Genomic DNA, 144,179 nt, shown 5'->3' with positions numbered 1-144,179 from the left:
CAGCAACCACACGGTGGCTCACAGCCATCTATGATGAGATCTGGTGCCCTCTTCTGGCGTGCAGGTGTACATGCAGGCAGAGCACTGTATACATAGTAATAAATAAATTTTAAAAAAAAATAGCAAAACAACTTTCTGGAAAAAAGTTAAACATTTCACTATACAAAAAAGATAGTGATCCCTAGCCAGATCTAGTGACACATACCTTTAATCCCAGCACTCGGGAGACAGAGGCAGTCTGATCTCTGTGAGTTCGAGGTCAGCCTGGTCTACAAAGCGAGTCCAGGACAGCCAAGGCTATACAGAGAAACCCTGTCTCGAAAAACAAACAAAAAAGATAGTGATCCCCTACCCAGTTTGGGTTTTTTGTTTGTTTTGTTTTGTTTTCGTTTGTTTGGGTTTCTCTATATAGCACTGGCAGTCCTGAAACCCACTCTGTAGACCAGGCTGGTCTCAAACTCACAGAGATCCTCCTGCTTCTGCCTCCGAAGTGCTGGGATTAAAGGTGTGTGCCACCAAGCCCAGCCTCTCCTACCCAGTTCTTGACTGGGAAGTGCACCATCACAGCCCACCCTCGGAGACACCTATATCAATGTAAAGTAGGTGTACAAAGATGTCCACTTTAACGTCCTTTTTAATCAGGGAGAGGTGGGCAGTAGACTAAATATATGGCAGAGAGGAAGAAACAGATGGCTGCTGTTTTTGAAGTCACTTTGGAAAGGCTAAACGTGAACTCAGCTCAAACACTGCTCCACTCTCCAGCGAAGCGCACTGGTCTTGATTTATCTGGCATGATTACATCCTGAGACGTGCCCCATTAGGAAATGCTGTCATTGTGCAAACATCAAAGGGTGCTTATGCAAACATAGATGGTGCACACGTGGCAGGCACTCGACATGGCCTCCTGATGGAACTGACACAAGACGGAAGGGGCTTCTGTCAGAGTGACACAGAACACTTTTTGGTTTTTCCGGTATGTTTGTTTGTTTGAGACAGGGTCTCATGTAGCTCAGATTGGCCTTGAAGTCACGATATAGCAGAGGATGACTTTAAATTCCTGCTCTTCCTGTCTTCAACCACCCAAGTACTGGAGTTATTGGTCAGTGTCACAATGTCAGCCTAGCTCATTCTGTTTTACAGTGACCTTTTTTTTTTTAATAAGCTTGTTTTTAAGATCCAGAGTTTATTGTCATTGTCATGTATTGTGTACTGCACACACTGTACTGTGATGTTGAATGATGGCAATGCAGTGGGCTTACACCAGGCACAAGAAGAACAGAACGGTGGGTACAACAATAACACAAACTACAGCCTCCCTGGGGAATAGGAATTGTTCAGCTTCGTTATAATTTTAAAATATTTAGATTTTGTATGTATGAATGTTTGCACACATGTATGTCTATGGCACCACGTGAGTGCCTGGTGCCCCCTGGGGTCTCACATTCCAGGTCCTCCGCAAAACCAAATGCTCTCTGAACTACTGAGCCATCTCTCCAGCGACAACTATGTATGTATTGAGGTAGGGCCTTGCTATGTAGCTCATTGTCCTAATTTGCTTTCTATTGCTGTGGTAAACATCATGACCAAAACCAACTTAAGGAGAAAAGAATTTATTTCACCTTACAGCTTACACTCCATCACTGAAAGAAGTCAGGGCAGGAAATCAAGGCAGGAACCCGTAGGCAGAAAACGTGGAAGAATGCTGCTGACTGGCTTGCTCGCCATGGCTTGTTCAGCCTGTCTTTCCTTTCTTTCTTTCTTTCTTTCTTTCTTTCTTTCTTTCTTTCTTTCTTCCAAGACAGGGTTTCTCTGTGTAGCCCTGGCTGTCCTAGACTCCCTTTGTGACCAGGCTGGCCTCACAGAGATCCACCTGCCTCTGCCTCCTGAGTGGTAGGATTAAAGACATGCTCCACCACGCCCAGTTTCAGCCTGCTTCCTTATACCATTCAGCAGGACCACCTGCCTGGGGATGGCACTGCCCACAATGCACTGGGCCCTCCCATGTCAATCATTAATCAAGAAAATGCCCCACAGGCTTGCCTACAAGCCAACCTCCTGGAGGCATTTTCTCAATTGAGGTCCCTCTTCCCAAATGACCTTAGCTTGTGTCATAAAACTAACCAACACATCCATGCTGGTCTGACCCTGGCTCAGTAGGTAGAGTGCTTGCTGTATAAACACGGGGACCTGAGTCAGCATACTCAGCACTCACATTAAAAAACAAACAGCACAGGGCATGGTGGTGCACACCTTTGACTCCAGCCCTCAGGAGGCAGAGGCAGGCAGATCTCTGAGTTCGAGGCCAGCCTGGTCTACAGAGTGAGTTCCAGGACAGCCAGGGCTACACAGAGAAACCCTATCTCAGGAAAACCCAAAACCAACCAAACAAACAAAGGGTGGGAGTGTTCATCATTAACCCCAGCACAGGCGCATAGAGATAGGGGGATCCCTGGGGTCTCACTTCGGGTTCAGGCAACTTCCTCCCAAAAAAAATCAGCTGGAGAATGGTAGAGGAAGATGCTGGACTTTGACCTCTGCCCTCCATATACATTCATGAGTGAGTGCACCCATGTGCAACACACACACACACACACACACACACACACTGAAAAATAACAAACAAACCTTGAAAACAACGATATGGGTCCCCAAATACTGAAATTGGAAACAGCACCCACACCCCAATGTTTGTAAAATGTCACTGGACTGCAGAGTAAGCGCCTGCATGCAGTCGTCATGGTAATTACTTTGAAGTTCCTTTGGGGCGGTAGTAAATGTCAAATTCTTTCCCTTAACCATCTCTATTCTATCTCCTTTGTTGCTTTGCAGGGACTGAGTCAGGCTGATGGGTGACCCAGGCCTGCCCCAGGGGAGGGAGGAAGCCACACAACTAAGTCCTTTGAGCCTCTCCCCTGGCCAGAGGGCATCAGCAATTGGAAAGGAGCCCGGCTTTATGGGCGAACAATGGTGCCAGCCAGCTTCGGGTGAAGCGGGGCTGAACAGCTTGGCCTGATCTTGGGGGGTGAGGGGCGGTATTCAGAAGGGTGCCCCTCATACCTGAAGGGTCCACTTCACTCGAGGACAACCTAAATGTCCACCCATCAGGGATGGTTCTTAAAGCACTTTGGCGAGGACCGGGGAGGGTCAAGGGATGTGGAGAGGGAATCCCTCAGCATTCCCTGTGAACAGCTCTATCTATGCACGAAATCTCCCAATCTCCCTGCTAGGGGCCCTCAGAGTCCATGGAATTGAGCTACTCTGGCACATGGATGAGAAGACAAAACGTTGTTGGAGCTCTCACAGTAGCTCAGCCACAAAGCTGGAGCTAAAACCCAGGCTGCCCCTCCACACAGCAAGTCCACACCATGAAGTGATGTTTGCACAGCATTTTATGAGCACACTCAATTCTGTGGTCTTTGGTAAATGTCCATATGACACATAAGATCCTGTCTTGTCACCTCTGGAATCTGAGGCAGGACCTCAAGTGTGGATACCTCCAGGACGGGAGTGATCTGCAGGCACTTGCCTGTCTGACTGTCAAGCCTGTGTGATACAGTAATTGCTAGAGTTCAAAGCCTGCCTCTGGGGGCTACTGGGAAGACAGCCCAGTGGGTAAAGTCCTTGCTTTACAAGCCTGAGTCTCAGAAATCGAATCTCTACAACGCATGAAAAATCCAAGTCTGGAGGTGAGCCTCTGTAATCCCAATCTGGGTGGAGTGGGTAGATTCACGTGAATCCTGTGGGTGGGGGCTTTCTAGCCGGCCAATCTAGTCAAGCTGTCCAGGTCCAGGCTCAATGACAGACCTTGTTTCAAAAAAAAAAAATCATGTGTAGAAGCAATTAAGGAAGAAACCCATGTTGGCTTGTGGCTTCAACATACATGTTGTATGAGCAGGCACACCCCCAGACACGAGAGTACGTCCCCATACCACACATACGTGAACACACAAGGCTCATGACTAACACTTCCTATGTGTGCGACCTTGGACAAACTAGTTTGTTGCTGTGGTAGCGGCTCCAAGAGGGCCCTCAGTGACCTCAGGGTCTCTATCCCTAGAGGTAGGCAGTTTCCTCAGTGGTTTTACCTCGGGGTATCTATTCTCTCTTGTAGGCAGTTTCCTTCCTCACCAGTGCGGCTGACCTCTGTAACCACTGAAGGATTGTAGAAGTGAGAGCCCCACTTCAGAGATCAGAGAAGCCACAGAAAGTTCTACCTTGCTCTCTTGCCCCACTGGCTGTGAGGGTAGTCAGCTGACGGGTGCTCGGTAGGGAGAGCCACACGCCCGAGTGGCTGAGTCCTATTTCTGCTGCTATAATGCTTATAACGAAGGTTAATTGCCTCAAAGTCCTCTAGGGCAGGGAGTCTGGGACTGAGAGCCCACCTCTGCCGAGGGCCTTCTTGCTGCCTGGTAACTCAGCAAGAGGAACTGTGGCCAAGAGGCCAGGGGTGGGGGTGAGGGCGTGGCGGAGGGGCTGGTCTTACAAATCCAGGCTTCTGATTATCAACCCACGCCTGCCCCACAGTCTTGGCTTTAGCTTTCCTAATTAACCTCCTGGCAATCCCACCTCTCAACACTCTCAGAATAGCAAGTAAGCATCAGTGTGAGGTTTAGAAGAGGCATTCAGACCATTAGCAAGTTTGGATACCCCTCCAACAGCTGTCAACTGACCTGCCCGCCATGTGCATGAGCCCTGTCAGAACTGGACCCTGCCACCCAGACCCTTCATGAGAATTCTAGAACCACAGAAGAAAACTGTCATATTGTTTTAAGCTGTCAAGTTTTGGGGTAATTTCTTATGCACAAATAACTAATGCAAATGTTTTTCCTTCTCTTTATCTTTTTAAATTTAATTTCCAGAACCAGGTGTGGTGGCGCATACCCACTCCCAGCACTGGGGAGGCAGAGGCAGGCGGAGTGCTGTGAGTTTGAGGCCAGTCTACAAAGTGAGTTCAGGATAGCCAAAGCTACACAAAGAAAGCCTGTCTTTAAAAAAAAAAAACCCAAAACCAATAAATAAATAAATAAATTCCATTCACTTATTAGCATGTATGTGTGTAAAGCATGCATGTAAGTGTGGGCGCCTGCGTGCCATGTGGAAGTCAGAGGACAACTTTCAAGAGTCAGTTCAGTCTTCCCTCCAGGTGGTTCTGCGTTGAACTCAGGTTAGCAGGCTTTATAGACAAGTGCTTTTACCTACTGAGCACGCCATCAGCCTTTTAGCCTATAAATGAAGATGAGGAGCTGGAGAGATGGCTCAGAGGCTAAGAGCACTGTCTGCTGTTCCAGAGGTCCTGAGTTCAATTCCCAGCAACCACATGGTGGCTCACAACCATCTATAGTGAGACCTGTTGCCCTCTTCTGGTGTGCATGCACAAACATAGGCAGGACACTGTATAAATAATAAAAGTAAATAAATCTAGCTGGGTGTGACGGTGCACACCTTTAATCCCAGCACTCTGGAGGCAGAGGCAGGCAGATCTGTGTGAGTTTGAGGCAATCCTGGTATACAAAGTCAGTCCACCACACCCAGGACTACAAGAGAAACCCTGTCTCAAAAAACAAAACAATAAAATAAAATAAATTTTTTTTTTTAAATGAAGATGGCAGGGCATGGTGGCGCACGCCTTTAATCCCAGCACTCGGGAGGCAGAGGCAGGCAGATCGCTGTGAGCTTGAGGCCAGCCTGGTCTACAAAGAGAGTCTAGGACAGCCAGAGCTGTTATACAGAGAAACCCTGTCTTGGGGGGTGGGGAAATGAAGCTGTGTATAGCTTTTGTTTCATACAGTTAGAATGCAGATTCAGTAAGATGATGGCTGGAAAGAGTTTGGCTCATAGAAAATACCCCACAGATGGGAGCAATATTGCTATATTATTTTTAGTTATTTAAACCTTTATTTGTTTTTATTTAATATTTATTTATGTTTTGGTTTTTGTTTGTTTATTTTGTTCTTTTTGTTTTGGTTTTTCGAGACAGGGTTTCTCTGTGTAGCCTTGGCTGTCCTGGACTCGCATTGTAGACCAGGCTGGCCTCAAACTCACAGTGATCCACCTGCCTCTGCCTCCTCAGTGCTGGGATTAAAGGCGTGCGCCACCACTGCCAGACTTGTTTATTATTACTATTGTGTGCTCTGAGTGTGGGCACACCATGCTATGGCATGCCCATGGAGGTCAGGGGACACGTCTCTTAACCTCCAGGGACCCAACTTAGGTTGTCAAACTTGCAGAGCAACCGCTTTCACCCAATGAGCCATCCCACCAGCCCCATGTGGTTTTTATTGAGGGCAGAGCATTGAGGAAGGTCCGAAAGAGCAGCAGCACCTGGCCTCTTCATTTTTCTAGCAATTTCGTTCTGAGGTCAGGTCTGAGATGCTCTAGCCCTAGAGCATATCCTGCAGGGAACATCCGTATCCTGTGCCTAAGGCGCCATGAATTGGCCTGTCACTCCTTCCGTTTCTACCACTCCGCCACACCCTGAAAGTTATCAGCTAATTCTTGGCTCACCTGCTAGGAGGCCTACGTTCACACATTTTGCCCCATCTCAGCACTTTCCAGGAGTGTTCCCTGACCCCTGGAAACTGCCCCACAAAGGATTGTTTTGCTCCTTACATCTCTGGGAACCAGGTTTACATTTTAACTGTGCTGTGGATTTGACCTTTGAAAAGTTTCTCAACCTCTTGAACCTCGGTTTTTTGGTTTGTTTGTTTGTTTGTTTGTTTGTTTTCCCCAATCTGGCAAGCAGAGAGAGTGAATTCTGCCTCTCGGCGCTCGGGGAAGAAAATGAGGCAGGTATGAAAAACTCTGTAGAGCAGGGTACACTGGAAGGCCCCTCCAACTGTCAGGTACAGCTCTTCCCAGTAACATCCCAACTCGCACTCCCAGGCTCCTACCTGCTCTGCAACTGAGACTGGCTTTGACTTTTTGATCAGGGGGCACAGTCGATTTCTTTATTCAGGCTATCAGCAGAACTTGCAAGCACATTCCAGTACTTTCCTTCTGCACTTAAGCCAGGTTAAAAAGAGAAGAGAAGAGAAAAGAAAAGAAGAGAGGTTTTTTGTGGGTTTTTTTGTTTTTTGTTTTTTGTTTTTTTTTTTGTTTGTTTGTTTTTTTTGGTAGTGGTTTTTGTTTTTGTTTCATTAAACAGCCCAGGCTGACCTTAAACTCATGAATTACAGGTAAAAATAAGTTCTCCTTCTCCTCCTCCTTTGTGTATGTGTGTGTGTGTGTGTGTGTGTGTGTGTGTGTGTGTGTTGCTGGGAATCAAACTGAAGACTCCAGCTATGCTAGGCATTCTACTACTAAAACTATGCTTTTGTTTTGTTCTTTGAGGCTGGGTTTCTCTGTGTGGCCTTGGCTGTCCTGGGCTCAATATGTAGACCAGGCTGGCCTCTAGCTCACAGAGATCTGCCTGCCTCTGCTTCCCAAGTGCTGGGATTACAGGCGTGCACCACCATACCAGGCTTAGTAATAAAAAAAAAATCTTACTGAATGTTGTTGGTTCTTACACTGGGAAGCATGCTGGTATAGCCTAAGGGGTTAATGTTGATCCAACAATCTGGATTTGTCTATCTAGGTTGTGGCGTGGACATTGAAAACATTTTAAAGCTTGCTACCCTGATGTTAAAGGGACCGAGATCAACCTGGCCATCTGAAAACAAAAATGGAGTAAGTGAAACAATTCAAATGGGAACCAAGCCCTGAAACACAGTGCCCCCTGGGACTGATAACACACGAGTTAAGAGCATGATTACCACAATCTACTAGGCAGTTTTCAGGCCATGGAACAGGGAAAGGAAACCCAGGCAGAGTCCCGCGGAATCTGGGGAGAAGGAACTGAAAAGGGGGGGACTTGGGAGGTCGGAATTTGTGGATTAGAATGATCAGGAGGCTTGCCGCACGGACAGCCCCAGTCAAGCGTCCAGCTGAGCACTCACTGCATGCAGAGAAACTACCAGAGATAAGGAGGAAGACAGCCCGTAGGTCTAGAGATAGCGGGGTTCAGGCCTCACACAGGCCCAGGAATGCCATCTGTTCCCGCCACCCAAAAAAGATCAAGTTATTGGACTACGGAATTATTTAGCACTTAAGTGGTGGATACTGGCGAGTATCCATTTAAAAACAAATAAACATAAAACAGGACAGGATGGCTTCGTGAGTAAAGACTGTCACTATCAAGCCTGATGACCTGAGTTTCATCTCTGCAGCCCATGTGGTGAAGGGAGAGCAGTAATTCCTGCAAGTTGTCCTCTGAGCGCCACCTGTGCGCTGTGGTGTGGTAGCACGCGCACACACACAAACCGGTACCTACCACTTACAGGTTGACTGAATTGTTAAAAAGTGTCGTTTTCTTTTTTTCCTTATTTTCTGTCTTAGAGACAGGGTTTCTGGGTAGCCTTGGCTGTCTTGTCCTGGAACTTGCTCTGTAGACCAGGCTGGCCTTGTACTCACAGAGATCCACCTGCCTCTGTCCTCCCCCACCCACCCCCCTCCCTGCCAGATCCACCTGCCTCTGCCCCCCCCCCCACTCCGAGTGCTGGGATTACAAGTGTGAAGTACTACCGCTCAGTTTATAAAATATGCTTTTTCTTAAATGATGTTTTATTTTGTTCTGTTTTGAGACAGGGTTTCAGGTAGCCAGGCTGGCCACAAAGTCACTATATTTCCAAGAATGACCTTGAATTCCCTGCCCCTAGCTCCGGAGTGCTGAGATAACAGGCAAGGGCCACCATGCCTGATTATGTGGTACTGGAAGGTCAACATCCTCTGTTCTTAAAATGTAACCTTATCTAAAGGTTTTCCTAAGGCCAAAACTTAGTGCAACAATGTAAAACTTGGACAAATTCTTTGTGTCTAAAGAAACAAGGGGTTTCTCAAAGTATTGTCCTTGTTATTTACAAAGGGATATTAACTTAGGGGACAGGATTTTATGGGGGTTTTTTTTGGGTTTGTTTGTTTGTTTGTTTTTTGTTTTTGTTTTTGTTTTTGTAGACAGAGTTTCTCTGTGTAGCCTTGGCTGTCCTGGACTCACAGCTGTCCACCCACTTGCCTCTGCCTCTCAAGTGCTGGAATTAAAGGTGTGCACCACCATGACTGGTGGATTTTATGGTATTTTTTTTTTAATGTTTAAAAAAAGATTTATTTATTATTTACACAGTATTCTACCCACACGTGTGCCTGCCCACCACAAGAGGCACCAGATCTCGCTACAGGTGGCTGTAAACCACCATGTGGTTGCTGGGAACCGAACTCAGGACCTTCAGAGGAGCGGCCGGTGGCTCTCAATCTCTGAGCCATCTCTCCAGCCCGGATTTTATGTTTTGTTAACTTAGTTGCTCATGTTTTCTGCTGATTTCGCCAGATTTTTGACTACCTAGGAAAGTGAGTCTTAACAAACCAAGGTTCATTCAAGTATCTGTTTATGTTAAGGTCTCTTAAGCAACCATTTTAACAAACAACTGACTTTAAGCAGTTTTGCTTCGTTTATTTATTTACTTATTTTATGTAAATGGGTGTTTTGGGTGATGTATGTCTGTGTATCACATGTGTGCCTAGTGGCTGAGGCCAGAAGAGGGCCATGTGGGTGCTAGGAGTAAGACCCGGGTCCTCCGGGAGAGCAGCCAGTGCTCTTAGCCACTAAGCCACGTCTCCAGCCTTTGCTTTATTCTTTATTCCATGTAGTGTGTATGTCTGTGGTGTGCGCGCGTATTACATTCGTGCATACACACACAGCATAATTGGGGTCAGAGGTCAACTTGTGGGCGTTGGTTTCCTCCTTGCACCATGTGGGTCCCAGGGATCAAAGTCAGGTCATTAGGAAATGGAGTTAATCCACTGCGCCATCTTGCTGGCCGGCCTCTCAGGTGACTTTAGTATATTTTAAACCCTGTGTATCTGTAATGAGTAAAGCAGCTTGTCTAAAACTTAACCTAAATAGAACGCAAAGCTTTGAGGAAGTAAGGGCATGTGGCTAATACTTAGAAAGTGATCACTCAGTGCTCACCGTTGTTCAGTGTGGATGCACTCTATCCAGACTTTCAACACATAAAATGGCCAGTGAAACATTTACATATATATATATATGTATATATAAACTTATAATCAGGACTGTTCAGATTAAAAACTTGCCTTTTATGCTGGGAGTGGCGGCACAGGCCTGCACCCCCAACACTTGGGAGGTGGAGGCAGGAAGGTGATGGGGTCAAGGTCATCCTTGGCTACATAGAGCGCTTGAAGCCAGCTAGGCTACCGTGAAACCCTGTCTCACAAAACAAAAACAACTTGCTACCGGGCTGCCTTCCTAGCCAAAGCCAGGCCCCCCTTCCTCTGGCTTGCCTGACAGGTGTGCTGTTTTTGAACAAGGGCAGTGTGTTGGCTACGTGCTGGAGGACGAGCCTGACATCACAGGTACTGCTTCCTAAGTTTGTCAATAGTCTAAAGTTCTTCTTTTTGTCAGTGTCAGAGGCCTGCTAATCCTACTGAGCCCAAGGTTGCAAATTTTGCTTCAGAAGCAGAAGCTGAGTCAATGCATAAAGAACTCGTGGTGTTGCTTGTGGCTGGCTTCTTCCTGTGGAAAATGCCTTTATGGCCCCTCTTGTACTATAGGAGCCTTCTGGCGTGCAAAGCTTCAGAGAACATTTTACCAAGCTGATGGCCCCTAAACTAGAACTGTTCAGGGTGATAATCTTCCCTAGGTTGTCTTAGTTAGGTTTATTCTTGCTGTGACAAAACACCGTGGCCAAAAGCAAACGGGGGGGGGGGGGGGGGAAGGAGGAAAGGGTTTGTTTGCCTTACGTTTCCACCTTTACTGTTCATCATTTGAGGAAGTCAGAACAGGAAAATTCCAGAAGGGAAGGAACCCAGAGGCAGGAGCTGATGCAGAGGCCGTGGCCGTGGAGTACTACCTACAGACCTGCTGGCTTAGCCTGAACCACTGGCCCAGGAGCGGCCCCACCCACAATAGGCTGGACCTGCCCGCATCAGTCAGTAATTAAGAAAATGTGCAACAGACTTTCCTGCAGCCCAGTCTTGTGGAGGTGGGTTTTTTTTTTTTTTTCAGTCGAGGTTCCTTTCTTTTAGATGACTCGAGCTTGTGTCAAGTTGACATCAAACTAGCCAGCACACTAGTCTTGTGTTTGTGTCCTTGATTATAGCTATAATATTTATTTATTTATTTATTTATTTGCTCATTCATTTTTAGTATTCTGAGACAAGGTCTCCTTCTTCAGCCAGTTTGGCCTGGAACTCCCAAGTGTAGCCTAGGCCGCCTTCAGACTTCTGGAGGTCTTCCTCACACATCAGCTGGGATTACAGGCCTCAGCTGTCGTGCTCAGCGTGACTGTGCCCTTTAGGCAAAAATAACTAGTCATGTCCTAACATTGTGTACTCCAAGAAGTGCCCCAGTGACCTTTTGTTTTCTTGCTTGCTTGCTCATTGGCACTGCTGGGAATTGAACCCAGGGCTTCCCACAAGTCAAGTGAGTGCTGGACCACTGAGTATGTCCCAGGCCCCTCCTCAGGAGTGCTGGACCACTGAGTATGTCCCAGCCCCCTCCTCATCCTCAGGATGGGAATGCATTACTGGAGTGTCATGCATCTTTTTTTTTCAAAGATTTATTTATTATGTATACAGTATGCATCAGATCACATTATAGATGGTTGTGAGCCACCATGTGGCTGCTGGGTATTGAACTCAGGCCCTTTGGAAGTGCAGTCAGTGCTCTTAACCCCTGAGCCATCTCTCCAGCCCCGTGTGTCATGCATCTTAAATCGTGCCTACGTCTGTGAGCAAGTACATTCTGCTTTATTTGGGACACCTGTTCATCCTTCAAAGACAACAATAACTCGGGGTTTGTGGATGAATGTCACCTACTACTGACAAATCTTGTCATTCTTTAGGCTGAAAACAATTGAGTGTCATCCAATGGCGCGTGCTTGTAATCTCAGCACTCAGGAGGCAGAGGCAGGCAGATCTCTGTGAGTTTGAGGCCAGCCTGGCCTACAGAGTGAGTTCCGGGAAAGGCAGGGCAACAACAACAACAATAATAACAATAATAATTACTGTTATTATTCGTTAGGTTTCAAAGTCAGTACTGAGGTGTCCATTAACATATCAAAGCAGATGCCAGATTCTCCCAGCATCCCTCAGTCCTTGCCTGTTATAGGGTAGAGCTGGCATACCCTTCCCACCACCTTAAACTTCTTCAGCCCAGGGGCGGGGCTTCCCTTCCCCCAGCTGCCCCTATCTATATAATCCAGCCCTTTGGGTTGCCTAGGCTTTTTTGGTCTACCCTTTACTCTCTTGGTCAGCTCCTTGGTCCAGGCTGCCCATCTTGATCAGCAGCTCCTCTTCCCTTCCTCCTCCCCCATCTCCTCACATGGTCTGGCTCAGTCTGGCCATGTTCACTCTGGACTCTCCCAGATGTCTCTGCTTCTGGCTACACTCTCTTCTTATCTCAGTACACCTCCTCCACCGTACTTAGGAGCAGCCATGTCCTTTCCTCTTTTATTTTTTTTTTCACTCATCTATGATTAAACTCATAAAAATGACTCTAACAAGTACTAATTTTCAGTCTAGTAATTATTTTTTTGAGACAGGCTTTCTCTGTGCAGCCATGGCTGTCCTGGACTCACTCTGTAGACCAGGCAGCCTCAAACTCACAGCGATCCACCTGCCTCTGCCTCCTAACTGCTGGGATTAAAAGCATGCACCACCGTGACCAGCCTTTAGTATAGTATTTTTGTTGTTTTGTCTTGAGGCATTTCTTGCTATGTAACCCTGACTGGTCTGGAACATGTTATGTGGCCCATGCTAATCTCAAATTCCTGATGACTCTGCCAATTCCTTTTGATTAATGGAGTTACGGGAATGTGCTGCCATGCGTGGTACAATATATAATTTTAGATGTTCAGATAATGTTGGGTATTGAATCCAGGCCCGTGAGCATGCTTGGCCCATGCTCTACCACTCAACTGTGTCCCATCTCAGATTTTAACCAGCCTTGACAAATCACCATAGCATGTTTCCTGGCTTTTGTTTCACTTTTCCTATAAACTTACCATCTTTTTTTTAAAAAGATTTATTTATTTATTTATTTATTTATTTATTTATTATTATGTATACAGTAGTCTGTCTGCATGTACACCTGCAGGCCAGAAGAGGGCATCAGATTACATTATAGATGGTTGTGAGCCACCATGTGGTTGCTGGGAATTGAACTCAGGACCTCTGGAAGAGCAGGCGGTGCTCTTAACCTCTGAGCCGTCTCTCCAGCCCCCTAAACTCATCACCTTTTCTATAACATTGTACTGGTGCTACATGATGAAGCAAAACTAGCAATCACTCTTCATTTTGACAAAATTACAAATAAATCTATTTTTCTTTAAGAGTTTGCTTTTGTGTTTCCTTTCAGGTGCACTGGTTTGTTTGTTTGTTTGTTTGGTTGGTTTTTTGAAAAAGGGTTTCTGTGTAGCCTGGGCTGTCCTGGACTCACTTTGTAGACCAGGCTGGCCTTGAACTCACAGAGATCTGCCTGTCTGCCTCTGCCTCCTGAGTGCTGGGATTACAAGCATGCGCCACCGGATGACACAGAGATCCTCCCTGAGTGCTAGGATTACAGGCATGCATCACCACGCCCTGCTGCACACTGGGTTTTTATATATAAGTGCATTTCTGTAATAATATGTAGCAGGAAATAATGATGAAAATTAATTAAAACCAACTCAGATCTGGAAGTTAGTGTCTGCATTCAAGGACATTAAAGCAATGACTGTAACCATCTTATCTATGGCCCAAAACACCTGGGCAATGTAAAAGATGCCGAATTTAGCAAGACATGGGGACCCAAGCCTGTTGTCCCAGCACTCTGGAGGCAGAGGCAGGTGGATCTCTGTGAGTTCAAGGCTGGACTGCTCTACAACAGCTAGGGCTATTACACAGAGAAACACTGTCTCAAAAACAAAAGCAAAACCCCTGCCCCCACCCCCCACCCCCACCCCTGCCCCGCCAAAATGCCAAACTCCCAGGGATTTGTAGGAGTGAAAACGTAGTGGAATCTAGAGAGATGACTTGGAGCTTAAGAACATTGGTTGCTCTTGCAGAGGACCTGGGTTCAATTCCCAGCACCCACATGGTGGCCACAACTGCTAACTCTAGTCCCAGGGGATCCGATGCAGTCTAATGGGCTCTGTGAGCACCAGGCACTTGATTCAAACAAGCTCCCAAACACAAAAAATAAAAATAAATAAGCCTGGCTTGGTGACACACACCTTTAACCCCAGCACTCGGGGAGGCAGAGGCAGGCGGATCGCTGTGAGTTCGAGCCCAGCCTGGTCTACAAAGTAAGTCCAGGACAGCCATAGCTACACAAGAGAAACCCTGCCTCAAAAAACCATAAATAAACAAACTCTCAAAATAAAATTGACTCAGTCTAGAAATTCTCTCACAGACACACTCAGAGGTTGCTCTTCTAAGTGATCCTTGGTCCTGTCCATTTGAAAAATCACTATAAGGGCTGGAGAGATGGCTCAGCGGTTAAGAGCACTGACTGCTCTTCCAGAGGTCCTGAGTTCAATTCCCAGCAACCACATGGTGGCTCACAACCATCTATAATGTGATCTGATGCATACTGTATACATAATAAATAAATCTTAAAAAAAAAAAAGAAAGAAAAATCACTATAAGCCATCCTGCCATTGGAGGGTTCACAGTTGCACTAAAGGCTGCTGAGATCCCAAGCAGGCACAACACAGTTTATAGAGTTTCAATATCTCCATTGGAATTCCAGTTAAAGTTTAACATATGTTTTAAGATTTTATTTTTGTTTTATGCGTGTGAATGTTTTACCCACATAACACCTCTATTGGGTATGATCCCATTTGTTTGATTGTGAGCTTATTTTGAGCTACATAATCAGGGCTTTTTGTTGTTTATTTGGTTGGTTGGTTGGGTTTTGGTGTTTTGAGGCAGGGTCTCATTGTGTAGCCTTGGCTGGCTTCAAACTTCCGGCAATGCTCCACCCTGCGTCCAAGGTTGTGGGCCATCATACCCTATGTACTGTTTTAAAAGTAATGCTACGCGACTGTAAAAGCCTCCTCCAAAATAAAATGCAAATATTGACAAAAGTCTTCAAGTAACCATATGCCTTCCTCTGCACTTCTTTCTCATTGCTTTAACTTTCTGTACGTTTTAGCTTATCCACTGGATACTAAACAGATTTTAAACATACAATTCAAATGATTTGTGCATATAGATTTTTGTGTAATCAGGACAACACACGGACCACTCCCACCCCCTGATGATGCTCCCTTATGAGCCTCCAGGTCACTTCCTCACTTTATACCAAGTCACGTTTCTATCAGCAACACCTGCTCTCCCCACACTCCTGTTATTGTCTGGTCTGGCTGTTGTTTGTTTTGTTTTGTGCTAACCATTCAATGGGTGTAAAATGGCATTCCCATAGGTGATTTTCATTTGTGTTTTATTTATGACTAAGGATGTTGGCCCTCTTCATGTACTTCCTGGCCAGCCGTGCATCCCTTTGGTGAATTGTCTTTTAGAACCGTGTGTGTGTGTGTGTGTGTGTGTGTGTGTGTGTGTGTGTGTGTGTGTGTTTTCCAGACAGGGTCTCTCTGTGTAGCTTTGGCTGTCCTGGACTCGCTTTGTAGACCAGGCTGGCCTCAAACTCACATCAGTCCACCTGCCTCTGCCTCCCGAGTGCTGGGATTAAAGGCGTGTGCCACCACGCCCAGCTGTTGTATATTTTTTAGTTGGGCTGTCTGTCAGGTTGTCGTTCTTCGCCGTTCATATATTTGTTTAAAACTGTAGCCCATCATGTTCTTTTCATTTTAAGTGTACGCATATTTTGTTTGAATGTATGTCTGTGCGCCGCCTGCATGCATAGGCCATCAGTGAACTTCAGAGCCCCTGAGACTGGAGACACAGACTTGTGAGCCATCATGGGGGTACTGGGAATTGAACCCCAGTAGATGGGAAGAGCAGATGTTGCTATTAACTGTGGAGTCATCTTTCCAGCACCACCTGTCATTTTCTTAATCTGTCTATCAGTCTAGTGTGTGTGTGTGTGTGTGTGTGTGTGTGTGTGTGTGTGTGTGTGTAGGAAAGGCTCTCAGCCTTGAAAAAAAAAAGATAGGGTCTCTCTGTGTTAGCCTTGGCTGTCCTGGACTTGCTTTGTAGACCAGGCTGGCCTCGAACTCGTAGCAATCCACCTGCCTCTGCCTCCCAAGTGTTGAAATTAAAGGCGTGTGCCACTATGCCCAGCTCTGTCTGTCTATTTGTATGCATGTGCGTGCTGAGGGTGCACATATGTGGTTAGTCTCAGGAATGTTATCCATTCGTGTGTGTGTGTGTGTGTGTGTGTGTGTGTGTGTGTGTGTGTGTGTGTAGGAGAGTGGTGCGTGTGTATGTATGTGTGGGCATGTGGATCTGCATGCATTCTTGAAGAGGCCAGAGGAGGACATTGGGTATTCTACTCTCAGCCTCTGCTTTAGTCCTTATGATAGGATGTCCCCCTGTGCCCAGTGAGAGACTGGTGGCCTGCAAGACCCAGAGATCCTCCTGTCTCCAACTCTCACAGCACTGGGGTTACAGAGGACCAAGTCTGACTTTTTCTTTTTCTTTCTTTCTTTTTTTTTTTTTTAATGATGGTAATGATGATGATGATACTTTTTAATTTTTATGTGTATTACTGTTTTGCTTGCATGTATGTCTGTGTGAAGGTGTCAGATCCCCTGGAACTGGAGTTACAGTTGTGAGCTGCCATGTGGGTGCTGGGAATTGAACCAGGATCCCCTGGAAGAGCTGCCAGTGCTCTTAACCTCTGAGCCTTTGCTCCAGCCCTCAAAGGTCTGGCTCTTTATGTGGTGCTGGGCTATGAACTCAGGTCCTCACACTTGCATGGCAAGTCCTTAACCAACAGAGCTATCTCCCCAGCCTTATTTACTTATTTATTGTGCTGCCGGCTCTGATTGAACTCAGGGCTTTGCCCATCCTAGACCAGTGCTCTAACACAAATAACAGTCCCAGCCCTTAATGGTGCCTTTTATTTAATCAAAGTAGAATTCATATCATCTAAAAGCAAGCATTTTAAGTGAATAATTCATGGTTTCTTTTTATTTTTTGAGATAGGCTCTCATACAGCTCAGGCTGGCTTCTGGACTCACTAAATGTAGCCTAGAATGGTCCTTCACCTTCCACCTCCTGATTGCTGGGATTACAGACATGCACCATCACATGTAGTTTATACGGAAGTGGGCATCGAAACCAAGGCTTCATGCATGTTAGGCAAACCCTCTGTCAACTGAACTGGATGCCTAACCCGGAAGGTTTGTTTCTTTGATGTATGGTTTCACGCAGTTGAGTCTGGCTTATCTGGACAGAGAGAAAGGACCTTGGAGTCAGGCTGGCCAGATTCCAGTCCCTACTACGACTGTCAGCAGCTGATCTCCTTAGCCATGTGACTGCTCTGGGACACAGCTGCCGCACCCTTGACCCTGCCCAGCGTAGTCAGTGCCTTCTCATTCCATCCTTTCCAGGAGCCTGACAGATAGTAAGCAAGGCACTACCAGTAGCCTTGCTCCACAGATGAAGAAACAGGCAGAATGCAGCTGACTAGACCCGTCGACCTTGCGGGACCAGTCTCCTCTCCATCCAAGCCTAGAGAGGCCACCAGGATGCGCAGAAACTCTCATTGTTTGCATATTTCTCATGGCTCGCTGTGCCACCCGCGGTGAAGCCGGCCTGAATCAGGATGAGTTCTGAGATTCCTGGGAGTGTTTCTGCCTGATGCCTTCCCGGTTTACATAAAGTGACCCGGATACTTGTTGCTTGACTCTATCTTTGCCTGAAGAATTTCTAGGTGTGACTTGAGTGTACTTCTTTGTTGTTGTTACTGTTGCCACCTCCCCCTCCTCCTCCTCCTCCTCCTCCTCCTCCTCCTCCTCCTCTTTTCCTCTAAAGTGGAGGTTCTGGTTTAGATGGACGTCTCCAGGGAGCACTCTAGGAAAAGAACTTAGTCTGGCCTGCAGTGTATAGAGGAGAGCCTTGGAGGATTCAAGGGCTAAGAACATTAGATTTGAAAGCAGGAAAAGAAAGAACTGGTGGGGGCTGCATGCCAGATTCCCACCCCCAACATTTCATTATGAAAACATATACAGTGGAAGGACTGAACAGCAAATATCCACCTATCTGCCACTTAGATTCGATAATTATTAACTGATTGCCACTTGCTCTGTCGCACATTACTTTATTGACCCCTTCCTTGTCTCTACCCATTCATCCCCGTTTTTTGACAATTTCAAATGAAGCTGCAGAGTTCACTCTGCCTCTGAGCACTTTAGCATGCCCATCATTAACTAGCATTCAGCGCTTATGTTAAAGAAAGCACACAGGCAGCCATTACTTTAGACTGAGCTCCTGCGCTAGGCCCAAAGGGACAAACCAAAGTGGACTCATCTAAGTTGCAAGTCTCTGTCTCAATGTTCACAAGGAAAGTAATCTGAAAGCGGCCAGCCGACTGTCTGTTCTCCATTCCTACTTTATCCAGCCACTTGCCTTGGGTAAGAGCACCTTGGCAGGCAGATCTCTGTGAGTTCGAGGCCAGTCTGGTCTTTAAAGTGAGTCCAGAACAGCCAAGGCCGTTACACAGAGAAACATTGTCTCAAAAGCAAAACAAAACAAAACAACAAAAGAAAGAAACAAAGAAAAAAGAAAGAAACAAAGAAACAAAGAAAGAAAGAAAGAAAGAAGCTCCTCCCCAGAGGTTGGGGGCTGAAATAACCAATCTTCTAACCTTGTTTGTTTTTTCCAGTGATATTCCCATCCCAGAGCTACCTAGAGGTAGCCAGCCATCAGTCACTCAACACACAAAAAGACATTTCTCACTTGGGAGAGTGTTTGAGGACTTTTAGGAACTGCATGCCAGAAATCAGGACATCTATCTATCTATCTATCTATTTATCTATCTGTCATCTATCTATCTATCTACCTATAATTTATGTACTATCTACTTATCTTTCATCTCTGTGTATGTATGTATGTATGTATGTATGTATGTACCTACCTATAATTTATGTACCATGTATGTATGTATGTATGTACCTATTTACCTATCTATTGTCTTTGACACAGTCACATTTTGTGCTGTTACAATTTGTTCTTTCTCTTTGCTTATTTGTATTCCATTGTCTGGGTGAATATGTCAGTTTACTAGTTTTGTTTGTTTGTTTGTTTACTAGTTCTTTATAGCACAATACCTTAGGTTAGTTTCCAACATTTTTTTCTTTTCTTTTTAAGTTTTGAAACAGGGTTTCTCTGTGTAGCCTGGCTGTTGTGCTAGAATTAAGGCATGCACCACCACTGTCCTGCTTCTTTTTAATTTTTAAGATTTGGTGTGTGTGTGTGTGTCTGTGTGTCTGTGTGTCTGTGTGTTTGTGTATTAGTATTGCCACATGCATTTAGGTGCTAAAGGAGGCTAAAAGAGGGCATTGGATCCCTTGAAGCCAGAGTCGTAGGCACTTGTGAACCATTTGATGTTGGTGCTGGAACTGAACACGGTCCTCCGGAAGAGCAGGAAGTTCTTCTAACTGCTGAGACATCTCTCCAGCCCCTATTTTTACATTTTTGATTGGAGAGAGGTTCTTACTATGTAATCCAGGCTGGCCTCGAACTCACCATGCAAGTGAGCTTGACCTCAAACTTCATTTAAATTTTTATTTTATTTCATTCTTTTTTAAATCACTGTGTGTGTGTGTGTGTGTGTGTGTGTGTGTGTGTATGAGATGACAATCAATGTAAGTACTTGCCTTTTTGAGACAGGGTCTCTCCTTTGCCGCTGTGTAGGCCAGGCCGGCCTTTGAGCTTCTGGGCAGTCTCCTACGCCTGCCACCCATCTCAGCATTGGAATGCTACTCTGTCTAGCTTTATATGAATTCTTGACACCTAAACTTATGCTTCTGAGCAAGTGTTTTAGCGATTGGGTATTTGCTGAGTCTGCCCATGAGCTTCTGAGCCTCCTGAGCATTGGGATTAAACGTGTGTAACTACTCCCTGTTTTTATTTTAAGACAGATATTTCTATATATTTTTGTCTGGCCTGGTACTCATTATGTAGCTTAGGCTGGCCTCCAGCTTGCAAAAATTCTCCAACCTCAGCTTTCCAAGTGCTGGAGTTAAGACATGGACCACTAGGCCCGTCAAATTTTGTCTTTTACATGTATTAGCTCGATTTGGTTTTTTTGAGACAGGGTTTCTCTGTGTAGCTGGCCTTGCATTCACAGAGATCCACCTGCCTCTGCCTCCCAAGTGCTGGGATTAAAGGTGTGCACCATTATACCTGGCTAAGTATTAGCTAATTAAATCCGCACAATATACTAAAGACCAGATGTATTCCTGTTCCCTTTTTATAGATGAGGAAACTGACCATTCTCCCAAGCTTGCCATATGTGTTTAATGACATAGTGCACGTGAAACACTTAGAGCAAGATTTAGTGATTATAATGTAAGATGTAAACATTAGGAATTTTTTTTGTTTTGTTTTATCTACTTGGTCTCTAGGAGCATTTACCCTTACTGCTTTTAATTATTAGTTGGAGGCAAAGTTGCCATATACCATATAGGAAGCCGAGTTAAATTTGAGTCATTGGAGTAAAGGGGCATGAGGGAGGGCGGTGGAGAAGTAAATAAGAACAAGGCATTATGATACATACATCCCACAGTGAAATACAGGACTCTGTGTGCTAACAAGAAGTTAATTATGGCCAGAGAGCTGACTCACCCAGTAAAGGCACTTGTCACCAAGTCTGATCCCTGGGACTCACGTGGTAGGAAGAGAGCTTCTGGGAGCTGTCCTCTGACCTCTATAGATGTCATGTCTTGGCACACGCCACAAATAAGTATGGATGTCAAGTGTGTGTGCAAGGGCCCATGAAGGCCAGAAGAGTGCACCGGGTCTCCTAGATTTGGAGTTAAGGGTGGCTGGGAGCGGCCTGATACGTGTGTTTGGAAATGAACTTGGGTCCTCTGGGAGAACAGAAAGAGTTGCTTGTGGCTGAGCCATTATCCCCAGCCACCCAAGGTTTTAAAATAGAGTTTTAAAGTATTTTGTATCTGTTATTAGTGTGTGTGAGGTGTGGGAGTATGGTGTTCAGTAGACATCGGTATTCAGGGGTCTTCCTGACCTTCCGCTGCGTGGGTTTCCGGTATCAGACTCAGATCGCCAGGCTTTTGAGATGCTACTTGCTGATCCATTTATACCTGCTTTAATATAGGTTTTAAACAAGAGGGATCTGAGGAAGAAGGTGCTTGTGAGAAAACAAACAAAGCCAAACTCGACCCTTGGGGAGGGAGAGCAAGGGCATGGGCTTTTCAAAGATGGCGCGGCCTTTACAATAGCTGCGCGCAGACCGCTTCGGCTGCCTTTGAAACTATTATCTTCAAAGTGTTTCTAAAGAACCTGACGAGATGCCGTGGTCCCTGGAGCCATTTGACAGGGTTACAGCTAAGCAGGAAAAGGCCCAGATCACAGGGATGCTGGTTAGGGGATATTAATCGTAAACAAAGCGAATAGTCCTGTTTGTGGGATTCTGAGTGAGTGTCTGTGAGAGGGGGTTGAAGACCTTTCCGAGGCATGCATTCATGCCTGAAGCCTATTTTAACAAATATCTATAAATGAAAGAAATGTCTTTATGTTGACAACCTGTTGTGGGGCCCGCTTAAATCCAACATAACCGAAACACAAGTTAATGCCGATAGCAAAAATATGATATGATCAAGCCACTCCCGACCCATCAGGGCCACGGAACAGACTCAGGAGCTGAACTGCACCCCTGAAGGGACAGCCTCTTTAAAGGATAAAACTATAAAGCGAGGGAGAGAGGGGTGGGCTGTAGCATTGTCCAGTCATATTTTGACATACGGGGTGGAGCAAGTGCATTTTCCATCAATCAAGGTAGGAGTAGATCCCTGGGCCTGGCAACAGGAACGTAGTTGACCCTGCCAGTAAGATAGAGAAAGTTGTCCTTGAGATGTCTGGACTCAGACAACGGTCTCCTCACAAGTTGTCGCTGAGATGTCCTCTGACACCTGTTTCCTTGTAACAAAAGCTGTTCAGCTATTGGAAAATCCTCAGCTCCCCTAGGGCCTGGGACCTTAAACTTAGTTTCTTCTGTGATTAAATGGAGTCTGCAAACGAGGTGATGGCATTTAGAGCACATTTCTTTTGCTTGCTCCCAACAACCTCCTCAGTAAACTTGGTTAATTCTGGTGGATCTCTCATCTGGTGAGAGACTTCAGCTCCACTCTGTGGAGGGTCTTAGTTTTCTTTCCATGTCCTTAAAGTTTTCCTTGTCTTTTACATGCCTAGGATTACAGGCCTGTATGTATGTGTATATATATATACACACACTACACCTGGCCTATGTGGTAGGCAAGCACTCCACCAGCTGAGCTACACCCTCAGCTCCCCAGCCTTAGGTCTTAACTGGTCTCTGGATGCAGCTCTCTCAGGCTCTCTGAAGGCCTGTCAAGTGTCTCTCCTCCCCATTAACGCAGCTTTTCAAGCCTTTCCCCTGCCTGTGGCAATTAAAAGTGGAGCAGATCCAGGCAAGATGGGGACAGCAGCATGACTAAGTGTTTTGTAGGGGAAGCCAGTAAGGGACAGGTGGCACGTGGGCCAGAGGGGTGTCTTTCTCAACTCCTTCCAGTTCTGAAGTGGGCTCCTTTCTCTCCCTTCCTCTTCTTCCCCCTCTTTTTTTTCCTTTTCCCATCCCTCCTCACCCTCCTCCCTCTTCTTCCCCTCTGTTCTTTCAGACAGCGTTTTAGTCTTCTTCTCAAGCTGTCCTCAGAGTCACTATGTAGCCAAGGGTGACCTTAAATTCTTGATCCTCCTGCTTCCGTCTTCGACGTTCAGATAGGATAGGCGTCTAGCCCCCATGCACATCTGGCTACCCCCTTCCCTTGCCTTATAGCCAGCTCCTTCAGATTTCGGAGCCTTTGCTGTAGCTCAGGCTTGGTTCTCGCCTGGCAGCCTAGGCAGAAGAGAAACGAAAGTGGTTTGAGGTTTTATTAACCGCTGTTTCTGTATTTTGATTTTTTTTTTCACTCAAGCCAAGACTGGGGTGAGTTCTGAGTCAAGGAACCTGAAAACCAGAAGCATACAGCATGAAAAAATGAGGAAGTGACCTGGCTGTGATTTGCGGTCTTGACCAACACAGCTTTTTGGAGAACCACCCCCACCCCGGAATGTGTTTTGGATCTGCCCGAGTCTTCACAACATCCCGGAAGGCGGACTTGTAACCATCTTGGCAGGAACTAAGACATCAAAAGAGACACTTGTACCCCCTCCCTCAAGCTAGTGAACTACTGGGACAAGGGGACCCAAGAAATTAGAAACTTCCCAGGAGTCCCTAGAAAGAGAACTTGCCTGGCAAAAAGACTTCATACAATTCTGACAACTTACCAGACTACCTTTCAAGAGACTGGAGCCCCGACAATGGCCACGGGGCAAGAGCTCACCTCGCTATCATTAGTTAGTAACGCATACTCCTTGCCCTCTAAACGTAAGGCTCGTGGCAGGACCCTCAAGTTGGACTGGAGGGGCTCACTGGACCTCTTTGCTGTTCCTCTCAGTTCGTTCATCCTGCAGCAGATCTCCCTTTCGTCCTTGTTGATATTGCTCTGCTGTCAGTTGGCTTTTGGGCATGGATATGGCTAGCCTAGCTTGTTGAGGCTCAGATGACGGTGTCTGAGGCTTACCGAGCAGGGTAGCATCGGCTGCTCACGTGAGTGTTTCCCTTGGCCGAGTTACTTTTTGTTCCCCTCCCTTTGCTGGGTATTCTAAATTCTCGTTCTAAATTCTCAAAAACAATTTTTTTTTTTTTACTTAGACGATTAGGATGACGACTGTTAAGCAATCTCAGGTTCGATTTACAGAACCCTGCCTTTCATAGAAACATCAGAATGTGTGCAGCCATTCCATGGTCTTTGATTCCAGGCATCGGATAACACAAACCGTGTAAGTTGCTATGATGTTCAACTTGTAGAAAAGTATTACTTATTCTAGAAGGCTTGCCCATTGCCACCCCACCCCCCTTTCCCCTTCCTTTAAAAGGCCTTCCTTGGGCTGGAGAGATAGCTTACTGCACAAGGATGAGCTCCTGATTCCCAGGGCCCACATAAAAAGCTGGGCTTGGTGGCACATAGCTGTAATCCCAGCACTGGGGAGGATCCCTGGGGTTTGCCGGCCAGCCAGACTAGCTGAATTGGTGAGTGTCTGGCTTAGTAAATGACTCTGACTTAAAAAAACAATGATTGAGGAAGATACTTGGCCTTCATCTCTGACCTCTCGTCCCTCAGACACACAGACAAAAGCCCACAGACAGACAGAGACACACAAACATATACACATACACACAGATCAAACACATATACACAGACACACAAACAGACACAGACACACATACACATAAACACACACACACACAAATATATATAGATCCACAGACAGATAGACAGACAGACAGATAGACACACAAACTTTGCGCCCCCATGTTTTCTGAGATGGGGCTTTAATGCAATAGGTCCCAAGTCAGATGCAGAGGGGGTTCAGAAGGCAGAGGTGAATGCCAAGTGCAATAGGCTCCATCTCCTCTGGATGTGAGTCTCTGAGTAAAACTGGTTTTATTTTCACCCAGTTTCCTCTCTCTAGAGGAGAGCTGGCATTCAGTGGCAAGCACTTGAGCATGGGGTCAGTAACAGCAAGTTGTTGGGAGAAGGACTGGATTTTTAAATCCATATTTTGGACTTGCTAGTTCCAGCCTCACAGATCAGCTAATTCCCTGATGGTAAGGACATGGCAGTACAGCTCAATGGGTCACAAAACATGACTTCTAGGCATCGGCATCACCAGGAAATGTGTTAGAAAAGCCCATTCTTGGCCTCATCCTAAAACTCGCTCTAAGAACTTCTAGGCGTTGAGTATACGTCACACACACACACAGCATGACCAAATCCTACATCAAATCCCCAGAACAATACTTTTCTAAAAAGACATTCTGGGGTGGGTGGGGGGCTTGGAGTGCAGTTTTGGACTTCCAACACTTTAGTTTTACCTACGATCACAGGATTTTAAAACTGTGGGGCTGGCCAAGGAACCTATAAATCTGACTCCTTGAGTTCAATCCTTGCTTGATACCTGGATCCCACTGTGGGGGGAGAGAACCAGTTCCTGGTGTCCTCTGACCTCCACACTAACAGAATGAAAATAACCCATGCAGACAGGCTAGGTGTGGTTATGCATGCTTGTGGTCTCAGAACTGGGAAGGTTGAGGGTGAAGAGTCCTGAGTTCGAGGCCGACTTGAGCTACCTAGTGAGACGCTGTCTCCCAAACAACGGAAAACTGTAGCTACCAGACGGTCTGGAACTAGATGACTTGGCCTTAGTGATCTTGGGCCAACTAGTAATATCCTTTATACTCAGCTTTCATTAAATTATCTCATAGTATGCCTGGTGACAAGAATCATCTGAGATGCCTGTTTTAAAAAAAAAACCCAGATTCCCCTAGAGCAGCACACCATCCTCTCAATACTGGGCATAAAGTCTCGGACCTCACTGATGCCAGACAACTGTTCTGCCAGTCAGCTACATCCCGAGCCCTTATAGCATAATTCCTAACAGAAGAAGCATTAGTTGGAAGTGCAGAAGAACTTTTTTTTTTTAATTTTTCTTTCTTCTTCTTTTTTTTAACGCTTCATGAATTTGCGTGTCATCCTTGTGCAGGGGCCATGCTAATCTTCTCTGTATTGGTCCAATTTTAGTATATGTGCTGCCGAAGCAAGCACTTTTTAAATTTTTTAAAAGATTTATTATTTATTTATTACCATGTATACAGTGCTCTGCCTGCATGTACACCTGCAGGCCAGAAGAGGGTGTCAGATCACACTATATAGATGGTTGTGAGCCACCATGTGGTTGCTGGGAATTGAACTCAGGACCTCTGGAGGAGCAGTCGGTGCCCTTAACCTCTGAGCCATCTCTCCAGCCCCAGCAGAAGAACTTTTAAATACTAAAAACAAAACGCACTCCTTTAATCCCAGTACTTGGGAGGCAGAGGCAGGCAGATTTCTGTGAGTTCGAGACCAGCCTGGTCTACAAAGCGAATCCAGGACAGCCAAGGTTACACAAGAAACACTGCCTACAACAACAACAACAACAACAACAACCAACCAAACAAACAACCCAAAAAACTTAAAACAAACAAACAAAACCCCAGTGTCCCCCACCCACCCGCCCCATGTAACCTCAACTGGCCTAGAGCTCCATCTCGATCTGGCTAACCTCGAACTCACAGAGATGCACTTGTCTGTCTTCTAACTGAACCTGAAGCTGTGTGGTCCAGGCTGGTTGACTAGGGATCTTCTATCTCCGCCCTCCTCCCCCAACACACTGGGGTCAATGCCAGCTTTTTTTTTTTTTAATATGGATGCTGGAGATTCAAGATCAGGTCCTTGTGTCTGCATGGTAAGTGCTCTTACCCACTGAGCCATCTTCCCAGCCCAGGATCTTTATTTTTTAATAAACTCTCCTAGCACATAATACACAACATGGTAGTTTCAGGGTATTTGAAGAACTGTAAGTGGCGTTTCTAGATGGCTTCCTCCCATGGAGACAGGATGAATGACAACAGAAATGGTCGCTATCGAGTGCTTAAGTGGCGCCTCTGATTCTTAGTACTGCACTCTATCAACTCTCACAAACACTTCTATGAGGGAGGTTGAGGACAGGACTAGGCGCAATTGCCTGGGTTAAGAAATCCTACACGCACCAAGAAGAGACTCGATACCCTATGAGCGTATCCAGGGGGAGGAGGTCCCGCTCAGGCACAGGCATAGGGGAGGGGAGTAAGGGGAAAACGGGAGGGAGGGAGGAGTGGGAGGATACAAGGGATGGGATAACAATTGAGATGTAATATGAATAAATTAATAAAATGTATTTTTTTTAAAAAAAGAAACCCTACATGCTGCCTTATTTAAGCAACTGAAGAAGGTGACGGCATTTTCCTCATAGTTTTGTTGTAAGGATTGAGAAGTATGCTTTTCAGTTTTTAGAACTCCTGCCGCGTTGGCACCGGCAAGCTGTCATAACTCCTCAGAACTCCCTGTCAGGAGGTGGAGAAGGGAGAATTTGAATCCAAACAGTTTTAACTCCAGAAGGGTTGAACAGGCACAGTGATTCTCAAATTGTGATTCCTGCTGTCAGGAGTATCACAGGAGAACTTTTTAAAAATGCAGATTACAACTCCCTACCCGACCCCCACCCCATCCCAGATCTACTGAGTCAGAAACTGGCGGTGGAGCTCAGCAGCCTGTTTTTAAAAGCTGTTCAAGTGATTCTGAGGAACACTAGAGTTTGGTAACAGTCTTTAGAGGTTCTGGCGGGGGAGGGGGTTTTAAAATAAAAGGAAAGAAGGAAGAACGAAAGAAAAAGAAGGAAAAACAAAAACAAAACCAAAAAAACCCTTGGAGCTGTAGAGCGCGAGACTAGGTAGGTCCAGTTCACCTGGAGGTGAGGAAAAATGATTTACCAGGCTGGAGCGCAAGGCCTGCTGGGGCCTGTAGTCCCGAGTGGGCCTAAGGGGACGCGCCTGCGCACTGGGTGCGAACTCTCTCCAGTCGCTGTAGTCGGGGCTCGGGACCGGCTGCCATCTTAGTGGAGGGACTGAGAAGTCGCCGCCGCCCCGAGTCCCGGTAAGCACCCGCGGGCGGACTGGGGTCAATTCCGTGCTTACGAGGGAGCTTGGATGAAAAGGCATGAGGAATGCGAGGGGTAGAGGAGTGCGGGGCGGGAGTCGGGACCTAGAGCCGGTGCTGCTCTTCCCGCAGCCGACGTCCATGGGGGGCGCCGGGAGAGACGGCTGGTGGCCCGAGCCGGGCGGCGGGTGGGTCAGCGGGACGAGCCGAACTGCTAGTGCCTGGCCTAGGGCCCCCCCCGCCCCGAGCCTGTGGCTCCGCGAGCCCCAAGTTGGGAGGGAGCCGAGCCGCGGCGGACGTGGGCAGGGTCCAGCCCCGCGCCCTGCTGCCGCGCCCGGGGGCTCCTCTCCGGCGGTCCGGCCTACGCGCGGGGCCCGGTGGCAGCGGCCCTCCCGCGCTACGTGGCCCTTGGAGGGGCGGCGGCCTGGCCCACCTGCCACCTGGCAGGCTCTCCCGAGACTTTTGCAAGCTCCCACTCGCGGAGGACCTTCCCTGTGGCTGCCTCCCCTTCCGTCTTGCGCTCCCCTCCTCCCTCCATTGTCCCCCACTCATGGTGGTCCCGGCCCAGGCCGGCGCCGCCGACTTTTGAAGACGTGGAGCTGTCACAGTCCTTCCTAACGAGAGTGGACTTTTCTTTAGCCAAGAAAAAAAAAAGTAGAGGTGAGCGTATCTGAAAGGTAGAAGCCTGATGAGGGCATGACTTTTCAGAATAAGACTCGAGTTTTAATACATGGTTCCAGGCTGCAACTTCAAAAGAGGAGAGGGGAAATATATAGATATAGATATATAGATATATATACACACACCCTAAGTAGGCATTGGGCCTAAAGTTAGAGATGTGACCAGGTGAACTTTGCAAAGTACCCGAAATTCAAGGTTCCCTAGTCACTTGTTTTCTTGGGTGTGTTGGAATCCTGATCTTGTTGAATTTTCTGCTCCTCATTAGCAGCCCCATTGAACATGTTCTGAAGGGAAGGGTGAGGAGAAAAAAGTGAGTTTTTCTTCTTCTTCTTCTTCTTCTTCTTCTTCTTCTTCTTCTTCTTCTTCTTCTTCTTCTTCTTCTTCTTCTTCTTTCTCTTCTTCAAAGTTAGAGAACACACTCTAGCCACCCATCATTGTGGTCTTAAGTGTGGTGCGTCTCTTGTATACTTATCTTATGAAAGTAGGTAAAGAAATGCTGTGTGTGGTCACTCTCAGGGTCGCAGAGGGCTTGGTTCTCATCTGAAATAAAGGGTTTTTTTGGGGGCGGGTGTAAAATTGATGAGATTCAGCCATGAGCATCACAGGTTTACTTAAGGCTTAATTTTGTAGGTTTAGAAAAGATGAAATTATCTTTTGAGCAGTGAATGTACTTTGTGTGAGTTCAGGAACTCAGACTTTAGAATTGCCATCGACAGGATATAGTATGAAACCAAAAGCAACTGCCTAATACTTTTTAAAATTCTATTCTAGAGTAAATAAACTACATTCTTTTAAAAATAGCTTTATATTCATTCATTAACAGACAGACTGAAAAAAAAAAAGAGCCAGGATGACCCATGGTCTCAAAATTTGGTCATTAACATAATTACAAGAGCCTTTACCTTTTGTTTTTGTTTTGAGATAGGATATTGCTTATAGCTGGACTGGCCTAGAATGTACCATGTACACTTAGGCTGGCATTGAACTTCGTTCCATCTCCCTGCCTCTGCCTCCTGAGTGCTGGGAATACATATATGTGCATGCTACCAGGATGGGCTCAGGAGAAATTTCTAGATTTGTTTATTTGTGTGTATGAGCCATGACTTGAGTTGGAGGTTAAAGATAACCCTCTAAAGTGTTTCTTCTTTCATGTGGGTCCCAGGGTTCAAACTCAGGCCACCAGGCTTGCATGGCAGCTACCTTTACTCGCTGAGTTATTTTACTAGACCAGGAGAGATTTTTAAAGGTAGAGTGTGTCACTTAGTTGGTAGAGTGCTTGCTTACTATATGCAGGGCTCAGAGTTTAACTCTCAGCAGCGTTGGGAGGTAAAGCCAGCCTGGACTACTTGAGACCATTTATTTTAAAAAGTGGATGTTTTCAGGTCTCATTTTTGAGATTGATTAGCTCTAGATTGGGTCTATCAATTTATTTAAAAACATGCCTCAGGTAGTTGGGATGGTCTTGGGAACCACGGAGACAAACAATAGTATGGCCATACCAAAGACAGCTCAGAAAGCCTTGAGAGAGGAGTGGAAGTGGCCAGTGTGGGAGTGGCTGAAAGAAGTCGCAAGGTGTGGTTATGAGGGCCACGCTTAGTTGTGTAGGATCTCAAGGTCTATTAGCATAGCTTCCAAATCAGCCAGAGCTACAGTGAGACCCTGTCTCAAAACTGAAGTTCTAGAGCAGTGGTTTTTCCAACTTGGTTGAAATCCCTTTGGCAAATCTCTATCCCCCAAAATATTTACGGTTCATAACAGCAGGAAATTTACAGTTATGAAGTAGCAACAAAAATAATTTCATGGTTGGGGTCCCCACAAGATGAGGAACTGTATTAGCGGGTTGCAGCGTTAGGAAGCTGAGAGCCACTGGTCTGGAGGATGGGTAGGGATGCGGCAGAGGATAGGAAAGGGAAGGAAGGCAGCGAGGAAAGGAAATAGCTTAGTGTCTCCAGGAGGAGTGTGGGAGAAAAGGAGTTCAGTGAGCAGGAAGCAGAGTGGAGGAGAGCACTATGGGACTCAAGGCCAGAGAGGTAAAAGGAGCCAATTCTAGAAAAGTTCTAAGTCTTTTTTTTTTCCCCGAGACAGGGTTTCTCTCTGTAGCCTTGGCTGTCCTGGACTTGCTTTGTAGACCAGACTGGCCTCGAACTCACAGTGATCCGCCTGCCTCTGCCTCCCAAGTGCTGGGATTAAAGGCGTGTGCCACCACGCTCGGCTGAAAAGTTCTAAGTCTTACAGTGCTAACGGTTTTGAATTTTATGTTGTTATAGATAAAGGTTTTTGGGAAAGGAAGTTGGAGTTTGTTCTGAAAGATGGCTCTGGTGATAAAAGTGAAAGGGTGAAAGTGGCTGTGGCACAGCCTCCCTTGTAAGTGACAAAGGCTGGCCTTGGAGGCGGGGCTAATTAAGGGGTTGGGTGTCTCTTTTTGCTAATGCAATAGTGTTGCCATGTTTTTGGATGAGGATTAATTATTTAGGGCTAGTCTGGTTTAAGGGTTCCTTTTCTCTTGTAATATGTTCATTAACATCTTTGAGAAATTAGAATCAGATCAGATGCAGTTTGGACAAGTGCTGTGTTCTATAATTTATTACTATCAACACATTTATCCGCGTTTGGTCAGTGTATTTTTTTTTTTTTTTTTGAGCCTCAGAAAGTTGGTACTTGAGCTTTACAGTTGGAAGAGATTGTTTGCTTTATAGTGGCAAGCGTGTTTAGGTTGTAGGCTAACTTTGATTAGAAATAACTTCTGTGCGTACTGTACTGCCAGGGAGGATTGTAGCTCATGCCTCTAATCCCAGCAATCAGGAGTCTAAGTCGGAAGCATTGACAGCATGGACCACATAGTGAAATCCAGGCCAGTCTGCTTCAGTGTGAGATTTACTCCCGCACCCCCCAAGACAACAACAACAACAGAAGGGAAAAAAAAAAAACAACTGAATTCTGGTTGTGTTAGTTCTCTGAGGAAGTATGATTGATGAGTGATGTCTTTAGTGAACAGCTATCTAGTGGGTAGTGCATGCTTGTGTGTGTGTGTGTGTGTGTGTGTGTGTGTGTGTGTGTGTGTGTGTGCACATGCCACATACATACCTTACTTACACTGGCCCAGTCTCTTAGCTTTCTGTTTTTGTTTTTGAAGACATGGTATCAATGTGTAGACCAGGCTGGTCTTGAACTCACAGAGATTCATCTGCCTGGCCTGCATGGCTAGTTTCAGGCCAGCCAGATAGACACAGTGAGACCTGTCTCAAAAAAAGAAGAAAACGTATATACTTTTTTTTTTCTTTTTTTTTTTTTTAGGTTTTCTGAGACAGGGTTTCTCTTGTGTAGCCTTGGCTGTCCTGGACTCACTTTGTAGACCAGGCTGGCCTTGAACTCACAGAGATCCGCCTGCCTCTGCCTCCCAAGTGCTGGGATTAAAGTTGTGCGCTACCCCCACCCAGCAAAAGATAAATGTTTTACCTAAAGCTCGTTTAGAGCTAGAACTAGAAACAAGTGTTAGAACGCTGGTGTTCTCCACGTTCCTGCTGTGAATGTATGAGTCTAAGAGCATCTGGTGTCAGATAAAAGTCCTTCTAGCCTGTGCCTGTTTATTGTTTGGATAGGAGGCTAATGAAGAAGTAAGCCTAGAATTGAGTTTAGTTTACTTCGTGTGACTCAGGAAATTGAGCTAGTGCTAATAGGAAGCAGCAAGTCTCCAGGCTCCCTTTCCTTTCTTGTGACATACCTCTCTTCTTTGGGGATTGCTTTCATTATAAGAACTAAGGAAAAGTATTTAAGTTTGTTGTTTCTTTCTGTATTTATAGTGCTTAGCCAAATTATGGGTTTATAATAAGCATTCAGTAAAGACATGCTAATTTTTGTGCTGTAAATGATACTGATTTTGGGTGAATATAGATCAGCAAGGGGACTCAGAGAGTAGAATTGTAGCCTTCCCTGTTTGAGAGGTTTGCCTCATCTCGAAATACTAGGTTGTAACTGTTCTCATGAGTAGCAGCACTAGCTAGAAGCTGTCTGAGCCCTGTTCCCCTCCAGTCTGGTAGTGCAACATTGTTGGAAAGTGGCTGCCAGCTCAGCTCTTTTGCTGCTGTTTAAAACTAATGATACTCAGATCTTTGGCGTGCTCCCCCCAATCTTCCTCCTGTCCCTAGGCGTGTCTGTGATCTTTATAGGAGAATATGTGTGCATATGGCCGCCCTGATTGGCAAATGTCCGTCATATCCAAGTGGCTATTATCCCTTACTGTGTAAGTTGCCCTTTTATCTTAACCTATTCTGTATACAGTCTTTCTCATGGACGTATTCTTTTTGAAGGTTTTATGCTGGGGTAATAAAGACCCAGTCTGTGGGAGTCCGAAGGTCATCATGTATCTCTGTTTAGTTAGAGTACTTTGTTAACAGACCCTTCTTCTCTTTCAGGTAACATGCATTTCACAGTGGCCTTCTGGAAACAACGCCTTAACCCAAAGAAGTGACTCAACCAGTGAGAACTTCAGGTGTGGCCACATTCCTGTGAGAGACATTTGGGGGCAGTATGGAGCACCTGCTGTGGAGAGCTGGGTGGCAGAGTGTTAGTAGTTATAGCAGTTGGCTTTTTCTACTTGTGCTGTGTTATAGGTATTACCTTCTTACACATGTCCAGACAGATGTGTGTCATGGTTAAGAAGTAGAGGAATTGCCCAGCAGCTGTGCACGCCTTTAATCCGAGCACTTGGGAGACAGAGGCAGGTAAATCTCTGAATTAGAGGCCAGCTGTTCTACAGAGTGAGTTTTAGGATGGCCAGGGCACCAAAGAACCCTGTCTTGGGTCAGGGGGGAAAATGGAGGAGCATACTAACATGCAAAAAAATAGAAAAGATCTGAGACCTGATTTTATTTTAATTGGCAGTCTATGTAACTTTGTCGACTTTCTTAGTCCTATTGGCTTCAGGTTATCTGTCTTCCATATAGATATATTCTATCTACCTTTGTTTGTTTGTTTGTTTGTTTTTTGAGACTGGGTTTCTCTGTGCAGCCTTGGCTGCCCTGGACTCACTTTGTAGACCAGGCTGGCCTCGAACTCACAGCGATCTGCCTCCCGAGTGCTGGGATTAAAGGTGTGCGCCACCATGCCTGGCTTCTATCTATCTTCTATATATATCTGTATTCTTTTCTACCTTCCTGGGATTATTGTGAGGACCAAATAAAACACTACCCATTAAATCTTCAGAAATGAAAATACGAGGCTGAAGATGTAGTTCAGTTGCCTGTCTGGCATGGGTGTAGCTGCAGGTGCAGTCCACTGGATTAATTGGGTGTAGTGGCACAAGCCTGTGATCCCATGACCATCAGCAGGGCAAGGTTGTGTTTGGCTACATCGTGATTTTGGAGCCCATCCTAGCATATATGAGATCCTGTCGGGGAAAGAAAAAAAAAAAGAAAGAAAAGAAATTTTAATTCATAGCATAAGACATCTAAGCTGGGCCGTGGTAGTACATGCCTTTAATCCCAGCACTCAGGAGGCAGAGCCAGAGCAGGCAGATATCTGAGTTTGAGGCTAGCATGGTCTACATAGTGAGTTCCAGGACAGGCAGGGCTATACAGAGAAACTCTATTTTGAAAAACAAAACAAAACAAAACAAATAAGAAAAGACATCTAGATCTTTAAGATAGGAGAAATGGTACTAGTATTATAAGGAAAACATTATAAGATGGGTTACTATAATAGGTCAAGAAGGAGTAGAGCTGGGGGATGTGACACACACCTTAAACCTAGCACTCAGGAGACAGAGGCAGAGAAGTGAGTTCTGTGAGTTCAAGGCCAGCCTGGTCTACATAGCAAGCTCCAGGTCAGCCAGTGCAACATATTGAGACCCTGTTTGCTTAAAAAAAATAAAAATAAAAAGTTGGACATGATGGCGCACACTTATAATCCCAACACTCAGGGAGGCAGAGACGGATTGCCGTGAGTTCCAGGCCAGCCGGATCTACAAAGCAAGTCCAAGACAGCCAAGGCTACACAGAAAAACCCTGTCTTGAAAAATGAAGAAGCAAACAAACAAAGACAATAACCCTCCCCACAAAAACAAACAAACAAAACAGAGTAGAGAAAGATTACAGTGTGTGTGAAATAAAAAATAAAATGAAAAGCTGGGCGTAGTGGTGCAAGCCTTTAATCCCAGCACTCAGGATGCAGAGGCAGGTGGATCACTGTGAGTTCGAGGCCAGCCTGGTCTACAAATCGAGTCTAGGACAGCCAGGGCTACACAGATAAACTCTGTCTCAAAAACAAAACAAAACAAAACAAAAAAGTAGCTCAGGGGAAGGTGAACTATTAGATAAGGAAACTGAAGAGAGAATTTGGTGTATATGTCCAAAGGAATTATAGTCAGTACCTCTGAGAAATACCTGCACTGCTCTAGGTTTGCTATAGCGTTTACAATAGCCAAGATAATAGAAACACAGGCATGTCTGTTAATAACTGTAAATGGGTAAATGTAAAGTATATATTTTATACATATATACATGTATATGTTTTATATGTAATATATATAATTATGTATATATGTAATAGGAAGTACTACTTGACCTTAAAAAGAAGGAAATCTGCCCATTTAGGAAAGCATAGCTGAACCTGAAAGACATATGTCAGGTAAATTAATACACGAATAGGTATATGGTCTCACTGATATAGAGAATAAAGAAAAGTCACTCTTAGAAATGGAGAGAAGGGTGCAACCAAGAGCTGAGTATAGAAAATGTGGAGATGTTGATCAAAGGGTACAAACTCAAGAGTTAAAGGATGAATAAAATTTGAAAACTCATTGGACATAGTAGCTAATAATGGTAATCCCAGCTCTTGTAAGACTGAAGTAGGAAACTTGTGATTTGAGGTTAGCCTGGGCTAGTTGGTGAGACTTTTTTCTCCTGTTAGCCTCTGCAGAACTCAGGAATAATAAGGGGCTTGAGATCCACAAAAAGAGTAAAATTTGGGCTGTAGAAATGACTTGGTTGGTATAGTGTTGTACAAACACGTGGACCTGAGTTTACATCCCCAGAACCTCCCTAAGGAGCTAGGCAGAGTGGCACAGTGGCACAGTGGGGAGTGCGGAGCAGAGATAGGCAAAGCCACCCAGAAGAGCCAGTGATCAGTGAGAGGCCCTGTCTCAAGAAATAGGGTGTAAAGCTGAGACAAGACCTGGGCCGTTGCTTATGGAGCCACAGCCACGTGCGTGTGTTAAATGTGCCTCTTGTCTCAGCCCTTCCTTTCCTTTCTCCTGCCTCTTCCCAAAGCATGCTTTCCCTGGTTCTCGACTTTGTTGTTCTTTTTCCTGTAGTTAGGCCCCTCCTGCTTTTAGCCATGCTGCTGCTCATCCACTCCATGGCTAGCCTCCATTGCTGAACGTGTGGTTTAAATGGCATGGCGTTTTCTCTTCTTCCTTGTCATTTTCCTTCTCCTGACAGCTGCTGAGATTTGCAGCTTGCCTGTTCTGGGGTTTTAAAATCTAAAAAAATTACCCCCAGGTGTACAGAGAAAGAACAAGCAAGTAAGCTTCATCTGTATACCTCTAGCTTTTTACTCATATACACAAAGTACATATATCATAAATACCACCGCACACACATGCGCGCGCACACACACACAGCAACACATGCATGCAGGAGTGAGCACGGACAAATACATGCGCGCGCGCGCACACACACACACACACACACACACACACACACACACCCACCTGGCTGAGGTCTTCTCTTAAACACCACACATACACACACACACACACACACACACACACACACACACACACACACACCTGGCTGAGGTCTTCTCTTAAACACACACACACACACACACACACACACACACACACACACGAAAAAGGAAAAGGGGGAAAAAAAAAGAAGGGAAAAAACAAGCCATCCCTGAGGGATTAGTGCCTGACTGTAACCTTGAGATTTTAGTTTTCAATCACTATCTCTTTGGACATACTCAGTCACACTTATCTCCACTGTGAACATTAATGTTTATTATGCTGTCATCTGTGTGACCTTTAGATTTAGTTTGTGTTAACCAATCTCCCTTGTAAATGCTTAAGATAGGAGAAGGCTTGGGTGGCTTAAGTGAAGGAGTCTCATTTGCTGTAATGAAATGCTTACTTAAATGTACTGGTTTGTTCTTGTTTTTATTTTTATTGTATGTGCTCTGGTGTTTTTCCTGCATGTATATCTGTGTAAGAGTGTCCGATTCCTCCAGAGCTAGAGCTATAGACAGTTGTGAGTTTAGCCCTATCTTAACCACTGAGCCCTCTCTAGCCCTAAATGTGCTCTTTTTGATAGTTATGGAGAGAAAGGAAGGAGATGATGATGTGATTGGTGAAGGATAATAGAACAGAAATGGTAAGAGGGAGAATAGTTATGTGAGGTTGCACAGAAGTTGTTTCAGATGGTCCAAGGCATGAAAATGAAGTATATAGATTTTTAAAAGGGGGAAAAAGAAGGTGTTCTCTGCAATAAAGAAGAAACTGGCTAGCATTCCTTCAATGATCGTCATCTTACCAGAAAAAGTAGTCTTCCAGAAAGAAATGTACTGAAAGAGACTTTCTGTTTCCAAACACCTTTAAATGTTCCTCAGAGTATCCGTTTTACCCCAGCTCACAAAGCAGTTCTTCTGGGAAAGATAGCTGGAATATTTGTGTTGTAGTTTTTGAATTCTATAATCTTCCACGGTTGACTTAAATCTCTCAGGATCTTACAATGTTCTCCATAGCCCCAAAAATGAAAAGACAGGGCAGCTACTCCTGGTCTTGAGCTCACTGTGTGACTAAAGAGGACCTTTATGTTTGAGCGTCCTAAGTGCTGGGATTCCTGCCCACCCCCACCCCGGGACGTCTCAGATGCCTTTTTTTTTTTTTTTTTTTTTTTTACCTTTATTTTAAGTGCATGGGTGTTTTGCCTGTATGTATGTCTATGTGAGAGTGTCAGATCTGGGAGTTAAATACTGTCAGCTGCTATGTGGGTACTGGGATTTGAACCCCGGTCCTCTGAAAGAGTAGTTAGTATCCCCAACTCCTAAGCCATCTCTCCAGCCCCTCAGATGTCTTCTTGTTTACTGATTATGCTCTATGTTTTATATGTCAGGTCACTGCTTTCTTAGGGCTTTGGTCTTTCTTTTCTTTTTTCTTTCTTTCTTTCTTTTGGTTTTTTGAGACAGGGTTTCTCTGTGTAGCCTTGGCTGTCCTAGAACTCACTATGTAAACCAGGCTTGCCTTGAACTCAAGAGATCCCCCTGCCTCTGCCTCCTGAGTGCTGGGATTAAAGGTATGTGCCACTAGTGCCCAGCCTCTTAAGGCTTTGCTAACATCACCATACAATAGTCACAGTTTTACAGGTGAGAAGCCAGAGCCAGCCTTAATTCCAACACTCGGAGGTAGAGGCTGGTGGATATCTCTGAGTTTGAGGTCAGCCTGGTCTGTTCTACATATTCGAGACACCCTGTCTTTTAAAGAGGGGAGCATGTTCTCTTACCTTCTGCTTTAAACTTTGGCACAAAGACTTGAAGGAAACAAAGCATAGAAATGCGGGTTTGTTTATTTTTTTGAAACTGGGTCTCATGTACCCCAGGCCTCTTAAGTTGCTATGTAGCTGACGCTGGCCCTGCACTCATGAGCCTCCTGCCTTTACCTGCCAGCGCATACAGTACTGGCTTAAATTGTTAACACTTAGTAAGTGTTTATTGAGCTGCTGCTATGTTAGGTCCCAAGGGCTACTCAAATAGAAAATTCCTCCTGCTTTAAGGATTTGTGAGGTTTTGGGTTTTTTTTGGCTTTTTGTCAGGAAAACAAAGCTTTCGAGCAGTCAAATTTCAGTAAAAAAGCTTACATGGCATTGAAATATAAAATGTTTATCTCATATTTCCTGGTTTCTTTAGCATAACTGAATATATTCCAGGTACCATGCTGCTGAGTATCAACCTGGGCTTTATTAAGAGAACAGTGACATGGGTCTGGGGGTCTAAATGGAGGACCACCCAGTCTTCACAAAGCCTTCAGTTCAGCCCACAAGCATGGCAGAGTGATCCCTCTCAGGAGATCAGAAATTCATGGTTGTTTTTAGTTAAGTAGTTAACTTTAGCTACTTTAGTTAATTAAGTAGCAAGTTTGAGCCTCGTGGGTCTACATGAGACTCCCCAAGAGAAGAAAGACTAGAAAGAAGAAAAAGCAGTATCTGCTAGGAAGAAACCTGCAATTTCTCTCCACATCTAGAAACTTTACCCTAATATTTAGATACATTTTTCTATTCCAGAAAAGAGAAGCATATTCATACCCTACCATTTATAGTAAGAACTCTTGCGTATTGAGCTTAGTCCCTACAGAAAGGCGAACAGTGGCTTGCTTGCTTTCTGGTTTTTGTGTTTGTTTTGGGTGTATATGTGTATGGCAAATGCACGCACATATGGATTAGAATAGAAGAGGGACGTGAGGTGTCGTGTCACTCTGCACCGTATGCCCTGCTTGAGTCCCTGACAGAGCTGGGCTGGCTGCCCTGGCAGTCCTCTTGCCTGTGCTCCTCACCACACTGGAGTTCGGCGTGTGTCATGCTTGGCTTTTTCCATAGGGGCGTGTGTTTGAACTCAGTTTCTCATGATTGAGCACAGCATGTGGGTTTTCCACTAAACTGTCCTTGAGGCCCATGAGAAGCTTGCTTTCTAAGGAAATAGATATTGTTTTATTGGGCTTCATATTTTTTAAAAAACAATTTATTTTTATGTTATATACATTGATGTTTGGACTACATGTATGTCTGTGTGAGGGTATCAATACAGACAGTTGTGAGCTGGGTGCTGGGGATTGAACCTGGGTCCTCTGGAAGAGCAGTCAGTACTCTTAATTGCTGAACCATCTCTCCAGCCCACTTCAGTTTTACATTTTATGAAAGAAAACTTTTTTTTTTTTTTGTCTTTTGAGACAAGGTTTCACTGTGTATCCCTAGCTGCCTTGGAACTCACTCTGTAGACCAGGCTGGCCTTGAACTCACAGCGATCTTCCTGCCTCTGCGTCTTTGGGATTAAGATATGTGTCACCACCACTACCCAACAAAATGTGTGTGTGTGTGTGTGTGTGTGTGTGTGTGTGTGTGTGTGTATGTGTGTGTGTATGTGTGTGTATTGGTCGGTCATGTGTGCTACAGTGCATGTGTGGAGAGGTCAGAGGACAGCTTGTAGGAGTAGGGTCTCTCTTAAAACCCTGTGAGTTTTGGGGATCAAACTCAGGTTGTTGGGGTTGACAGCAAGTACCTTTATCTGCTATTCTACATTTAGGTGACTAGTTTGCTTCTTAGTCATTAGTGTAAATAAGGAGAAAGATCTATGACACAGTCTTGATAACAGGAAAAGTCCACTTTTAGACGTTAACTGCTTTAGAGTTAGAGACATTGGGCGTTTCATATATTGGCAGTGTGATCTTGGCCAAATTGTTTAACCTGTTTATGCCTTAGTTTTCTCATCTGTAAACTGGGAATATATTCTTAGGGGTCTTGTCTCTGCTTGAACCGGACTTGGCTTATAGAAATCATGAAATGCCATTCGTTATGGGTTCCCAACATTACCTCGGCTTTGTCTTTTAGAAAAACCTCAACTTGCTCAGGCATGGTGGCGCACGCCTTTAATCCCAGCACTTGGGAGGCAGAGGCAGGCAGATTGATGTGAGTTGGAGGCCAGCCTGGTCTACAAAGTGAGTCTAGGACAGCCAAGGCTACACAGGGAAACCCTGTCTTGAAACCCCCGCCCCCCCCCCCCCGAAGAAAAACCCCAACTTATAGTCATCATATTGGTTGACTCAGAAAACCTTTCTAGGGAGAACATTGTAGACTAAGATGTTTGTAAGAGCTAGGTAAATTTTTTTTGGTTTTTCAAGACAGGGTTTCTCTGTGTAAAGGCCCTGGCTGTCTTGGACTCACTTTGTAGACCAGGCTGGCCTTGAACTCTGAGATCTGCCTGCCTCTGCCTCCTGAATGCTGGAATTAAAGGTGTGCACTACCACGCCTGGCTGGTAGATAAACATTTAAGTCTATGACAGACCAGAGTGAGACTTTGAGAACTTGGGAATTCATATCCTAAGAGGGCAACTGTGAAAGTAGCTTTGGCTCCTTATTTTTACAGAGTATCATGTGCTATAGGTGGACTTTGTACTCCCTACATAGTAAAGAATGACCTTCAACTTTTAAATTTTTTCCTTTTTTAAAAAAAAGATTTATTTATTTATCATGTATACAGTGTTTTGACTGCGTGTATGCTTGTAAGTCAGAAGAGGCTAGATCTCATTATAGATGCTTGTGAGCCACCATGTGCTTGCTGGGAATTGAATTCAGGACCTTTGAGAGAACAGACAGTGCTCTTAACCTCTGAGCCATCTCTCCAGCTCCTTAAATTTATTCTTATTGTGTAAGGATGGGGTCATGTTCTCATGGAGGTCAGAAGACTATGTTTTAGAGTTGCTTCTCTCTTTCCACTATTGCATGGGTTCCAAATATTGAACACAAGCCCTGAGGTTTGTGCAACCAAGTGTTTTACTGCCTAAGCTACTCACCAGCCCCATGACTTTGAAGTTGTTGATCCTCTGCCTCCTGGGCACTGAGATACACTGTGTGCATGCACCACTTGGTGGTATTGGGGTTTGAACCCAGGATTTCCTACATACCAGCTGAGCTACACGCCCATCCTTTTATGTGTAGGTGACATGCCACTCACGGCAGTCCTCCTTCTCCAACCTCTCATGGGCTGTGATTACAAGCTTGAGCCACCAATACTCTACTTTTTATATTTTGTGAGTCTTACTTTGTAGTCCAGGCTAACTTTGAATTTTAGGCTACCAGCCTTAGTCTTGTGAGTGGAATTTGAGATTGATTACAAGTCTATGGGTCAGAAAATGGGAGTAGATTGACTGACTGCTGTGCCTTTGGGCTTCTTAGGCTCAAAGAAGTCTCTGTTCAGCTTTGTTCTTGACAGGCACTGGAGGTTTGCTCCCTGTCGCCTTACTCTTCTTTGGTAAGTTGGTGGTGGCTCTAGTTCCCTTTCTCCTGGGACCGCCTGACTTCTTCACTGGTGGTACTAGTTCCTGCCAGAGCCGACAGTGCTGGGAAGCGAGGCAGAGCTTGTACTGTCTTATGATGTAGCTTTAGTCAGAGAGGCCAGCATTCCACTGTGGGAAAGGAACTACAGAAGCGCCTGAAGGCAACAAGTCTGGATACCCAGAGGGAGGGGAGAAGCTCAACTGGTACCCAACAGCCAGACTGCAGCTATTTCCATATTTTTATTTGATTTTTGTTTTTTTCTTTGTTTGGTTTTTTGAGACAGGGTTTCTCTGTGTAACAGCTCTGGCTGTCCTGGAACTTGCTCTGTAGTCCAGGCTGGCTTTGAACTCACGGAGATCCACCTGCCTCTGCCTCCTGAGTGCTGGGATTAAAGGCGTGCGTCACCATTGCCCAGCTATATCCGTATTTTTAAATGGAAAATTTTGATGTTAATAGTATCTTGTTTGTCTTGTTTTCAGGTTTGCTGTCTTGTTGATGGTATGTCTGCTAGTGAATCACAGCTTGATTCAATGGGTAGCCTGACCATGAAGTCACAACTTCAGATCACTGGTAAGTCTTTAAAAGGTGCAATACCTTATATCTCTGCCTCCTTATTAAAAATAATCTTGGTGCTGGAGAGGTGGCTCACTGGTTAAGAGTACTTGTGGCTCTTCTTTCCAGTACTCATATTATAGATGGGAGCTTACAACTCCCAACTCCAGGGGACCCAGTGACCTCTTTTGGCCTCTTTTGTACTCAATGTGGTATTCACACACACATACATATATCTGAATTTATTGTGTGTGTGTGTGTGTGTGTATACACACACACACACATACAGACATATATGTATGTATGTATTAAAAAAATCTTGTGAGGGTGACTATTCAGGTAGCAAGCTGTCTCTGTCATCTTCTCATTTGGAAAGCTACGAGCCCGCACTCCCCGAATATTCAGCTAATCAAGTTTATTCCTTCTTAAATCTCTGATGGAGTTGAAGACCAGGTAGCTTACTTTTACAAATTGTTTAGGGGTGAAGATATTTTTAGGTCTAGATAAATGTTTTAAGTTGATAATGACAAGATGTGATGGAGATTGATTTACATTCAGAATTTTAGATGTACCAAGATAGGAAAGATGTTTTCTTCAAGACTGTCAAATACAAATAGCCAAAACACTAAGAATGTAACATTTATATAATTCCTGATTGTGTTATAGTTCTTCTTGCTATAGGTAGTTTATTGTATATATGTGTAATAATATAAATGTATATGTTAAAAAAAAACAAACCTTGTGAGGGTGCTGGGTGTGGTGGTCCATGCCAGTGATCTCAGCACCTGGGGAGGCAGAGGCAGGCAGATTTCTGTGAGTTTGATGCCAATCTGGTATACAAAGCAAGTCCAGGACAGCCAAGGCTATACTGAAACCCTGACTTGAAAAAAACAAAAACAAACAAACAAAAATCTTGTGAGAAAAAAAACATTTAGTAGGCTATTATATCAAGGCACCAAATCAGTATTTGATGATTGAATACATAAACAGAATGTTAGGGTATATTGTAAAGTGATACTTTTTATTCTATTTTAACTGGGTTCCTAATGTCTCTCCCTTCCTCATCCCAATCCTGTCCAACACTCTAACATTAGGTAGGAGAGAAAAAAAGTCAGTGGGGAGAGGGGGTGTAGTTATCTTTAGCTACTTCCTGCTGGTTAGGGTTGTTGGGTTCCTTGGGGCAAGTCCAGTCTTTGTCTCAGGATATTGCCAACTTCTCATCAAACTATCCAGTAACCAGGAGCAGCAGTGGGGAGTACCAGCATTTTTTCTTCCCCAACCCCTTATCTCTCTGGGCTCTGGCATTTATTCCTCTCCAGAGTCCTCAGAATTAAACTATTTGCAGCTGGCAAAGAACTCTGCTCACAGCCCACACGAGGAAAATAGTCTGCTGCTGTGAACAATCTGAATCAGCCCCATATCCCACACCTGGGATTATAACAAAAACGTGTTTATATATCACAACTGAGTTATTTTGTTTTGTTTTCCAATACAGAGTTTCTCTGTGTAACAGCTCTGGCTGTCTTGCACTCACTTTGTAGACTAGGCTGGCTTCAATCTCACAGAGATCTGCCTGCCTCTGCCTCCCAAATGCTGGGATTAGAGGTGTGTGCCACTACTCTAGTCACAGTTTTTGTTTTGTTTTATTTTGCTTTTTTCTTTTTCTGAGACAGAGTTTCTCTGTGTAACAGCTCTGACTGTCTTGGACTCGCTTTGTAGACCAGGCTGGCTTCGAACTCAGAGATCCGCCTGCTTCTGTTTTTGTAGTCATTAATTGCTTATGCTGCTTCTCTAGGCGTGGGTCTTAGAAGATTTCCCCTGAGCCATGGTGGCATCGCCTGATGATGCCATTGTGCAGGTCTTGTTTAAGGGACTATCTTGTTGAGATTTCATGGGTACAACTTCCCTGTCATATATAGAAGAAGACACTGCCTTGCAGCTGATGTTCAGGGCTTCTGGCTTTTCAAATCTTTCTGCTCCCTCCCCTGCAGTGCTCCCTGAGTCTCAGCTGTAAGGATTGTGTTGTAGATGTAGCAGTTGGGTTTGACCACTTGGGGATTTCTATGATGGGGTCTGTCTGCTGCAAAAAGAAGCTCCTTTTATGAGAGGTAAAAAATACACTGCTCTACGGATATAAGGATAGGTAGGTTCTTGGAATGCAGTAAGGAATTACACTGGGTTAGGACAGTGGCAGGAATAGGTTTTCATCTGGGGTCCATGACCTCATCAACCACAGGTAGTTGGCTAGTTCTGTGGTAGCAGGCATGAATTCTCTCCAGTTGAGTGGGCCTTGAATTGGATTAAACAGCCGGGTGGTGGTGGTGCACGCCTTTAATCCCAGCATTTGGGAGGCAGAGGCAGGTGGATCTCTGTGAGTTCAAGGCCAGCCTGGTCTACAGAGCAAGTTCAGGACAGCCAAGGCTACACAGAGAAACCATGTCTAGAAAAACAACAACAACTTGGATTAAACAGCTGCTAGTTATCCCTAAGATTAAGTGTCACTATGTACCATCGTGAGTATCTTGCTGTGCTGTCATTGCTGGGATTACAGGCCTCACCCCTGGCTAAGACTGTTGGTTGCTTTTCTTCCTTAGCAGCTTGCTTAGCACCTTCGCCTACTCTGGGAGCTAGTCCACAGGGCAGGGCCTTCCAGGCCAGTTCTAGCCTACCCCGAGAGCTAGTCCACAGGGCAGAGCCTTCCAGGTCAGTTCTAGCCTACTCTGGGAGCTAGTCCACAGGGCAGGGCCTTCCAGGCCAGTTCTAGCCTACTCTGGGAGCTAGTCCACAGGGCAGGGCCTTCCAGGTCAGTTGTAGCGATTCTCCCAAGTCCTGTCTCTAGAGTGTGCGGTGTCTTTAGCGATAGGGTGTTATCTTCAACATCTGGGGGGGCAAGTTAGAGCAACGGCAATAGCCTATATTGTTTTGGGAAGTTTTTAGATTCTCCTGACCAACAGCTCAAAGAGAGGTTTTCCACATCTGGCACTGTTTTTTTTTTGTCTTTTTGTTTGTTTTTTGTTTTAGATGTCTGTTGCTCTTAGGGAAAGCATTATCACCCTTGAGTAGTGTACTTTCATTTAAAAAATATGTATAAGTATGTATACATACATTTATATATCTAATGTATATATAAGCTATATTTGTTTTTTTTTTTGATAGATGTCAGGTTTATTAAAAGATTTCATAGAGCTTATATATTACATATGTAATATTTATCTACATAGTTACAATGGAATAACATACAGCAGTTAAAAAGAATGATACCACATATTATGTACTAACAATATGTCTATTAAAACAGCAAAGTACAAAATTTTGTGTAGTAGGTGGTCTCTAGTGAAGAAAGATGGCTATAGAAATATAAATGTGGATAATAAGCTATATTTGTGTAAATGCTTAGTCATATTATATATATATGATATGTATTTTTAAAATATAATTTATTTAATTATACCCTAGATGCATTAGTATGAAGGTGTCAAAATCCCCGGAACTGAAACTACAGACAGTTGTGAGCTGCTGTGTGAATGCTAAGAGTCGAACCTGGGTCCTTTGGAAGAGCAAACAGTGCTCTTTTTTTGTTGTTGTTGTTTTTGTTTTTGTTTTTTGAGACAGGGTTTCTCTATGTATCCTAGGCTGTCCTGGACTCACTTTTGTAGACCAGGCTGGCCTCGAACTCACAGAGATCCACCTGCCTCTGCCTCCCGAGTGCTGGGATTAAAGGCGTGCGCCACCACGCCTGGCTGCAAACAGTGCTCTTAACCACTGAGCCATCTCTCCAGCCTATATATGTATTTTTAAGTAAACATAAAATATTTCCCTGTGACTTTTTAAAATCTCCTTAGTGTTTCTTAGCCCTCCTCCCCCTTTCTCTGTGTTCCCTTCGCCTCCCCTAGTTGCCTCCCTTCTCCTCATTTCCCCATTCGTAGCACCCGTGTCCCGCCCACTCCCATGACCTCTTTTTCCTTTCCTGGTTTCTGCAGTTATACCGAGTTAGACACTCACATCTAAAGATTCAGCTACGACCCACAAGTGAGAGAGAACATGCAGCTGGTGCCTTTCTGGGCCTGGGTTACCTCACTCAGAATAATGGTCTCCAGTTCTATCCATTTACCTGAAAATTGCACGATTTCACTGTTCTTTACAGTGAATGGATTCTGCTGTATAGATGTACAACGTTTTCATTATCGCTTAGTCAGCTGAATACTTACATTGTTTCCATTTTCTTGCTGTTATGAGTGCGGCAGCAGTGGAAATGGCTGAGCAAGTATCTGAAAAGTAGGGTGTCCTTTGCCGTATAGCAAGGAGTAACATAGCTGGGTCAGATGGGATATCTACTTTTCGTGTTTAGGGTTCTCTACACTGGTTTTCATAGTAGTGACACCAGTCTTCAGTTCCACCAGCAGTGAATGAAGATTCTGATTTGCCCATATCTTCACCAGCATTTGTTAATCAGTTTATTTATTTTTGTTTTAGCTTAGTCATTCTGATTGGAGAAAGATGAAGTCTCAGAAAAACTTTGATTTTCATTTCCTGAATTGCTGATGATGTTAATTAAACACTTTTCCCCCCTGAGACAGGGTTTCTCTTTGTGAGTCTTGGACTCACTTTGTGGACCTCTGCTGTAATTAAACACTTTTAAGGGTAGTTATTACCCATTTTTATTTCTTCTTTTGAGAACTGTGTTCTTATTCATAGCTTGGAGTTCTTTGTTTATATTGGATATTAATCCCTTATCAAAGCTGTAGCTGGCAAAAATTTTCTTCCTTTTCTCTCAATTGATTATTTCCTTTGTTGTAAGAAGACTTTCAGTTTTATGAGGTCCCATTTATCAATTGTTGGCCTTAATTCAGGAACAAATAGAGTCAGTCCTTGTAGCCACTGAGCCATCTCTCCAGTCCCCTTTGATCTCTTTTATTTGTTTTGTTTTGTTTTCTGAAACAGGGTTTCTCTGTGTAGCCTTGACTGTCCTGGACTCACTTTGTAGACCACACTGGCCTTGAACTCACAGTGATCCTCCTGCCTCTGCCTCCCCGAATGATGGGATTACAGGTGTGCGCCTCCGCTTCTGGCTCCTCTTTGATCCGTTTTTTAACATACAGCTTTAAACTTCGCTCTTAGGACTGCTTTTAATGTGTCCCAGAGGTTTTGCTGGTTCATTTTCATTTAATTTGAGGGAATTTTTATTTTATTCTAGATTTCTTCCTAAGCTTCTTTGACTCGTCCATCATTCAGTAATAATGTTTAATCTTCATGAGTTATGTAATTACTAGAGATTCAGTTGATTTTAAGCTTTATTGCATTATAGTGGGATTAGTATACACAGTAATTCAGTTTTCTGAATTTCTTGAGATTTGTTTTGTGTTCTGATATGTGGTCAGTTTTAAGAAGCTCCCATGGGCTCCCGTGTAGATTGTGCGGCCTTTGGTGGTGGGTGGAATATTCTGTAGGTATGTTAGGTCTGTGTGATGTATTATGCTGCTTTTATTTATTTACTTTGCATTTTGTTTTGCTGGATAAGATCTCATAATTCAGTCTTGTGCCTAATATGATATGTAACCAAGGAAGACCTTAAACAGGAGCCCCTCCTGCTCCCCACCTCCTACCTGCTGGGGTTGTAGACATATGCTGCCAAGCCAGGTGTAACAATTTTGGAATGATTTTTGTCTCTCCGGAATTAATCCTGTATCCATTAGCATCACAGATCCTTTCCTCTGGGTAACTGCAGATCTAGTCATTCACTTACCCACGTTTTGTGCATGTGGATCTCTCATGTCCAGTTCTGTCCTTTGGTGTCTTCCTTCACTTACCATGTTTTCATGGTTCATTCATGTTGTGTCATGTATCAGTACTTCATTTTGTTCTGTTGTCAATAGTGATTCCATTGTGCTAATGTACAATATTTTATTTATGGGGTTTTTTTTTAGTTGATGGATGGATGGATGTTTGGATTGTTTCAGCTTTTATTTGTTTACATTGACTGTGTGTGTGTGTGTGTGTGTGTTGTGCATTGCAAGTATACATGTGCAGCCAGGCATGGTGGCACACGCTTTTAATCTCAGCACTCAGGAGGCAGAGGTAGGGAGATCGCCAGCTTGGTCTATGGTAGCTGAGTATCTGATGTATAGAAGTCTTGTATGTATGTTTCTATTTACTAGGATAGGCCAAAATATAAGAAATAGAAATCTCACAAACAAATAAATGAAATTATTTTAGGGAACATCTGCTTCTAAATAAAAACTACTTTAATCTTTGATGAAATGTCATTGACCAAGGAGTAAACTAATATTTCAAATATTAAAGTGTTTTCTCTTTTCTTTTACAGTCATCTCAGCCAAACTTAAAGAAAATAAAAAGAATTGGTTTGGACCAAGTCCTTATGTAGAGGTCACAGTAGATGGACAGTCAAAGAAGACAGAAAAATGCAACAATACAAACAGTCCCAAGTGGAAGCAGCCCCTCACGGTGTAAGTTTCTACAGGGCGGTGCTTGTTTAGTGCCTGAGCAGAGACCATGCTGATATGGGAAGAACTTTTTATAATAGCCTCTCCTTTTAATTTTAGTTCTCAGTTAAAACACATTTCATATGTGAATATTATTTTTACATCATTATAATAGCCTTTTAAAAAGACTTACTTTATTTTATGTGTTTGGGTGTTTTGCCTGCATAGATGACTGTGCTCCAAATGTGTGTAATACCCTTGGAGGTAAGAAGCAGGTGTCACATCCCTGGGGCTGGAGTTTGAAATGTTTGCTGGACACCGCGTTTATGCCAGGAACAGAATCCATTTCCTCTGAAAAAAGCAGCAAGCGCTCTTAACCCCTGAGCCGTCTTTCTGGTCCCAATGACCCTTTTCTTAAACTAGGACTGAGTCAGGTAGAGAATAACTCACTTCTTAAAACGTTTTTGTTTTGATTCTGTTGTTTTGAAGCAGGGTCTCACTGGGCTTCTCTGTGTAGCTCAGGCTGCTCTTTGAACTCTGCAGTCCCTTGCCTCAGGCCTCCTGAGTACAAGCACTATAGGTGTACTTCCATCCCAGCACTTCACCCCCTACCCCCTCTTGAGACAAGATCTCTCTTTCATGTAGCCCTGGCTGTCCTGGAACTCTCTCTGTAGACCAGGTTGGCCTAGGTCTCTGCCTGCCAAGTGCTGGGATAAAAGGTGTGCACCACCACTGCCTGGCAATTCTTTTTTTTTTTTTTTAATAGGTTTTATGTGTATGTGTATATATGTGTTGGGTGTAGTAGTGCATGCATACAACCCCAGCCCTCCTCAGGCAGAGACAGGAGGATTGCAAGTATTAGGTAACCTGGACTACATTGTAAACCCCTGTTTAAAGAAATAGTTTTGTATTTTCAAAATTATAGTGCCCCTGCAAACCAACATTCAATTTTGTTATATTTTAAAAATGTTGCCCAGTGTGGTGTCACACGCCAATAATCCCAGCACTCTGGGAGGCAGAGGCAGGAGGGTCTGTATGAGTTTGACGCCAGCCTGGTCTACAAAGTAAGTCTAAGACAGCAGGGTCTACACAGAGAAACCCTGTCTCAAACAAGCCCCCCCCCCCCAAAAAAAGAAAAGGTATGCCAAAAAGGTTGTATTTTTTATTCTATAATACTTTTTTCATTTATTTTTATTTTAAAAATATTCTGTTATTATTTTTTATTTATATGTGTGTGCGCATCTGAGTGTGGGCACCCTCAAAGGCCATAAGAGACTACAGGTTCTCTGGTCCTTTTGAAGCACATTTAGTGCTTTTAACTACTGAATAGCTATCACTCCAGCCTCTGTTTTAATTTGTTTAAATTAATTTATTATTATGTTGTGTGTTGATGAAGGTGTGCGTGCTGTGCTGTTGATGAGGATAGGGGATAACTTGATGGGGCCAGTTTCCTCTTACCTTTATGCAGGTTTCTGAAACTGAACTAGGTCACTAGACTTGTATTACAAGCACTTCACACCCCTTGCCATCTTGCCAGCCCCTTATGTCCCTGCTTTTATATGACCTTAATGTAATACTCATATCATGGTTACACTTCTGGCTGAATGTGTACACATCTAATATCCTTTATAATCTCTCTCCTATAATAGTTGTTTTTTTACTATTTGCTAATATTAAGATACTAGACTTGTATAATTTACATGCATATGCATGTATGCTAATAATTCTTATCTGCAGTATAAGTTCAAAAAAATTAGATAGTGCAGGGGCTGGAGAGATGGCTCAGAGCTTAAGAGCACTGGCTCCTATTCCAAAGGTCTTGAGTTCAATTCCCAGCAAACACATGGTGTCTCACAACCATCTATAATGAGATCTGGTGCCCTCTTCTGGCCTGCAGGCAGAACACTGCATACATAATAAATACATCTTTTAAAAAATTAGAGCTCAGTTTGAGCACTTACTGACGAATTATCAGATGTTGGTAGTACAACCTGAGACTTTGAACACTCATTGAAAGGGACTGTAATTTTAAAAATTAAGACAAAAAGCATATTTGCCAATGAGTAGATTTTTATTTAGTCTGTTATTTGAGACAGGGGCTCTCTGTGTTACCTTGCCTATCCTGGACTCACTTTGTAGACCAAGTTGGCCTCGAGCTCACAGAGATCTGCCTGCCTCTGCCTCCTGAGTGCTGGGATTACAGGCGTACACCGTTGCTCCCAGCTTGCCAATGAGTAGATCTTAAAATTATGTACACATATGATTTGGGGAGCACATATTTATTAAAATGTAGATCAGAATGTAACTGGTTTTTACAGTTATAATACAGATGTTATTTTTATTACTTGATATTTACAACTGTTGATTTTTTTCACAGAAAGAAATAAACTAATGACTAGAAAAATAGATGTTCTTTTAAGTGCCAAGATGAGAAACTATAAGCTTTTCTCTTCAGCAAATTTTGATTATGTTTATTCCTAGTAAATATCGAAACAAAGTGATATGCCTATAATGTGACTGTCTGAAGTTTTAGGAGCATTTTGATATGTCTAATGGTAATTTTAAGAAAATGATTTTAAAATATAAATGCATATGATCCTAGTGTGTAGAAGGCAGCGTAGGAGAGCCACGTCAGATTTCAGGCCAGCCTATTCTACAAGTGAGTTCTAGGCCAGCCAGGATTGTGTATGTAGGACCCTGTTGCAAAAGACATAAAAGATAAAAATAAAATTGAATTAAGAATAATTTACTGAAGATCATCTTGAGATTTTGTTTGCAGAATTGTCCAATTCTCCTAATTTCTGTTGCCTTGGAAACACCATTATAGAGCAATTCTTTATTGTGTATTTTTGCCACATGTGAGGTATGTGCTTCTGTTTTGAGACAGGCTCTCATTGTGTTGTCCAGGCTTGCACATCTGTATGTGACGGTTGTCCTGGTGACTTTGCCTTGGTCAGCATGAGCTTGATGTATCTGATATGGTTTTCAAATGAATGATGGCCTGTGGCACTTACGGTGTGTAACAGTAGACTCTAGCTCAGACTGCAGCCAGCTTACTAGCTGCATGACTTGGCAGCTTGCTCACCCTCTTTGAGGGACATCATTTTTAATTCCCACTAATATGCATATTGTGGGAATTAATGAAACCACCTCAAGTTCAGAGAAATGCATTGCATAAGTAAGGATTTAATTTGTATATTCATTACTTCAAAACATGCATTTTAAAATTGATACATAAAATTTTGTATCTTTATGGGGCATATTGTGTTGTTTCAGTAAATCTACTCCTTTAACAGTTTGTTTCTTTATAAGCAGTTTTATTTTGTTTCGTGTGTGTATGTGTGTGTGTGTGTGTGTGTGTGTGTGTGTGTGTGTGAGATTTTACAGTCCAGTTGCATTCAAATACAGTGTTCATGAGATTTGAGAACCTTGACCACGTGGTTGAACAGTACAGTTTAAGAGCACAGCGAGGGCCTGGCCACATAGTGCAGCAAGCAGAGGCGCGAGACAACGTGTGTTAGATCTCTGAGACCCGTACGGCGGGAGGAGAGCCAGCTCCTGCCAGTTGTCCTCTGACCGCCACACCCAACTTAACGATGGATGAATGAATAAGTAAATAAATGTAATTCGTTTTAATTAAGAAAAAGAGGTACAATAGAAACATTTTAGATATTAAAGCTTGATTGTAACTTAAGATTCTCATTGTGATATTTGATAAAAAATAATATTTCCCTCCTTTTTTACTTTCAGTATCGTTACCCCTACAAGTAAATTATATTTTCGTGTGTGGAGTCACCAGACCCTGAAATCTGATGTTTTGTTGGGAACTGCTGGATTAGATATTTATGAAACATTAAAGTCAAACAATATGAAACGTATGTATGTGAGAGTAACAGAAAATGTACTTTGCTTTTATGTTAAACATGTCGTACAACTCACATCATTGTTTGTCCTTAAATTTAAATGGTTATTGGGCTGGTGGTAGTGACCCTGGTTGTAGCACTGGGAAGCAGAGGCGGATGTATCTCTATGAACTCAAGGCCAGACTGATTTATATGTTGAGTTCCAGGCCAGCCAGAACTACATTGTGAGACCAAAAATAGATCACAGCAAAACAGGACAATTACAACAAATATTTATGTGCTTATAAGGAATGAGAGAAAACTCTTAAAACTGTCCATATTCTCATTAACCTTGGTTTGTTTATTCATCTTAGATAAACAATTTTAGTAAATACTTCTTTAGTAAATAAATACATTTTTATAGGAAAAGATTTAAAGCAGAGATGAAGGAAAAAAATACTTCAGAGAGGCAAATGTTATGGTAGGATTCTGTTCTGTTAGGCTTAGGTAGATTTCTCAGTGTTTTTCTTTCTTTTTTTTTTTTGGTTTTTTTTTTTTTTTTTTGGTTTTTTGGTTTTTTGAGACAGGGTTTCTCTGTGTAGCCCTGGCTGTCCTAGACTCGCTTTGTAGACCTGGCTGGCCTTAAACTCACAGTGATCCGCCTGCCTCTGCCTCCCGAGTGCTAGGATTAAAGGCGTGCGCCACCACACCTGGCTTCAGTGTTTAGTTCTAATGCTTAATTTTGAAATTTCCTTATTATAGGTGGTTATGGTTTTATTTTCATTTATAAAATCATAACTCGTTTTAGTTAGCATATCATATTTTAAATGTGAATTATTTTTCTATCCCTTAACATAATCTTTTTGGAAAAGATTTATTTATTATTATGTATACAGTATTGTGCCTACATCTATACCTGTAGGCCAGAAAAGGGGATCATATCCCATTACAGGTAGTTTTGAACCGCCATGAGGTTGCTGGGAATTGAACTCAGGACCTTTGGAAAAACAGGTGGCACTCTTAACTATTGAGCCATCTATTCAGCCTCCTAATCTTTTTTTTTTTAATGTCCCTAAAAGGTTAATTGCTAGCAAAGTAGCACATAGAAAACCTAATGAGATTTTTTTTTAATTATTTTTTTAAGGTCATGTCCATAGCCCCTTAACATAATCTTAAGGACTTTTTTACTTATTTAGGTCTTACAATATACAATCCAGTCTTAAATTATGTTTTCATTCAATGTAACCCAAGTTTATATTGCTAAATGATCTTTGTTTTCATGCTGATTTGATTTATACTATGGCCTTATAAGTGTGGAATAAATATAATACATGATTCAGATATTTAATATTTTATGTTATATTATATTGTATTAAATGCTATATTACATATAGGTGAAGTTCATTCTCTTTTTAAAAAGTAGTATTCTGGTCTCAAAAATCCTTAAACCTTTGTCTAGTAGAACAGTTTACACATAATTGAAAGAGTGATATTTTTTAAATATAATTTTTGTTCTGTTTTTAGTTGAAGAAGTAGTTATGACTTTGCAGCTTGTAGGTGACAAAGAGCCAACAGAGACGATGGGAGATTTGTCAGTCTGCCTGGATGGGCTGCAAGTAGAGGCTGACATTGTTACTAATGGTGAAACTTCCTGCTCAGAAAGTAAGTGGTCACTTTTCACCCTCCTTTTTTGAAGACAATATTATATTGCGTATACTAGGCTGGTTGCTCTCCCTCTCTCCTCTCTGTAGAGGAATGTTAATTCAGAACATGGCTGTTCTGGCAAGAGATCACATCCAAAGCTTTTTAAGGTCTGTGCGATCTGGCTGGAATACAAACACGCCTTTAATCCAGCAGACCGAGGCAAGCAGATCTGAGTTCAAGGCCAGCCTGGTATAGCAAGTATCAGGTAAAGAAAGCTTAGGTCCAGGAATGGTGGCACGTGCCTTTAATCCCAAATGAGGGTAAAGTTAGTTTGTAGGAGGAAGCACCCATGTTTGAAAGTGATGTCTAACTGAGTGGCAGAAAAGGTGACAGATCAGAGAAGATTTGACAGAATAGGATATGCCCAACTCTGACGAGAGGAGAGAAGAAAGGGAAGCTACTTAAGAGGCAGTTTTATAAGGATAGTAACAGAGAGATGGGCTGCAGAAGGAAAACTTAGGTGAAGATGAAAGAGCCAGAAAATGAGAAGAAGCCAGAAGATTAGAGCAGATGGCTGAGTTAGTCTGAGGCCAAGCAGAGCAATTCCTTGTGAGAGAGAAGCCAGACTGAATGTCAGCCAGGAACTTTTACCCCACACCCTCCCTTCCCCCTTTCTTAGAGGGCAGGGTGGAGGTGTGAGAGAGGCGGGTGGGGGTGGGGGGTGTAGGGGGGGGTGTTGTGGGTGGTGGTGGTGGTCATTCACCTGTGCTTGCACCAGTGGACCCAGAAGTTGACATCAGGATGTCTCCTCAATCACTATCTGCCTTAGCAATAAAAGATTATTTTATTTTTAATGATTTGTATGCATATGTGTGACTGTGTGGGTGTAGGTCACGTGTGTGGGCTCCCCTGGACAATCTCATGGAGCTCGAGTTAGGTTGTGAACTGCCTGATATAAACACTGGGAGTCTAATTCTGGGCCTCACCAGAGCCGCATGTCTTAGCCAGCCTGCCTGCTCTCCAGCCCCCTCTGTGTGTTGCTTTGGGACAGCACTGCTCGTGGTCCTCTAGTCTGTGTAGGCTGTCTAGCCAGAGAGCCCGGAACCTCCTGTCTCCACCCTTCTGCTCAGCGCTGGGATTACGCATGTGCTCCCTCCCAGGCTCCTATGTGGGCGCTTGGGGTCTGAACTCAGGTCTTCATGATTATACAGCAGGCGCATGGCCTCCCCAGCACCAGGCTGGACTTGAGCTTTCCCATCTTCTTGCCTCAGCCTTCCAAGTGCCGCATCATAGGTAGACATAGGCCCTCATGCCCAGTTCAGTTACTGCTCTGTGGTTAAGGCCTGTTACAATTCTTCTGACAAAAATAGCTAGTGTGGTATTTGTATTTTTTGTTATTGCTGTTTTTTTTTCAGAAAAAAAAAATGTTTATTTTCTTTTTAAAAAGGCATTGGTCTAGGAGCATAGCTTAGTGGTAGAGTGCTTACCTAGCATGTGTGAGGCCCTAAATTCAGTTGCCAGTATCATAATAAAGTAATTAATAAAAAAGGCCTTGATTGTTTAATTTTTTGTTGCAGTGTTTCTATAAATTTTAAAAAATATCTGCAAGTTAAAAAGCTGGCTATGGTGGCGCACGCCTTTAATCCCAGCACTCAGGAGGCAGAGGCAGGTGGATCTCTGTGAGTTCGAGGCCAGCCTGGTCTACAGAGTGAGTCCAGGACAGCCAAGGCTACACAGAGAAACCCTGTCTCGAAAAACAATCAAACAAACAAAAGATGAATAAATAAAAGTTGAATCACAGTTGGCCTGTGGCTACTGAGCTGATTGATAAAGTTGCTATCTAATACAATGCTGTTCATACAGCTAATACGGTGACTTTGAAGCTCCACCCCCTGCACTGCCAATGGTGGACGTAAGGGCTGAGTTTAAGTGACTTCGGTCCTTGGTAGTAGTAGACAGTAGGAGCTGGGGTCCACTAGCCAGTTGTCCTCGCCTTCTGTGAGCCACACTTACGGGCTGTCTGTTGTGGCATTATCTGTGTGCTGGGACATTTTACAGTTTGTAGGATATACTGGTTTGAGTTAAAGAGGAATTAACCACAATAAAGAAGTTTCTAGTGACACCTGACCATCTGACAGTGATTTTAGTAAAAGCTTCTTTCCACTATATTCTTTTTTCTGGTTTTTTGAGACAGAGTCTCTCTGTGTAGCCTTGGCTGTCCTGGACTCACTTTGTAGACCAGGCTGGCCTTGAACTCACATCCATCCGCCTGCCTCTGCCTCCCGAGTGCCGGGATTAAAGGCGTGCGCCATTACGCCCGGTGACTCCAGTATGTTCTTAACAGATATTTCTCTCACTTAGTAATATGCTAAACTTATTTCTCAATTTCTAAATTTTTAATCCTCTTCTTGCTTCTCCTCTCTTCTCTATTTTTTCCTTCCTTCCCTTTTTTTTTTTCCCCCCTGGACAGGGCTTTCCTATGCATCTCTGACTATCCTGGAACTCATTATATAGACCAGGCTTCAGACTCAGAGATTCCCCTGCCTCTGCCTCCCAATTGCTGGGATTAATGGCAGCGTGTGTTGTCACGCCCGTCTCTACTTTTGCTTTTCACACAGATTTCCAAGGCCCTATGACATAAAACTGTTCCAGTGTTTGCTCTGACAAGACGTGTTGCTTAGTAAGCAGTCTGGGCGTCAGCTGCTGTTGCTCCGAGGCTCTGCAGGAGGACTTCCTGTTTACCTCGGGGCTATGTTTCATAGCAGGAACTTGATAATACTTCAAAGAATTTTCCAAACTGATTTTTTAACTGAGCCATCTTGTGTCCCTCCTCCACTTTTAAAAAAGAAATTACAAAGTAGAAGAAGCATTTAGAAATGGTTATACCCCTTCAGATTAGAATATCAATTAAATGTTCTTCACAGGAAATGTGTAATAGTTACATTTTCAGACACATATACATAAAAGAGAAAATACTGATAAATCATGTTCTTAAACTACACTAACCCTGATGATTTATAGTTTCATGTTTGTAGGTTTATTTTCTTAATAGCTAGCACTTTAATGCAGAGGTTATGCTAAACTCTAAGCTGCTAATATACTTAGAGATTTACATTTATATATCATTTTTTTTTCAGTCAAGTGGGAAAATAATTTAACGTTACTTTTTTGAGATAGAGGTTTTAATTGGAAGAGATTTTAATGGTTTAGAATTGAATTGACCAGATATAACAGCTGCTATTTGTTGACTGCTTACTATAAAATAAGTGTAGGTGTATAAAGATTTTTTTTAAAGGTTTTTTCAATTTTATTAAAAGTTTAAAATAAATGAAAAAAAAAATGACCACGAGGGGAAAAAATACCCTCAAACTTTATATAGAATTAAACCTGTGCTAGGCAAGCATTAAACCGTTGAGCCACATACTCAGTCTGACAGTTTCATTATTTGGGGGAGGGGCAACATTAAGACAGTCCCAAACTATAGTCCAGGCTGACTTGGAAATCAAGGTAATCTTCTTGCCTCAGCCTTCTGAATGTTGAGATTATAGGTGTGAGCCACCAAGGCTGGCTTAGGATTTATTGTTGCTGCTGTTAATTAGAGAGAGAGAGAGAGAGAGACACAGACAGACAGACACGCACACTTTTGAGAAAGGGTCTCACTGTATGACTTTGGCTGTCTTTGGACTTTTTCTGTACCTTCTGTTGGTCTGGAATTTGAAGCAGTCTCTGTGTGTGTGTGTGTGTGTGTGTGTGTGTGTGTGTGTGTGTGTGTGTGCGCGCGTGCGCGCGCGCGCCTCTCTCTTTCTCTCTCTCTGTCTCTCTCTCTGTCTCCCTCTCTCTCTCTCTCTCTCTCTCTCTCTCCCCGCGCTTGCGCAGGTTTCTCTGTGTAACAAACATGGCTGTCCTGGACTACCTTTGTAGACCAGGTAGCCTCAAACTCACAGAGGCCTGCTGTCTCTGTTTCCCATGCCACCACGCTCAGCTAGCAGTCTTCTTTTTAAAGAAAAAAGTTTTTGTTACATTTAATTATTTATTTGTGTGTGTGTATGCCTTCACATACCACAGCACCAATGTGGAGCTCCAAGGACAACTTGCAAGAAGTATTATATTTGAACAATGTCATTGCATTTGTTTGTATTTTTCCTTTTATATCATACCGTATCTTTTTTGTAGTAATAATAAGCTTTCTGATTTTTTTTTTCTTCCTTGAGGCAGGGTTTCTCTGTAGTCTTGGCTGTCCTGGATTCAATTTGTAGACAAAGCTGGTCTTGAACTCACAGAGATCTGCCTGCCTCTCCTGTTTGTTTTGTTTATTCAGATAGCATCTCATGTAGGCCAGGCTGGCTTCAAAATCACACTATATAGCTAAGGTTGGATTGAACTGCTCCTCCTCCTCCTGCCTCCACTCCCTAAGTGCTGGGGTTGTGGGTGTTTGCTACCACATTCAACTTTTTCTTGAGCTATATGCAATATCAATATTATTTTTAAACTTTTTTGTTTGCTTGTTTTTGTTTTTGAGATAGGGTTTCCCTGTGTAACAGCTCTGGCTGTCCTGGACTCTCTTTGCAGGCTAGGTTGGCCTCAGACTCACAAAGATCTGCCTGCCTGTGCTTCCTGAGTGCTGGGATTAAAGGCGTGCGCTATCATGCCCAGTTCTATTTTTTGAACTTTATCCATATTGTTATATCTGATCTCATGTATTTTTTTTTCCCGTTTTATAAAAATCTGTTAGGTAAATGTGCTGGAGTTTTATGTCAAATTATAGTTCATTTTTTTAAGTTTTTACTGTTACAAACAATGATGTAGTGTATATTTTGAAAATACTGATAAACTCTCATGCAGATCATAATCTCGACAGTAGAATTGTCAGGATTTAATAGCAAACAGAGTGAAATGTTATGTTCTCTTACAGCTTATAATATTTATTGTTTCTTCAAATATGCTCCCTTTTATTGTTTTGGGGTTTTCAAATTGAGGTGAAATTTATATATCATGTACTCACCATTGTGGAGGGTATGTTCAGCATCTCTGTGATTTAAAAACTGGAACCATAGAATAGTATCCTGCTTTCTCCTTTATCCATCCCCTGGAAATTAGTCAACTGTTTCCTGTCTCAAATTGTATATTATGGGGTTATATCATTTATAGTGTTTACTTTTCTCATGAATATTGGCAGAATGTTTATCATAAACAATTTAAAGGAGCAATTACTTATTTTGGCTCCTAGTTTCAGAAGTATGTGTTCATCACAAGACAGAATAGAATAACCCACATTATGGGAGCTAGGACTTAAAGAAAAGGAATATAGGAAAGGACTAAGGAAACACATTATCCCAAGGAGACTTCTGCCTGTGGCCTACCTCCTTCATCCAGGCCCCATTTTCTGCTTCCCGCCTCTTGATAAGGCAGCATACTGCATTTCCATTAAGTCAGATGAACTCGTCATCTTTGGAAATGCCTCAGAGATATGCTTTACTAACCTAGGCTGGCCTGTCTTTTTCTTTCTTTCTCTCTTTCCTTCCTTTTCTGTCTTTTTCCTCTAGGTGTTTCTTTCTCTTTTGAGGGGGGCGGGGTTTCAAGACAGGGTTTCTCTGTGTAGCCTTGGCTGTCCTGGACTTAATTTATAGACTAGGCTGGCCTCAAACTCAGAGTGATCCACCTGCCTCTGACTCCCGAGTGCTGGGATTAAAGGCATGCGCCACTACTGCCCGGCCTCTCTAGGCATTTCTTAATCAAGTTAAATTGATAATGAAAGTTAACCACTATATCATATTAAATTATAACTGAATGTTCGGGAGTGAGTGTGATGTGTATGTACGCCTGTGCAAGTGTGTCTAGCTGTGCATACGGCAGTCAGAAGACGGTGACATTTGCCCTCTATGACTCTGCCTTGTTCCTGTGCGGCAACGCCTTCTGCTACACTTGGAGCTCCAGCAATCCCCACACTGAGTCCTGTCTCCTCCCCTCTCAGTGCTGTGGTTATAGGCATGTGCTGGATCACGTGTGCTTTTTATGTGAATGTTAGGCTCTGAGCAGTGGTCCATTTGTTTGCACAGCATTCACTTGAGTGCACAGCAAGCCGTCTTCTCTGAGCCCCACAGTTGACTTGTAGTGTGTGCCAGCAGGTTTCTGAAGCTGAGTAATACTCCGATGTCTATGTACCCTACAACTTTCTGTCTTCTGATGGGCATTTAGCTTATTTTTCTTTTAACTATTATGAATTATAACTATGCTGTTAACTTTCAGGAAATTTTTCACTGGCATTTTTGTATCTCAGGTATATACTCACGAGTGTAATTGTTGATGCTATGTTGTTAGTTTTCCATTCTGGCTTTGTGTGGCGATGTTAAAAGATTTGTTTAGTTTTGAGATGGGTCTGATGTAGCACAAGTCTCATCCTCACTGTGTAACTGAGGGTTGCCTTGGACTTCTGGTCCTCTGCTTTCACCTCCCAAATGCTGGGATCAAGGTGTATGTGCTACCATGCTTAGGCATGTGCCAGGGATGCTAGGCATGAGTCCAGGGCTGCTGGCATTCAGGGCAAGCACCTGAGCTCCACTGCCAGCCCCTGTCTTTTGTTTTTTTGGGATAGGTTCTCTATAAGTAGTCTTCCTAGTCAGCATCCTGCCTTTGATTCTCAAGTACTGGTATTTCAGCCATGTGCTACCTTGCCCAGTACATTTTTCTTGTAATCATGATTTTCCTTCTATATTTTCCATTTAATAATTCCCCTATCTAAAACCTTTGGGTATATAAATGAATTTAAAAAATATTTTTGGTGTTTTGAAAGTCTTGATAGATAATACTGGCTGGCCTGGAGCTCACTGTGTAGACTACAGGCTGGCCTCAAGTTTGCAGCAGTTTTCTTGAGTCTGCCTCTGAGTGCTGGATGCTAAAGTTACAGGTTTTCATCACCTTGTTGACTTAGAAATGATTTCTCTTACCCTCATTGGGGCTCATTTGGATTTTTATTTAATGTTCTTTGATTGCGAATTTCTATTTTATCTTAGTCTATCAGAATTTTTAAAAGCCTAATTTGAGAATTCTTTGATTTGGAAAAAATGTCCTTTGCTTTAGCTAGTGCCAGGGTTTGCTGCAACTAAAAACAATTTTATCTCCTTCCTGGGGTCCCCATCCTAATGTGCAGCGTCTGGTTCAGTACCCCCAGCCTTGCTGCTGGCCTGGTTCTGATCCACCTCAGAGCTGGTGACTGCCACAAGATACGTGTTTTAAAACTACGCTCTGCTTCTATTCTCATAAGTCAGATCAAGTTTTTGTTTGTCCTTGAGATTGCTAGACAGCCAAGGAATAGGAAGTATGTTAATTGTTTTAGGAACTGGCTATTTTGTGGTGGGAGGGCTCTTTTACTTTATCTCACTGAGGTGGAATCTTTGTAGATCATCCAGAGTGTCCTGTGGGTATACCGTGTGCACTTAGAATTTTGTTAAGTTTTTCTTGTCATCCTGATCATCTCCAAGAAACTTTCTTATTTGTGTGTGTGTGTGTGTGTGTTGTGCATGTGCATGTATGCACATGCATGTGTGTGTGCTGCAGTGGATATGAAAAGATAAGAAGACAATTTTTGGAGTTTTTTTCACCTTCTACTAGGTAATGCAGGGTGTCTTCTTGTGACTGCTGTGTTGTACGCTGCAGGCAGCTGGCCTGAGAGATTCTAGGCACCTTGTCTGCCTCCCGTCTCCTCTAGGAGTGCTGGAGTACGGATGCACAGCAGTGTGTCTTGACTTCTCATGCAGATCCCAGACACTGACCTCAGGTCATGAGGTTTGCCTGGCAAGGGTTTTTACTTGCTGAACTACCTCCCCCGGCCACCACCACACCAGTGGCTTTTTAACTTATGGGAGAAAAGCAATACCTGCTTGATTTAGTACTTACTGCTACATATGTGTCCCATATATCAATCATTTAAAGAAACCATTGTTTCATTTTATTTGAGACAGTTTCACACTGGAGCTCAGACTGTCTTATAATTTATTATGTGTCCCAGATTGACTTTGAGTTCATGGCAGTCTCTTGGTGAGATAACATGCAAACTTTTTATGTTTTGGTTTTGTTTGTTTATTTGTTTAAGATGGGGTTCCTCTGTGTAGTCCTGGTTGTCCTGGACTCACTTTGCAGATCAGGCTGTCCTTGAACTCACAGAGATCCTCCTGTCTGTGCCTCTCGAGTGTTGGGATTATAGGCGTGCGCCACTGCACCTGGTTACATGCCAACTATTACACTTGGTGTATCTTAGTTTGAGTTTCCATTGCTGTGAAGAGACACCATGCTCATGGCAACCATTATAAAGGAGAACATTTAACTGGGGATGGCTCACAGTTTCAGAGGTTTAGTCCCTTGTCGTCATGGTGGGAAACATGGCAACAGGCAGGCAGACACGGTGCAGTAGGATCTGAGAGAGTCTACGTCTTGACCCACAGGCAGCAGCAGGAGACTGTGAGCCATACTGGGCATAGCTTGAATAGATGTATAACCTCAAAGCCAGCCCCCACAGTGACATACTCCCTCCAACAAGGCCACACCTGCTTCAACAAGGCCACACCTCCTACTAGTGCTATTCCCTATGGGCCAAGCATTCAAACACATGAGTCTATGTGGGCTATTTGTCTTCAAACCACCACATGGTATATGGAGTGCTGGGGGGTTCAGCATTTTAGCATGTTAAGCATGCATCTCCTAAGTGAACTACATATCCAACCCCAGTATGGTATTGGTTTGGTTTTTTTTTTTTTTTAATTATAAAAACTCTTTAATCAAGCTTGTGACTTGTAACAGATTTGCCAGATAAAGTGGTCAGATTCCAATGTATTGAAACATAAATCCATAAATACAACACCTAGTATAGGAAAAACCATCATAACAAATTAATACTTCCCCTGTAACAGCCATGAACTGATCTTGGACACTTCTTCAGTGTAGCAGATGTGGCCTGCTGGATACGGAGCACAGCTGTGGGGCCGCGCACATATGAGAGGGCTATGGTATTGTTGTCTTGACTCAAGAAGCAAAGCTTTCTTTCTGTCAGATATCAGAGAATAAGGACAGCTGTGTAAAGCCTGACGCTGCAGAGTGGCTCACAGCCTTGTTCTTTGGCTTCTTGGATAATGGCTGCTAGAATAGTAAGCTGTGAGGCTCTGGCTGTTAGCTCACCATTCCTGACTCTGCTGAACGCCAAGATCTTTTCAGTCAGACTCAGATAGCAAATGGGTTCTAGAGACCAGCATGGCTGTGTCCTTGGGTGGGCTGACATGCTGGTACTTGAACCCCTCAGATATATCTGTCCACATGGTGAATTTACTGCTCTGCTGGAAGTCACTCAGCCCTCCCTGGAAGTCTGCCAACTCCCAGAGAACTCTCAGTAGCACACTGTGTTATGTTTTTAGAAACCACTTTAATAAATTATTAAGGTACATTTTATATATCATCAGATTTACCATTTCAGATGTATAGTTAATGGTTTTTCATAAAATCCTTACCGTCTTTATTATGTGTGTCTGTATGTATGCAGGCGTATGAGTATGGTGAGACTATGGATGTTAGAGGCCAACTTTTGCGAGTCCACTCTCTCCTTCCATGAGACGGGTTCTAGGGATCAAACTCGACCTGTCAGGTTTGGCAGCAGTCACCTTTGCTTGTCATCTTACCAGCCCACACTTTGTGTGTGTGTGTGTGTGTGTGTGATTTGTCTACAGTGTTCTGCCAGCATGCATGCTTGCGCTCCAGAAGAGGGCACCAGATCTTGTTAAAGATGGTTGGGAGCCACCATGTCGTCGCTGGGAATTGAACTCAGGACCTCTGAAAGAGCAAGTGCAGTCAATGCTCTTAATCTCTGAGCCATCTCTCCAGTCCCAACTTAGCATATTTTTTAAGTAACATTTTTTGTTTGTTTGTTTTTAATATTGTGGATTTTTAATTACAAAGAAATTCCACATTCTATCCATCTCACTATCTCATTTTTGAGTGTATATTTTATGACTTCTACCACCCTTGCTAGCTGTGGCATGGTATGCTGGGGGTCAGTATCTCTGTAATGAGTTCATGTATGGTGCACTGCTAGTTTACTATTAGAACCATGACTGTATCTTGGGAGTTTTGTTCTTTTGCAAAACTGTTCAACTCGAGTTCTTAGGCAGTTTTCAGTTTTCCTCCTCTATCTCCATAGTCTGAGCAGCCACCCTTTCAGCCTAGTACACAGTCCTGGCAGTCCCCAGAGTCTTTCCTGTGAATAAAGCTGGAAGAGGGCATGAACGTTATGGCATTCATTTCAGCCTCTGTGAAACTTACTTGGTTTTGTTTTTTCAGACAGAATCTTATTCCTTCTCAGAGAGTGTTTTGTGTCTTTCATTTCTTTGATTCTTCCCAGTTCCTTTATCTAAAGAAAGTTATTATTGGCCTTGTTATTTCAGAGTTGTTTTATATTGACTGTCCTGCTGCTCTTTAGTAATTTTCTCCCGTATTTCAGATAAAGAAAATGGTTAAAAACTGTGTATGAAGGTGCACAACTCCAGTCCTCACGAGGCTGAGGCAGGAACATGAAGGGTTCAGTGCCAGCTTGTTGAGTTAGAGTCAAAAATATATCTGAAAAACAAACAAACAAACAAACCAGTAATGTATCGTAACTAGCCTCTCACTGAATAATGGTGTGCATTTGTATAGAAGTATTTGAACACCATTGTATTTTCCCTTTAAAATTCATGTTTGGATTTATATTTGTTACTAGAAAGGCTCAATAGTTTAATAAAAGGCTTTCCTTTTTTTCTTTTAGTTTAAATTGAAAACTGTTCTCTTGAATCTCATTTTGTTTACATTTATTGATGTTAAAGGTGCTTCACAGAATGATGAAGGCTGCAGACCCAAAGATGAAACAAGGTGAGAGCTCACCCACTGCTTAGCACAGAATGCAGAAATAGACAAGAAGGAGCTAACCAGTATTACTTCATTTAAACTGCAGTTTTAGGGGGCTAGAAAGTTGGCTCAGGAGATCTGATGTCATATTCTGGCTTTCACAGACACTCACATGAACAAACACACACATGCACATGAAAGCGCACATGTGCGCACGCACACACACACACACACACACACACTTAATAATTACCAATTTTCAGGTTCAGATTGATAAATTATGAGCCAAGTGTTCTCACTTACCTATGTGATTCCAGCATTTGAGTGGCTAAGACAGGAGGCTAGCTATCAGTTTTAAGCTAGCTTTGGCTGCATAGGGTTGATTTGGGGTAGTAAATGAGAAACCCCATCTTTAAAAAAATCTTTAAGAAGTTGAGGGGTGTTACTACACACCTGCAATCCAGCATTTTGGAGAAGGAATAAGAAGATTAGTAATTCAAAACCACAGCAGGGGGCCGGAGAGATGGCTCAGTGGTAAGGAGTGCTTGCTGCTCTTCCAAAAGGAAGCTTTGCCAGCACCCATGTTGGGTGGCTCTCGAACTACCTGTGCAACTCCAGTTCCAGGGGATCCAACACCTCTCTGGGCTCTGTGGACACCCTCACAAATATGTGTATCTACACACAGAAACAAGTGCATACATATAAGTAATAAAATAAATCTTGAATTAAGTGGGAGAAGCAAAAAAGCAATATCACAGGTCATAAGAGAAAATCATCCAGAAAGAGGGCACGCCATTGCTTACTACATTGCTGTGGGAGAACAGATGAAGCAGAGGCCAGGTACGGGACATGCCTGGAATTCCAGTACTTGGGAGGTAGGGTCAGGAGGGTCAGGAGTTCAAAGGCCAACTTTGACTACTTCAGTTTAAGGCTGGCCTGTGCTATGTAAAGGGAAGTAGAGCAAAATATTACAGTTTGGAAGTTGGGCAGACTAGTACAACAAACGCCTACGTTACCTATCTACTGCTGGAATGTGTGGAAATTTTCATGGTAAAAATATTTTAAAGGGCTTGGATGTAACTCAGTGTTGGAACATCTGCCCAGCATGCCCAAAGCCATGGAGTCTATCCCCAGCAGGGAAGAACAAATAGCATACTGCTAAAATCTCCAGGAAACCAAAGCCCATAATGTGGTTCTGCAAAAGCCGCTAGACCTCTACCTTCTTTGAATCTCACTAATATTATTCTTACAAGTCTGCTCTTAGGTAGCTTCTTACTGAGAACAGTTATTTATGTTACTTATTTACAAAGCAATGAGAAGGTGGTTTTAATTTCATGTGGCATCTCTGGCCTTAAACTTTATTTGTACTCAAGGCTGGTCTTAAACCCTCCTGTTTCTGCTTCCTGAATGGTGTGTTTCTAGGCATATGTAACCCTGCCTGGCTAGAAAAGGTTTTTAACTTAGATGTAAGCCTAACATTAAAGCAGAGAGCCACTTTGGAAAAGGCCAGGACATAACCTAAGACATGAGTGCAGGCTTCTCGAGAGAGAATCATGAGAATGTCTCAGCAATAGCAATATATGATTTTGGTGCCTTGAAAGTTACGTTGTTTGAAGGTTCTCTGTAGGAATGGTTTAATACATGACATCATAAGGTGCTTTCCTTCTTATGCAGAGTGAGCACAAATGGATCAGATGATCCTGAGGTTGCAGCCTCGGGGGAAAACAAGAGAGCCAATGGGAACAATTCTCCATCCCTTTCAAATGGTGGCTTTAAGCCTTCTAGACCTCCTAGACCTTCAAGACCACCTCCACCCACACCACGAAGACCAGGTATACTGCGTTCCAGCCTACCGTGCTGTTTCGTAAATATGCTTTTGGTAAGAAGGGTTGATACAGTCTCCAGATGTTGCCCATCTTAGTCTCAAATGTTTGCTTCCTCAGCCTAGGATCAAAAGTGTGTACTACCACTACCATGCCTAGTACTTTAGAATAATGTTCTGTTTGAGAACTGATCATCAGGTAAATATAAGGGGAGTTTTTAGGTCACTGGTGTTTTATTTAAATAAAATCTTTTTTTTTTCTTTTTTGAAATAGGGTATCTCTGTAGCCTTGGCTGTCCTGGACTCACTTTGTAGACCAGGCTGGCCTCGAACTCACAGAGATCTGCCTGTCTCTGCCTTCCAAGTGCTGGGATTAAAGGTATGCGCTACCACACTCGGCCTTTTTTTTTTCCCCCTTTTTCAGGATTTCTCTGTATAGACTTGCCTGTCCTGGACTTGCTCTATAGACCAGGCTGGCCTGGAATGCACACTGATCCACCTGCCTCTGCCTCCTAAATGCTGGGATTAAAGGCTGTGTCACCACACCCATCTTTAAATAGTATTTTACTCTGTAGCCTCCAACCTAGTAATCCTGCTTTAGCCCTCTTATATACTGATATTGCAGATATGAGCCACCCTGTCTGGCTTCTGCTTTGTTTTTACATCTAAAAACTTGACCAAAGCCGGGCAGTGGTGGCACACGCCTTTAATCCCAGCACTCGGGAGGCAGAGGCAGGTGGTTCTCTGTGAGTTTGAGGCCAGCCTGGTCTACAAAGCGAGTCCAGGACAGTCAAGGCTACAGAGAAACCCTGTCTCAAAAACTTGACCAAGAATGTTCTTTTCATAGGCAGCTAAGAATTGGCTTTTCTTTAAGTTTTCTTTCCAGGAATGAAGTTACATGAGGTAGTGCTTTATTAAGAATGGAAATAACTCTAGGTGGTGGTGGCACACGCCTTTAGTCCTAGCACTCAGGAGACAGAGGGAGGTGGACCTTGAGCTTGAGACCTAGAGAGGGAGTTCTAGGACAGCCAGTGCTATACAGAGAAAGCCTGTCTTGGAAGAGAGAGAGGAAAAATAATATGTATCATATAAAGTATAAACAATACAATATAGTTAGATTGTGATTAATAATCGTATAGTTAAGAATTTGGTTGTGCCTGGTGTGGTGGCACACACCTTTAATCCCAGCACTTGGGAGGCAGAGGCAGGCATATTGCTGTGAGTTCGCGGCCAGCCTGGTCTACAAAGTGAGTTCTAGGGCTACAAGAGAAACCCTGTCTATAAAAACCAAAAAAATAATTAATAATAATGACAATAATATTTTTTGTTGCTTAGTCCATTTTATCTTTTAAAAAAACTGATTGAGGCAGGGCTTGAGGAAGTGACTCAGCAATTCAGAGCTTTTGCAGAGGAGCTCCGCTTGATTCCCAGCACCCCCTTGGTGGCTCACTACCATCCTCTTTTGACCTCTGCGGGCACCAACACACAAGTGGTGCACACAGACATACATGCAGGCTAAACACACAAAAAAATAAGTGAACAAATCTGGTAAAAATAGTTTTTAAGATTACCGGTAACTGATAATTAGCTTTAAAACAAAAAATATCCACTAAATGAACGTATTTCATGTAGTAACAATATGAACATTGTTTATATAGTAGCATTTAGACAGAATATCCATTTTCTGATTAGCCAGTAGTGACATCAGTATACTTACTACCAACATCAGAAATTAGTCTCAGATCCTTAAGAATCTAGAAAGTGGCACCCCTGGTTTCCTAGTCTAAAAGTTTTTACTGGGCTGGAAGTTGTAGCTCAGTAAAAGCATACTTGCCACTTGCCTATTGTATACAAAGCCCTTTCACCATGAAAGTCAACTAACCAAGTGGTGTTTTTATACAGTTATAAATTCATAATGAGATATATTGTATAGTTCAATGAGACCCATATATCCATAGCTTAGGATTTATTTCTCATTTGCTGCCTCTGCCTCCTGAGTGCTGGGAACCCAGGCGTGCACCACCACCACCACCACCTGTCTTGTCGTCTGCTTTTTAATTCAAGACAAGCTTTCTTTGTGTATCCCTGGATGTCCTGGAATTCACTCTGTAGGTCAGGCTGGCCTTGAAGTCACAGAGATCAACCTGCCTCTGCCTCCAGATTAAAGGCATTAAAGGTGTGCACCACCACTGCCCAGCCTACTTTTTAATTCTTAAATTAAAATTCTATGCTGGTTTTAGATTTCAAAAGCAAAGCATCTTCTGTTTTCTCCAAATCTTTTATAGCATCTGTCAATGGTTCACCATCTACCAATTCTGACAGTGATGGATCTAGTACAGGCTCTTTGCCACCAACAAATACAAATGTAAATACAAGTACATCTGAAGGAGCAACATCAGGATTAATAATCCCTCTTACTATATCTGGGGGCTCAGGCCCTAGGCCACTGAATCCTGTAAGTCAAGCTCCTCTACCGCCCGGGTAAGTAACTGTTAACATTGGTTTTCTTTAAGCCTTTGTGTGTACTTATTAATTTGAGAAAGATTGTATTGTATTCTTTCATAATTGTAATTGATTTTGGGGAGTCTAAACTCCAAGAAAGCTTACCATATTTTAAATACTACCGCTTCCTTTTGGAAAGTTGGGGAAAAAATTGACTTAGGTATGTTAGCACATGCCTGTAATCTCAGCATCTGGGAGTCTGAGGCAGAAGGATTGTTGTGAGTTCCAGGTCAGCTTGGGCTATACAGCAAGAGACTCTGCCCCCAAAACTTTTGTGTGTGTGTGTTTTGAGGCAGAGTGTTATATAGCTCCCAGTGACCTCAAACTCACTGTGTAGATGAAGACAGCCTTGAAGTACTGATCCTTCTGCCTCTACTTCCCAATTGTGGATTACAGGTGTGCACCATTACACCTGGAAAACAAAACAATTATTGAAGGACTCCCTCCACCACCATAGAAAGTTAACAAAAGCCAAGTAATAAAAGTTACATGACTAAGAGTGCTGCTTCTCTGAGGTAGGGAAAGTGAATACTCCTTTTAAATAATTTCTCATGATAAAAACCACCATAGCAATGTAATAATTTAAACTGATACGTTAGTTCCATAATCCCATTTTAATTTGTACTTAACTTTTTTAATTGGAGTGTGTGTGTGTGTGTGTGTGTGTGTGTGTGTGTGTGTGTGTGTGTGTCTGCTTGCCTTGTCTGTATGAGCATCACATATGGACAGTGCTGTAGAATAAAGGAGGACGTTGTGTCCTGGGACCCACTTAAATCCAACATAACTCAAACACCAGGTCAATGCAGATGACAAAAATTTATTGTAATCAAGTCTCTACTGATTGATCAGAACCGCAGAACAGACTCAGGAGCTGAACTGTGACCCTGAAAGGACATTGAACAGCATAGTTAAAGGATAAAACCATGGAACGACGAGGTCCAATCATAACTTGACATGAAGTTTCCATAAATCAGGACAGGACTAGGTCCCTGGGCCGGGGAACATGAGCTAGTTTGACCCAGCCAGCAAGATAGAGAAGTTGCCCTTGAAGTGTCTGGACTCTGACAGCTGTCTCCTTACAAATTGTCCTTGAGCTGTCTGGACTCAGACAGTGGTTTCCTTATAACAGAAGCTGTTTAGCTATGGGAAGGGCCCAGCTCCCCCAGGGCCTGGGACCTTGAACTTAGTTTTTCTTTATGATAAAATGATAGTGTTTAGAGTAAGTTTCGCTTGCTCATTCCCATCGATTGGAATGGCTGGTACTTGAGTTATAGGCAGTACTTGGCCATCTGATACAGATTCTGGGTCCTGAGCCAGGGTCCTCTGTAAGAATAGCAAGTGTTCTTAACCACTGAGCCATTTTCTCAACTCCTGTTTTTGACATTATATACCTTGTGACATTCAAATTAAGAGCTCAGTCAGAGCTAAGGGTATAGTTTAGTGGTAGGGGACTTGTCTATTATGTGTGAAGTTCCAAGTGTTAATTCAGTAACACACACACAAAACAAAGACTCATGTTCAGGGCTCAGAATGCCAGTCAGAGTTATTTGGCTGACTGTTAAATTAATAAATTCATGATGAACATCTTAGCTACTTACACAGATTATACTTGTGTTGGTAACTAGGACGTTTTTCTTTTGGAGCGCTTATGTGGTATCTTAGTTGCCTTTTCTCGCCGATGTGACTCATCAGAACCTGACAGAACCGCTGGGGGGAGAGATTTTGACTTGGTCTGTTGTGCTTGGACCTGGTTCCGTCACTGACAGATGAAAAGCAAAGAGCTTGAGTATAAGCTAGCCCTGTTACAGCGCTCAACGACTCAACCCGGCAAGCCACTTCTTAAGTAGAATCTGTGTCCCAAAGGTTCTACAAGCTTCCAAATAAGACCACTACCTGGAGCCAAAGTATTAAAAAACCAAACAAACCATGAGCAGGCAGGAGGTAAGGCAGTACAGTGGGCTGGGGATCGCAAGACAGGAGCAGATGATATGCAAGCCGTACTACATGACAAGTTACAGTAGAAGATCGTGCTTGGGAACAAGTGAGCAGAGCTGGAGAGACGGCCTTGGTGATCTCGCAGAGCACCCGGGGTCAGTTTCTAGTACCCACATGGTGGTTCACTCACCCAAAACCTCTAGGTTTCAGAGGATTCAGTGCCCTCTTCGGACTTTTGTGGGTACCAGGCATGCAGATGGTGCGCATGCATACATGCAGGCAAACACTGATACACATACAGTAAAATAAATCTAATAATAAGAATAAAAATAAAAGGTTTTAAGATCTGGAACAATGGCTCATCAGTTAGGAGCGCTGGCTACTCTTTCAGAGGACCTGGTTTTGAATCTAAGCACCAACGTGGCAGCTTACAGCTGTCTATAACTCCACTCTCAGGAGCCTTCTGCATTGCATGGGTACCAAACGCGTGGTATACAGACATCCACACAGCCAAAGCACCCGTACACATACGAATAAATAAGCAATGCTCTAAGAACAAGATGTGATGGTTTCCTGCAATTCTTTTCTCTTTGCCAACAAACCTGCCCAGAAGACTAGAGTACCTACAGTGGCCAGTCTGCACCTCTCTCCTGTAAAGTGCAAGGACACAGCTGATAAAGACTTACGCTTTGATTTCTGTTTTTCTAGCATGTTGCCCTTCAGTTAGCTTAGTTGTTCAGGGTTTGGAGCATTAGTGCTTTCTTTTCCTCTCAAGTTGTGAGTATACTCTGATCAGATTGAGAAGCCGTGGTCTTCTGGCTGGACTGACTGGCTTTGAAATGCATGTTATTTCCAGAACAAACATAACAGAGAAACCTCATTCACTGTGTGCGTGTGTGTGTCACTCCTGGGACTTTCCCTCTCTTTTTAGATGACACTTCTTGACTGTATTTTAATTCTGCTTTCTCCTGTATGGACTAACAGGCTCACTTTCCTCAGTTATGTAAGATGATCATTTAAAGGAAAACGTGTAGACAGGATTAAAAAGCCAAACAAAAACAAAATGTTCTTACTAGTTTTTGATTTGTATTTAAGGTGGGAGCAGAGAGTAGACCAGCATGGGCGTGTTTACTATGTAGACCATGTTGAAAAGCGGACAACATGGGATAGACCAGAACCTCTACCTCCTGGGTAAGTGTCTGAATTTAAAAACAATGTTTATCCAGAAGAACAAATTGTGTTTGTACCTCAGGTTCCCTAGAGGACCAACTCCGAGTCCGCTGAGGGGTTGTTGCTGTTGTTACTGTTTTGTGGAGATAGACTCACTGCGTGTCCCACAAGAAACTCTTGTCCCTCCTGCCTTAGCTTTCAGCCTTGCAGGTTCTAAGGTTATAGACTTATCCTGCCATACCGTGATGAGTGACTTTTATTTTACTTTTTTACTTTTTTAAAAAAGATTTTATTTATTTATTTTATGTATGAGTGCTCTATCTGCATGCACACCTGCAGGCCAGAGGAAGACATCAGATCTCACTATAGATGGCTGTGAGCCACCATGTGGCTGCTGGGAATTGAACTCAGGACCTCTGGAAGAGCAGACAGTGCTCTTAACCACTGAGCCGTCTCTCCAGCCTGTGACTTTTATTTTTTATCATTTCAAATTTTAAGATTCCATAGTTCTTGTTCTTTGTATTTTCCTGCCTGAGCTGTTTAGCGAGCTAAGAGCCACAAAATCTTAGTTTCTTCAAGAGTTGTAACTACCAAGCATGATGTTACTTGCCTGCAATCTCGACATTTGGGAGGTAAAAGCTGGATGGAGATCAGGAGATCAAGAGATCAAGGTCATCCTCAGCTATGAGTGAAGTTAGAGGGCAGCCTGTGCCCTGACACCTGTCTCAAACCCTCCATCCCATAAAAAGAATTATAGTGCTCACTTCGGCAGCACATATACTAAAATTGGAACAATACAGAGAAGATTAGCATAGCCCTGCGCAAGGATGAAATGCAAATTCGTGAAGTGTTCCATATTTTTATTATGATGAGTGAGTTAACTCAGAAGCAGAAAGAGTAAAATGATATATACTCACTTATATCTGGACACTAGCCCAAGGGGCATGTCCCATGAAAGTCTTCACTTACCAGTAAAGTGGGACAGAGGGGAGGACATCCTATTAGGACTTTAGGTGAGAGAAGCATGGGAAAATGGGGAAATAGAAGGATACAGAGGGTCCTAGAAACCTACAAGAAGAACATTTTGATGGGCAGATCTGGGCCCAGGGGTCCTGCTCAAACTATGGCACCAGCCAAGGACAATACAAGCAGTAAACTTCGAACCCCTACCCAGATCCAGCCAATGGACAGGACATTCTCCACCATTGAGTGGAGAGTGGGGACTGCTTTCACACGAACTCTGGTGCCCCATATTTGACCATATCCCCTGGATGGGGAGGCCTGGTGGCACTCAGACAAAGGATAGCAGGCTACCAAGAGGAGACTTGATACCCTATGAGCATATACAGGGGGAGAAGGTCCCCCTCAGTCACAAACATAGGAGAGGGGAATAGGGACAAAGCGAGAGGGAGGGAGGTACGGGAGGATATAAGGGATGGGCTAACAATTGAGATGTAATATGAATAAATTAATAAAATATTTTTAAAAAGAAAAAAAAGAATTATAGCTCCTATTATATATTAAAATAAAGTCTATTATCAAAATTAATATGTATTAAAATCATTGCAAATGGTTGAGAAAGTTAAGGACGTGTTGATAACATGATATTAAACATTTAATGTGTTATATAAAATTGAAAGTTTTTTTGTTATGTTTGGTTTGGTTTGGTTTTTTATGACGGTTTCTCTATGTAGCCCTGGCTGTCCTAGACTCGCCCTGTAGACCAGGCGGGCCTCGAACTCATGTGATCCTCCTGCCTCTGCCTCCCAAGTGTTGGGATTAAAGGTGTGTGCCACCACTGCCCAGCAGAAAATATTTTTTTAACTCAAAGAGAATGTGTAGCGTCTACTCTGAGGTTGAAAGCAGCTCAGCAACTCAGAGTGTTTGTGCTCTTTTAGGGGTTGTGAGTCTTTCTGAGCATTCACAGGAGGCAGTTTACAACTGCCTGTAACTTTAGCTCCAGGGCATCCATTACCTCTTCTGACCTCTGTGTTCACCAGCACACATGCACATACACACACAGAGATATAAATAAAAATCTTTAGAAATATATTAACCTTGATAGATATTAACTAATAATAACTAACCCTTAGAGAAATACATACCTGAAAGGTATGCTTTGACTTATTAAATTAGCAGATAATCACATTAAGTGTTAATGAGGAACTCTAGCCATAGTAATGTTGGAAATAGTGTTAATTTGTTTCCACCATGAGAATCTACACACACACACACACACACACACACACACCACACACGCACACACACCCCCCACACACACATACACACGCACACGCACACACACCCCCACACACACATACACACACACGCGCACACACACACACCCTTAGTAATTCTATATAGTAGGCTTATGTTATGAAATAATTGGAAGAGAAAACTTTTTTATCTTAAAGTTATTTTATTACAAATAAATAAAAAGGTGTAAATTCTTTTATATCTATAAAAAGTCCTGTTTACAACTGATGTCTTCTATGATGTTTGCAGGAGTTTAAAGGCCAGTGGGTTAAAAAAATCAACTTTTTCCTTTGAGGCTTACTCTTTGAATATATATTACATTTTTTAAAACCTCACTGATACATATTACAGACTTTTAAAAGACAAAAGTTTAGAGGTATTGAAGTTCAGTTTGTAAATATGAATGAATGATTGGTTGCAGGTAGATCAGGAAGAGCCGAGGATGTAGCCCTGACCTCCGTGTGTAAGGTCCTGGATTTGGTCCTCTGTACAAAGAGAAAAATACTTAGCAATTTCTCAAGGTAACAAGTCTTACATGATTTTCATAAGCATTTCTTAAATTAGTTTTTACTTTCTGGTTTAGCTGGGAACGGCGTGTGGACAACATGGGACGTATTTATTATGTCGATCACTTCACAAGAACCACAACGTGGCAGAGGCCGACATTGGAGTCTGTCCGGAACTATGAGCAGTGGCAGCTCCAGCGAAGTCAGCTTCAGGGAGCAATGCAGCAGTTTAACCAGAGGTTTATCTATGGGGTAAGCAGCCTGTTGATTCGTTGATTATTGTAACTGATAACATCTTCAGTGATTAAAAATTGCCTGCATGTGTCATGTAAAGCACTAAAAGGAGACAGAAGGACAGCACGCCAATTGCTGCCATAGGTAGGTATTGATCTTGTCATAGATTCTGTCTTTTTTATTAGTGTTAAAAATAAGAGCCATGGGGCTGGAGAGATGGCTCAGAGGTTAAGAGCACTGACTGCTCTTCCAAAGGCCATGAGTTCAGTTCCCAGCAACCGCAACCACATGGTGGCTCACCACCATCTCTTCTGGCCTGCAGGCAGAATGCTGTATACATAATAAATAAATAAATCTTTAAAAAAAAAAAAAAGAGCCATTTAAAACTCATGAAGAAAAGATTAATAAAAATGGCCAGGCAGCCTATTATGTGCAAGCTCACTCAACTGCAGTTATGATGAGATTCCACTTCATGGTCCGTGTTTCTGATGTAACATGATCTTACGGAAGTTCTGATTCCTAGATGAATTTAAAAAAAAAAAATGGCCGGGCACGGTAGTGCATGCTTGTAATCTCAGCACTCGGGGAAGCAGAGGCAAGCGGATCTCCAAAGTGAGTCAGGACAGCCAATCACAAACAAGTCCTGCCTTGAAAAAACAAAGAAATAAACACCCCAAAACTAAAACCAACCAAACAAAAAATTAATGAAAATGAACACAAGAATTTGAAAAGAAATAAAACAATTCTAAATGTAGAGTTGCCTATATCTTACTAGAAAATTTGAAGGTTTAATTCTCAGGGAGCCTAACTTTTAAGGAGTCACAGACAATTGACAGTGGAGTGAGTCACTTGTTAACATTTACTGATAAAGCTTACTGAACATTTTTCCCCCTTCGGTAAGTGCTATCACGCCCAGCTTTCTGAATACATTTTTTGGTGTGCTGCCCTAGTAATACATTTTACATATGTTTATCCTCTATAAAGCTGGATGTGATGGTGTTCATCTGTTATCCTGTACATCTGTAGCATTGGGAAGTGGAGGCTGATGGCTCACTTGAGTTCAAGAGTTCAAGGCCAGGGCTGTGCACTTGGGAGGCATTTTGTGATTTCCAGGCAGGTCAGCCTGGTCTACAAAGTGAGTCCACAACAACCAGGAAAACACAGAGAAACCCTGTCTTGAAAAACCAAAACCCAAACCAAACCAAATTTAAAAAGCCCCAGAAAACAAAAAACCAAACAAAGAGTTCAAAGCCAGCCCAGACATCTTAAGAAACTGATTAAAAACAAAAAACAAACAAACAAAATTAGCTAGACATGGTGTTACATGGCTTTAATTCCAGCACTCAGGAGGCAGGGGCAGTTGGATCTCTGACTTCTATGCATTGTGAGTTCCAGGTCTGGCCAGGCTCCAGGCTGCTTGTGTAGTGAGACTTTGTCTGGGGTGGGGCAGGGTGGTGTGGGGGTAGACTAAAAAAAATAAAAAGAAAACAAAAACCAAGTAGATTAGATACATATTTTCCTTCAGACTAAGAGCGTAAAAATAGTGATAAGTAATAGAGAATATATCAGTGCTTTAGTTGCTGTGGGATCTGCTGCTGAGAAATTAAGTTATAAAGTATCAGTTCTGTCTCTGAGAAAAGTAAAACAGTCCACACAGAAATAAATGGATTTGTTGCAGTAGAACTTAAACCAGAACAGCAGCTCTGCAGAGGCATGCTCTCCTCCCTTTAGAATGCTCCAGAGTCAAACTTCTTTGCTTTTCTTCTCAGACATTACCCTGCCTCCATTTTCTTCCCTGCTTCTTTTTGTTTGCTTGTTTAAGGTTTTTATTTTTATTTTATGAATATGAGTGCCTGAATGTATGACTGTGCACCGCATGCGTGCAGTGTTCGCAGAGTCTGAAGAGGGCGTCACGTCCCATGGGACTGGAATTACAGCTGGGTGTAAATCTATCATGTGAAGCTGGCAACAGTCCCCGGGGCCTCCGCAAGAGTAGCCTGTGTTCCTAGCCGTAAGCCGTCTCTCCAGCCTTCACTGCCTTTTTCTTGGATCTCATCATTAGTAACCACTTACTTGATGGGGACAAATTTACCTTTATCAGCAGTCGTATCTTCCTTCACTCCTTGGTTCTGATGGTGTCACTTTTCATTCTTTTAAGTGTTTTCCCACCATTTCTTATGGAAGTATGTCACTGTATTCCCTTTCTTAGTGGTTTTGTTTCTTTTGTGTGTGTTGGGGGGCGGGCTGTGGATGTATATGCGTGCACCCACACACCCGCATGAGAGAGGGAGAGAGTAGAGGGGGTGTTCATTGAGGGAGGGGATAGGTAGACTTAGAGCTTCTTGGCAGCCAACACCATACTCAACTCACATGCCCTCTGGGCATGCACGTACCTGCCGCCTGCTCCGCCTCCCCTTTCTTCTTGAGCTTGAGGGCTTACTTGGCCCTAGGAACCTGTCTAGCAGGGACATGGCGCACTACTCGTAGGGCACAAAGCCACATATACCCCCAAATCATGTGCTCCCGTTCTTCATCGCCTTCTGTCCTTGTTAGAGCCCACTACCATGCGGTCGTGCAGACCCACTGTTGCTGCTCTTCACTGCTGTCCTGGCTGTCCTAGCCTTTTGACATTTTATTTTGAGATATGGTTTCACTAAATTCCTAGGCTGGCCTTCCCCTTGGGATCTTCATGGCTAAGCCTTCTGAACAGCTGGAATTATAAGCCTGGCCAGGCATATCCTCTCCTTTTCCTTCCTTCTTCCCTCCTCTTCCTCTTCCCCATCCTCCTTCCTCCCTCTTCTCCTCCTCTTCCTCCTCCTCCTCCTTCTTCTAATTCTTCTTCTTCTTCTTCTTCTTCTTCTTCTTCTTCTTCTTCTTCTTCTTCTTCTTCTTCTTCTTCTTCTTCTTCTTCTTTCTCTCTCTCTCTCTCTCTCTCTCTCTCTCTCTCTGTCTCTGTCTCTCTCTCTTCCCCCCTCCATCTTTTTTTCTTTTTAGGTCTGTTCTGTTTTACATTTCAGTTTCTGTCTAAGTTATTATAAGCACTTTTTTCTAGGTGTGGCTCCTTAACTTGCCTGCTGCTTTCAACCCTAGTTCCACATGAATCTCCAATGGCTTTGTAATCAGATACATCTGTTTCCTGGTTTAAAGTAACTTTGAGTAATTTTAAATGAACTTTTTAATCTCACCAGGACTCATTTACCTTTTACGTGAAATAGATACATACTTATTGCCTGGGGCATTTTGTTGTCTTTCTACTCCCAATTCTCTTGCATCTGTTTTGCGTTTCTCTTATATGTAAGATTTTTCTCAGCTTTCTTATGAATCAGGTTTTGGTTTATAACTGTCTTGGTGAGGACGGGGTGCATATGATTCTATAATTTTTATGTTATTTGTAGAGAAAAAAATTGTAGCACAAGGAAAAGCCTAGTAATTTATAGGTGAGAATTTATATATTTATGTACTAAAAATATTAAATAATTATAAGTGTTAGATAATACTACATATGGTTTTCAAAGGCATTGTTTTTTAGCCAAAATAAAGTATGTTGTTACTGTATAAAGCTTTTCTAAGATGTAAATTCTGTAAGAATATGCTATATTTTATATGCCAGGGAAGCCATATTTGAATTTATACTATATTTGTTCTGAAATGATGTGTTTATATTATGAATTATTTTTGTTAAATTATTTATTTATTTTTATTCTTTATAGAATCAAGATTTATTTGCTACATCACAAAACAAAGAATTTGATCCCCTTGGTCCTTTGCCCCCTGGATGGGGTAAGCATATCAGTTTTTTAATTTTAAAAAATCTGTTATTTAGAAAATTAGGACTAGAAGCCAGGCGCAGTGGCTCACGCCTGTGGTCCCAGCACTCAGGGAGGCAGAAGCAGGAGGATCGCTGTAGTTTGAGGCCCCAAACTAAACTATATCAGAAACCCTGACTCAAACAAACAAATAAAGGCAGAAAGATAGTACAGTGCTTGCTGTGCACGTGTGAGGACCTGAGTTCACTCCTCAGGCTCTCTGAGTGGGAGACACCTGAGAGGATGCCTACAGTTTTCTGGGTGATCAAGGCAGCTAAGTCAAGTGAGAGACTCTTGCTCAAAAAACAGGGGCGATACAGACAGTACCTGAGAAGAAACACACCTGAGGTTGTCTCTGGGCTCCATGTGCATAAATGTGCTTACACATGCCTATCACGTCCCCATCCACTTGGCATGTAGGCAACCCTGTCCACTCAACCAGAGACAGAACAAAGCAAACCACTTCTCTGAGTGAAGGTGCATGTATGTATATATGTAATTCTTAGGTTGTACTTAGAACTTGTCATTATAATTTTGTAACAAAGAGAGGACAACTAAAAGTTGTTCCTGCTTTCACCAAAGCCTGGGAGTCTGGAGGTGAAGTCTTTTGATGGTTAGCGTAGTGGAGCAGTCAGTGTGTGGGTGATAGAAAACAAAAGAGAATGCTTTAGAGAGGGGCTGTGGCGCTTTGGAGTTGAGCTTCACTGTCAGATTACATGCCTAGACATAGATTGTGTGCTTTGTTGCTACAACTGCTCCATGTGTGTATAGTTGATGGTTATATATTTGTACCCCACCCTCAGTTTATTTATTTTCTAAGACTTACTTTTATTTTATGTGTATGGCTGTTTGCCTGCATGTGTGTACCATGGGCATACCTGGTGGCCACAGAAAAGGACTTCAGATTTGGAACTGGAGTTACAGGCAGCTGTGAACCACCACATGGTTCCAGGAACTGAACTCAGTAGCCTGTGCTCTTAACCACGGAGCCATTTCTCCAGCCCTCAGCTTTCATTTATGGCAGAAGAACTTGGACTCATTTTTATGATGATGATTATTAACAGACCATTTTTACTCTCGTGAAGCAGCTGTAGGAAAAATCACCTATTGGTCTCAGAAGCCTGAACTATGGGCTGTGTTCTCATTATAGAAAAGCTTTCTTACATTATAGAAAAGGCTGTCCTGCATCTCTGTGAGGTTGAGCTAAGGGAGTATCTCAGGCATAAATTGCTTATTTAGTACTCGTAGACCTTGGTTCACACCTACTTTAACACACATTTGTGAACAGTGAAATAGCTGAAAGGTGGTACGGACTGGACAGTAAGAATTAAATCTTTTTAGCTTCTTAGAAACTTTTTTATTTAAAATTTTTTTCAAGTTTTATTGTTTTTAATTATCTATTGGTATGTGGGTCTGTATTTGTCTACGTGCACGTGAGTGCAGGAACCCTCAGAGGCCAGAGGTCTCAGGTCCCCTGCACTATCTGGTGTGGGTTCTGGGAACTGACCTTGGGTTCTCTAGAAGAGCATAAGTGCTCCTAAGTGCTAAGGCATCTCTTCTGGTCCAGAAATAGCATTTCATAGCTTCACTTCTCAAGTGTGTGAGCAGGCCAGTGAGATGGAGGAAAGGCATATGCTCAGAGCCACCATACACCTAGCGTGGGTGATGTTATATAGAAATTACAAATCAGTAGTTAATGACTGGGCAGAGTCAGCTTATTTTGTCTTAGTTTGAGGGAGAAAGACTAGTTTTCAACAATAATATTGTGTTTCACATTTTGTTTAATAAAGAGAAGAGAACTGACAGCAACGGCAGAGTGTATTTTGTCAACCACAACACTCGAATTACCCAGTGGGAAGACCCCAGAAGTCAAGGGTAAGCACTTCAGTGTCTGTATGGCCCCTGCCTCCTCCTCCTCCTCCTCCTCCTCTTCCTCCTCTTCCTCCTCTCCTCCTCCTCTTCCTTTTCCTCCTTGTTTTACTTTCTGAGGCAAACTTTCTCCATGTAGCCCAGGCTGCCCTTGAACTCACTCTGTAGCCCAGGATGTCCTCAAACTCACAAAGATCTGTTTGCCTCTACTTAAAGTGCTGGAATTAAAGGTGTGCATCACCATGCCTTGCTTCTCCTAATTGATAGTTCGCTGGATTGTGTCAGCAGTATTTTAGTCTTCACATAGGTTTCTTTTATATACACATTTTTGTTCCAATTTCTTCTTTTACACAAACATCAGTCCTATAGGATGTGACCGACCCCCGCCCCCCATGCATCAGTATGGATTTATCTTAATACATCTATAGTGGTCCTGCTCCAAATAAGGTCATGTTATGGGGTGCTGGTCACTAGGACTTACAGATAGGCATTTGGAAGGAGCATAACAGAATGTATGTAATATTATAACTACCAGATGGTTCCATTCTTCAAGGAATCTGGCAAAATGTCAGTTTACATATTAACCACAAGTTCGGGCATGTTTCTTACACCTTTCTCACTTCAACATCTGCCTACAAATTTTTAAACAACTACTCTTAAGTGTGAGCGAGACACTAATGGTAGTGTACACCTGTAATCCAAGCATTCAGGAGACTTGGGAAGATTGAGTTCCAGGCTACCTTGGACTGTTTAGTGAACCAGTATCTGAGAACAACAGAAAACACTAGAATTCCTGAGTTATATTGTCAGTAGAAGGAAGATACACTCAGAGAGAGTGAGAGGGCTCCAAATCCTGTAGCTAACAGAGAGGAGCATGGTCACCTGTAAATGTGACCAGGGAGGACTGATGCAGTGTGCCCCATGCCTCTCTCCTCATTGTAAGATGCCCAGGACTCAGAGCCTGCAGGCAAAGGAGGGCATTCCTGATAGGCACATCCCCACTAACACATCACTGTCCAGCAGTTGAAGACAAGACCAGCCTTTTCTAGGCATGATTAATTCCTCATGATACAAATTCATGACTCCTGTTTCAGTAGCTTACATTTTTAAGGTGTGCTTTGAATTTAAAATACCTGTTCCTAAGTACCAGCAAATCCAGCTTTTTATACTACTATTGCATTAATGTAAATATGTTTAATTTCAAAAGGAGAATATGAAGAGCTGGAAAGGAAATAACACTTTGATTCCCCAGTGAGCTGCCTCTGGGCTGGCCCTAAAGCTCAGTGAGGGGCACAGTGCCTGTCTGACATGCCTGAGTCCCTGGGTCAGGGAGTGAGGAATGTGCTGTCTTTGAAGATAGGGCTGAGCAAGTCACTTTTTGTAACTTGTTGCTACTGTTGTTCCTTTTTGGGTCTTGATAAAAGTTTTATAGCTTAATTTTCATGAGACATCATAAATAACCAAGTTCTATCTAGTTCACTCATTTAAAATACTTTATTTAAAAGGAGGTACTTATGCCTCTTTAGTGCATTAATCGATTGTTTGAATAGCATGGAATAATTCATCAATATTATATACCAATTTAATTTATTCTGTTTTTAAGACAGCTGTTTATTTGAGCTTATCTAGCAGCTGTAACCACAATGGAAGTGAGACATCTTTTTGTATTTTTGGTAGTCTTCCCTGACATTTGTATTGAGTTATATGAATATGACTAAATATTCTTACTATTTTAATAGTTTGTAAAATGTAATTTAAGGCAATGTGTTTCTGAATATAGCACTTTGTCCTTCTAAAGTACATTTGAGGAAAACAACAATTCAAACTAGTAGTGTTTCTCTATAGTAGGGGCCGTAAAACCTCCAACCAAATCCCTGCTTTTCTTCCTTTGTGATGAAAACTTACATATTTCTAATGCTTCTTCATACCAAGCCCATTAGATATGAAACTTGAAGCCATAAAGGCAGGGCAGGGAGGTGAGGATGTAGCTCACTTGGTATAGTATTGTTTGCATGGGGGAAACCCTGGTTTTGATCCTGAAGAACCTCCTTGGTGGAACAAGCTTGTAAGTCCAGCACATGAGAAGTAGAGGCAGGAAGGTCAGAAGTTCAAGGCTGCTAGGCTAATAGTGAGTTCAAGTCCAGCACACATTAGACACTATCTCAAAAGAAAAGAAAGAGAAACAAAGAAATGAACACATGGATAAAAGTTGCATTTATTTTAGCCAAACAACTGAGAAGTTTGGTTGCCTTTATGTCTAAAAAGGACAGTAAATTCTTAAGTTTACTAGAATGTATTTTAATATTTATGCAAACACATCAGTTATTTGATCATATAACAGGTTACTTATATAAGTCACTATTGATTTATAATCTAGTTAAGACTCTAAATGTCATGTAGTAGTTGCAGGGTAGAAAGTTTTGTCAACATACACCTTGAGGGATGATGATGATGATGATGATGATGATGATGATGATGATGATGACGATGGGCCAGCATTGCAGAGGGAGTACTTGGAGAGATCAGAATAGAAGGAACAAATTTGCAGTAATAGAGTGATAACACCATTTGAAGACTTTATGCCAGACCGTTTTCTTACTCATTTCTCATATAGTCTTATTACATAGTATGGCCTTGATTGTTTAATATTTGTATGTATCTTTTGAGATTGTATATGTGTGCACAGTGCATCTTGATCTTACCCACCCCACCCCCACCACTCCCTTCTCTAATTCTCCCCAGTGCTTTTTGTTTGTTTGTTTGTTTTCGAAACAGGGTTTTCTCTGCCTTAGCTGTTCTTGAACTCACTTTGTACACCAGGCTGGCCTCGAACTCACAGCGATCCGCCTGCCTCTGCCTCCCGAGTGCTGGGGTTACAGGTGTGCGCCACCACGCCCGGGTTCTCCCCAGTGCAGCTCACCTACATATTCTCTTCTTGGCTTTTTAAGTAGCCCAGTTAGTTCACTTAGTATTGCCTATATGTTGCTTCCAGTTTGGGTGGGGTGTTTTTATTTTTATTTTTGTTTTTGTTTTGAGGGGGGTTTGCGTGTTTGTTTTAGACTGGATTTCAGTATGTAGACCAAGCTATCCTGGAAACTCACTGTGTAGACCAGGCTGCCCTGAAATTCAGAGATTCACCTGCCTGTGCCTCCTGAGTTTTGGAGTAAAAGGCATGTGTCACCCCACCTGGCTGTTTTACGGTTAAAGAAACTGAAGTTTAAAGAAGGTTGCCCAGAGTTTTCAAGGTATAAATACACACGTTAAGGAAGTCGATATGAATATTTCATAAAGAACTTTTAAGTTACCTTAACAGAGAAAACATGCTTGTCCACAGGGAAAGATGTCATTCAGAACTGTGACAGATGTGATTTGTGTGGGAAAGTGATCAGTGTCTATGTGCTGTGAAGTTTCGGGGTTCCTGAGAAGGAGTCTGAAGAGAAACGGAGTTGATGAGAGAGCCCTGTTTTAGAAGGCTCTGTCCGCAGGGTTCTTTGTAGGAGCAGCAGAGCCACTGAGGCAGGGTTAGGAAAGTGCAGACATGACAGCCAGAGTAACGGTGGGATCCGACAGAAGGGGGACTATAAAAACCTGAAAGGCAGGCAGAACGGGCAAGCTTAGGTATCGTGGCCATTTTAACTGAGTTACTGAGTAGTTTGGAGAACATAGGCCAGTAATATTGTGACGATTGATTTTTAATGTTGATGGTGACTTTAATGTGCTTGTAGACTATCCAAATAGAGATCTCCATTATATACCTGAAAATACGGGACCATGTGTATTTTCTAAAAGATTTTATTCTGTTTATAGGTATTTTTTTAGTTTCTGTATTTGGCAAAGAAGCAAATCTTTAATAGCTTTTGTTTATATTTTTCTCTGTATTTTACAGTCAATTAAATGAAAAGCCCTTACCAGAAGGCTGGGAAATGAGATTCACAGTGGATGGAATTCCGTATTTTGTGGACCACAATAGAAGAACAACTACTTATATAGATCCACGTACAGGAAAATCTGCGCTGTAAGTTTTCTAAACAATATAAATCAGAAGCACAACTAATTTATTGGATTTTCCCAAAAGATTTCAGTTAGCAAAGACAAAGTTGTACTTGAGGTGGCTTATCCATAGGTCTCTACACTGAACCTTTTTTTTTTTTTTAGTTGCAGGTAGGGCAGGGTGGAGAACACGTTCTCACCTTGTAGCCCTGACTGGCCTAGAACTTACTCTGTAAACTAGGCTGGCCAGTGACAGAGCTTTGCCTACCTCTGCTTCCAGTGTTCTGGGATTAAAGAAACACACCACTACAATCTGGCATTTGCTCATTTTTTAATTACATTATTTAGAGGTTTTTTGGTTTTTGGTTTTTTTAATCACATTTTATGAGGGTTTTTTTGTTGTTGTTATGTTTTGTTTTTGCAGGGGGGGGACAGATTTTGTTGTTGTTGTTGTTGTTGTTGTTGTTGCTTTTTGAAACAGAGTCTTGCTGTTGAGCCCTGGTGGCCTGGAACTCACTCTATAGACCAGGCTGACCTTAAACTCATAGAGATTACCCAGCTCTGCTCCTGCTGGCATTAAAAAGATGTCCCATCATTGTGTGAGCTTGGGAACTCAAGCAAACAAGCCTGCTCAGCTTGGGAGTTCTTCATGTGCTGGCCTGAGTTACTCAGGACAATGTGAGAAATGCAACATTGAAAATTATGCTCTCCCAAGCCTGCGTGATTGCACCGTACCTCGACTGTATGTTATGTACACTCATGTAGATGTATCAGTACGGCGTTTCAAATCTTTAATGCCAGCACTTGGGAGGCAGAAGCAAGTAGATTCCTGTGAGTTCAAGGCCAGCCTGGTTTACATAGCTAGTGCCAGGCCAGTCAAAGCTACATAGGAAGATTCTGTCTAAAAAAATTTTTTGTGTGTTTGTGTGTGTGTATATGTATATGTGTGTGCATGTGCCAATAAAGGATGGAAGGGGGTGTCAGAGCCCTTGGAGCTGCAATTACAGACATTTGTAAAGCACCTCAGCTGTGATAGAACAGTAAGTGTTGTTAACCCTGAGCCACCATCTCTCTAGCCTTCTTTATTGTTATGTTGACACATGGTTGTTACATGATTTTATATGTTGAACTATCTTTATATTCTAACAGTAAATTCCACATAATATAAAAGATTCAAACATCAATCCATTAGTATTCTGCCAAAATCCTTTTGCTAATATTTTATTGACATGTTTATACTTAAGCATGTGTGTTTATAGCAGAAACTGAGAGATTAGCCCAATTGAGCACTAATGAAGTTATAGAGATAATTTAGATGTGGAAATAAATTATAATTAGATTATGTTACTACTCATTTTAGTTACAATTAGGTTTGGGTACATACAACAAAAAGCCTTACAACAATAATAACATATTCAAAAAAAATAATAATAACATATTCAAATAGTATTTTCCTCTATATTATTTAAAAATAATGTAGGCCAGATAAAAATGCATGCCTGTAATCTTAACCACATGTAACTCAAGCTCCAAGAGATTCAGTGCCCTCTTCTAGCCTTCCCTGGCACACCCTCCCTCCCCAGATAAAATTAAAACTAATGCTGTAACTCACCTTAAAAACAGACTAGAGGAGAAGAATCCTATGATCAGGGCTGGAGCAGTGCCTCAGTAGTTAAGGGCACTTGCTGCTCTTGCAGAGGACTCCGGTTCAGTTTCTGGCATACATGTGATGGCTAACAACCGTCTGTAAATTCAGGGTGTCCAGTGTCCTTTTCTGCCTCACTGGACGACAGTCATTGACTTGGTGCACAGACATACGGACAGGCCATTCACATGGTGCACAGACATACGTACAGGCCATGCACATGGTGCATAGACATACGGACAGGCCATGCACATGGTGCACAGACATACGGACAGGCCATTCACATGGTGCACAGACATACGTGCAGGCCATGCACATGGTGCACAGACATACGTGCAGGCCATGCACATGGTGCACAGACATACGGACAGGCCATGCACATGGTGCACAGACATACGGACAGGCCATGCACATGGTGCACAGACATACGTACAGGCCATGCACATGGTGCACAGACATATGGACAGGCCATGCACATGGTGCACAGACATACGGACAGGCCATGCACATGGTGCACAGACATACGTACAGGCCATGCACATGGTGCACAGACATACGTATAGGCCATGCACATGGTGCACAGACATATGGACAGGCCATGCACATGGTGCACAGACATACGTACAGGCCATTCACATGGTGCACAGACATACGTACAGGCCATGCACATGGTGCACAGACATACGTACAGGCCATTCACATGGTGCACAGACATACGTACAGGCCATGCACATGGTGCACAGACATACGTACAGGCCATGCACATGGTGCACAGACATATGGACAGGCCATGCACATGGTGCACAGACATACGTACAGGCCATGCACATGGTGCACAGACATACGTACAGGCCATGCACATGGTGCACAGACATACGTACAGGCCATTCACATGGTGCACAGACATACGTACAGGCCATGCACATGGTGCACAGACATATGGACAGGCCATGCACATGGTGCACAGACATACGTACAGGCCATGCACATGGTGCACAGACATATGGACAGGCCATGCACATGGTGCACAGACATACGGACAGGCCATGCACATGGTGCACAGACATACGGACAGGCCATGCACATGGTGCACAGACATACGTACAGGCCATTCACATGGTGCACAGACATACGTACAGGCCATGCACATGGTGCACAGACATACGTACAGGCCATGCACATGGTGCACAGACATACGTGTAGGCCAAGACTCATACACATACAGATATCATATCATTCAGTAAAAGCTTTTGACGAAATACGAAGCAATTGTATGATCTACCTTCACCTGCCTTGCAAACGTTCTCACCTACAAAAGCCTCAGCCAGCGTCATGTTTAATGATGAAATAATTACTCCATAAAATCAAAGATGTTTATCATCATTGCTGCCACTCAGCATTATATTGGCAACCAAGTGTAAAGAGGCACGAGACAGAAGCAGAAGAGGGGAAGTAAGGCAGTCTGTCTTCACACAGAGAAGACTCCTACATGGCGAAAAGTGTAAGGAATACAGAGAAAACTACTAGAACTGGGAAATTTCCAGGATTGCAGGGTACAAAATGAGCTGTGCCTGTACATTGAAGCACAGTTAACACGAAGGCCGCAGTGATGGACTTGCTCCTGCTCTGCAGCCCTGGCGCATGGCTCCCACCCTCATTGTGCTGTCATGTGGAGAGAGGCCACACTGTAGGTGGGGAACAGCAAAACTCATGGCTGGTGTCTTTGCTTCTTAACACTGACTTCCTGAAAGCCTCCTACAGCACTTTAGTTAGAGCTCATTAGGCAGACCTGCAGCCACTGTGCGCTGGGAAAGGTCTCTTATTTAGTTCTTGCTGGTTGACCATGAGTCTCACTTAAGAGCAAAGGATAAAATAGTGCTTACTGCAAAGGTAGGACGTCTTTTTCTCCAGCTCTGTCAGACTCACCTGCACATAATAAAAAGCACCCCCAGTATTGCTTTCAACAAGATTTTTACTTATGAATAGTTCTTAGGAAACATTCAAAAAAAGAAGAGAAGAAAGTTGTGTTGGGAATATGCTCTGGTGGGTGCTATTCTTTTTGTCTGCTGGGTAGTGGGTGGCAAGTAGGGTGGGGTGGGGGTGAGGGTAGGGGTGGCATTGCTTTTACAAGCAGTCGCATATTTCTTGCTAATCTTTATTCTTCAGAGACAATGGACCCCAAATAGCCTATGTTCGGGACTTCAAGGCAAAAGTTCAGTATTTCCGGTTCTGGTGTCAGGTTAGTGTTGGATCTTTGTCTCTGTGTCTCTTTCCCTTCTTACATTGCTTATGTTACACGCAGTTCCAAAAATATGCATTAACAAAGGTGTGAAGCATTGGGGGCATCCATTTTCAGGAAAACGAAATAATATTTATCAATTAGACAATTGTGTCTTCTGTTGTCCAAATGATTAAGCTAGAAATCATTTGAATAAGAAAATATTGTCACTTTTTTCTTCAGTACCTATTATTTTCAGTTTTTGTTTGTTTTTGTTTTGTTTTGTTGTTCTGTTTTGTTTTTGTGACAGAGTTTCTCTGTGTATCCCTGGCTGTCCTGAAACTCTCTTTGTAGACCAGGCTGGCCTTGAACTCACAGCAGTCTACTTGCCTCTGCCTCCCAAGTGCTGGGATTAAAGCCTATGCCACCACACCTGAGAGTAACTATTATTTTCAAGTTGCATATTGAAACAAAATATTTTCTGATATACAAAGTGCAACTTTCCTGTCTAGTGGGTGTGTGTGTGTGTGTGTGTGTGTGTGTGTGTGTGTGTGTGTGTTTGTGTGTTTTGTTTTTGAGACAGGACAATCTAAATAGCCCACACTCAAATCCTCCTGCCTCAGCCTCCTAAATGCTGTCATTATGGGTGTTTGTTTCATGCAGAATTCCCTGTGTTTAGTGTTTGATAGAGGTGTCTTTGATAAGTACATGTATACTAACAAACATATTTTTATACTTATAAAATTCAATGGTTTTTTTTTTCTGATGTCTAAATAAATGACTAATGTCTTCTGTGGGGCTCTAAATAAAACAAATACAATTATAAAAGCATGTTAAATATTTAAGTTTAAATTCTTATAATTAACTAGGAAACAATTCTGAATTAAATTTGAAACTCAAAGATTTGAGTCATTAAATAAGCACTTTACATACAAGATCTGATTTTCTTCATATCTCAAAGAATCAACATGCATGCTGACAAATCATGGGTATCAATTCATATTCAAAGTCTGTTTTTATTAACAAAGATGTAAAACTTTCCTTTTTTTTTTTGCTAGGCCATTTTAATGGTGAGAGTTGACTTAAATCATTCTTACATTTCAGCAATTGGCCATGCCACAGCATATAAAGATCACAGTGACAAGAAAAACATTGTTTGAGGATTCTTTTCAACAGGTATGGTCTCTTTTACTCTGTAATGATTATTTCTGGTACTGGTGGTTTGATCAAAATAGTTTAGACCAGTGGGTTGAGACCCCTTTGGGGTTGTTGAATGACTCTTTCACAGGGGTCACCTAAAATGATCAGAAAACACAGAGGTTTAGATTATGATTCATAACAATAGCAAAAAAAAAATTTTATGGTTGGGGTCACCATAACATGAGGAACTGTATTGAAGAGTCGGTCGCTGCATTAGGAAGGTTGAGAACCACTGATTTAGAACTTTTGAGTTTGGAATTTACATGTGTGTATGTATGTGTGTAGTTATGTTTGCCTGTGTGTGCAAGTGTGGAGGCCAGAGGTGCACTTGAGGTGCCCCGCTTCGTCACTGTCTGCCTTGTATTTTGAGGCAGGATTCTTCACTGAACCTGGAGCTGACATTTGAGCTAGACCAGCTGCCAGCAAACCCTTAGGATCTGTCTGTCTATCTTTGCCCCTCTGGTGCTGGGTTTACAGACAGGCAGTGTCACACCAGGTTCCTATGTGAGTTGCTGGGGATTTGACCTTAGCTCTTTATGGCACAGGAAGCACTTTACCCCCTGAGCCAACTCCCCAGCCCCTATTTTTGAACTTTTCAGTTTAACTTCATTACCAACTATCTTAGCACTGTGCAATTAGGGATGTGTGAGTGCTCTGTGCAGTGTTTGCTGCTTTTCAGTGTAAGAATGATAGTGAGTTTCAACTTCTGTGTCTAAGCTAGTGTGTGTGATCTGAAATAAGAGATATAGGCAGAAACATCATCTGTCACTAGACAAAGCTCTGGAAATAACCATATGAACAATGTGAAGAGTAGAGACAAAGGGGTAGATTTTTGTTTTTATGCTTTTGTATTATTTTTTATGGTAAACATCTGTTTCTTCTAGAATTAATGATTTTAAATTGGAAAGAAATTATCCATTGGTAACAACATCTAAAAGATGGTGTGTGAATACTCAGAGTCAATAAAGCTTCCATTTCCATCAGTGAGTGAGTTAGTTCACTGTTTACCTTTATACTGTAGATGTCACTATCAAGCCAGCCTCAATTAAGTATTAGGGTGTGTGAAAATATTAAGACAACCTGAATTGGGAATTTTCTTTAAAACATCTTGCTCACCTTTGTCCTATTTCCCGATGTGGCAATGATGATCTTCAAGCTGCTGCAACATACTGTGGTAGCTTCAGAGGCACTGAGCTGCGTGCAGAGGGGGCGAGGTCGGAAGCACTGGCCTGAGCAGCCTGTGCACCTGAAGAAAAGTTTTGTTGGTTTCCTTATGGAAGCTGCACTATTAACATTAGAGAGAAAAGGCAGCTGGCACCCTGCTGTCTAGGAACAGAGAGATGAGCTGAGGCACTTGAGAGTTACATTTATACCCAGGGCCTGATGTATGTCTCTGAGTAGCTTCTCTGGTGACATAGCAAGTTGAATGGAGCCAATTTTATAGTAAAAAGGCAGGCTTGTTGGGGGGCATCTCTCAGGTGGGTTCACAGGCCTCACAGGAGGGGATCAGTGAAGTCCCAAGGCTGGGCTGGAGTACGGACTTCTTAAAGGGCAGGGAGGGGGTTGTGGTGTGATGGTGAGGTGCTGGGGTTATAGATTTATTTGCTGCATTCGGGGCCCAGTAGGTGGGTCTTAGGTCCAGTGCTCACCTTGGGATCTGGCTTTGTCCAGTGTTTTGCAAAGGCTTTGAAAGCACAGGCTCCAGGTCTTGGTCAAGACCATCTTGCCTTTGCCCTACCTCTGACCTAACAGTCTCCATGGCAATTCTCAGCCAGCCTTGAATCATTTCTAATCTTCATCCTCATGAGTACTCCTTGTCACTTGAGTAGTCAGTGTCCTTTGAACCTTTTCCCCGCTTGGGTTACAACTCCCTGGTAGCTGTAGTGACAAGATGCAAACCATGATGCAACGAACCCTTTATCTTTGTGCTCTTACATCGTAGAGGCTTTTGCAGAGTGCTAAAACATTTACAGCTGTCACCTTGGATTTGGCATCCACCAAATAAATAGGGAGTTATAATGTAAGAGAGAATATGATTGCTTAAAGGAAATAAATCTGATATCAAAATAAGATATAAGTTAGCAACAGATTTTCTTCAAAGATGTTAGATAAAATTGCTTTAATTGTTTTTCTTTTTCTTTTTTTTTTTTTAAACCCAGCACTTGGGAAGCAGAGGCAGGTGGATTCCTGTGAGTTCAAGGCCAGCCTGGTCTACAAAGTGAGTCCAGGACAGCCAGGGCTACACAGAGAAACCTTGTCTCAAAAAACCAAATAAATAAATAAATAGGTTTTTTTTATTAGCATAGTACAACTGTTTATAGTCCAAAGTTCAGAAGAAAAAAATATCAACATTAGCACTTGTTAACGAGACTTATTCAAACTACTTGTAGCCTAGTGACATCTTTCAGCTGTGTAGCTGAGTTCCTAGCTTATGGCACTTGTAGGGTTTTTATCATAAACATGCACGTCAGTCATCACCATGGGACCTTGTGTTACTCCTGGCTGCTGCTGTGTGAGTAGCATGTGAACTCCTAAAGGGGTGAGTCTATTTCTGTTTCTTAGGGAACGGAGAGAACTTGCTGATCCTCTTTTGATACTTAAGTGTTAACAGTTTATTCTTATCACATGATAAAGTACAGATATTATATCAGACTGTCGGTCTGTAGGCCCCTGTAGGTTTTTCTTAAGGAGAAGTAATTAAATAGTTTAACTGAGGGAGAAATAAATTGACCTGTATATTGTAGCTCTGTTATGCCGCTGCCTCTCACATCTGAAGGTGACACTGTTAATCACCCATTGTGAGAGTCAGGGTAGTAGTTTTTCTGTGTAATTACAGATTCCTACTGTGTGTTTCCAAAGACAAGTGAGTTCTCTCTGCAGCCACTGTTAGTCAGTGAGCTATTATGTGTCCTTTGACCATGAAACAAAACCAAACCTGACCAGCCCTACCTGACTGACAGGAGGGGAGAAAACGCCACCTAATCTCTGTGCCTAGAGCTACTCTGTACACTGCACAGTTGATAGAACAATTTCCTGTTTCCTAAAGAAGTATATAAAGTATTTAAAAATATGGATGCATATGGTGAATGTATGACGCTGTACTAGTGTGTTTCTGTACTGCAGGGTTAACTAGCTCTAAGCACTACTCAGGTGGAGCTTGAGCGATGCTTCCACAGACGCGGTCACAGGTTCTCTCTCTGTTGTCTTGCAGATAATGAGCTTCAGCCCGCAAGATCTGAGAAGACGTTTGTGGGTGATTTTCCCAGGAGAAGAAGGTTTAGATTATGGAGGTGTAGCAAGGTAGTGATATATGAATACTCAGAACTTAGTTCCTTTCCTCCAAAGGTACCATTACACTTTGTTCACGGTACTTCCTCAGTCTTGTGTTTCAGGAAAATGACACATAGGAAATCACTGTAGTTTTATCCTGCTGCAACTACAGAGCTTCGACAGACACTGACTCGGTGCCTGCTTTCTAAACATAGTAGTTGGTTGTACCCACATCATTCCCCTGGTTCTCAGCGTAACCCTGTGGTATAGAATTCTATAGATGGTAAAACCTAGAGATTCCCTAGTGCCAGTCACCCAATTCCTGTCTGTTCCATGGATGACTTAAAGCCCTGCATGCATGCAATGGTAATAAATAAAAATTAAGGAAACCTAAATATTTAAAAATAGATAATAAACTTTAAACTAGATGTGGTGGCACATGACTTATCTGAATACTTGGGAGGGAGAAGTGGGAGGGTCAGGAGTTCAAGGCTAGCTTAGGCTACAAAGGGCATTTAAAGCAAGCCTGGGCTACATGAGATCCTTTGTCAAATAAAACAAAATAAATTACAAAGCAGTAGCAATGTGGAAAGGCAAGTTATTTTAGAGCAAAGACTTAACTTGAATATTTTTATTATTTTGAGCAAATATATATTTCTAGGACTATTATGAAGTATAGAAATACATAGTTTGGGTTTTTTATTTTGTTTTTTAAAAATTCTTTCGCTTTATTTTATGTGCCCAAGTATTTTGCCTGCATATACGTATGTGCCTAGTGCCCTTGAAGGTCAGAGAGGGTGTGGTTGCCTGGAACTGGAGTTATAGATGGTGTGTTCTTGACCACTGAGCCATCTTTCCAGCCTCTGATGGTTTTAAAAATATTGATTTTTATTTATGTGTATGTATGCTTGCCTGTGTGTGTGTATATGTAGCACGTATTTCTGGGTCTCCTGCAACTGGAGTTACAAATAGTTGTGAGAACTGAACCAGGTCCTCTGCAAGAGCAGCCAGTGTCGTTACCACTGAGTCGACCCCCAGCCTCTGAAATACTACTGTCTGTCTGCTGTTTCAGACAGGGTCTCAGTAGCTCAGGCTGTTCTGGAAGTCTCTATGTAGACCAGGCTGGCCTTGAGCTTGCACAGATCCTTCTCTCTCTGTTTTAAGTACTGAGAATAAATGTGCACACCACCGTGCCTGGCTGAAATACTGGTTTTTAGTGAGTTAGTTTAGAACCTTAATTTCTGTGTGCTTACTAACTGGTGAGTACATCTTACTAGTTACCCCTTTTTAATTTTATTTGTAAGCTGAGAGGAGGTGGTGCACACCTATAATTCCCACACTCAGGAGGCAGAGGCAGGTGGATCTCTGAGTTCAAGGCCAATTTTCTACAAAGTGAGTTGCCAGAGAACCAGGGCTACACAGAGAAACCCTGTTTCAAAAACAATAGCAATAAAAGATTTTGTTTGTAATTGGGTGGGGCGTGCGTGCGTGCGTGCGTGCGTGCGTGCGTGCGTACGTACGTATGTGTGCACGAGCGGTGAGGATGGTAATTATGCATGTGATTGCAATGCTTGAAGAGGTCACAAGATGGTACCAGATCCCTTGGATGAGAGTGACAGGCAGCTAGGAGCTGCATGTGCATGGTCATGCACACTCAGAGCATTCACACACAAACACACAAAGAGCAAGAATAAAATAAGCATTTTATTTCCTGGGCATTTCTCTAACAATCAAGAGCCTGGAATAAGAACTTCCTCTGTGAGGATGAGATGGCTGCCATAGTGGCTCTCCTTGAGTACGCTGCGGGACTTATCTGAAGGTGGCATAGTAGTTGCTTGACTGGGCCAAGAGTGAATTTTAAACTTGCCTGTGTATAAAACTTTATCAACTCTTAACAGTTTTCACATTTTGAAGTTAAAGTGTGTATTAAGATTATGATTAGAAAACTTTTAGTGGGCAATGAAGTAAGGGTCTTTAAAGTTAATGATATCTTAGATTACTTGAAATTTAAGAACATATAAATAGCCTATTTAACATAATGTGAGTTTGAACAGAATCAAGAAACAGCACCTCAGTTCCCGACAGCTCTGTAATGCTGCTCTGTGATCTGTTGACATGGTTACCTACAAGACTTTTCATCCTGAGTTTTCTTTTGATTTCAGAGAATGGTTCTTTCTTTTGTCACATGAAGTGTTGAACCCAATGTATTGCCTGTTTGAATATGCAGGGAAAGATAACTACTGCCTGCAGATAAACCCCGCTTCTTACATCAATCCAGACCACCTGAAATACTTCCGTTTTATTGGCAGATTTATTGCCATGGTAAGTACAGGTACAGAACTGTGTGTTTACTAATTCAGCAGTACTACATTTTTGTGTATTATAGCAGGTCATGCTTTTTTTTATTTTTTCTTTTATTTATTTCTCTGTCTGGGTGTTTTGCCTACATGCATGCTTGTGCTCCACATGTATTCCCAGTGCCTGTAGAGGGCAGAAGAGGCCATGAGATAAGACCTTTTGGGACTGGAGTTATGGACAATAGTGAGCCCCCATGTGAGTGCTGGGAAATGACCCTGGACCCTTTGGAAGAGCAGCCAAAGGATACCTTTGACTCTTGAAATTATTTTTAATATTTTGTATTTTTATTTTATGTATATGAATGTTTTACTTGTAATATGTCTGTGCACTGTCTGGCACGGAGGCCAGAAGAAGGCATCAGATCCCCTGTAACTTAATTCTCTTAATTGCTGAGCCATCTCTCCAGCTAGGATTAGGGGAAGTGAGTTCTCTCTCTGTGTGTGTGTGTGTGTGTGTGTGTGTGTTTTCTCTATGTGATTTGTTTGTCTGCTTGTTTTTTGAGGCAGTAACTATCTCATTTGATAACCTTGGCTGGCGTGGGTATCAGTGTGTAGACCAGGTTGGCCTCCAGTTCATAGACCTGCCTACCTTGGCGTGGAGTCTGCCATTAAAGGCATGTGCGACCATGCCCCGCCTCAACATTTTTTTTGAATGGAGAATTTATTTGGTATTTTGATGTTTAATGGCTTTTATACAGATACTTTAAGTGATGTTGCTTTCTTTCTGTATAGGCTCTGTTCCATGGGAAATTCATAGATACTGGGTTTTCTTTACCGTTCTATAAGCGTATCTTGAACAAACCAGTTGGACTTAAGGATTTAGAATCTATTGATCCAGAATTTTACAATTCTCTCATCTGGGTTAAGTAAGTTTTTTTTTTAAATATATTTATTAAAATATAGTCTGTGCTTTATATGGTGCTAGTTAGCTCTTCCACACTATAGTCATGTCATTGTTTTATTGAATTTAAAGGATATATACATCAAACCTTTCTCATTGGTCAATATCATAAACTTTATAGAAGTGCATCCAAGGTCTTAGTAATGTGATTATAATCCAACTTCTTTGGATTAGATGTTGTAGTTGAAGGCTTATTACTTAAATTCAGAAGTTGAATTTAATTAAAACTTTTGAATTATGATTGAAAAAAAATATATGAAACAAATAATGCTAATTTCATTTGTGCAGAGAAAACAATATCGAAGAATGTGGCTTGGAAATGTATTTCTCTGTTGATAAAGAAATTCTAGGTGAAATTAAGAGTCATGATTTGAAACCCAATGGTGGCAATATTCTTGTGACAGAAGAAAATAAGGAGGAATACATCAGGTAAGTGGGAGCAGGGGAGCAGTACTGGGGGGATGGCTCACCCGCGAAGAGCATCTGCTGATCTTCCAGAGGACCCGAGTTTGGTTCCCAGCACATCTGTAACTCCCACTCTGGGGATCCCAACACTTTTATCCTCTGTGGGCACTTACATGGCATATACAACCTATACACAAATAAGAATAAATAGTCATCTCTTTTAGAGAAAGAGACAGTGTTTCCTTGGTAACGTTTAGCTTTTTTTTTTTGTCAATAATTGTCTAATAATAGTAATGGGTAGTATTTTTAAAATATTTGTTTTATGTTAATCATTTTTTTGTTTGTTTGTTTTTGTGTTTTCAAGACAGAGTTTCTGTGTAACAGCTCTGACTGTCCTGGAACTTGCTCTGTAGTCCAGGCTAGCCTTGAACTCACGGAGATCCCCCTGCCTCTGCTTCCCAAGTGCTGGGAGTAAAGGCGTGCACCACCACCGCCTGGCATGTTAATATTTTTATGTAAACAGTTATTTCTAGCATCAGCCTAAAAATAGTATTTTAAAGGTAGAAAGTTATGGTGAATCATTTCATTTATTTATTTACTCTCTTATCTTGAGATAGGGTCTGTGTAGCCATGAGTATTCTGGAACTTGTTATGCAGATCAGGTTGGTCTCAAACCTGCCTCTGCTTTCCCCAGTCTGTGATTAAAGGTGTGCACCCCCACTCCTAGTGTGGATGTCTTATTGTACATAGCGGTTTTGTAACACTATGGCATATAACATGGTGATGAAAAAGGAATCTCAAATGTTTATAAGATTCTCATGGGAGTACTGTAGATGTGGTTAAAGTTTTTAAATAAAATAATGGTTGTGATATATCCTCTTTTTTATGTATATGATCTACATCTGCATGTACACCCGCATGCCAGAAGAGGGCACCTGGTCTCAGTATAGATGGTTGTGAGCCACCATGTGGTTGCTGGGAACTGAACTCAGGACCTCTGGAAGAGCAGTCAGTGCTCTTAACCACTGAGCCATCTCTCAGCCTGTGGTGTATCCTGTTAGTGCTTTGCATTGGTTCACACTTGTTCACATTTGCATTGGTGCACATCGGCCAGTCCATTCATGCCTGCTAGGTACTCAGACCTTCATGCTTAGCCGACTGCAGTAATACTTAGAAATGTACAGCCTGAGGTCCAGCTTGTGGGCCTGTGCTGGCTGTTCCTTTCGACATTAACAGTGCATAGCTTTAGTTATCAGTTACTATTCGTTGATAAATAACCAGCCATTTAAAAAAGTATAAATATATCAGTAAAGCTTGTTTCTTTCCTGTTTTGTAAGAAGTATAATTTGCTCCAGGCATTGTGGCATAAATCTGCAGTCCCAGCACATGTTAGGCAGAGGGGCAGCATTCAGAGTCGTCTTTGGCTGTAGAGCTGATGCAGTGCAAGCTTGAGCTACAAGCAAGAGTCTGCCTAAAACAAGCAAAGCTCAGTGGGCCCTTGCTTGGGGTAGGGCTGGGGGAGCCGTGAGGGATAGGTCAGATAGATGAAAACCAAAGCAATGAGCCCTAAATAAAATCTACCAACTTGACTCAATTTTTTTTTTCTTTTCTAACTTGATACTATTGTGGTCAGAGAACATGATTTGAAATGTGGTCGGTATGTGGTCTGTCTTGTGTGTATATGTGCTCCTGTTGTTGGATTAGTTATTGTCAAGAATTCAGATGCCTAAAATATACACATTTGTTTACTTGTTAAAAATATTTTAAAGAAAATATTCTGAAACAAAATAATATGTTATATGGTTTTAATTGTTGAGAGATGTATGTAACAAAGAACAGTTTTTTGGAGGGAAAAGAATAGTTTAAGGAAAGTAGTTCCCTTAGAGCCGGGTGTAGTAGTGCACACCTTTAATCCCAGAGGCAGGTGGATCGCTGTGAGTTCGAGGCCAGCCTGGTGTACTAAGTGAATCCAGAACAGCCAAGGCTACACAGAGAAACCCTGTCTAGGAAAACTTAAATAAAAAGTAGTTCCCTCAAAACAATCTCTTTCGAATGTGACGTGGTGGTGTGTGGAGGACAGCCATGGGGACGCTCAGTCATGAGGACGGCCTCGAGCTGGAGGCCAGCCTGGGCTCCAGGTGAGTCATACGGTAGCCTGGGCAGTATTGTGACATCACCTTTTAAATAAAAGAAGTTCATGCCTCTCTACTTTTGTATAATATATTTCAGGTTTTCATAATAAAGTTTACGTTTCAATTTTACATGCAAAATATAGAAGTAAAATCTCAGCTTTCTGATACAGTTCCCATTCTTATTTGCCAGAATGGTAGCTGAGTGGAGACTGTCTCGGGGTGTCGAAGAACAGACACAAGCTTTCTTTGAGGGCTTTAATGAAATTCTTCCACAGCAATATTTGCAATATTTTGATGCAAAGGAATTAGAGGTAATTCATTTTTCTTTATTCCAGCATGTTAGTATCTGTTTTAAAATCATTGTTTTCATCTTTCCAGTGGTATTTGTATTATTTTGCTAGCAGATGTTTGAAATGCCCTTAATTTATACTAAAACAAAAAGAGCACTACCTTTTTTTTATTTAAAAAAAAAAAAGTATTGTTGGGGCTGGAGAGGTGACTCAGAAGTCATGGGCACTTCCTGCTCTTCCAGAGGTCCCGAGTTCAGTTCCCAGATCTGAGGGTACTAGGCTCTCAAGTGGTACACAGACACATACACCCAACAAACATCCCTACACATAAAATAAATGAATAATTAATTTTTTAAAAATACCTTCTTTTTAAAAAGTCTTGTTATTAAAGTTTTTCTACAACCTATTTCCCTCAGTGTTACACCATGCACGGGACCTGTCCTGAGTCAGGTAGACAGGACTCTTCCAGCAGAAGTTACTGGTGCTCAATGTATTTTCAGTTGCTGTGTTTCATTTTAGCCTTGTTTATGAGAACCCTTTGGTTACCTAAAGTGACCACTCATTCTGTTGCTTTCCATTCCGACAGGTCCTTCTGTGTGGGATGCAGGAGATTGATCTGAATGACTGGCAGAGGCATGCCATCTACCGTCACTACACTAGGACAAGCAAACAGATCATGTGGTTTTGGCAGGTTTGTTCCTAAATTTACTTATACAGAGAGATACACGTATGCTTATTTTTATAAGAACTTACCAAAATAAGTCACAGAGCCAAATGTGTAGGCCCCTATCCAATGCATTGCAGTATAGTAATACATTATGAGGAGTGAGTATGATTTTAACAGAGTTCTTTAAAGTCTGAACAACACGTACCTTGTCCATTCCCAGAGTGTAAGATTATTCCAGAAGGTACGATTCATTTATTTATGGGCTGAAGGGATAGTTCAGTGGTAAAGAGCACTTGCTGTTCTTGCAGAGGACCCAGTTTGGGTTCCCAGCACATGTTGCTCATGGTGGCTCATGACTGTCCACAGGCATGCTGCTGCACACAAGAAACACCCTCAGCAACAGGGATAGACATTAGCTGAGAGTACAGGGCTGGAAGAAGGACTTCATGCGAATGGACGCAATAACCAAGCTGGAGTAGGCATTCTAGTACCTAATGAAATAGACTTTCAACCAGAACTAATCAGAAGAGATGAGGACACTTCATACTCATCAAAGGAAAATTCAACCAAGATGACATTGCAGTTCTGAACACCTATGCCCCAAATAGAAGACATCCATACTTGTAAACGAAACATTAGGGCTGGGCGTGGTGGTGCACGCCTTTAATCCCAGCACTCGGGAGGCAGAGGCAGGTTGATCGCTGTGAAGTCGAGGCCAACTTGATCTACAAAGGGAGTCTAAGACAGCCAAGGCTACACAGAGAAACCCTGTCTCAAAAAAAAATAAATAAATAAAATAAATAATAAAGCTTAAACCACACATTGATCCCCACACATTAATAGTGGGAAACTTCAACACCCGCCTCTCACTAAAGGATAGGTCAAACAAACAGAAGCTAAACCGAGAAATAATGTTACCAACCAATGTCATGAATCAAATGGATCTAGTAGATATCTACAGAACTTTTCACCCAAATACAAAAGATTATACCTTCTTCTCAGCACCCCACAGAACGTACTCCAAAATTGACCACATAGTAGGTCACAAAGCAAGCCTCAACAGATACAAGAAATTGAAATAATACTTTGTATCCTATCAGACCACCATGGACTAAAACTGGACCTTAACAACAGCAACAACAAAAAGCTTACACAAACATGGAACCTGAACAACTCTATTCAGTGACAACTGGGTCAGGGAAGAAATAAAGAAATTAGAGACTTCCTAAAATTCAATGAAAACAAAGGTATAACATACCCAAACTTACAGGACAGAATGAAAGCAGGGCTAAGAGGAAAGTTCATAGCTTAAGTGCATTCATAAAGAGATTGGAAACATCTCATGCAAACAACTTAATAGCACACCTGGAAGCCTTAGGAAAAAAAGCAGCAGACAGACCCAAGCGGGTAAGATGGCTGGAAATAAACTCTGGGCTGAAATCAAATTAGAAACAAAGAGAACAATCCTAAGAATCGGTGAAACCAAGAGCTAGTCAAAATTTGAAAATTTAAATGCAATGAACAATTTTTTTTGATAGATGCCACTTACCAAAGTTGAATTAAGATCAGATAAACAAATGAAATAGTCCTATATCTCCTGTGGAAATAGAAGCAGTCATCACAAGTCTCCTAAGGAAAAAAAGCCCAGGGCCAGATGGTTTTAGTGCAAAATTCTACCAGACCTTCAAAGAAGAGCTAACCCAATTCTCTTCAAACTATTCCACAAAACAAAACTTTGCCTGGTGGTGCATGCCTGTAATCCCAGCACTTGGAAGGCACAGGCAGGCGAATTTCTGTGAGTTTGAGGCCAGCCGGTCTACAAAGCGAGTCTAAGACAGCAAAGGCTGCACAGAAAAACCCTGTATTAAAAAAACAAAACAAAACAAAAAACTATTCCACAAAACAGAAACAGAAGGAACATTACCAAACTCATTCTATGTGGCCACAGTCACCTTGATACCTAAACCACACAAAGACCCAACAAAGAAAGATAATTTCAAACTAATTTCTCTTACGAACTTTGATATAAAAATATTCAATAAAGTACTTGCAAACCGAATCCAAGAACATATCAAAAATACCATTTACCAAGTAGGTTTCATCCCAGGCATGCAGGGATAGTTCAGTATACGGAAATCCATCAATGTAATCCACCATATAAACAAACTGAGAGATGTTCATCTCCTTAGATGCCGAAAAAGCATTTGACAAAATCCAACACCTGTTTCTGTTTAAAGTCTTGGAGAGATCAGGGATACAAGGCACATACCTAAACATATTAAAGGCTATATACAGCAAGCCAAAAAGCCAACATCAAATTAAATATAGAGAAACTCAAAAGAAATTACACTAAAACCAGGGACTAGACAAGGCTTCTCATTCCATATTTCTTCAGTATAATACTTGAAGTTCAAGCTAGAACAATAAGACAACAAAAGGAGATGAGGAAGTCAAAATATCGCTATTCTCAGATGATACGATAGTGTACATAAGTGACCCCCAAAATTCTACCAGAGGACTCCTACAGCTGATAGAGTATCTTGGTATAACTCTAACCATGCAAATGAAAGACTTGTGTGAAAAAACTTCAAGTCTCTGAAGAAAGAAATTGAAGAAACCAGAAGTTGGAAAGATCTCCTATGCTCATGGATTGGGAGGATCAACATAGTAAAAATGGCCACCTTACCAAAAGCAATCTACAGATTCAATACAATCCCTATCAAAATAACCACACAATTCTTTACAGACCTTGAAAGATCAATTCTCAACTTCATATGGAAAAACTAATAACCCAGACTAGCTAAAACAATCCTGTACAATAAAAGATCTCCTGGAAGCCTCTCTATCCCAAATCTCAAGCTGTACTGCAGAGCCACAGTAATAAAAACAGCATGGCACTGGCATAGAAATAGGAGGGCTGATCACTGGAATCGAATCGAAGACCCAGAAATCAACCCACACGCCTATGGACACTTGATTGTTGACAACGAATCTATAAATGAATTACATGCCAAAACCATACAATGGAAAAAAGATAGCATTTTCAACAAATGGTGCCGGTCTGACTGGATATCTACATATAGAAAAATACAAATAAACCTGTATTTATCACCCAGCACAGAATTAAAGTCCAAGTGGATTAAAGACCTCAGCATAAAACCAGATACACTGAATCTGTTAGAATAAAAGTGTAGAAGAGCCTTGAGCTCATTGGCAAAGGAGACAACTGCCTGAACAGAATACCAACAGCTCAGCTCAAGGTCAACAATTAATAAATGGGACCACACGAAAAGCTTCTATAAGGCAAAGCACACTATCAATAGAACAAAACAGCAGCCTACAGATTGGGAAAAGATCGTTACCAACCATACATTCGACAGAGGCCTAATATCCAAAATATATAAAGAATTCAAGAAGTTAAATACCCACAAACGAAATAATCCAATTAAAAAATGGGGTGCAGAGCTAAACAGAATTCTTAACAGAAGAATCTTGAATGCCTAAGAAGCATTTCTGTGTTTTTAAACCGAAGTTCCAAAATGTCATTGCTACAGGAACAGATCTGTGGAAGTTGTCCTCTGACTTTCACAGGTGCTCATTGCTCCCTCCACACAGAATCACAGAAAACAAGTAGTTTAAAAAACAAGTAGGGCTTAGAGAAATGGCTCAGCATTTATTAGCACTTGTTGCTTTTTGAGAGGACCCACATTCAGTTCATAGTACCCATATCAATGACTCAAAACTGTAACTCCAGTTCCAGAAAATCTAATGCTTCTGGGCTCCACAGGCACCTATACATAGTTACAAATAATAAAAATAAATCGCTGATGCTCAAAACCTTGAATTCCTGAGGAAAAGCAAATTAAAGCCCCAGCTGGGTAGTACTTTGTGCACGTCAGTTTAGGAAATGGAGAGAAGTCACTTCTGATGAGCACGTGGGAAACTCAAAACCTTCATTCGTTTCTGGTAAGAGTGTGACGTGCTGCAGTGGGAAATAGCATGCAGTTCACCACCAAGTTAGGTATAGCCAGGCACAGAGGCCGCATCCCTGTTAGAACTTTTAGGAGGCAGGAGGACCAGGAGTTGAAAGCCAACCTCAGCTATATGAAACCTTGTCTTAAAAACAAAACAAAGTAGTTAAACATAGACTTGACATGATTTGATGGTTTTACTTCAAAAGAATTAAAACTAGAGACTAAAGGAGACACTGCTATATCCAGTATTTTTAGCAATGTTGTTAAAGCTCACCCAAAGGCAAAACTAACCCATATGCATTATAACCGCTGAACAAACCAGAAGTGGTGTGCACATGTCATGAAATGTCACTTGGCCCTAAAAATGAGTGCAGCTCTTGACCTACAACACTGTGAAAGGCGTTAGAGCACCATGCGTTGAGCTGGACATGGTGTGTGTCTCGGGCCTTTAATTAGAGGCTAACGCAGAAGGATCAGTTCAAGAGAAGCCGAGGCTACTTAGCAAGAGTCAGTCTTGGAAGTAGGAACAGCATGAGTTTTGTGCTGGAGGCATAGCTTACCCAGCATGCTCCAGGCTGCAAATTCAGCCTCCAACACTGGGGAGTGTGTGGGGTGTTCAAGAAACAGTCAGGGGCTGTGGCTATGGCTCAGATGTAGTGTGCTTGTCCAGTTAGTCTGCATAGGCCTTGGGTTCAGTTGCCAGCATGAAGGAGAAAATTAAGGCTTGGCCTGGTGGCACACATCTGTACTCCAGTCCTCGGGGAGTTCAAGGCCAACCTTGTCTAGTGATGAGCTCTGGGCATCATCTTTCTGCCTTCCACCTCTCAGCTGATGCTATTGTAGGCAGATCTTAATTTTTAAATAATTGAAACAAAGCCATATGCAAAAAGTACATGTTATTCCACCTATGAGATTCTTTAAGTGGACAAGATTTATTTTTATTTTATGTTGTTTTTTTGAGACGGGGTTTTCTGTGTAGCCTTAGCTGTCCTGGAACTCACTCTGTACAGCACACTGGCCTGGACCTCACAGATCTTGCCTCTGCCTCTCCCCACCCCCATTGCTGGGATCAAAGGTGTGCTCCACCACTACCTGGCTGTGTAGACCTATTTATTGAGATAGAACGTGGGATGATAAAACAGGGACTGTAGGGAGTGAGTTTTGTGTAGGATGGTGAAAGTTCTCAAGATAGCAGTGATAGTTAAATAAGAGTGTGAATGTGCTTGATGCTGAGTCTGAAAAGTACTTGTCATGAGAGTAGCAGGGCCTGAGTTTGAATCAGCAGCACACACCTTCATGCCAGAGCTGCGGAGGCAGAGACAGGAGCATCCCTGCAGTGTACCAGCCATCTGGTCTAGCCGAAAGGGCAAGCTACAGGTTCCATGAGGGACTCTGTCTCAAAAGATAAAAAAGACAAGGTCGAGGGGGAAAAAGTGACAAGGTAGAGAGCTGTTGAGAAAGACATCTTACAGTGACCTCTAGTCTCCATCTGCTTGCATGTTCACCCACACGTGCATGTGCATACTCACATGACAAGTTTATATATACCCGTATAAAAATTAACATGGCAATTTTTGACATGTATATTTTACCACAGTCTTGCATTATTTATTTCTTTATTGTATGTGTGTATGCATGCTTTCATTTGCATACAGAGTCAGAAAACAACTTGCAGACCTCTTCTATCAAGTGGTTCATGGGGATCGAACTTGGTCATCAGGCTTGGTGGCAAGCATCTTTGTCTACTGAGACATCTCCCTGGCCACTTACCAGAATTTTTAAAATAAAATTTAGGATGTCCTCTATACATAAAACAAAATTCATGATAAGAAACACAAATATGAGCCAGGTGGTGGCACATGCCTTTAATCCCAGGACTGGAGAGGCAGAGGCTGGTGTATCTCTGAGTTCAAGGCCAGCCTAGTCTACAGAGTGAGTCCAGGACAGCCAGGGCTACGCAGAAAAAGTCTGTCTTGGAAAACCAAAAAGAAAAGATGAACTGAAATAACTGATAGGAAAACCAGGCTTGGTGGCTCATATTTATAGTCCTAGCACTTAAGAAGCTCAAACAGAAACATTTTGAAATGTTAGTGACATTGTCAGATGTTTAGTTTAGCAAGCTTGAGGCCACTCTGGACTACTTAGGGCCTCTCTTAAAAACTAACTAAAATGAATCATTGACAGTAGGAAACAGGGAGATACTCCTTACAAAAACATATTTCACTCCGCCAAAATATGCCACAGCATAGAAACTTAGGCTGGAAACCTTGTATTTAGACAGATTTGTACGGGATAAAACTACCCATTTCTGACTGTGTAACTTACAAATACCTTAAAATTTGAGGTAAGAGGCTGTTGAGTTTCATGAGCGTGATTTGATTTGTTCATGAAAACAAGAAATTTCCTGTGGCTAGACCTTTGTGTCCTGAGTCACCACAGGAGTGTGCTCTAGGACAGCCAGGTGTAAAGGGGGCAGCAAAGACTGCCCTAGAAACACGGGACTTCGTGGTGTGTGAGGAGGGAGCTGTGAGGCTCTGGTCGGAGTCCATCCTGAGATCTAGGAAGGGAGGCTGTGGGGCTAGCATGGGCATGGTAGACGTCTTGTCTGGCGTTGCTGACACCCCATGTTCTTCTAAAACTGTATAGAACATATGATGTATATTTCTCCTTACATGTGACGTATATTTTTTTTCTCACAGTTTGTTAAAGAAATTGATAATGAGAAGAGGATGAGACTTCTGCAGTTTGTTACTGGAACCTGCCGATTGCCAGTGGGAGGATTTGCTGACCTGATGGGTGTGTATAAAGGGTCCTTTTGTGAGGAAATTAGTGACTTTACTATTGTTAGATGTTTGTATATGCAACGTGTCAGAAACAACAAACAGATGTACTTGTTTGCAACAGCCGTGGTTGGCCTGGATTTTATGGACTTGGAGATGACTTTTTAGTTCTTACCTCAGTACTTTTCCCCACCCTGTTTTATTTATTTGTTTGTTTGTTTGTTTTTGGTTTTTCAAGACACGGTTTCTGTGTAGCCTTGGCTGTCCTGGACGCACATTGTAGACCAGGCTGGCCTCGAACTCACAGGAATCCACCTGCCTCTGCCTCCCGAGTGCTGGGATTAAAGGCGTGCGCCACCACCAGCACCACCTGCTGTTTGTTTTCTTTTTTAAAGGCACGGTCTCATGCACCCTAGACTTGTTCAGACTTACTGTGTAGCCAAGGACAATTTTGAATCCCTGGTCCTCCTGCCTCTACATGCATGTTTGATAAAGAGCTATGTTAGAAAATATATTTAGTAGACATAAACTTGTTCCTATTTTTAAGAATATATTTGAATTTAAGAAAAAACTTTCTAAGCACTAAAAAATCATAAAGCATACAGAAAATATGAAAAAAGGCTGGATATGTTGGCAAATGCCTGTAATCCCAGCACTTGGGAGACATTGGTGGAAGGATTAGGAGTCAAGTCATCTTTAGCTACATAGCACGATTGAGGATAGCCTGCACTACGTAAGACCCAACATAAAACAAAACAAAACAGAAGAGCTGGGCAGTGGTGGTGCATTACTTTAACCCCAAAACTCAGGAAGCAGAGGCAGCCAGATCTTTGTGAGTTAGAGGCCAGCCTGATCTACAGAGCAAGTTTAAGGACATCCAGGGCTACACAGAGAAACCTGTCTCAAAAAAGAAAAGAAGGAATAGGCTAAATACAGTAGAATAATAAACTTGCCAAGTAAACTATAAAAGATCAATTCAGAGAAAAATGTGAGGCCTACTTAACATTAAGGGTCCGGCGGGTGGTATAGCCCTTCACTAGCCTGCCCTGGATTATCCCTAAAAGGAGTAAATAGACTGGAGAGATGGCTTGGTGTTCACGAGCCCTGGCTGCTCTTCCGGAGGCCCTGAGTTTGGGTCCCAGGCCCCATGTGGTCGTTCATAGCCGTCTGTAACTGCAGTTCCAGAGGATCTTCAGGCCTTCTCAGGCACCAGGAACACATACGGGGCACAGATACACGTGTTGAGAACACATCCATACACATAAAATCATCAAAAAAAATTATACACACACACATATATATTCATATATAGAGCTATATCTTCATACCACAAATCAGCAGTCTTATGTACTTAAATTTTTTTAAAATGATAGGATACTTTTATCATTTGAAAGGTGACTAAAGTTATGAATGTAGATGCAGGAGTCCACATGGAAGGAATGCAATTAAGGGATGGTGTGAAGAGTAAACACAAGACAACCTAAAAAATAATTTCAGAATGTTATTTCTCCTATCTTTTCCTTTCCCCACCCCCTTTTTTCCCTTAGAGCAGGTAACTGGGGCTGGCCTCAACTGTGGGAAAGGCTGGCTTCGACCTCCTGGTCTGCCTACACTACCTCCCAAGTACTGGGAGTACAGGCCTGAGCCCCTGGCGTCGGGTTTACAGCTCAGTGTGTTACTTATTGGTGCATCTAATTTGAGTGCCATCGTGGTGATGGCCATATGTATGGCACAGGGATTCTACTGGGTTTCAGAATCTTCTCTCTTACATGATAATTCAAACCACTGACTCCGGTTGGAAGCACTGTAGTGAATAGAAGGAAGCACAGTGAATGACTGTCTCCTCAGCACCTCAGCACCGGTCCATGCTGTGATGGCCATTGGCTTCCTTGTCTTACTGTGTAAGCACTCATGAACACGATTCACTGTTGCAGACACAAAAGAACTTCCGTCTCCGTCCTTCAGTCAGTAGGACACAGGGACTTGTGTGCAGGGCTGACCTATGCGCTTAGAACATTTAGTCCTGACCGTTCTAGTTCAGCATTTTAGTCACCTGCCTCAGTTGTTGTCTGGGAAGCTGACTGCTTTTCTCTGCTAGCCTGGTCCTGAAGTCTTCTAGCCTCCGTGCAATCTGATCTCCGCCTCTGAGACTTGCTGGATGAGCTCACCCTTTCTTGTACTTACCAAACTCTGGGCTGGAGGTTCAGCTCAGCTGTCCTGGCTCAAACTCTTCTTGAAGCTAACTTACTCAATCTGGCTTTTCTGTCAGCCTCTGAATTGCTCTGCTTGGCCTCAAACTAACTCCAGCAACCTGCTTTAATCTCCTGGCTCCTTCTCATTCTCTGGTTCGTTCTGTCTTCACCTGAGTGCAGCTTGCGCTCTCTCTCTGCAGCCTGTCCATTACTGTCTGGTAAAACTGTCCTCCCTCTCTCTGCATTGCCCCTTAAGTAGCTTCCCTTTCCCCTCTCTCCTCTTGAGAGTTGGGCATAATATCCTATTCTGTCAAATCTTTCTCTGATTTGTCACTTTTTCTGCCACTTAATTAGACATCACTTTCAAACATGGGGGGCTTCCTTCTACAAACTAACTTTACCTTAATTGTTTGCGATTAAGGGCATGTACCACCACGCCTGGACCTAAGCTTTTCTTTATCTGAAACTTGCTCTATACCAGGCTGGCCTTGAACTCAGATCTGCTTGCCTCTTGTCTCCTTGGACTAAAGGTATGTTTGTAATCCAGCAGATCACACAGACCTAGAAGGTCTTTGGATGTGATCTTTTGCCAGAGCAGCCATGTTCTGAATTAAAATTCCTCTACAATTTTGACCACCAATGAGTGCTTCCTGGGGAGCAGTAGTGTCCTTTTAAATAGCCCAGTGCTTGGTGCTGATGAGCACCACAGCTGTGTTAACAGGAGGGAGGAGGGAAGCCTCATCATGGAGGGGTGTTGTGTCTAGGTGCAGCTGTTACAGGGCCTGTGGGCACGGGCCTTACTGTTGTGGCCACCGGAATGATTACATTTATAAAGTTTTGGCAACTGGTATGTGGGTTGTTATTAATTATGGCATTGTGCTCTTGTAGCTAAGGAATGATAAATAAAGCTGCAGGTTTCCTCTTGGTATGCATTCATCACTTGTCAGAAACAAACGCCTGGAGCTTGTTAAAATACGTAGCACAAACTGGGCATGGTGACGCATGCCTGTAATCCCAGCACTTGGGAGGCAGAGGCAGGTGGATCTCTGTGAGTTCGAGGCCAGCCTGGTCTACAAAGTGAGTCCAGGACAGCCAAGGCTACACAGAGAAACCCTGTCTCAACAACAACAACCAAAACTGTTCAGCATGGCTCTTGCTCCTAGAGTTGTGAATGCAGTCGGTTTGGGACAGGGCCTCTGCATCTATGCTTCTCAATAGTGATGCAGATGTCAACCTGGGAAGCATAATGTTAGAATGTTTCAATCAACAAACTCCACTTTTATTATGCTTTAGGGAGTAATGGACCACAGAAGTTCTGCATTGAAAAAGTTGGGAAAGAAAATTGGTTACCCAGAAGCCATACCTGGTAAGCAAAATCAGAAATATAGTAAACAACCTTTTACCCAGTTGCCCTCTGGCTACTTAATAGTAATGAGATAATTTCTCCATTTATTTTTTGAGGGGGTGGAGCGGGGAAGAGAGCAGAGAGGTGGGAAAAGGGGTCAATTTCCCCATTTCTTTTTTTTTTTAAGATTTATTTATTTATTATTATGTGTACAGTGTTCTGCCTGCATGTACACCACAGGCCAGAACAGGGAGTCAGATCACATTACAGATGGCTGTGAGCCACCATGTGGTTGCTGGGAATTGAACTCATGACCTTTGGAAGAACAGACAGTGCTCTTAACCTCTGAGCCATCTCTCCAGCAGAATTTATGCATCACACAGTAAATTCCCTTTCCCCCCTTTAAAAGATTTATTTTTACTTATGTATGTGTGTAGCTGCATGAGTGCATGTGTATGCACTGTGTGTGAGTTGTGGGTGCTGCCATTTGAACCCAGGCCCTCCGTTAGAGCCACAAGAGCACTTTACCTCTGAGCCATCACAACAGTGTGCTACTCCCCTCACGCTGCCCTTGAACACCTGATGTTCCTGCCTCTGCTTCCCAAGTGCTGGGATTCCTAATGTTCCAGGCAGTTTGACCCATTTTGACTTACAGGGTAATGCAACCAGCCCCACAGTTGTTTTTGATCACAGTCTTCAACACAAGATAGTCCCTTGTGTGTCCATTTGCCACACATGAGTTTTCCTACCATTCAGAGTTCTAAAGTGGGATTTGTACCTTTCTCTGAAACAGGAAATGAAGTGTGAAATTAGAGTCCTTACTTAGTGATATGGTGAACACACTTATTTTTCTTCTGGGTTTTCTTCTTGCAGTACTAGGAAATGAACCCAGGGCCTTGCACACACCAGGCAAACCCTCTACTATCAGAACGCTATCCCATGACCTTGTTTTCTGGTTTAAAATGCAGTTTAACCTCAGTTCCAAAAATGTATCAAACTAAAACTCAGCCAGTCTTAATCTCAAGTACAGTTCATGTTTGAATCCAGTCTGTTCTTAAGTCCATTTGGACTTGAAACATTTGTAGGTGTGTGTAGTTCAGTGCTGTTATGTGGGTTCACATGGTTGTGTGGCTGTGTCAGCAACCCTGCTATCCACTGGCTGGTATGTGCTCACTAAACACACACTCCTAATGACCAGCATTCTCTTTGTCTCTGGGACTTTGATTAATTTAGGTACTAAGTATGGGATGAGGTTCTACTCTGACTGGCTTATTTTACTTAATGTGTTACAGTATATATCACATTTCCCCTTTTATGTAATTAGCTGTCTGCTGTGTGTGGCATTAGGGGACAAACCCAGCGCCATACACTTTTGTTAGGTTAATCCTTTGTTGAGCCACATCCCCAGCCTGCCTACTGTTAGTGTTTATGTGACTTGCATTTTCAGATAAGGTCTCAGGAAGCCTAGGCTAGCTTTGAATTCCTGGTCATTCTGCCTCTAATGCCTAATCCTGGAGTTATACGCATGGAATACAATGTCCAACCTAAAAAATAATAATGTATGGGCCTGGAGAGATGGCTCAGTGGTCAAGAGCACTTGCTGCTCTTGCAGAGCACACACACGATCCAGGATCTCTTGCAGAGGCATGAGGCACACATGCAACTTACAGACATACAAGTAGGTAAAACATATAAAAAAATAAAAATTTTATAGTAATAATTTATATTTGATACTAATGTAAATATTTTCTTGGGTTTTTTGGGGGGGGTAGAATTGTTTATTTTATATCATGCCTCTAGGGACACGCGGCCCCTTTTGTAGAGGACACTGGCAGCAGGCAGAAGAGACAGTGCCAGCAGCAGCGAGGGCCACCTTGTTATTCTGCATCCACACTAAGACAGCAGGGACTGTTTTTTAGTTTAAACATTTTCTTTACATTCATTAATGTATTTGTGTATCTGCATGTACGATGTACATGGGCTTGGATGTGCTACAGCATGAGTACGGCTGTCAGAGGACAGTACAGGGTCACGTCTCTTCCTCTGCCATGCAGACCTGAGGATGAACTCAAGTTGTCCCCCTTGGCAGCAAACACCTTCACAACTGAGCCATCCTATGAGCTCAGGAAGTGGTTGGGTTTTTGTTGCTGTTTTGTTTGTTTGTTTGTTTGTTTGAAGCATGATCTCATTATGTGGTCCAGGCCATTCCTAAACTTAGGATGCTTCTGCCTCACCCTTAATATTCTGGGTTTACTGGTTAGATATGGACCACTATTCTCAGTTTTTGAGATATAATTTTTTTAATGAGCTGGAGAGATGGCTCAGTGGTTAAAAATACTTTTCTGCTGGTGACTCTCGCTCCAGGGACTCTGGCCTCCAAGGGCACCTGCACACATGTGGCATATAATCAACACAGACAAACAGATACATAAAGTAGACTTTTTTTATTATTATATTTTGTACACATGGAGGTTAAGGACAATTGAGGGAGTTCTTTCCTTTCCACCATGTGGGTCCCAGGGATATAACTTGGGTCATCAGGCTTAGCAATACATATTATGATCTGCTGAGCCATCTAAGAATGTAATTGGGTTTGCACTCTGTTGTACACACATGGTTTGGTTTTTTGTATATATTATGTGTTAATTGACTAGCTCTTCACAAATATGCTGACCTAGCCCCTATCCTGAAAGTGTCATGCGAGCAGACTCCTGGTTACCTTATGAAGATGATAGTGCAGAGATGTGACGACGCTGTTCAGCAGGGAATGGCAGCACGAAGCCTGTGATCCCAGTGCTTCGGGGATAAAGGCGGGGCTAGAGTTCAGGCCCACCCTAACTAGTGAACTGGAGGGCAGCCGGGCTGTGAGGCCCTGTCTCAACAAACTAAGACCCAGCTTAAAAATCGTACAGCTGGGTTGGAGACATTCACAGCTAAGAATAGAACAGAGGGAGCAAGTGTTAATGAGAGTCATTTTTTATTTTATTTTATATTATTTTTGTTTGAGACAGCATCTCACTATATAGACCAGCCTCTACCTCCTGCATGCTGGGATTAAAGGTGTGCACTGCTACACCTGGCCCATCATTTCTTACTCTAACGTGATAGACCTAAAACCAACTTCAGAGCCTCAAGTAGTTCTTGTGGCCATTTACAGGTTTGCTGACCACTGAGCTAGAGTAGTAAGTTGAGGCTGCATGAGAAAATTGCCATTTGCTGAGGTCAGCTAAGCTCTGGCAGTACCCGAGTTTACCAACAAAGAGCGAGCCTTGGAAAGATAAAAAGCAGTTCCTCTGGGGGCTGGAGAGATGGTTCCGTGGTTAAGAGCACTGCCTGCCCTTCCCAAGGACCCAGGTTCAATTCCCAGCACCCACATTGCAGCTCACAACTGTCTATAACTCCAAGACATGACACCCTCACACCAGTGCACATAAACTAAAATGAAAATATAATAATAATAATAATAATAATAATAATAATAATAATAATAATAATAAAAAGCAGTTCCTCAAAGGCAGCGTGAGTCAGGGCTGTCAGATTGATGAAGAGCATGCTGCTCAGGGCCCTGCCTGCGAGTGTCGTTGTATCTTTCCTTTTCTCAAGCCAGCCATTCTTACTTTCAGTTTTAACCGCCTGGACCTCCCACCCTACAAGAGCTATGAGCAACTGAAGGAAAAGCTGTTATTTGCCATTGAAGAAACAGAAGGATTTGGACAAGAGTAATTATTGAGACCTTAGGCCACCGGAGGGCAGGGACTCCGTTGCAGTGTCTGTCCCCTTCCTTCTCTGCCTGTGGCACATCTTGTTATAAACTTGGACTGTGACTAGAGAGTTCTCTGAGTGTAAGTAAATTCATGTTGAGATCTGTCTTCCAATGATTCTGGATTTCTACTCAGCGTTTCCAGAAATCAGATCTACAAACCGTAGTCAGACATTTAACACAAGATTTAACACAGCGATGAAATCTCCCTTGTCTTATTCCACTAGATTGTTCCCTTAACAACAGTTTTCTGTGTGTCAAGTCTCACTTGGGACAAGATCTCTTAGTGGGTGTTGTAAAGGGTTCTGCAGGGACACCTCGGAAACTGCAAACACAAGGTCTTCCTCCTGAGGCCTCTAGCTAAGAGGTGCTCGGTAAAGTGCACGCTTAGCCCAGCTCTGGGCGCGCGAGCAGCTGCCGCTTGTGCTCTCCCGCCCGCTGCAGCCTGGCCTGACTGTTGTCGTCCTTCCTTCCTGGAGCATGAATCCGGGCATCGTTCTGATGCTCTTCCTGGGAGTGACCAGGACTCTCGCATCTTTCTACAAAGTAGTTAGCTGTGTCTATTTGAATTCAGGGAAAACTTGGTCCCCGCCAACATATGACTTCATACCTCTCCATTCAGTTTATAATTGTTTGATTGCCTTGCAAATACTGAACTTTACAAACAGTATCAACACTGTGGTTCCTTTACGTTTTTAGAAGTTTAAAATTAAAATTAATTTAGCTGAATTCATCTAAATCCTGCACATACATTGAGGCTTTTTGGCTTTATCGTAATCCAACACCTCAGTTACACTTCAGTATTGCTAAGGTGTTGAAGTTGCAACCATTTTCTTACCCAAATAGAAGCCAGTGGTGCGGTCTTTGAAGTCAAGACAATGCCCGGAAGCCACACAGCTGTGCTGTTCTCACACTCGTCACTGACACACACAGGAGCAGTCACTTCTGTCTTCTTACATGGGCTGATCTGCAATATTTTTCTCACCCCTAAAAATTTTAGATTTTCCTTTTTTCTCCATGACTTTTTTATTTTAGACTGCTCCTTTAGTCATTTCTCTGCAGTAAATTTACCTTGGCTTAGCATAGACTGTCAGGGTGGCTGCTGCCCTGGATACGACTTTTGGGAAGTGAGATGAAACTTGAGCCAGTTGAGTCCCTACTGTAGCCAAATCCCAAAATCAGCCTTATAACTCTTAACAGGGACCTTGACATGTGCTGGTGTCATAGCATGAACATGTAGCATGAAGCCAAGAACACAGAGTGTGGCAAACCCTGCCCCATAGGAAAGAAAATGTTTCTGTATCCCCAGCTGCTCTCCTGTCCTCATCCCGGAACCTTCTGGACTTGTGCAGCTGTATCTTAACACTGCCATCATGAGAGGCACGGCGTGGCTGAGAAGAGCTGCCTCACCTAAAAGCTGTCAGTGAAGGGAGAGCTTAGCTCCTCCCCAGCCCTCTCTCCTCCCCCATACGTCACAGGAAATACATCATCTCTAGAAGCCCTAGTCATTTCCAAAGTAGGAAATCTCTGCCTTTTTGTTGGTAGGGTTAAGAAAATGTATATGCTATTGCTTTGTCTTACAGAGCGAATGTCTGCCAACTGCCCATTCACTACATAGGCCTGGACTTTGGTAATAAATGGCTATAAATATTAAGCCTTCTACAAAGACTTCCTAGTGAATCCAATTCTTGTACTAAAGTGTAGTTATCTACCATATTTACTAGAGGTTTATGAGATTAAATTAAGAGATAATGTAAGAAAATAGGCTTTGTTGATTCTACATAAAGCTTCATGATTCATTTAGGGGCCTAGAAATATTATGTGAAAATGTATAAATATCCAAAAGGCTTTCTGCCCTATATTTTTAAAATACAGAAGTTATATTTGAAGTAGCCCTAGCCTTAGTTCTATAGGGCTTGGCTACTTAATATTTTTATGGAAGAAATGTTTAGTTCTGGAAAAGGTAAATGCTTGTACATATTTTTGCAGCCCTGGAGTCTCCCAACTCCATTTCTTCCTTTAATTTAACTGATCACGTGTATATGTCTTCCCTGCTGTGTTAGGAAAATGGGGGCTGGATATCCCAAGAATCAGAGAGTATATAAAATAATGCAACTAAACAGCAGACATACATATTTACCAAGTGCTCTCAAATTTTTGTCCAAAATGAGTATTTGGAAATAGGTTTGTTGTAAGTGTTTAATTAGCAATTTTCCTTAAATCTGGACTAAGTTGCTTTTAAGACCTTTTTCTCTGTGTAAGCATCGTAAATGCTAATCAACCTGTTAAGTTTTTTCTTACTGCATGTTCCATTGAAATAAAAACAGTAAAATGAGCATTTGCCTTTTCTTCTGCTCTTTTGGTGGGTTCTATAGCAAGGGCCAAGATGGAAGAGCTCCGGTACTTCATCTGATAGCAGTTGGCAGTAGTGACCTCCTTCCGTCTGCCGCAGCCTTCCTGTGCAGAATGCAGCTTCCTAAAACTAGCAGCAACTATTTAGAATTCAGGTGCTGATATTCACCCAGGGATCGTCTCATCCGCCCACAGAGCTCTCACTCCAAATGCCCTCTCGGCCACATTTTACTTACCTGGTTAAATTACCTGAAATGTTATCAGGGGTGACTCAAGGAATTTTGCCTGTGTTTTGGGGTGTAAATTTCTTTAACTTTCACTACTTTTGTGTGGTACTGTTGGCATTTCCAGCCACCACCACCCCCTTCTTTTTACAATTAAAGTTTTTTGAGTCCTTCGTTTTGCATGCTTTGCTGTTGATTTTGTTAGGAAAATGGTGTACATCAACTGTAGAAAGCCTTGTGTGTGACTTCTTTTGTGCTGGCTTGCTGACAGCCTGTCTGAAGTGTGAGGTGTGTAGAAAAATGCGGATCTCAGGTGCAGCTGGATGAGGCCACCTGCAGGAGCCACTGACCGAGACCGGAATTGCCTTTCTGATACGACAGAAAGCGGTCTGTGGGACTGCAGAGATGGCTCAGTCCCTGAAGGACTAGTTGGGAGCCCCACACGCAGGTAAGAGGCTGGTACAGCGATGGGTGGCACTAGCACAGACAGGCAGATCCCTGAAGCACTCCGACCACACAGACAGCAGGGCAGTGGTGGCACTCACCTGTAATCCCAGCACTTGGGAGGCAGAGGCAGGCAGATCTCTGAATCCAAGGCCAGCCTGGGCTACAGAGTGAAATCTAGGACAGCCAGGACTACACAGAGAAACCCTGTTTGAAAACAAAAACAAAACAACAACAAACCCATGCTTGAGGTGTCAGTGAGATAGCTCAGGGATAAGCTGCTTAATGTCAAGCAAGCTACTGGTCTGAGATTCATGTCAGGGATCCACCCGATGTGAGCAGAGGAGCACCTCCCAAAGATTGTCCTCGGACTGCCACAAACCTGTGCTGTGGCACTCACATAAAATGTTTAGAAAAAACATGGGTAAGTTTTGTAAAATGGCTCGTTGGGTAAAATTCGTTTGCCACACAAATCTGAGTTCAGTTCCTGGAGCCCATGTAAAAAGTGGAAAGAGCCAACTCCTCAAATGGTGCTCAAGCCTCATACACACCATGGCATGAGGGCCCACACCCACCAGTTGGTTTAGGAAAGAAGACAAAAGGATGGTGTGTTTTCCTTAAAGCCCAGCCAGTAGAGGGAAACTTCAGCCAGTGAGATTTAAATGTGCTGGTCTGATGGCAACTGGCAGACAGAAACTGCAGCCCCTTCCTAGGCCATCACTGTGAAGGGGAGCTGCTGCTTGGTCCCTCGTGACTGAGTTCCTGGTCAGCAAAGAGTGGCTTTGAGCAGGAGGGCTCTCTCAGAACTTCAGGTATTTCACCTAGAAAACTTGCAGTCATTATCTGCAGGTCCCCGAGCAGCCATGCTGTTATTTTTCCTCATCTCAGACCTGTTCTGTTGTGCCTCCCTGGTATAGTATACCATATCCACAGTCACAGCACCGCAGACCAACAATAACTATCACTGTGTGCCAGACGCTGGTGACCACACTGCCTATCTAGCTACTCAGGAATGGTTATTAAAGAAAATAGCTCAAAATATTTTAATAACACCTGCAGAATTAAATGAAGAGTTCAAATTAGAAACCAGGATTTTTTTTCTTATTCTGAAATCCTTTTTTACTGTATTGCTTATAAACTAAAGCCCCTCCCTCCCAACTCAGCCTGTACCGTCTAACCAGACTTCAAGTCCTACCAAATAAATCTCCATAACTGAATCCTCGCCTAGAGCTGCCCTCTTGCCTCCTTGTCTGGTTCATGTGTAGAATGGAATTGGTGATCCTTGCTCTGCTAATTCCTTGGATGTTAGGGGTCTATTCACTGTAGAGCGAGCGTCGACCCTTATTTGGAGTGGAGAGTTGGAGGTAAGGGGCACTATACATTATTTCCAGCATTCAGTAACCATGTTTACAATATTTTTTTGAAACGTTTTTCTGTGTTGCTATGGCTGTCCTGGAACTTGCCCTGTAGATTCAGCTAGCCTCCAGGTCCCACGTGTGTGTCCCCCGCCCCCCTTCTGCCTTCCTAAAGGTGTGTGCTGCCACACCCAATCGCCAGTCTTCCCCCCCCCACACACACACACCTTTGAGTGTTTTGCCTGTGTGCATGTATGGATACGTGTGTGCCTGGAGCTCTTGGGTCAGAAGGTCATCAGACACTTTGGAATAGTGATAGGTAACTGAGAGCTGCCCTGTGTGCTGGAAACTGAAGCCAGGTCCTCAGCAAGAGCACCAAGCGCTCTTAATCACTGCGCACCCCCCCCCCCCACACACACACACCATTTTGAGACAGGGTCTCTCTGTAACCCTGGCTGCCTTGGAACTCACTTTGAAGACTAGGCTGGCATCAAACAGAAACCCTGGACACTGGTGTTAAAGGTGTGTGCCACCGTGACTGGCCACTTTCAAAGGCCATTCTGAAGAAGTTTTGGAGTTGTCTGCACTTTTTTTTTAATCTAGGTTTCGCTAGTATTTAACAGCCCAGTTAACCTGGTACACTCATCAAAACTAACATAAATCAGTAAGTCAGCATTTGTTACATTCCCTACACCAAAGTCCACATTTCTCTACCAATATTTCCTCCTAATTTTTGACAGCTCTTTATCTTTCATGACCTTGCAGTTTTGTTTTGTTGGGGGTTATGTCTTTGTTTTGACAAGAGAGCATGCGCGAAGCCCACGCTGGCCTAGAACCCACTATCTTGCATTAACCACTCAAGTGCCGAGATCACAGCTATGTACCCGATTGACCTTGAGATCCCCCCTCGCTCCCAGCATGCCCTTTGGGAGGCAGTGCTGTTGAGATGCCTTAGAGCAGCTGTTGTCAACATGTGGCTCCCACATCAGATGTCCTGCAGCCCGAGATTTGCAATTCATAACTAACAAAACCACAATTACTAAGTAGCAGTGAAATAATTTTATGGTCGGGGCCACCACAATTCGAAGAACTGTATTAAATGGTCGTGGTTTTGGGAGGAAGACTGAAGAACACTACCTCTGAGAATACCCCTCAATGTGGGTTTAATTTCCTTAAAATTAGGATTAGATTTTTGAGCCGGGCGCGGTGGCGCACACTTCTTATCCCAGCACTCCGGGAGGCAGAGGCAGGCAGATCTCTGGGTTCAAGGCCAGCCTGATCTACAAAGCGAGTCCAGGGACAGCCAGGGCCACACAGAGAAACCCTGTCTCTAAAACAAAAAAGAGATTCGGTTTTTGTGGCAAATACCAGGGAGGTCATGCTTCCCAAGCCTGTCATACTAGGCTCACAGCGCGTCACTACAGGTGTTATCCCGTGTGTGAGTGAGATCACTATCCTCGCCTACCAGCCCCCTGCACTGAACAGAAGGTGCTTAGCTTCAAACTCCGGAGGCAGATCATCGCGCTTGCTTCCAGCAAGCACCAGTGTGGGAAGAAACTCTGAAGAAAATGCTAATAGTATAGTGAGGTTGCTAAACATAAGGCATGCTCACTACTTGCCAGTGCTTTAACCCAGGTTTTCTGTTGGAAACCCGAATCTTTTTCGTAACATGCAAGGGTGAAACTTAGTGGACAGAGAACACGACAGGACTCTGGGAAAAGTCCTTTTAGAGGGAGAAAATGGTAGGGCGGAGATGTAAAGAAGTTTCTCCAAAGAAACAGGAGTGCGGTGGAGTTCGCAATCCTAAATCTTACACCCCCAGGACAGCCCTGACTAATTCATCCCAGAGCTTGCTCCCGCGATGCCCACATCCTCAGCCCATCTAAGTTCCTTCTCTCTACCTCAGTCTGGGTCAGAGGGTGTTTCAGGGACCTCGGCTGAATGCTGAAGGCAGACCCGGAGACCAGGCTACTCCTGAGCGCTGCTGGAGAGGAAATTCTTCACACAGGCTTTGGTCCTCCTAGTGGGGAGAATCCTTGCGGCGCTGATTTGCGTCAGCCCCTCTCCCGGCTCCTGATAGGCTGCCTGAGCTGTCCGTCTCGGGGGAAGAAAAAAAAAAGTGCGCAGACTCAGAAAGGCGGAGAACTCGGCAGAGTGTTGGCTACTGCTGCTGGATCGGTCCGAGATGGTGAGTGTCCACCCGGGGCGGCGGGAGCGGGCGCCAGCCACGCGGCGTGAAGCGCGCGCCCATCCTCGGGCTGCGGTCCTCGTCCCTGGGCGTCGCCCCGTGGGACCGGGCGGGACCCCGCTGCCGGCCATTAGTCCCAGCCGCGGAGGAGCGACCGGAAGCCGGTCTGTGAGAGGCCGCCGCGGAGGCCCGCCCTCTGGCTCGCGTATAACCTAGCATTTTGGGCTTCTTGGGCGACCCCAGCCAGGCTGCAGGGATTCCTGGAGTCCAGCATAAGGCCGGCACCGTAGGAGATGTTACGGGCGTTGCCTTTCCTCCTCCGCTCTGAGAAGTAGGCACGGCCATTAGCGCCATATTCACACTGGGAACCCAAAGCCCGTCGTCCCTGGGATTCGAACTCTAGAAGCTTGACTGTCTCCTGTGGGCTCAGCTTGGCAGGCGGCTCAGGACCCGGTGGGGCACACACACTGAGGAGCTCAAAACCTTCTGCCTACCTTTACAGGGTGGTGGGTGGTGCTTTCAATCATCACGAGTTGTACAGACCTTTTCCAACGTTAAACCAAACCTCCGAATCTTATTTAAAACTGGTGTGATGGTGCACGCCTGAAATCCCAGCACTTGGAAAGGCTAGGGCAAAAACTTGCAGTTCTAGGCCAGCCTGTGTTATAAAACGAGTTTCTGTCGCAAAACAGAAACTTTTTTTTTTTTATTTAATTTTATGTATATAAATAGTGTCTGCACCATTCGTGTGCCTGGTGGTGGTGGTGGGGGGCGGGGGGGGGGGGTCAGAGCCCTTGGAATTGTATTTGCTGATGGCTATAAGTCACCATATAAGTGCTGGGAGGCAAACTCATGTCCCTTGGAAAAATAGCATCTCTTCAGCCTCAGAAAACTGTAAATATAAAAGCTACTGAGAAGGAAAACAATGGCATTACCTAAAGCGGTGGTTCTCAACCCCTTTCCAATCGAATGACCTTTTCACAGGGGTCACATATCAAATATTTATGAAGTAGCAATGAAATAATGTTATGGTTGGGGTGGGGGCAGTCAGCACAACATGAGGAACTGTATTAAAGGGTCACAGCATTGGGAAGGCTGAGAAGCACTGGCCTAGCGGCAACCACTTAAGTTGTTTATGGTCTTTTCATTGTTTTTTTCTATAGCCACCATCGACTGTTCTGTTGGGGGGTTGTGTTTTTCACTGTACTACGAAGAATGTCTCCACATCATCAAACATTGCGCCACACCTTTGCAATGTTATTTTTCACATCAGTTAACTGTAAAAAAAAAATTTAACAGGAAACTGGAGAGATGGGCTCAGCCATCGAGAGAGCTCGTGTTGTTCTGACAGAGGCGCCCACATGGCTGCTTACAGCCATCTGTAACTCCACCCCTAGCGCATCAGATACCTTCTCCTGGCTTCTGCAGGCTGCAGGCTTGTACATACTGTGTACACTGGTGCATGCACAAAATAATAAAACATTTTAACTTTATAATGACGTATTCATAGTTTTAAGAAACACAAAAGAATCTAAGAGAAAAATCTCTCTCTCATCCATAACCTCAGTTTCGGTCTCTTTTGGGAACAACTAATTTCGTGTGTGTGTGTGTGTGTGTGTGTGTGTGTGTGTGTGTGTGTGTGTGTCTGGAACTCCCTCTGTAGACTAGGCTGGCCTTGAACTTTCAGAGATCCACCTTCTGGGATTAAATGAGTCCTCCACTACCACCTAGTAATTTCTTGAGTTTTTATATAAGCATGTTTGTGCCCTGGTTTTTGTTTTCTGCCTTCCACATTTGGCTGTGTGCCCTGTTTTGTTTTTTTTTCATAGCTTTCTATAATCAGTACAGTACTGTTGTTTGCACTCATAAAATTGCTGCATATTTAGGTGAGCATTTCAAATGAACTCACGCAGCACTGTTGTATATAATCTGTAGGAAGTGAGTGTGGTTCGCTCTTTTACTCGCCAAGCTAACTACTGTGCCTTTGAAATCTTAAATCCCACCTAAAGGGGCACTTTCTGGGCCAGCCAACGGGTGAATAAAACATGGAGACTTGCACTAACTGGCAACCAAGCATCCAGCTAACTACACTGGCTTCTAAAGTGTTTGTTTGGGCTTCTGGTTTTAGAGGGCTGGAGTCCATGATGGCTGTACAAAGGCATGGCGGAACACCTGGGAGCTCGTCTGCTGAGCAGAGAGAGTGTAACCCCAAAGCTGCCCTAGTGACAAACCTCCCTCCACAGATTGCACCTCCTCATACTCCAACACCGCCAAACATGAGCCTGTGTGGTCCGTTCTCACCCAGGGCACCACATAAACACATGACATTTTTGTTTGTATTTGTTTTTTGAGACAGGGTTTCTGTGTGTAACAGCCCTGGCTGTCCTGAGCTCACTTTGTAGACCAGGTTGGCCTCGAACTCACAGTGATCCACTTGTTTCCCCAAGTGCTGAGAGTACAGGTGTGCGCCACCGGTGCAGCTTACATATTCTTTAGATGTTGAGTGTGCCAAGCCCCACAGCCACCATAGTAGAGCTGTCTTGCGGGGGGTGGGGTGGGGGTGGGGTTACAGGTAGTTGGGGATTCTGTATTGGTGTTGGGAACTGAACCCAGCTCCTCTTGAAGAAAGGTCTACAAGTAATCCTACGGTCATTTCTCCAGCCCCAAGTAAATTTGTGTGTGATAGAAATAAACAATAGAATAAAGATATTTAGGTGAGGTTTTTGTTTTTTGTTTTTGTGTGTCTGTGTTTTTTTGTTTGTTTGTTTGTTTTGTGTTTTTCTAGACAGGGTTTCTATGTGTAGCCTTGGCTGTCCTGTACTCCCTTTGTAAACCAGGCTGGCCTCCAATTCACAGCGATCTGCCTGCCTCTGCCTCCCAAGTGCTGGGATTAAAGGTATATACCACTACACCTGCTTAGGTGAGGTTATGTTTGTTTGTTTGTTTTTGTTTTTTGTTTTTTCAAGACAGAGTTTCTCTGTGTAGCTTTGGCTGTCCTGGACTCACTTTGTAGACCAGGCTGGCCTTGAACTCACAGGGATCCGCCTGCCTCTGCCTCCCGAGTGCTAGGATTAAAGGTGTGTGCCACCACGCCTGGCTTAGGTGAGAGTTTTATTTGTTAGTTTTTGGGGTTTTGTTTTTTGGGTTTTTTTTTGAGAGACAGGGTTTCTCTGTGTAGCCTTGGCTGTCCTGGACTCACTTTGTAGACCAGGCTGGCCTCCAACTCACAGAGATCCACCTGCATGCACCACCATGCCAGGCTTGTTTTTGTTTTTTCAAGACAGAGTTTCTGTGTAGCCTTGGCTATCCTAGCCTTGCTTTGTAAAGCAGGCTGGCCTCAAACTCACAGAGATCTGTGTACCTCTGCCTTCCACAGTGCTGGGATTAAAGGCATGTGCCACTACACCCAGTATTTGTTAGTATTTTTATTTATCTTCTTTGAGACAGTATTTTCTGTAGCCCAGGCTGACCCTAAATTTGCTATAGCTGATACTGGCCTTTGAACCCCTAATCCTTTTGTGTTTACTTCCCAAATGCTGGGATTACAGACCTGCAGCGGCACAGTTGGATGACTGGCCATTTTTTCATTCATACCTGCATCACCCTTTCAAGTGCTGGGGTTTATAGATAAGAACCCATAATGGACAGCAAAAATGACTCTTTTGAAAAAGAAAATAGCCAGACGTGGTGGCGCACACCTTTAATCCCAGCACTCAGGAGACAGAGGCAGGCGGATCGCTGTGAGTTCGAGGCCAGCCTCGTCTACAAAGTGAGTCCAGGACAGTAAGGGCTACACAGAGAAACCCTGTCTCGAAAAAAAAAAAATCCTGCTATGTATGATATTATTTTCAGAAACTCAAACTTTCTTGTTTGTAGGTAGTTATAGCTACATGAAAAACTTTTTTTTTTGCTTTGCTTTTTATTTTTTGTTTTTGCAGGATATCAGTCTCATACTTTGGAGGTGGGTCAGGCCTAGTCTCTGTTAATGTGAACCATCACCTGCAATGTGTGTTTGCTGCCTTTCTTGTCTTTTCCTATTATTGAGCATTTCTCTGTTTGCTTTTGGCAGGCGTCACTGCAGCAGATACCTTGTTAATTGCCTTTGTTCCTTGGTAATGTTCCCATAGGATGAATTTCCCGTAGGGTAACTAGGACCTATAGCGTTTGACCCTCACATTCAGAACGGTACCTGGCATATAGTAGGTCAGTAAGTCTGTGAAATGGCCAGGATCTCCTAGGTGACGCACTGATTGTACTCTCCTCCACAGAGGCAGCCTGCTCTTTGTACCCAGGTTCTAGATTCTAAAGGTATCAAGCTGCTTGCCACTTTGTAGTCGGAGCCTTCTGCCCTTCCCTGTAGCATCTGGCACTGCACTTACAGGAAGTGGGTGCTGTGATAATCCATTCTGCTGCCTTCAGTTGTCCCTAGCTCTTTTGGCACAGGGAATGAGGGAATGGTACCCCTGTTTCCAAAGACCCTCTGCATCTTTTTTTTTTTAAAGACACAGTCTCTGCATCCTGTAGCTCAGTATGTAGATCAGGCTGGCCTTGAACTCACATAGATCCATATGCCTGGCTGCACTCTCTACCTTTGAGGAACGTCTTTATACATTCTGAGCCTCTGGGGGGAGCAGATTGAGAACAAGAACACTTCAAAACCCAGTCCTGCCATGGGGAGAGGAGGGGCAGTCAGGCTTCAGTCTGTGGCTGCTGCTCTGCTGAGATGGGGTAATTAGAGTCTGTACCTGACACACATCCCAGAGTCACAGTCAGGGTCATGAAGAGGCAGTCTTGATTTCAGAGAAGCAGCCTGAAGTCTGCACGTTTGTTTTTTTCTCTCTTATTTTTCTTTTTTTTCCATATTCCCTGTTGCTGGGAGATTTGGCTGGGATCACCCTCACAGATTCCTGGGAGTTTCCATTGTGCTGAGTTTTTAGCTCATCCCCCAAAATCCCCCCACTAATTCCACTTCTCTCCCACCATCCTCCCCCCTTTTCACTCCTGCCTTTCCACCCCACCAGGTGTTTGTCTGTGTATTGTAGTGTGGTTATCCTGTGCTTTATGACTAATATCCACTTGTGAGTACACACCATGCTTGTCTTTCTGGGTCTGGGTTATCTCACTCAAGATGATCCTTTCTAGTTCCATCCATTTGCCTGCAAATTACATAATGCCTTTATTTTTAATAACTGAGTAGTATTCCATTAGTGCTTCTTGTCCATTAAAGATTCCTCTATGGGGCTGGAGAGATGGCTGAGAGGTTAAGAGCACTGCTTGCTCTTCAAAAGGTCCCGAGTTCAATTCCCAGCAACTACACGGTAGTTCACAACCATCTATAATGAGATCTGGTGCCCTCTTCTGGTGTACATAAATAATTTTTTTTCTCAGAGCTTGCCTCAGGTTTATTTGTAAAAACAGCATAGGACACTGGTCGTCTGTAAATAGTGTGTAGGTAGGTGTGTCACACCAGTCCATCTGTCTTCACATAGGCAGAAGCCTTTTCTATGGGGCCTTCACAGGGGCCTGGGCAGCTTTGGGAGCCTGAGCTGGGGCTGAAGCTGGGGCCTTAGCTGTGGCTTTCGCCTTGGTTTGAACCTTGGGCTGTGGTTGGTACAGCCTACGACCCTTGGCCATGTAGCTTCGAATCTTCTTCCCAAGATTAGGATGAGGGATGAAAGCGAGCCGGCTGAGTTTGCGGCTGGGGCCCTTTGGCATCTTGGGCTTGACGGCCTTAGGCTTCACAAGAGCTTTAATGGCCTCTGCACAACACTCATTGCCTGGGCGTTGTTTGCCTGCATCTTCTTCAGGCCTTTCTTGTTGTGCTTCTTGGCAAAGCGCATGTTCCTCAGGAACTTGGCGTCAACCCCCTTAAGAGATTCATATCTTTGTGACCGGGGTTTCTTGATGCCATTTCTGTGCCGTTTGCGGGACTGGTTGTGTGTGGTGTGGTTCTTGGACTTGGCCATGTCTGCACGGTAACCGGCGGCTCCCTCAGCGCCTGGGACCGGAAGAGAAACATAATTTTTTTTAAAAGATTCCTTTATGGAGACTTCTGTTTAGCTCTGTGCCCCATTTTTTTAATTGTTTGGTTTGTTGCTAATTTCTTGTGTTTTTTATATATTTTGGGTCTCAGGCCTCTGTTGGGTGTAGAGTTGGTGAATATCTTTCCCCATTATGCAGGCTGCTGTTTTGTCCTTTTGATGGTGTCATTTTCCTTACAGAAGCTTTTCAGTTTCACGAGGTTCCATTCAATAATTGTTGCTCTTAGTACCTAAGCTTAGATGTTCTGTTCAGGAAACTGTCTCCTGTGCCAGTATGTTCAAGACTTTTTTTTTCCCATGTCAGATTTATTGTATCTGGTTTTATGTTGAGGTCTTGATCCACTTGGATTTGAGTTTTGTGCAGGGTGATAAATATGGGTCTATCTGCATTCTTCCACATGCAGACATCCAGCTAGAGCAGCACCATTTATTAAAGATTCCCCCCAAACTGTATGGTTTTGGCTTCTTTGTCATAGATCAAGTGTCTGTAAGGGTGTGGGTTTACTTTTCGGTCTCTGATTCGATTCTGTTGGTCCACCTGTTTTTATGCCAATACCATGTGGTTTTTATTACTAGTGCTCTGTCGCACAGCTTGAGGTCAGGGATGGTGATGCCTCTAGAAGTTCTTTTATTGCACAGGATTTACAGGATGGTTTTAGCTATACTGGGTTTTTTATTTTTCCATTTGAAGTTGAGAATTGTTCTTTCAAGGTTTATTAAGAATTGTTGGAATTTTTATGGGAATAGAATTGAATCTGTAGGTTGTTTTTGGTAATCCTACTGATCAAAGAGTGTAGGAGTTTTGGTTTTTTTTTTTTTTCTCATCATCTTCAATTCCTTTTTTTTAAAGACCAAAGGTCTTGTCCTACAGTTCTTTCACTTGCTTGGTTAGAGTTACACCAAGGTACATTATTTGAGCCATTGTGAAGGGAGCTGTTTTCCTAATTTCTTTTTCAGCCTGTTTGTCATTTATTTATATGGTATCCAGCCATTTTGCTGATGGTGCTTATCAGCTATAGGAGCTCTGTGGTAGAATTTTTGGGGTCACTTAAATATATTGTCATATCATCTATGAATTGTGATACTTTGACTTCTTCCTTTCCAATTTGTATCCCTTTGATCTCCTTCACATGTCTTACTGCTTTAGCTAAAATTTTCAAGTACTATACTGAATAGATGTGGAGTGAGCAGCCTTGTCTTGTCCCTGGTTTTAGTAGAATTGCTTTAAGTTTCTCTCCATTTGATGTTGGGTACTGGTTTGCTGTATGTTACCTTTATAGTGTTTAGGTATATGCCTTGTATTCCTGATCTAAGACTTTTGTCATGAAGGAGATTGGATTTTGTTAAAGGCTTTTTCAGCATCTAGTGAGATGATCATATGTGTTTTTTTTTTTCTTTCAATTTGCTTATATAGTGGATTACATTGATGGATTTTCATATATTGAACTATCCCTGGGATAAAGCCTACTTGATCATGGTGGATGATGTTTTTAATGAGTTCTTGGGTTTAGTTTGCAAGTATTTTTCTTCCCCAAGACAGGGTTTCTCTGTGTAGCCTTGGCTGTACTAAAACTCACAAGAGATCCCCCTGCCTTTGCCTCTGGAGTACTGGGACTAAAAGCATGTGTCACTACCACCAGCCTAGTTTTTTAGTATTCTATTGAGTATTTTTACATCAATATTCATTAGGGAAATTGCTCTGAAATTCTCTTAGGCTTTGGTATCATGGTGACTGTGGCCTCATTAGTTTGGCAATATTCATTTCTATTTTGTGGAATAGTTTGAGGAGTGTTGGTGATAGCTCTTTTTTGAAAGTGTGGTCCTGGGCTATGCTTTAATGACTGCTTTTACTTCCTTGGGGTTTATGGCCCATTTAAATTGTTTACCTGATTTTTATTTAACTTTGGTGTTATCTTTTAAGAAAATCATCCATTTTCTATAGATTTTTCCACTTATGATATACAGGCTTTTGAAGTAAGACTTAATGATTCTTCGGATTCTCTCAAGTGTCTGTTATGGTCTACTTTTCATTTCTGAATTTGGTCATTTGGGTATTGTTTCTGCCTTTTAGTTAATTTGGCTAAGGGTCTATCTTGATTTTTTTTTTCCAATGACCCAACTCTTGGTCTCACTGAGTCTTTGTTAAATTGTTTTTTCTATGCCTGCTCTAGTGCCCAAATAATGACACAGAGATCTATTACATTTAATTAACAAGCTTCAAGAACTATAGCTGGACAGAGACTCATCAGTTCTAACCCATCTGTGCTGGCCTGGCCTATTTCTCAGCCATGTGCTCTGTTACCTGCCAACTAATCTTGCCCTGGCTATTCCTGCTCCACCCACGTCCTCCAGGACACTTCCTCGTGGTGGCCTAAGCATGGCGACCTTCTTTCTCTCTCCTCCTCCTGGGATTGCAGGTCCTGCCTTAGCCCTCGTCCCAGCTGCAGGCTGTTCAGCTCTTCAGTAGCCAATCACAACACAGAGACAGAAATGTGTCCTAGAAATGGCGGTGCCAACCTCCAGCTGCAACCAGATCTCCGGGCACAGAAACCAGCACCTGAATACACAGTGCACAGGACCAGCCCAACAATTTTTTGTATTGTTCGTTTATAATTTATTGAGTTTAATTATTTCCTTACTTCTCCTGAATGTTTGCTTCTTTTTCTCTCTCTTTATTTCTTCTTTGACCCAGTGGTCGTTGAGTAGAGAGTTACTGAGCTTCCATGAGTTTGCAGGCTTTCTGTTGTTGACGTTCAGATTTAATCCATGACCGTCTCATAAGTTATTACATTTTTCTTGTATTTATTGAGACTTGCTTTGTGGCCAAGTATATGGTCAGTTTTCAAAAAGTTGTGAGGTGCTGAGGTTGTATATTCTTTTGTGTTTGGGTGAAATGTTCTGTAGATATGTTAGGTCCATTTAATTCATAATATGCTTCATTATTTGTTTAGTTTCTGTCTGGGTGACCTGTCCATTGGTGAGAGTGGGGTGCTGAAGTCTCCCACTATTAATGTGTGTGGTTCCATGTGTAAGGTAAGCTTTAGTAATGTTTCTTTTATGGCTATGGGGGCCCCTGTGTTTGGGGCATAGGTGTTCAGAATTGAGACTGTCATCATGGTGGATTTTTCCTTTAAGTGTGAAGTCTCCTTCCTCATCTCTTTTTATCGTTTTTGGTTGAAAGTCTATTTTGTTAGATACTATAATGGTTACTCTAGCCTGCCTCTTGGGTCTGTTTGCTTGGGAAATCATCTCCCAGCCCTTTAAGTTACTGTCTGTTACTGAGGTGTGCTCCTTGTATGCGGCAGAATGATGGGTCCTGGTTTTGTTCGCATTCTGTTAGTCTGTGTCTTTTTATTGGGGAATTGAGTCCATTGATGGTGAGAGATACTAATGACCAGTGATTGTCAGTGTTGTTCTGATGTTGGTGCTAGTGTTGGTAGTAGTGTGTGTGTGTGTGTGTGTGTGTGTGTGTGTGTGTGTGTGTGTTTCCATTTTGGTTTTGCTGGTATGAGATTATTTTCTGTGTTTTCTTGGGTATAGTTAACCACCTTGCATTGGAGTTTTCCTTCTAGCATCGTCTGTAGGTCTGGATTTATGAAAAGATACTGTTTAAGTTTGTTTGGTCGTGGAATCTCTTGTTTCCTCCATCTACAGTGATTCTAAGTTTTGATGCGTATAGCAGTTTGGGCTGGCATCTGTGGTCTCCTAGAGGCTGCTTGCCCAGGTCCCTCTGGCTTTTAAAGTCTCTGTTAAGATGTCAGGTGTAATTCTGATAGGTCTGTCTTTATATATTACTTGGCCTTTTTCCCTTGTAGCTTTTTCTTTTCTTTTCTTTTTTTTTTTTTTTTTTTTTTAGGTTTTTCAAGACAGGGTCTCTGTGTGGCCTTGGCTGTCCTGGAGTCACTTTGTAGACCAGGCTGGCCTCAAACTCACAGGGATCCGCCTACCTCTGCCTCCCAAGTGCTGGGATTAAAGGCATGCGCCACTATGCCCGGCCCTCCCTTGTGGCTTTTAATATTCTTTCTTTTGTACATTTAGTGTTTTGGTTATTATGTGGCAGGAGGATTTTATTTATTTATTTATTTATTTATTTATTTATTTTTGGTGTTCTGTAAGCTTCTTGTACATTTATAGGCATCTCTTCAGGTTAGGGATTTTTTTTTCTATGATTTTGTAGAAAATATTTTCTGGGCTTTTGAGTTGAGAGTCATCTTCTATTCCTGTTATTCTTAGGGTTGGTCTTTTTATGGTGTCCCATATTTTTTGGATATTTTGTGTCAGGAACTTTTTGAGACAGGGTTTCTCTGTGTAGCCCTGGCTGTCCTGGACTCTCACAGCGATCCACCTGCCTCTGCCTCCTGAGTGCTGGGATTAAAGGCCTGTGTCACTGCGCCCTGCTGTGTCAGGAACGTTTTAGATGTATCGTTTTCTTTGACAGATGTATCTGTTTCTTCAATTGTATCTTAGGTGACTGAGATTCCTTTTTTTGTTTTCCGTTGGTGACACTTGCATTGGCAGCTCCTGTCCTCTTCCCGGGGTTTTCTGGCTCCAGGATCCCTCACTTGGGGTTTCTTTATTGCTTCTGTTTCCATTCTCAGGTCTTGAACAGTTTCATTCATTTCCTTCACCTGTTTGATGTGGTCTCCTGTATTTCTTTAAGGGATTTTTTCATATCCTCTTTAAAGGCCTCTATCGTCTTTGTAAGATTGAAGTTTAAGGCCACTGCTTTGTGCTTCAGCTGTGTTAGGCTTTCCAGGGCTTGCTGTAGTAGGATGGCAGGGTTCTAGTCGTGCCATGTTGCCCTGGCTGTTGTTGACTGTGTTCTTATGCTGGCCTTTAGCCACCTGGTCGTCCCAGGGTGGCAGCGGGCCTGTGGGAATGCAGGCGTAGCTGGGCTGGATGGTTTGTGTCAATTAGACACAGGCTCAAGTGACCTCAGTGCACAAGTGCAGATGTATACGGGGACCAGGGGCTGTCCACAGGACACAGCAGGCTGCGGCTTTGGGGAACAGCAGAGCAGAGGCCCTGTGTTCCCTGTACGTTTCTTAAAGAGCCCTGGTACACATCTTTAATCCCAGCACTCCAGAGGCAGTGGCGGGGGGGGGGGGGGGGGGGCAATCTGTGAGTTTGAGACCAGCCTTGTCTACAGAGTCAGTTCCAGGAAAACCAGGGCTATATATAGACAGTGTCTCAAAAACAACAACACAGGGAGACAAAAGCGCTGTGACTATGGGTGGAAAGGTGAAGGCTTGAAGTGACAGATTAGAGGTGTGAATGACAGAGGAAGACTCCAAAAGTCTCATTGTCTGCTCTGTTGACAGTTTCTATTACGAGGACATCCCACCTTGAGTAGTTTCTGGGTAATCAAAATTAGTAAGCCTCTTCCTGCCCAGATGCCAAGTGTCGCTCTGTCTGGGGTGACAGTTTATTAAGTCACTGAGTTTATCCTCATGGTGTCGTTTTGCTCCCTTTGAAATATATTCATTTGTGATGTTTGAGCCACAAATAACAGTTCCTCCTTCCTATAAAAGCTGTTTGTTTTTTTTCCAATTCATCACAGCACTGTACCATATGTGTGGGTCACGGGTGTGTCTGGACTCCAGAGGGAGGGTGTTTACATTCTGTTCTCAAATAGCTGATGGGCAGGGAGGGCTAACTGCCTGGTGGAAAGGGGGCAGAAGCAGTGCCAAAGGCCTGGGTGTCGCTCACTTTTAGATGAATAAGCCCTTCATCTGCTGGGATCTGAAGCCCACCTGTTGGCTCCTAATCTTGGTCTCCTTTTCTGGCAGGCAGAGGTGGAGGAAACACTCAAGAGACTGCAGAGCCAGAAAGGCGTGCAGGGGATCATTGTGGTGAACACAGAAGGTAGGCAGCCCCTCAGACCGTGGCCTGCACCCAGGCAGGTCTCCAGAAAACAGCCCCACAACTTAAAGAAATCTTCTTTCTTTAAAATATCTTCAAAGTTCTGATACTGTGCTTGGGATTTTTTCCTCCTTTTTTGAGACAGAGTCTTGCTGTGTCACCAGCGTCTCGTGGAACTCAGGGTCCTCCCGCACCCACCTCCCGTGTGCTGGAGTAAAGGCATGTTCTACCTGTCTTAGAAAGCTCAGTTTAGTAAATAAGAAATTTTTCTCATTTCTGCTGCCCTGACAAGTCACAGCTGTCAGTAATCCATGCTTTTCAGCTCTTGTAATCAATTTATTTCTCAAGTGATAATCAGAGTTGCTAAGACTTTTGTTTTTTAGATAAGGTCTCACTATGTATATTGGGCTGTGCTCAAACTCACAAAAGATTCCTTTGCCTCTTGGGTGCTGTGACTAAAGTGTGCACCATCAGATTCAGAAATAGTGCCGAATGCCCTTCACTCCAGCACATGGGAGGCACAGGCAGGAGTCGAGGCTGGCCTGATCTGCATAGGTCCAGGACAGCCAGGACCCTGTTGGGGGGAGGGGGGACACGTATTTTCTCTCACACCTGACTATTGTTACTCATTTTTAAATGTTGGAGATTTTGTTTTGCAGATTTTACATATGCAAAAACCTTTTTTTAAGTGCTGAGGATTAAAGGCAGGCCTGATACCCACTAAGCAAGTATTGTACTGACACTTTAAATGTTTGTGTAAACGCCTGAAGAGCAGTTCAGTGATAAAAGTGTACAATTTTTTTATTCTTCAGTGTTTTTCAGTGAGACAATGTCTCACTGTGTAGCCAGTGCTAGCCAGGAACTCTTTGTGTAGCCCAGGGTAGCCTAGAATTTATGGGATTCCTTCTACCTGAGTCTGTCTTGGCTAGGGTTACAAACTTTCACTACGCTTGGCTAAGTAATGTTGATTAATCTATCCTGCTGCTCCTGCTCAGGGTGCTCACACTAGCTCACACAAGCTCATATAGGGTGCTCACACTAGCTCACATAGGGTGCTCACACTAGCTCACACAGGTGCTCACACTAGCTCACACAAGCTCACACAGGGTGCTCATACTGTGCATCCATTTGAGGTGACTCTGCTTTTTGTGGCTAATTCTCCAGCTGACTTCTTTGTGCCCAGCGGTCTCCTCGGTCTTCTGGGGAGGAGTTTACTTGAATGGCTGGTCAGATGCAGATGATGAATCTCCCTGCACAGGAGGTGGGGTGAGGGGACCTAGCTAGAACCACCCACTTTGTGCAAAATCCAAGGACAGGTGCTTTTTTCCTACAAGCAGCCCTGTTCCCTGCATTTCCTAAGAAAACTCCACTCTAGAAATTTAATTGAAAAAAATAAAAGAAATTTAATTGATAGGTACATGCCTTTAATCCCAGCACTCAGGAAGAAGCAGCAGACAGATCTCTGTGAGTTGGAGGCCAGCCTGGTCTACCAAGTGAGTCAAGGGACAGTCAACGCTACACAGAGAAACCCTGTCTTGAAGAGAAAGAGACTTAATTATGATTGCCTTTCATTACAAAGCCAAGGTCTTTTCTAAGATTAATTTTATTTCTGCTAGCCTGTAATCCCAGCACTTGAGAGATAGTGGACCAAGAACTGGGTTTAAAAATCCCAGCTACACAGTGAGTTCAAGGACAGCACGCAGGAGACCCTGAGATCCAGAAGCAGAGGTGGGGGGGAGAGTTAAGGGTGTACCCCAATAGAATTGTGCAGGCTCTGCTCTCTCAACAACAAAGTACCCGCTCCCCTTTGCTTCCAGCCACCGGGTTAATACAGAACGTGTGCTTGGTAGTAGCATCTGGTGAAGTCTTTTTTCCGTGCAAGGGCTCAGGCTCGTTGCCTTGCACATGCTAGGGACATGCTCTGCCCGTCAGCCCTGTTAAAGGGCCTGAGCAGGGTTTGTTGTTCTGAGAGCATCTCACTGTACAAGCCTAGAAACTGTGCTTCCCCAGTAGCTTCCTAGTTCTGCAGGCTGCACAGTATTTGTGAAGGAAGCGTCTTGAACTAGGTAGGCCATCTATCTGACATCCTTGAATATGGACTTTTGTTCTGGTTTGAAATTCTTCTGAGTTTTGGTTCCTGCTCTCTTAGCTCTTCTTTTTTAGAGTGAGCCACTGAGTGGTTAAGTTCGCTGGCCCTTCTGTATTTGCCTACTTGATATGTGACCAACTCATCCTATTATGTGAACCCCTGGAAGTAAACCCCAGTAACAACTCAAGTGCCAACATCAGTAGATGCTTAAATAAAATTAGGTTCTGCCCCAGGGAACTTACCGTTCAGTGGGGGATGGGTAAAATGTCTACTCTGCTAATAGTGCAGAGCTGGGGCTGTAACTGCTCTAAAGGAAACTGCATAGCACTGCGATGTCATCAGACATGAGAGTCCTTCCTCTAGGGTCATCCCAGTGTGGGTAGATTGTAGCAAGTGCCAGTCCCACTTCCACCCTCTGAAAAGGACAGTGTAGTGGGGCCTCATGGGGCACAGGTGTGCATGGTACCACAGTTGCAGCATTGGGGCCCCAGCATCAGTCAGGCCCTTAAAGGCAAGTGCCCGCTGCAGCCCATCCCTGTGCCTTCACTTGGCTCTAAAGCCTCTCCTGCTCAGCCGTCTCACATGTTCCTGCTGCCCTGATAAAAGCAGCTTGCATGGCTGCCTTTGGCTCTAAACTGTTCACTTCTTAGCCAGACTCATAGGGTCCCAGGCCCATGCTAGCCACTTGGATTTGAGGAGTCACTGGTAAGGCATTCTTTAGTAGTGTCCAGACTTGTCTTGGATGGAGCCTTCTGACAGGCCACAGCAATTCACAGACTCAGGCCACATTCCTCACTTCATGACAGCAGGCACAGTGATGACAGTAATGTTCATTTAATTTTTCAGTCTTTAAGAAGAGATGGTCCTTGTCTGGTTAATTACACCAGTGAAATCCTAGCCTAAGCATCCAGCAATACGGAAATGTTGCAGCTATGGATGGCCGTGCTTCATGGCTCTTTTCATGGTTTGTTGTGTGTGCTAGGTACTGGACCCAGGTCTCAGGCACACCAAGTGCTCACTTTACCACATCTCTTCATGAGCTCTCTTAAAGACAGCAATGCTGCATACACAGAAACACACGGGGAGGGAGGAACCTCATGTATCCATGCTTAAAGTAATGGGCTGTTTCTGCTGTCTTGGCACAAGCTGACCTCTTTTCAACCTCTTTTCTTTTTTAGATAGGGTCTCATCGTGCAGACCAGGCTGGCCTTGAACCCACAGAGATCTGCCTGCCTCTGCTTCCCGAGTGCTAAGTCAGTTTGAGCTTAGTATTACAAAGGAGCATCTCTCCTTTTATTGCTTGACCCAGTCAGGCAGGGTGGGCCTAGGGAAAGGAGCACGGAATTGATCCCACATGCCTGTATTTAAATCTTTATTGTTTCTGCATCGATAGGCAAGTCACCTCATTATTCAGGGCTCCTGTTGCCTAGAAGCCAATGAGGATGGTGATGCCACGCACTGGCTCACAAGGTGCGCACTATGCCTTTCATATGGCAAGCCTTCTGTAAATAGCGGCATTGGTTGCTGTTAAGCGGCTGTTCTAGAATTAGGGATGTGCGGGAAGGCACTGAACAGAAAGGGCCCGTGAACTGCTCAGTTCCCATGTGTTCTTCCCACAGGCATCCCCATCAAGAGCACCATGGACAACGCCACCACGACACAGTACGCCAACCTCATGCACAACTTCATCTTAAAGGCACGGAGCACTGTGCGTGAAATCGACCCCCAGAATGACTTAACCTTCCTTCGAATTCGTTCCAAGAAAAATGAAATTATGGTGGCACCAGGTAAGGGTCTTACACCTTCATATTTAGATTCAGAACCTATCGGTGTGTCCACAGGTTGGGGGGGGGGGGGAAGAGTCAGGTTGCCTTACTGCCTGCTCGCTGTCACGTGGTGGCCACCAGCAGATCTTTAGCAAGCTTCATAGGAGGACTGTGGCTCCACATGGAGAAAGACACAAACACACATTGCTGATCCTTCTCAACTTCCATAGGAATTTGGGACATGGCACATTGATGAGGTCTGCCTGGGAAGTCAACAAAGATTTCTCAGAAGCAGGAATGCTGGAGAGCTGGGTCTTAAGGGCCAGGAAAATATGAGTCAGAGGCATGGAAAAGCTATTTCTATATGAAAAAGAAATTATAGTCCTGTCGTCCACCCATGCAGCCAGCTCCCCACCACCACTGGAATAAATGGCTATTTTGAGTCATTAGTGAAAAGCTTGGCTGTGTAGTACAAGCATGCCTGTGTTTAGGCCTTAGCATCCTCTCAGTGTAACGAGATGCTCACATTGGGAGGAGCCCACAAGGATGGGAACTGCAGAGGGGAGGCACGGGTTGCCTGACTTTCAGCCTGGTTGGCCATGTGTAAGTCCTTACATGCTGGTGCCTCAGGCCGCAGAGCAGGTTGACTTTAAAGGAAGTTATGAAAAGTGAGGCTTGGGTCCAACTTAGAAGGGGCCTCAAACCCCAGAGTCAGCTGTGTGGATCTGATCCTGCAACCTGAGGTGCTGAGGGTGGGAAGTGATATTAGGATATTGGGGTGCTGGCGAGGTGAGGCAGTGTTTATAATCCCTGAACTTGGGAGGCAAAGGCGGGTGGGCTACACAGAGAAACCCTGTTGGGGGGAAGGGGCAGTAGTCAGACCCAGCAGCAAACCAGCGTGGCTTCTGTTCCCTGGCCTGCTCTTGCTCCAGCCCAGTCTGCCTGGCTGGAGAGATGGGGAGGGTCAGTCATAAAAGAACTGCCACTGTATTTATTCTATAACAGTGTCCTGCGTGCTTAATTAACATAGCTCTTGCCAGCCGCTGCTCTCTCCACAACCACATTTGTAAACATGGGTAGAGGGCTGTGCTGTTGTGATCCTCTGGGATATACCCCATCGTAGAGCTAAGCCTTGCAATCAGTTTGAATGAGAACCCACCTCCACCCAGGCTTCCTGCTGTGGGACTATGGAGGACAAACCTCCATCTCCCTAAACTGGGAACGGGAGTCACCTTTCCACTTAGTGGTTATGTCAGTGCAGACTTGAGATGCCAAGTGGCAGACCTAGAAAGTCAGTGTAAAGGACAGATGGCATGCTGCCACAGAGACAGACACTTGGTAGACAGTGTCTCTCCACTTGAAGCTCCAGAGGTGTCTGGAAGTCCTGACCATACAGGTCTCAGCTCAGTGCAGTAGCACTCGGATTTGTCCTTGAGGGCCCATGGACATTGAAGACAGTTGGTGCTTGAGCTCTCACGGGGTTCACAGGCTCAGTGGCTCCAGGCTCCTCAGTGGAGACCTTCACACGGGCAGCATGCAGAGCCGTCTGCAGGGAGTGAACATGTTGGCACTTGCCCTGGGTGTGGGTCTGCGTGTCTCATACTCCAGTGATGCTGCAGTTTGTGTGACGTGTTGAACGAGCCATAAACACTGCTGTTTCTTGGGGTCACCACACTCATGCATCCTTCCCACATACCACCCTCCTGTGGGACATGCCATCGTTCCCTGTTGCCTGGCTGACTACTTAGCTACGTTTGCACTGTTTTCTGTTTTCCACAATAAGTTCTACAAGGGCAGGGACTTGTAAACACAATATTTAACAACACATTAAACGCTACATACCCCAACTGTTCCGAAACTATGTAGACCAAGCCAGCCTTGAACTCAGAGGTCTGCCTGCCTCTCCCTCCCAGGTGCCCAGATCAAAGGCATGTGCCACTATGCAGGGCCCCAAGATGGCTTTAATTTCCTCCCATTACAGAGGCCTCCCTGTTGTGGGGTAGGGTTAAGGATGTCTGGCACGTGGGGTCTAGTTATCTTTATATTTGTGCCTGGGAATACTTCTGTCCATGCAGTGTCAGAAGAGGTCAGCAGATCCCCCTGAAGCTTGGAGTAACAGAACGTTGTCAGTGCTAGGGACTAACTGCAGGTCCTCTGCAGGAGCAGTAAGTGCTCTTAACCAGTTGCTAAGCTGTCTCCAGCCCCTGGGATATGGTATTTCAGTTGAAAATCAGTAGTATATACTTCTTTGTACCCAGTTTTATGTGGTCGATACAGAAATTCTGGTTTGGGGCTGAGTAGGGCTAGACTGCCTGAGGATTGCCCCAGGAAGCCCCAGCATCGACCAGGCCCAGCTGAGACTTGGAGGGGAGGCTGTGGTCCCAGCATGCAGTGCGAACAGAGTGCCTGGAAGGACAGGACCGTCTCTTACGTAATAGACTGCTTGCAGCTTCTTAATCTAGCTCTTCATATTTTAACAAATCAAGGTATTTAATAGTTTCACTTACTAATCTCACTGATGCAGCACAAATGACCTTCCCCACCACATCCCTGGCTGTCTGGATGACTTGGCCAAGAAAAGCTCTTGCTGCCAGGCCTGACCACCTGAGCTTGAGTCTTGGAATCTACGTGGTAGGTTAACCACTTCCAAAAGTGCCTGCAGGAACCACTCTTCTGAGCTTCATCTGCCTGCCACGGCAGGCGCAGGAGCACACAGGGTAAAATGTGCAGGCCTCCCACAGGGGACTTGATGTGCCGCTGCAGGACTTAGAACGCAATACTCGGTTTTTGTTTGGTTTTGCTGTTAGCTTGTTACTTGTGTGTGCAGAATGCTGTCACCTAAGTGGTTAGTTGTCATGGTTATTAGTAAGATGGTAGGCCACTAGCACCTGCCCAGAGCGGGTTTTGGGGTTTGTTGAGGTGCCACCTGAGAAAGCTTATCCATGACAGAGCTAACACTGGCCTAGAGACACAATCACATGCCTAGAACTTAATGGCAACTTCTGTAGACCTGTAGACTACTGTCACAAAGCTTCAACTGACAGGCTGTGCTGAACAGAGTAGCTGCATCTAAAATCCATAAATGAATTCATTTGGGGTTGAGGGTACAGCTCAGTGCACTTGCCTAGCACTTGGAAGACCCTGGCTTTGAGCCCTAGTACCACAAAAAAAAAAAAAAGAAAGAAAAAAAAGAAAATCAGTGAGCTCTGCCCTGACAGACGCACTTTGTCCTGTTCTCTTGGTAAGTGAAGTCTTTCCACGTCTATGCAGAGTCTGAGGCGAGACTGTGTCGCTGGAAATGCTTCAAAGCAGCAACTGACTTCCTGTGACCTTTCAAATTATTCTTTGGGGTGGGGTGTGTTGTAGAGTGTAGGGATCAGCAACAGGCCAGTCAGTGGGCTTACTGGGATGAACCAACGTGTCTATCAGCCATGCTATTGAGATCTCACATTAATGTGCGTGTGCGCACACGCCCACATGCACACTCAAGAACTCGGGTTACCAGGGTATCTTACCAGCCCTCCAAATCTTATTTAGTAATAGAAATTAAGAGAGTATGCTACCATGTTCACTGCCCTGCAAGTGAAGGCTGCACTTCGCAGCAGCCACTTGGCAGGAGACCGTGGGTTCGCGCCTGCTCCTGGCTGTGGAAAGGAGCTGCCACTGGCGCTCTTCTCGGGCTCTCCCTCCCGCCTGCATGCTTGGTGGGTGGGAGCTGCCGTCTTCCTCCTGGTGCACATTTACTGATTCGTTTTTCTGTTGTTCTCTCTTTCAGATAAAGACTATTTCCTGATTGTGATTCAGAATCCAACTGAGTAAGCCACTGTTTCGGCTTCCTGTGTCATTCCTTAATTTAATGCCCCCAAGAATAAGTGTTAATCATGTCAGTGGGCACATGGTGGTGACCTGAGAGCCCACGTAGGCCATGCATTGATGAAGGGCGGCTCTGCCCTCTGCACCAAGGAGTGCCTGATGATCCAGTCAGTTCCCAGGAAAGCCCAATTATCATTTCCAGGCCGACACCCAGCTTCCTTCTGACCTTCAGTTCAATTTGTGACCCTCAGAAAGCCCGTTTTTTTCTTTAACTAAAAATAACTTCAAACCCCACCCTGGCTGTTGTGTGTTTGCTATACAGGACAGGCCTATTCCTATGCTAGCACATGGTCAGCTGACCAAACCCATGGCTTCTAGCCACTGGCAGGTTTTCAGTGTCTGGGCCTGCTCCTAGCACAGGCTGCACACTTCCTGGACACGGCCTGACATGTGATGGTGCCCTGGTTCCTGGGCCTCCTTTTTCATCATCATCTGCGCTGCCAATGACTTTGTATTGCATTGCGCTGAGCAGAGGAAGAGAGTGGTGTCTACCGAGTATCCACAGTGCACCTGGTGTCCCTCAGCCCCTTACATCATTGTGTTAAAACTGCCTGAGCCCTGGGGTGTTGGGAGTCATCTAGGTGGGAGGAAACAAGTAGTCCCCAGGGCCTCTCAGCTGGAACATGGGTCCATTGGTAACCTGTCTTTCCACAGTCTTCCTCAGTAGCTGACCCCAGCCTTTCCCAGTGAGCTTGGTTTTGGTGATGAGCCTCTTGCCCCTAGCACTGTTGTACGCAGGGGCCGTACCAGGTCGTCTCCTCAGGCTCCACACTCCACACTTGCTGCTGCCCACCACCCTGAGAACCGCCTGCACTTGGCATTGCAGTCTTGGCTTTTGTTCCTTGTTACTCACACACAAAAGGCTGGCGCAGCTTTCTAGTTCTAGTTAGTCAGACACTGCTGAAGAAACAAGCGAATGTCCACGGGCTGGGGCCACTGCTTTGCAGCTGAGAGCATACTGTCCTACCGAAGGCCGCTCACAACCGCCTCTGACTAGCTGCTCCCTCTTCTGGTCTCCACATATAGACTCATGTTACCCACTTAGGAGAACACGCACCTGGCATGTGCAAGGCCCTGAGCTCAGTCCCCAGAGTACACACACACACACACACACTGGGCATGCACAAGTAAAGGGCCAACCTGGGATCTATGAAGCTCTGCATTAAAAAAAAAGATTCAGGGGGCCGGAGAGATGACTTAGACAGGGTAAGAGCACTGGTTGTTTTTCCAAAGGTCCTGAGTTCAATTCCCAGCAACCATATAGTGGCTCACAACCATCTGTAATGAGATCTGGTGCCTTCTTTTGGCCTGTTGGCTCACATGCAGGCTGAATATTGTATAAGTAATCCTTTTTTTTAAAGACTTATTTATTATGTATACAGTGCTCTGCCTGCATATACACTCACAGGCCAGAAGAGGGCATCAGATTACACTGTAGATGGTTGGGAGCCACCATGTGGTTGCTGGGAATTGAACTCAGGACCTCTGGAAAAGCAATCAGTGCTCTTAACCACTGAGCCATCTCTCCAGCCCAATAAATATTTTTAAAAAATCAGAATTAATGAGACTGAAGGCCGGGCGTGGTGGTGTACAGTTTTAATCCCAGCACTCAGGAGGCAGAGGCAGGCGGATCATGGTAAGTTTGAGGCCAGGACAGGCAAGGCTACACAGAGAAACCCTGTCTCAAAATACCAGAGAGGAAAAGGGGGGGGGGGAGGGAGGGAGAGAACTGAATTTGAAAGAGAGCAAGAAGAGTTATATAAGAGGGTTTAGTGAGAAGAAATGGCATAATTATAACCTCAAAAATTGAAAAAAAAATTTTAAGTAGCTACACAGAGAAGCCCTGTCTCAAAAACAAACAAACAAGAAACCCAAAAAACAAAACAAAACAAAAATCCAAAAAGGTAGTCCACAAATGTCTGTGGCATGTGTGTATGCACACTCACTCACTCAAGCTGGAAATGGCTTAATTAAGTAACCAGCACTTAGGAGGCAGAGGTAAAAAGTTCAAAAGTTTGGGGTCTGGCAGCTCAGCTGGTATAAGCATTTGTCACCAAGCCTGAACCTGAGTTCGATTTCTGGAACCTACATGTTAGAAGAGAAAACCAACTCCTGAGCTGGCCGTACACATGTAGGTCAGAGGGCAGCTCATACGAGCCCACGCCAGGGCTGCACATCTCCTGTGTGGTCAGCCCACACTGCTGTGAGGTAGCCGTCCCAGGAGGCTCTGCCCTACCTGGCTGAAGTCCTAACTGAAGGGACAACTTCAGCACGGCCCTGACTCCCAAGGCAGCGTGATCCTGAGGAACTCCGATGTTTCACACGTCCATCTTGTAACTGACAATAAAAGCCTTCAAGACAGAGGCCACCCCCTTCTCCCACAGCCACAGCCCAGGCAGGAGCAGGAGACTGCATGGGCCACTTGCTGTGAGCCTGTCCTGCCCCCAGCCTGCTTGCTCCTTGCTTGTGGCCAAGGAACCAGGTCTTGTGGTCTCCACAGAAAACAAGGTGATACTGCGTCCAATTTAACATTCAAATTCACAACAAATGGCAAAATAAAATAGGGAATTTAATAGTGTTTTCAATTTTCTGGGGGTTCCGAATACCTTTACTCTGCATTTAATTTTAATATCCTATTAAGAAAACAAAATACAGTATCTGTGCCCTTTTTTTTAAAAAAAATCATCCTTTATGAAATGTTTCATTTGAGTTTTTATCCGGCTCACACTTAGTGAATGCCTACTATGTGCCAGACCCAGTCTACACATAAAGGGCACAGCAACAAGAGCAGTCCACTGTAGATGAGACAGCCAACAAAAACCAGCACACACCTATGCGTGGGCTCCACCCCAGACCACTACATCCTAACTCTTCAGATTAAGCCCTTAGACGCTTGTGCCCTACGGGAGGTTAACAACACACTGAGAGGTAGGAACAATAAAAGAACAAAAGGCCAGCGAGATAACTGCCATAGACCAAAAAAATGCCCTATACGGGCTGGAAAGAACCAAAAGAAAAAGACTGTAGGCCACTATCTCAATGGATGAACACAGGTACAGAATGTCTCAATAAGATACTTACAAACTAAATTCCAGAAATATCCAAAAGATTATCTACAATGATCAAGTTGGAGAGTTCAACATATGTAGATCAATACTCACAATCCATCACATATTAGACAGCTCAGTAGACACAGAAAAGGCCTTTGATAAAATCCAGCATCCAGTGAGAGGTCAGATACAGGGGACACAAGAAGCCCACAGCCTACTCATCATTGGAGAAAAACTAAAAAGCATTTTCACTACAACCAGGGACAAGACAGAATTCCATTACCCCACCCCTGTCCAACACAGAACTCAGAGCAGTGAGACAAATAGAGACAAACAAGAAGTCAAAATATATTTGTAGATCATACAATTCTATATTTAAACACTGCCAAAACCTCCTACAGCTGATAAATACATTCAACAAAGTGCCAGGACACAAAAGTAACAACAACAACAAAAAAAATCAGTAATGGTGAATATATATATATATAAAAGGAAACAAGACTATTCACAATTGCCCTAACAATACCTTGAAATAAATCTAACCAAAGGAGAACACTTGTATAATGAAAACTTTAACACACACGTGCACACAAAAAGAAAAAAAGAGAATTGGAGATACCAGAAAGGGCCTCCCATTCTTATGGACTGGTAGGATTACTATTGTGAAAATGGCCATCCTGCCCAAAGCAATCTACAGATTAAATGAAATCTCCATCTAAATTCCAATGCACTTCTTTTTTAAGGATTATTTATTATGTAAAGTGTCTTGCCTGCATGTACACCTGCAGCCAGCAGAGGGCACCAGATCTCATTATAGATGGTTGTGAGCCACCATGTGGTTGACGTGAATTGAACTCTGGACCTTTGGCAGAGCAGACAGTGCTCTTAA

The 144,179-nt window shown here is 43.4% G+C and overlaps 2 protein-coding genes and 1 pseudogene across 4 annotated transcripts; 2 read left to right on the top strand and 1 right to left on the bottom strand.

Moving 5' to 3' along the window:
• The first annotated feature begins 27,650 nt into the window (after positions 1-27,650).
• Positions 27,651-116,382, top strand: ITCH (itchy E3 ubiquitin protein ligase). The gene is made up of 25 exons (XM_084775767.1): positions 27,651-27,755; positions 32,852-32,928; positions 41,959-42,049; positions 48,354-48,495; positions 52,222-52,346; positions 53,838-53,975; positions 64,799-64,844; positions 66,495-66,652; positions 68,928-69,123; positions 72,175-72,270; positions 75,089-75,263; positions 78,956-79,025; positions 80,842-80,926; positions 84,807-84,935; positions 88,722-88,794; positions 89,878-89,949; positions 93,185-93,273; positions 95,406-95,565; positions 96,333-96,466; positions 96,790-96,930; positions 99,229-99,349; positions 99,915-100,019; positions 106,669-106,765; positions 110,235-110,307; positions 113,910-116,382. Exons 3-25 carry the CDS (start codon positions 41,980-41,982, stop codon positions 114,007-114,009), a joined length of 2,595 nt encoding a protein of 864 aa, XP_084631893.1. The 5' UTR covers positions 27,651-27,755; positions 32,852-32,928; positions 41,959-41,979; the 3' UTR covers positions 114,010-116,382.
• Positions 116,383-120,476: 4,094 nt separating this feature from the next.
• DYNLRB1 (dynein light chain roadblock-type 1) lies at positions 120,477-140,474 on the top strand. 2 transcript variants are annotated; one of them, XM_084775815.1, is made up of 4 exons: positions 120,477-120,609; positions 132,440-132,515; positions 136,221-136,388; positions 140,143-140,474. In XM_084775815.1, the coding sequence occupies exons 1-4, from the start codon at positions 120,607-120,609 to the stop codon at positions 140,184-140,186; spliced, it is 291 nt and encodes a 96-aa protein (XP_084631941.1). In that variant the 5' UTR covers positions 120,477-120,606; the 3' UTR covers positions 140,187-140,474. The 2 variants fall into 2 exon arrangements, with proteins under 2 accessions (XP_084631941.1, XP_084631940.1); XM_084775814.1 differs by lacking the exon at positions 120,477-120,609 and adding an exon at positions 129,126-129,251.
• LOC311594217 (large ribosomal subunit protein eL29-like) lies at positions 125,998-127,465 on the bottom strand (annotated as a pseudogene). Its single transcript has one exon. The product of its transcript is annotated as a large ribosomal subunit protein eL29-like (transcript).
• Positions 140,475-144,179: the final 3,705 nt, after the last annotated feature.

This window comes from Acomys minous (assembly GCF_964271855.1).
Source record: "Acomys minous genome assembly, chromosome: 3".
Lineage (NCBI taxonomy): Eukaryota > Metazoa > Chordata > Mammalia > Rodentia > Muridae > Acomys > Acomys minous.
This window is presented reverse-complemented; position numbering and strand designations above follow the sequence as displayed.

Excerpts from the sequence above, each read along its gene's own strand:
- ITCH (XM_084775767.1), top strand. The coding sequence starts at position 41,980 with ATGTCTGCTAGTGAATCACAGCTTGATTCAATGGGTAGCCTGACCATG. Across the intron at positions 52,347-53,837 it reads AAAGTCAAACAATATGAAAC|TTGAAGAAGTAGTTATGACT; the intron begins GTATGTATGTGA and ends TTCTGTTTTTAG. Across the intron at positions 88,795-89,877 it reads ATTTCCGGTTCTGGTGTCAG|CAATTGGCCATGCCACAGCA; the intron begins GTTAGTGTTGGA and ends CTTACATTTCAG.
- DYNLRB1 (XM_084775814.1), top strand. The coding sequence starts at position 129,141 with ATGTGTCCTAGAAATGGCGGTGCCAACCTCCAGCTGCAACCAGATCTC. Across the intron at positions 129,252-132,439 it reads GCCCAACAATTTTTTGTATT|GCAGAGGTGGAGGAAACACT; the intron begins GTTCGTTTATAA and ends CTTTTCTGGCAG. Across the intron at positions 136,389-140,142 it reads TGAAATTATGGTGGCACCAG|ATAAAGACTATTTCCTGATT; the intron begins GTAAGGGTCTTA and ends TCTCTCTTTCAG.